The sequence below is a fragment of the Arvicanthis niloticus genome, chromosome 10 (genome assembly GCF_011762505.2).
Source record: "Arvicanthis niloticus isolate mArvNil1 chromosome 10, mArvNil1.pat.X, whole genome shotgun sequence".
Lineage (NCBI taxonomy): Eukaryota > Metazoa > Chordata > Mammalia > Rodentia > Muridae > Arvicanthis > Arvicanthis niloticus.
Window position 1 is genome coordinate 53,207,454 of NC_047667.1, and position 144,179 is coordinate 53,351,632.

The 144,179-nt window shown below is 41.1% G+C and overlaps 1 long non-coding RNA gene across 9 annotated transcripts; it reads right to left on the reverse strand.

The window, feature by feature from the left end:
* Nucleotides 1-11,098: 11,098 nt before the first annotated feature.
* LOC143443720 (uncharacterized) lies at nucleotides 11,099-85,206 on the reverse strand. 9 transcript variants are annotated; one of them, XR_013112938.1, is made up of 10 exons: nucleotides 84,688-85,199; nucleotides 48,846-48,935; nucleotides 48,649-48,737; nucleotides 47,623-47,890; nucleotides 46,466-47,509; nucleotides 26,466-28,946; nucleotides 23,552-23,624; nucleotides 23,056-23,322; nucleotides 15,584-15,691; nucleotides 11,099-11,584 (listed from the first exon to the last, which is right to left on the reverse strand). It is a non-coding gene; the product is annotated as an uncharacterized LOC143443720 (long non-coding RNA). The 9 variants fall into 9 exon arrangements; XR_013112937.1 differs by adding an exon at nucleotides 49,628-50,014 and having other exon boundaries at nucleotides 23,056-28,946; nucleotides 84,688-85,206; XR_013112933.1 differs by having other exon boundaries at nucleotides 23,552-28,946; nucleotides 84,688-85,205.
* Between the last annotated feature and the right edge of the window lie 58,973 nt (nucleotides 85,207-144,179).

The window sequence follows — 144,179 nt, forward strand, 5'->3', positions numbered from 1 at the left end:
ATATGCACCATACAAGATAATAGTTAGCTCCTATATGATTTTTTTTAAAATTATCAGTTGCTATGCAAGCTCCCTTATATCTGGACAAAACATAGCAAACACTAAATGGCAATAGGTTTGGATTTTATTATTGAAGTGGCTCATGGTTTTAAAGAAGAAATATTCATGATGTTGAGGGTTATATTTTCACAGAAGTAAATATACAAGCTAATAACATAGGTGTGCTATTAACATAATACATTAAACTATAAAATTACATAGGAAAAAAAAAGACTGAGATTAAAAACACCAAAATTAGAGTGGTAAGATTCTGTGTGATATTTTCCCATGTGACTAAAATTTTACAATATTATTGTGACATTTTTATTATGAAAAATTTTAATAGGGTATGCTTTCTTGATGTTTATTTTTTATAAGGGAAATTTTAATAAAAATTCTCCCTCAATAGCTAAATTATTTAAAACAGATAAGACAACTTGGTAACTTAAAACTCATGCATCTTAAATGAAGAGAAATTTACCTCACAGCATGTGTTCAATGCTTATTTTGTTTGTCTGTTTGTACATATGGTCTCTCTGTGTAACCCAGCTGGCCTAGAACTATGGACCAAACTGTCCTCACCCTCAGAACCTTTTCCTTCAGCCTCCTGAGTGCTAGGATTGCAGGCACATGCCCACCACCAAGACTCTTATATTTTAAAGATAATCTGAGCAATATCAGGCCTGTTACTGGAGAAGTAGTAGATTCTTGGAGAGTCTTGTTCAGAATTAGGAAAGGTGCTTATACGGAGTTTTGAGGAGCCCTGAGACCTGTGGACAAACCAATTAAAGCTTTTCCCTTAGAAGTTTGAGTGTCAGAAGATGAACTAAATATGACAGTTTTCACTGGTGCTCAAGTTGGAAGTCAAATGATTATGCTAACACAAAACTTCTGCCAAAAGTAGGATAAAAAGATGTAGAAATTATAGAGAAGTGAACAAGAAAGGAAGCCCACACCCTGGGGTCTAGTTAGAGCTGCTTGGCATCTGAGAGTCAAAAGTTCCAGCATAGTTTACAATGTAGGGCAAGTCAACAATTAAAAACTAACCAGCGTGCCCTTGATTGAAGCTACACATTGATGATTCTCCCTGATACCTTTCATTCAGCCTTAAGTCTATAAACTGCTCTTGAACATCAGAGCTGTAGGGATTAACACAGCAATCATGCTGCCAATCAGATGGGCAGGGCTCTGTTGCTTTACCCAGATAGGAATTGTGGGTAATTCTAGCGTTGGTGCTTAGTAGCTGCCAGTTACTTTTCTCACTGCTGTGACAGAGCAGCTTAAGAGAGGGAAGATTTATTTGGGCTTATAGTTTCAGGATGTTTTAGTTCGTCATGGAGGGGCATCTCCTTTCCGTGAGTGTTGGAGATTATAGCTGAAAACAGTTCATACCGCAACTTAACCAGGAAGCAGAGGGCTAGACCATAAGAGGGGACACCTGTTAATGGCTTGTCTCTACTAGCCTAATCTGCCAGACAGACAGACAGACAGACAGACAGACAGACAGAGTCCAAAACAGGGTCTCTTGCCAGGGACCAAGAGCTAAAAACACTTAAAAATGATAAGGCCATTCCAGATTCAAACCATAAAATTCTGCCTCCTCCAGCCTTCATGTTCCAAAGATTCTGTAACTTTATCAAAATAGCACCACTAACATCGGTGAGCAGGGGGTTGGAGGGTGGGGACATGACATTATATCATGGGGACAAAGGCTCAGAACATGAACCTGAGAGGAACATTTTAGATTCGAACTATAACTGTGGCTTTGCATCCCGGGGCTTCTGAGAGCAGTGGATTTCTTGGCAGACTGCATCAAGCAGTGGTAAACAGTGCTCTCAAGTGTTGGCATTCTCATGGGGGTCTCAGGTATTGAAACGTGAGGTTAAATGGTAACCATAGTTACCATTTCAATGGCTGCCACCACTTCTTACCATCGCTGCCACCTCCGCCATTGCCGTTGCCCACACTCTATTGCTACAGTGTTACTGTCTCCGCTGTTACTACTATTGATATCATTGTGGATTTTGTTGCCATAGAGGCTCCTTCAACTCCTGCCTCTGCCACTGTCACCACCCCAGCATAGCTGCTCCATTGTGTTAACAGGTAGATCCGCTGTGCCAAAACAAGGCAAGCCAAGAGCAACCAAGAGGAGCCTTTTATTGCACTTAACTGCTGTCACTCAGGGAGGGTGGTGCAAGAGAGTCAGCGGAGTCCACAGAGCAGACTGTGCAACCATCTAAAAGGGACCAAACCACAGTAGACCTTTATGCAAACGAAGAATTGTCTCACAACCATTGTGGCGTTGCTGCCTTTTGACCCAGCCACAATAGTCGATCTGCAAAGCCACCAGGGAGCAGAAGAGGAATAGTTTTTACCAGGAGCAAAATTATCATAGATCTTGCTCTTTCAGGCCTGTCTTCCCATGCTGTGATGACCACACAGGAGAAAATCACAGTGGGAAGAAGTGCTGAAATCCAGATCTTTTTCCTACTTCTTATTTAACTTTGTACAGAATGAGAAAGTATCCCTAGAAATAAGCTCTGACTCTCTTAAAAAAACACACAAACAAACAAACCAAAACAAAACAAAACAAAAAACCTACATATGTGCCTGCTTCTGCTCAGGGGACCCTAGCTCTTCTGAAACGCATTTTTTATTGGAGTCCTCTGGGAGTGGCTTTGCCTTTCTCACATAAAAGCACCCTACTTCCATGTAATAATATGGTCCCCTGAGAGAAACACACAGTTAAAACCTCTTTATCACTTTTCAAGCTCTTCCTGGGGTCTATGCCAGCTATCTTAACCCTAATGGAGTTTGAGGATTGCCCTGAGTATAGCAGGGCAGCGGACTCTTTCCACAAGTGACGCAAGACCCCAGGCCCTTGGTATTATAGGGAAGCTTGCTGTGTTTCTCTAGCCCAGTTTTCTACCTTGTAACCAAAATGTAGGGAAAAACATGTTATAACTGCATTTCATAAATTCAGGATGGGCAGTTCCGGAGGTAGAGAACCTCAAGGAGATTTCCATCATTTTATATCTTTATATTCACTTAAAACCATTAATCATGTACTTTCAATTCCCATTCAGAATTGCTACCAGCCCTTCCTCAATTGGTTTGACCACTTCCTGAAACCTGGGTTGTATCCTCTGGCTTCCACCACATACCTTATGTAGGAAACCTCCCGATTTTCATTTCTGGGGATTGAATTTGAAGCTAATTCTATATGATGTACATCACCAAGGCTTCATGTCTAACCTGGTACACCCTAGTGCAGCATTGCTTAGCGATGCCTAACTTCCATGATGTCCGAGATGCTCTGGCCCTACACTTCCGGTTTGGTACCACATCGCCCTGACTGTTTTCTGAGCTGGAAACTGAAATGTAAAATCGTTGCTCATCTTATTTTCACCCAGTTTTTCGTTGTCCTTGTCCTATTTCCTTTGATCTTAAACCCTTCTTTGGGATTCAGAAAGTGATACGCCCTCTCTTACTGGTTCTAAGCCACATGGATCCTGAAGACGTGATGGACAGGATCTAGGGTTCAAAGGATGTGTACATGCAGTTTGGAGGGCAATATCCAAAAGGTTCATCTTCACTGAAGGAGTGTCTGGGAATGAAGTTCCAAAATTAAAAGGTCCTGTCAGGAGTTAAAATACAAAAATCTTAGAAAGCCCCAAGTACATCTAATTAAACCATCAGAAAAGAATTTCTAAAGACTATCAAGAAATTTGATAATATTTTTTCATAATAGTGCTAGGGAAAATGGCAGCAATTGCACATGCGTACTGACTGATACTGGCCAGGGTTTGTATCTGAAGAATGTGTGCAGTTGGTGGACAGAAACTGTAGTCAGGTAAGGCTTGTTCTTTGGTGATCTCTGGCTTTCTGAAGTGGACTGTTACTCTGTTGGGACTCCACAGTGATGTCTAAAATTGAACACAGGAGCTGTAGATAGAAGACTTGACCATGGGTCCTGGACGATTGTTCTTTACACTTTATAAACTATGCCGTTGCTATTATCCTTTGATTATTTTCCAACGTGAAAGGTCCGAAAACAAATCAAAAAATACTTAGTTTACTAATTTGGGGGATTTTATATACCATCCCACAGGTGAAAAGACCTCAGAAATAACGTGCTATTAATAAGTCTAAAGCACACACCAAAAGAAACAAGCCCCTGGGTGCAGAATACACACAGAAGTCGGGTTTCCCTCAGTCTGCAGGGCTCAAAGCCCTCTTGGTATTAACATACACAAAAGTGGTAGAATTCAGAAGCCTGATGTGTAGGGACAGAAGCTGGAAGAAACCACCTTGTCCACATCTTGGCTTGTTCCCTGTCAGAAGCACAAGCTTCACAAATGCCTTGTGGTAGTCTTAATTATAAAAATGTTCTAAGAATCCAGTTCTTGTTCTCTGAGATGCTGACTCAAGTTTTGCTTTATAAATGATGGAAAATAAATTGAAAGCTTAGACAATTGTTTCTTGATACACTTAATTTCAGGATAATAAACTATGACATTATAATCACATCTTAATAACTTTGCCTTAAATCTGATTACCATTTAATTAAGTCTCTTGCCAATATCTCTCTAGTTAATTAAAGTTAGGGTGTCTCCTTGATGGTTAATGTGATTATTATAATTAATTAGAACCAGACAAGGTGAAAAGTCTCTGAACTAGAGATATGAAGGATTGTTTTTTTAATATTGAGTCTCTAAAACCAGCAGCCTCAGCTCTCCTTTAGAGATTCTGAAGGGAATGAGGAAAGGGACAAACTGAAAGCTAATACCACAAATAATAAGTTCACACACATACATACACACACAGAAACACACAGAGACATACAGAGACTCATATATATATCACATATAAACACAGACATATACAGAAACACACACTCTCTCACACACACAAACACACACAAACATGCACACACTCAAATATACATATAAATATGCACATATACATTTTGACTATTCAATGTTATTTATAATTGCTGATGGTCACACTATTTGTGTTACACCAATGACATAAAACCCAGCTACTGATGATTTAAATGAAGGTAAATATACAAACTAAAACCATCAACAATGCTGAACTGTATTTGTCAGAAGAACTTGGTATCATCTGTGAGAAGATAGGCGGTGACTCCAGTTTCTAACCATGAAGTGGGGTAATTAAAATCAACATACAAATTCCGATACAGCTTAAAATATAAACCTCCATTTTAAGATATTTTCAAAAATGAAGTGTGACTTAAATTTTTGCTTTTTAACCCAGAAATTTATCCAACTTGATTTCCAAATCTGGCTGAGACTTGGAATTACTTGGGTAGTTAAGTGAGTGCAAACCTGCTTTTATTTATGTTAAATCAGAATCCGTAAGGAAAGCTCTAAGCATTCATGGTTTTTATTAAGCCACAGAGTCACTACAAACCTGTATTAATAAAAGCACCAATATCACTTTATCAGGAACTGTGTTCATACAGATTGTCACATGCACGCTTGGCATCTCATTTAGACATCATGAGAACCCTGGAAGCCAGTATCATCTCCATTTTACCCATAAACCAAGATTAAACTAAGTGTTAAGTTTCCCAACCTTACACAGTTAGTGCTGGCTAAACCTCAATAAAACTTGAGACCCTTTCTTACTTTTGGATTTTTAGCTTTCAGGTTCTTGCAGTGCATTTTAAGATTAGAACATGCACACTTGAACAGTACACTTGAAAAAATGGAAATTTCTGTAAACTTTGTAAGTCATTACTGGAGTTTTACAGTATCCTAAGCAGGGCACTGTCATTTGCTGCCTGTTGAGACTAGAAAGTTGTTTCGTGCTCTACCGGTCATGTGAGCAGCTGTCTTGGGCATTAACTTCCCTGCCGCATTGTGCCTTCCATTTCTTAGAAATGTTAAAATCCTTAGCATCTATCAGCTGTATGTGTCCCCGTCCCCGGGCTGTAGGTACTTGGGCAAAAATAACTTGTGCATGGTGATCAAAAAATTGACACCCCAATAAAGAACTTGCCATGTTGCCATTGGCTGGCTGGGTGCCTTTCTTAGGGAGGAGTGAATATTGTTAAATGCTTCAGGTTGTGGAAGAGGAATATTGACTTCCAATATTGAACTGGTTTTGCTTTTGATGTTAAAGGAGAGGTCTGAATGGCATATTATATATAAATAATAAAAGTGTGAATGAAGGGAAAGAGAAATCCTGGCTTTGCTTGTTTGTTTATTCATTTATTATTTCACACAAGTAAAATCAATAGAATACAATGAAAGTGAATGCATAAGAAGGGGTGCTGCTTCTGTTCATTTTGGAGGCCTAGCCTCCACATGAGATGTATATGCATGTATGTGCACATATATGCAGTAGCCTCCGTATGAGATGCATATATATTACATACTAAATACATGCTACATATATGCAGACATAAACATATGCATAGGCATATATGTTACAATTTGGACATAAGCCTATAAACATATAGATGTGATAGACTGATTACCATAGTCAAAGTAACAATATCCACCAACCCATATTTATCATTCCTGAGATTTTCCTTTCCTGAGAATTGAACAAAGGTCTCATACATAGAAAGGTAAGTGCCATATCACTCCTGCACTCTAGATCCATTTATAAATATGTTACCATTTCAGTGTGTATGAGTGTAGGGGCATGTGTGTATATGTATCTCCAAAATCTTTATCACCTTATAAAGTTATAAGAATATATTAAATTACTATGAATATTTAAATATATTGAAGTTATACATGTACACATCTGTGTGTGTATGTATATAAAAGTATGTGCATGTGAGCGTAGTGCTCTTGGAGGTCAGAGGAGTTGGGTCCCCTGAAGCGAGAGTTGCTGGAGATAGTAAACTGGTTGGCATGGAAGCTGAGAATGAAGCATGAGTCCTCTGCAGGAGGAATGGCTGCACCCAACTGTGATCATTTTTCCCATCCATAGCACCTCATTTTAAGACTTTGATATTTCTATTAATTTCTCATTTGTCAAGAATTAACATAGAACATTCACATATTTCTACTGATCCATAATCTAATAACATGATATAATTGCTTCTTTGAGTAATGAGAAACAAATAATAGAGACTAACCCAAACCCTAACCCTAACCCTAACCCTAACCCTAACCCTAACCCTAACCTTAACCTAACCCTAGCCTAAATGAAATTTGGGCTTCCATTGTCAATACTAAAAGAAATTGCTGTCATATAAGACTGAGGACAGAGCTCCCGCTTGACAGTTCCATGTTCCTCATATTTTTCTGAGGTATGTCCTTGGGGTTATTTTTCTGATTGCAAACTTTGGGTTATCTTGCCATCTAAGGAATGTAGAATGGAGATGGGAATGTTTTGTATGTCCTTGTGTGTGCTGATTGTTTTGAAATAAGTCAGCATGCTGCAATGCTTGGTCACCATTATTCCTTGTTTTTTTTTTTCCTTCCAAAATTCATGTCAGAATTTTATTCGTATTGTGGCAATTCAGAGGGGTAATTGGGACAGGAGGGCTTTGCTATTTCAATGAAGGGATATTTAAGCACTCTACTTTTCACTTTCTAGCTCTTCTTTCATGCTAGAGTGCAGCAAGGCCCTCACCATGAAGCTGGAGAGATGACTTAGCCATTAGAGGCACTCGGCTCCATAACTTGTGACCTGTTTTCTCTTCCCCAGAGCTGATATCCCTTCATGGAAAGGTTGTCCAGTCTTATTCCCTAAGCTTGGCAAAGCTCATGAGAGATAATACCAGAGCACCTAGCCTCCTTGTGCTGAGTGAGGAATTATAGTGAAACTAGTCTGGACTCAGGCTCAGTTTTAGAAACCAAATTAAACTGTTAGTTAATTGGTTATACAACACTAAGTGGGTCAACCCTGAAATCATGTACATACAAGCAACTCTAAAGAGACTGAGCAAGTTGTATTTAAATATTTATGTATACACATATATAACAATAATAATAAAGGCAAAGAAAGCCATGGATTTGAAAGAGTTTAAGATGAGTGGATATTAGGAGGAAAGGAAAGAGGGAAATAATAAAATTATATTTAGATTAAAACAAAATAGGGAATATGCATTTTTGTATATCAAGATATTAAAACACCATAATCAACTCCTCAATTGTATGTGTCTTTAAAATGGGGTAAAAGTAAAATAAAGTCATCATCACCATTAAAAAAAAAACCAAAACACCCAACTACTGGGCTCGATTAAAGCAGTATTTTGGGAGGAGATGCTAAATGTTTGTCAGGATGTGCATATAAGAACAGTAAGTGGGAGACAGTGCACTCAGATGGGACCACCACCAGTAAGCTCATCTTATTGACTCAGCGTCATATTTCTCAACTCCCATACTACTAGCACTTTGGGTCAGGTGGGTTTTGTTGGTAAGAAAGGGTGCTACCCCACCCTATCACAAAAATGCTAGCAACATGCCCACCTCTGGTCCTTGCTTCCACGCCACTTGAGTTATGAGTTTCAGGAACCAGAAGTATCTCCAGATAATGCCTAAATGCTCTCCAGTTTTACTAAAAGTAAAACTTCCTGAGAACCATGGACATCACTGCATTCCTATTAGAACAATTGTTCTTTAGCTAAAAGTTTTTAAATGTCCTTATAAGTTACAAGTCATTGAGACACCTACTTCTGTTAACTTGTGAAATATTTTGGGAGGACTAAGAGAGACAGGGATAGCAAATGGATGCAATGGTGAAAGAAATGATGATCAAGTTAAACTTTCAACTATAAGCAAGAGAACGGTCAGGTGGACACATGCCTCAGCTAACAGTGTAAAGATACTGTCAGCTGGTTAATGCATTAAACATAAACCCAGGCATGGTGATGTCTATGTAGCTGTAGGGAACGGAAACAAAGTAACTTTCTCTTGGATTAGTTTAACCAACAAGGAACCCACGTTTGAATGAACAAAGCAGCTAAAAAGACCTGTCTTCTCATTCATTATAGGGCTTCTTATACTATAGGGACAAACCTGTGTGCATGATCAAAATTACCACACTGAAAAGAACCCAATGGAATCAATCATTCCAGGTTGCACTAAATCCACTTAAGTCTCACTCAAGGTTTTATAAAGAAGACAGATATTTAATGGGGCATCCGGATGTTTCTTTGTGTAGCAAAGGAGGTGGGTGAGACCTTGAGGCTGTGAATGGAGACAGAAAAGTCTGTAGATGAGCAGGACCCGATCTGTAGAAGTCCACCACCCACCTGCCTTTAACTTTGGTCTTCATTGGTTTTGATCTTGGACTGCATCTCACCTACCAAACAGTAGTGTGGCTTTTGCACTGGTCGTAAAGTTAATCTTCAGATTTACCTTTACTTGAAACGTGCCTTTATTTATTTATGTTTTGGTTTTTTGAGACAGAGTTTCTCAGTATAGCCCTGGCTGTCCTGAATCTTGCTCTGTAAACCAGGAAATGTGCATATTTAAAAGATTCTGTAAGGTTCATTTTTAACTTAAGTTCACAAAGAATTGACTGAAGCATAGAGAGGTTTTTCCTACACACCTAGACTCAGTGTCTCTCCACTGCTGTGCACAGCCTGCACTGACAGAGCCTATGGTTTGCATCAGCGTTCACCCTTGGTGTTATACATTCTAAGAAATTTATAATGGCTGCACATCCCACAAATACAGTATTCCAAGAAATGTTTTTACTGCCCTGAGACTGCACTGGAATCTTTTTCTTTTGTTTTCTATCTCTACAGCTTTGTCATTCTGAAAGATAAACTGGAGTCATAGGGTGTGTACCCTCTCCCAGCGGCTTCTCTCACTTAGCAATATGCATTTTACTTTCCTATGTCTCTTCAGCCTAGGGTAATAATCCATCATCTGTGTGGACTGGGCTTTCATTATTCATTACCCACTGAAGGACATCTCCCTTGCTTTCAGGGTTTTTTTTTTTCCCAGTCACAAATAAAGCCTCTATGTATATTCACATGCAGGTTCTTTATGCGTACATAAATTTCCACATCCGCTAGATGCATATGGATGCTGCAGTTTGCTGATGTGTTTTGATTTAAAAGACTACTTCGGGCTGCCGGGGTGGCTCAATGAGTCCAGCATCTGCTGTGGAGCCTTGGTGTTCTGAGTTTGATCCCCACCCCCAGAACCCACATGACACAAGGGAAGTGTCAACTCCTACAGGTTGTTACCTGATCTCCACATGTTCCCATGCTATCCCTTACCCCCAAATGAATATGACAAAGAAATAAAAACAAATTAATATTTAATCTGTGCTCCTCATTTTAAAATAAATCCACAATTCTTTTACTGTATTGTAGTCAGATAAAAGTAGATCCAGGAGATCATAAAAAGTCTAAGTGTCTGTCAAGTGGTTGGCAGTGAATGCAATCTGTGTGATTGTCACAGGTTCCAGATTTCTTCATTTGTGCACAGCGAATGGACACACAGCATCCTAGTCTAAATACTTTTGTAAGATTCCATCATACAGCAAACATTATTTAGTCTCAAGATTTTTAAGTCAACAATCCTTGGAAGAATTAAAACAAATCTTCAATATTAAAGATAGTCTTAGCAATCTGACTTATAGATCTACTTTCATAATAATGAGATATAGACTGAGTTTAATTAAACTTTGTGATCTTCTGTATGTAAATAGTTACTGGGTAGTCCATTAACTGACAGAGCGTGTTTGGTAAGGCCTTTATTTTTCCTTTAAGCATCTTTATCGTATCTTGCTGGAGTTTCCTCCTATGATTCCAGTTAAACCCCATAGTTCCAGCTTCCTGCAGAGTTCCCAGGTAAAGCTGAAGGAGCAGCAGTGATGGCGGTACAGATGGTACAGATATTATCACTGCTATCACTTAGTACATCTTTACCCTGACCCAGGAGCTGCTTCAGGCTTTCTTGTGAGTCTTTATGAAATTAATCATTCCATTCCTTTACATCTCACAATGATATCCCACTTCCCAGTTACCCCTCCACAAACTCCCCTCCCACATCTGCCCTCTCCCCCTCCCCTTTGCCTCTATGACGGTGCTACCCACCCACCCTCTCCCACTCCACCTCTCCAGCATCCCCCTATGCTGGGGCATCAAATCTCCACAGGACCAAGGGCCTCTTCTCCCATTGATGTCAGACAAGGCCATCTTCTGCTACATATGTATCTGGAGCCATGGATCCCTCCATGAACACTCCTTGGTTGGTGGTCTAGTCTCTGGGAGCACTGGTTGGTCTGGCCAGCTGACATTGTTCTTCCTATGGGGTTGCAATCTCCCTCCACTTTTCCAGTCCTTCCACCAGCTCCTCTACCCGGGCCTCTGAGCTCAGTCTGATGGTTGGCTCCAAGCATCTGCATCTGCATTGGTCAGTTGCTGGCAGAACCTCCCAAGGAGCAGCCACACCAGGTTCCAGTCAACAGGTGCCTCTTGGCAACAGCAACAGTGTCAGGGTTTGGTGTCTGCAGACAGGATGGATCTCCATGTAGGGCAGTGCCCAGATGGGCCTTCTTTCAGTCTCTGCTCCATTTTTTTTTGTCCTTGTCTTTCCTTTGGAAGAACATTGCTGGGTTAAAAACTTTGAGATGGGTGGGTGGCCCATTCCTCAACCAGGAGCCATGCCTATCTATTGGAGGTGTTCTCTACAGGTTCTATCTTCCCTTCACTGCACATTTCTGCTAAAGTCATCCCTGTTGGGTCCTGGGAGTCTCTCACTTCTCTCACTTCCCTGGGACTCTCCAGTAGCTATCCCCAGTTCCTCATCCTCTAGACATTTAATTTTACAAAGTAGGCTTTATTAGCCCACAGTTTTCAGATTAAAAAGTCTAGAAGAATAGAAGTTCAGCACCTTGACCAAGGTCACACCCAAAGCAGTAAATGGCTGGCCTGGGATGGCCTCAAGCAGTTTATGTCCTTAGTCATCTCTGTTGATGACTAGTGTCTATAGTATAAAGGTTATTTCTTTTGTTCTGAAACTGGCAAATATCCACCTCTGTTTTTTATATAATTTTTAATTATAGAATATTTAGGTATATGGGTCTCCAGAGAATAAGCCATTGTTTTACACTTTTTGGTCCTATATACACACTGCTGTATCCTACATATAATTATAGTACTTGTTTTATTTGCTTTACAAAATGGTATTCTAAGATATCTCCCCATTGTCAATTGAGTGCTTTCAACGACCATCTGAGAAGCTACTGATGGAATATGTTTATCCTCATCTACTTTGATGATGGAATAAACTATATTGGTAGTATCTCTAGTGTCCAAGGATTCTCTTTTCTTAAGTCTTATGCTGCATGGTAGTGATAGTAATTTTTCTCAAAACTTCTTGATAAATGTTATTATTCTATTTAAATTGGGTTATCTAGTGTTAAGTATATATGACAATCTTTGAAATTATCAAATCCTCCATCTTTTTTATAGTCTGAGATCATTTAAATAATATAAAATATAACCATTTCTGATATTTACAAAAAGACATAGAAAAACTCAAACTGAGCTTTGGTGGTGCTTACAATATCAGGCATGAATTCCCTCCTGTAAAACAGGCTTCAATCTGACAAGAAAGCATCTTGTTAACCTGTAAGACTCATATTACCATTGTACCGATGGGCACATTTTGCCAAGCATGTCAAAATTACAGTATGCAGGCTCCAGCACTGGATAAGACCACTGATGTCTTTTTTTCCCCCAGAAGCCTACATAACACCTCTGGCAGAATGGAAATTAGGCAGCAAGGGGTGAGTTTACTGGTTGGTTTAAGATTCGTGTGATGTCTTCGGCAGTAGAGTTTTATCATGCAGTTATGGCAGATAACCAAGGGTATATATCTTCTACTGCAACTTTTATATAACAACTTGTGCCTTCTGGAAGCAGTATTGTCCTTCCTTCCATGCAGGGTACCTCTAATCAAACTCCTTCTTAATAGATTTATTTTATTTATGTGTATTTGTAATGTGTCTATATATGATTTTATGCAGTGTGTGTGTGTGTGTGTGTGTGTGTGTGTGTGTCCTCAAAGACTAGAAGAGGGCATGAGGTCTCCCAGAGGTATAGCTGCAGGAGACTGTGAGCCATGTGTGTGGGTGCTGGGACTCAAACTTGGGTGGACTGGAGCAGCAAGTGCTCTTAACCACTGAGCGATCTTTTCAGCCCCATATGTCTTTCTAACTAGTGAATTTCCGTGACGTTTTTTCATAAATCCTCAGTTCTGTCAGTCTTCGCAGTATCCCTTATAATATACTCTTTAAAATGTTTTCCATCCCACTTATTTTTTATTTCTTTCAAGTGAACACATTTTACGTTTTTCAAAGCCTGTCAGTAACTTTAAATTTATTCTCAATTAATTTCTGCCTTCCCTTTGTCATTTCCCCTCTTTTTGATTTCTTCATGGTTTATTTTCTTGTTCCTGCGCTGACTTTAAAAATTGAATATCTTGGTGCTGGCAAGATTGTTGGCTGTTGAAAGTATGTGCTACTCCTCTAGATGACTTGAGTTTGGTTCCAGGCATCCGTGTTAAGACTTCACAGCTACCTGTAACTCTAGCTCCATAGGATTCAGTGCCCTCTTCTGGACTCCATGGACACCTACACCTACAATATAAATTCCTATATAGACACACACATACACATAATTTTAAAATGCAGGCAAATGGATGGAACTAGAAAATATCATCCTGAATGAGGTAAGTTAGACACAAAAGGACATGCAAGGAATGTACTTACTAATAAATGAATATTACCCCCCCCAAAAAAAAGTAGAGAATACCTAGGATACAATCACAGGACTCAAGAAAGCTAACAAGCTGAAGGACCCAAGTGAGGATGCCCCAATCCCACTTGGGAGGGAGAAGAAAGCAATCACAGGAGGTGGGGAGGAAGGGAGGGATCTGGTTGGGAAAGGGGACAGGGAGGGGAAGAAGGGAACATGATCAGGTATTGGGGAGTGGAAACAGGACTGAAGCCCTGAGGTCCAACAGAAAAAAAAAAATGGAAACAGACAACCTCGGGAGGTAGGAAGTTGTACCCTCTAGAATGTACCAGAGATCTGGGAGGTGGGAGATGCTCAGGACTCAGAGGGAAGAACCTTAGATGAAATGTCTTACAGTGGGGAAAGGGAACTTGTGTAGTCCATCTCCAGTGGAAGAACAGGGCATCAAGTGGAGAGATGGAGTTGCCATCCCACAGTCAAAAACTCTGACCCAGGACTGTTCCTGTCTGAAGGAACTGCAGGAACAAAAATGGAGAAGAGCCGGAGGAAAAGGAGGTTCGATGAGAGGTCCAAATTGGGATTCAGCTCAGGGGGAGGCCCCAAGGTCTGACATTATTACTGATGCTATGGTGTGCTTACAAACAGGAGCCTATCATGACTGCCCTCTGAGAAGGCCCAACAAGCAGCTGAAATATTCAGATGTAGATATTTGCACCCAACCAATAGACAGAAGCTGCTGCCCACTGTGGTTGAATTAGGGAAAAGCTGGAAGAAGCTGAGGAGGAGGGCGACCCTGTAGGAGGACCAGCAGTCTCAATTAACCTCAAGATCTCTGAGACACTGGGCCACCAAGCAGGCAGCATACAGCAGCTGATATGAGGCCTTCAACACATATATAACAGAGGACTGCCGATTCTGGGTTCAGTCAGAGAAGATGCACCTAACCCTCAAGAGACTGGAGGCCCCAGGGAGTGGGGAGGTCTGGCGGGGTGAAGGGGTGGGGACATCCTCTTGGAGACAGGAGGGGAGAAAGGAGATGTGGGATGTGGAAGAGTTGGAGGGTGGACCGGGAGGGGGATAAAGTCTGGACTGTAAAAAGAGATTAAAGAATAAATTTTTAAAAATCTAAAAAAAAAAAAAATGAATATCTTTTTCCATATTTTTAAAGACACAGTCAATATATTTTCCTACACGGATGCTTGTTAGCCTCAGAACAATAAATACACAAAGCTAATTCTCTACCAAAAGAGAGAATGCAAGCATAGAAGTGCATACTTTCAGGCCCAGCTATGAAGAGAATGAGGCAGGTGGATCACTTGAGCACAGGAATTTGCATCTTACTTTAGCAACCTAATCTCCATCTACTAGAAAAGAGAGAGAAAGCCTAAGAGGCAGAGACAAAGGCGGAGGGATCAGGCCATGGTTTCAGATTTTAAAAATTCAATTATAGCACAAATTGTGTCCTTTAGGGGAAAAAATGCACTCAAAGGGAAAAAAAAAAAAAAAACCTTAAGGATGTCAGAAACAGAGGTATGAGAAGTGATTTTTCCAGGTTGTTTCTGAAGTTGGATGTCACTTAACATGTCCCTATATTTCTGTGAAAATCTGCTAACGAAGTGGGTAGGCTGACCTGTTGGTATTCAGAATTGGCTCCAAGCATGGAATCCCTACTTCTTGGGATTTCTTAGAATCATAGATTCTCAGGCCCACACGGAAGTACACGAAACGTGCATCTTTAACACAGTTCCTCATACTGAAGAGCTCTTGCTTTACTGGGACTGGGCTGAGAGACAAAGTGAAGCTATGACTAGTGGGAATGCAACCCTGACTAACCCAGTGGCTTCTGGTTGATTCTGCTCCCCGTAGACAGCTTAGTCAGTTTTCTGGTGGCTCTGGTGGCTCTGGTGGCTCTGGTGGCCTTGGAACAGGATCATTCAGGCCCTGCTGACAAATTTCAAGGATGCCAATCAAGCATGGAACAGGTCTATTTTGGACAGCCATCCCTGTGGGAGGGAGGTTGCAGGTGCCTAGCTCAGGAGCTCTGACAAGAAAGCAAGAGTAGTATTGAGACAAAAGCAGCAGCCTGAGAGAAGGCACCTATCCCTTTAGAATTACCACTGTACTTCCCTCTTCTTCCTCGTCTCTGGCATCTGGAATAAATCTCTCCCACCTGCCTTAAATCATGGTCTGGGAAGTGTCTCTTTATTTTCTTTTCAACCTGAATTCTCTCTGCCCAGTTGGATACTTCAGGCCCCAGTCTTTATCTCCCTAAGCAGCCAGAGGTGAGTAACAGTTGTTTGCATTCTGTGTTCTCTCTCTCTCTCTCTCTCTCTCTCTCTCTCTCTCTCTCTCTCTCTCTCTCTTTGTGTGTGTGTGTGTGTGTGTGTGTGTGTGTGTGTGTATTCCTGACATTCTGCAACACTCTGCCCCTGCCTCAGAGTGCACTGGCCATCACACTTCCTGGAATATTGATTACTTCCCTTCTCAGGAAGTCTTGCTTTAACCAAATACCCTATGTAAAACTGAAGTCCATGTTTGTTTTTTCTATAGACCCTTAGTCCTACATTTCCCACTGCATTTGTCATTTTATATGCTATATAGTTTACTAGCTTGTCATATCTAGAAAAAGACAATGACCTTTTAATTGTGTCGTTTACAAATGTATCCTATGTAAAATAGTGCTCTGTCATACCTAGAGCCTCCATAAATATTTGTTGAACTGACTTGAGTTGAATTGAATTTTATTGGATAGAAGAACTATCACTGTGAGAGGTTAGTGGTGCACCTGGTCCCCTGAGCACCATTGTCTAGCTCTAGCATTGCTCCTTGGTCTGGAGGAGCCCTGCAGGACCCCAAGAGCATCCTGCTTCCCTGTGGAAACCTTCAGGGCCCCAAAATGAACCATCTTGGAACCCTGCCCAACGTCCCATTCTAGTTGGAGCTGCCTACCACCCCAGCTGGGTCTAACTGAGACACAGCCTGAAGAATAGGATTTGCACATGACACAGCCTGCAAAGTGGAGTTCCATGACCTTCATTGTCTGACCCATGGCTCCCCCCCCCCCACCTTCCCGAGAAGTCCTGCTGCCATCAGGATCATCCAGCCAACACCAGGGAAAACAAGATGCCTTAAGGTCAGTGTAAGAACACAATCAACAAGACCCAGGGGAATATGGCATCACCAGAGTCCAGCTACCCTGCAACAACAAACCCTGGATATCCTAATTAAACTGAAGTATAAGAAAAAGATTTTAAATTCCATTTTATAAAGATGATAGAGGCCTTTAAAGAGGATATGAATAAATCTTTTAAGGAAATACAGGAAAATACATTCAAACAGGTGAAGGATATGAATAAAACTATCCAAGACATGAAAAGGGAAATGGAAGCAATAAAGAAAATACAAACTGAGGCAAACATGGAGATGGAAAACTTAGGAAAGCCAACAGGAGCTACAGACATAAGCATTACCAACAGAATACAGGAGAGGGAAAAAAGAATCTCAGGTGTAGAAGATACAATAGAAGAAATCAATACATCAGTCAAAAAATGGAAAATCTAAAAATTCATGCCACAAAACATTCAGGAAATTTGGGACAGTATAAAAAAACTAAACCCAACAATACTAGGAATAGAAGAAAAAGATGCCCTCCCCCCCTCAAAGGTTCAGAAAACATCTTTAACAATATCTTAGAATAAAATTTCCCTAGCCTGAAGAAAGGAATGCCTATAAAGGTACAAGAAGCTTACAGAACACCAAACAGAATTTATCAGAAAAGAAAATCTTTCTTCCACATAATAATCAAAGCACTTAATATACAGAACAAAGAAAGGATTTTAAAATCAGCAAAGGGAAAAGGCCAAGTAACATATAAAGGCAGACCTATTACACCTAATTTCTCATCTGAGACAAAGCTAGAAGGGCCTGGGCAGAGGTCTTGCAGATCCTAGAAGATCATAGGTATCAGCCCAAACTGTGATACCCAGCAAAACTTTCAATTACCATAGATGGAGAAACCAAGATAATCCATGGCAAAACCAAATTCAAACAATACCTATCCACTAACCCAGACCTATAGAGGATATTAGAAGGAAAATTGCAACCCAATGAGGCTAACTATACTCAAAAGAACCACAAGAATTAAATAATTTCACACCATTAAAACCAATAGAGAAACGAGTATGTGCGTGTACACGCGCGCGCGCACACACACACAGCTGTAACCAACATAAAAATAACGATATATAACAATCATTGGTCATTAATATCTCTCAAAATCAATAGATTCAATGGGATATCCCAGTAAGGACACAGGCTAACATAATGGATGCATAAACAGAATCCATCATCCTGCTGAATACCAGAAACACATTTCAGCAACAAAAATAGTCATTATCTCAGTATAAAGGGCTGGGAAAAGGTTTTCCAAGCAAATGCACCCAAGAAACAAGCTGGAGTAGCCACTCTAATATCTAATAAAATAGATTTTTAACCAAAAGTAATCAAAGGAGACACGGGGACACTTCATATTCATTAAGGAAAAATTTCACCAAGAAGACATCTCAACTCTGAACATCTAAGTGCCAAATGCAGGGACACTCATATTTGTAAAAGAAACATTACTAAAGCTTAAATCACACATTGAACCCCACACATTAATAATAGGAGACCTCAACACCACACTCTTAACCATTGAACAGGTCATCAAGACAGAAACTAAACAGAGAAGTAGCAAAATAACAGAGGTTGTGATTCAAACGGACTTAACAGATGTCTGTAGAACATTTCACCCAAACACAAAAGAATGTGCATGAGGTTCTTCTCAGTACCTCATGGAACCTTCTCTAAAACTGACCATATAATTGGTCACAAAGCAAACCTCAACAGATACAAGAAGATTGAAATAACCCCTAGCATTTTATCGGATCACCATAGATTAAATCTGGACTTCAACAACAACAGAAACAACAAAAAGCCAACATAATTATAGAATCTAAACAACTCTCTACTCAATGATCACTGGGTCAGGGAAGAAATAAAGGAAGAAACTAAAGACATTCTAGAATTCAATGAAAATGAGGGCACAACATACCCAAACTTGTAAGACACTATGAGAGCAGAGCTAAGAAGAAAGCTCACAGCCATAAGTAGTTTCATGAAGAAGTTGGAGAGTTCTCATACTGACGACTTAAAAGTGCATCTGAAGTATCTGGGGAAAAAAGAAGCAAACATAACCAGAGGAGTAGAGATAGAGAAATCAAACTCGGGGCTGTGATTAATAAATTAGAAACAAAGAAAACAATACAAAGAATCAATGAAACCAAGAGCTGGTTCTTTAAGAAAATCAGTAAGATAGACAAAACATTAGTCAAACTAACTAGAAGGCAGAGAAACATTACCCGAGTTAACAAAGTCAGAAACAAAAAAGGAGACATAACAACTGACACTGAGGAAATTCAAAGAATCATTAGGTTGTACTCCACAAAATTGGAAAATCTAAATGAAATGGATGAATTTCTAAACAGATATCAATTACCAAAGCTAAATCAAAATCGAGTAAATTATCTAAACAGTCCTTCCTACAAACTCTAAGAAAATAGAAGCAGTCATTAAAAGTCTCCCAACCAAAAAAGAAAAAAATTTTCAGGGCCAGATGGCAAATGGTTTTAGTGCAGACTTCTACCAAACTTCCAAAGAAGAGCTAATACCAATATTCCTCAAACTGTTCCACAACATAGAAACAGAAGGAACACTGCCAAACTCATTCTACAAAGTCACAGTCCCCCTGATACCTAAACCACATAAAGACTCAACAAAGAAAGAGAATTTCAGTCCAATTTTGCTTATGAACATTGATGCAAAAATACTCAACACTCACAAACAGAATCCAGAAAAACATCAAAATATCATCCATCATGATCAAGTAGGCTTCATCCCAGAGATGCAGGGGTGGTTCAATATAGAAAAAACCATCAATGTAATCAACCATATAAACAAACTAAAAGGAAAATAGCACATGATCATCTCACTAGATGCTGAAAAGGCATTTGACAAAATCCAACACCCCTTCATGATAAAAGTCTTGAAGAGAGCAAGGATATGAGGGGCACACCTAAACACAATAAAGGAAGTACACGGCAAGCCAATAGCCAACATCAGATTAAATGGAGAGAAACGTAATGCATTTCCCTAGAATTGGGAACAAGAGAAAGCTGTCTACTCTCCAACTATCTCTTGAATATAGTACTTGAAGTTCTAGCTAGTGCAGTAAGACAACTAAAGGATATTGTGGAGATACAAATTGAAATGAAAGAAGTCAAAGTATCGATATCCATAGATGATATGAGAGTATACATTAGTGACCCCAAAAATTCTACCAGAGAACTCCTACAACTGATGAACACCTTCAGCAAAGAGGCTGGATACAAAATCAACTCAAAGAAATCAGTAGCCCTCCTCTACACAAGTGACCAATGGAAAGAAGTCAGGGAAACAGTGACCTTCACAATAACCACAAGTAACAAAATACATGTGTGTCACTCTAACCAAGCACGTGAAAGACCTGAATGACAAGAACTTCAAATATCTAAGAAAGAAATTGAGGAAGGTATCAGAAGGTGGAAAGATCTCCCATGCTCATGGATCAGTAGGATGAATAATGTAAAAATGGCCATCTTACCAAAAGCAATCTACAGATTCAATGCAGTTCTCATCAGAATTCCAGCACAGTCCCTCACAGATCTTGAAAAAAAATAATTCTCAACTTCATATGGAAAACAAAAAACAAAAACAAGCAAACAAAAAAACCCAGGATAGCTGAAATAATCCTGAACAATAAAAAACAAAAAAACTTCTGGAGGTATCACCATCCCTGACTTCAAGCTGTACTGCAGAGCAATAGTAATAAAAACTGTATGGTGTTGGTTTAGGAACAGACAGGTGGATCAATGGAATCGAATGAAAGACCCAGAAATAAACCCACACATGTTTGGACACTTGATTTTTGACAAAGAATCCAAACCACACAATGGAAAGGAGAAAGCATCTTCAACAAATGGTGCTGGTCTAACTGGATGTCTGCATATAGAAGATTGCAAACAGATCCATAATTCTCAACCTACACAAAACTCAAGTCCAAATATATCAAAGACCTCAATGTAAAACCAGATGTGTTAAATCTAACAGAACAAAATGGGGAATAGCCTTGAACTTGTCAGCACAGGAGATAACTTCCTAAACAGAACATCAGTATCTCTGGCACTAAGGTCAACAATTGATAAATTAGACCACATGAAACTGAAAAGCTTTATAAGTCAAAGGACACTGAATGTGGAGAAGGAAATACCCCTCCATTGCTGGTGGAAGTGTGAACTTCTACAACCACTGTGGAAATCAACTGGCAGTTTCTCAGAAGACTGGAAATAGTGCTACCTCAAGACCCAGCTATACCGTTCTTGGGCATATACCCAAAAGATGCTTCACCACCTCACAAGGGCACTTGCTCACCTATGTTTATAGCAGCTTTATTGCAACGACCAGAAACTGGAAGGAAACAATCTAGATGTCTCTCAGCTGAGGAATGAATACAAAAAATGTGGTACATCTTCACATTGAAAACATCTTCGGCCATTGAAAACAAAGACATTATGAATTTTGCAGGCAAATGGATGGAACTAGAAAATATCATCCTGAGTGAGGTAACCTAGACCCAAAATGACATGCTTGGTTTGCAGTTACTTATAAGTGGATATTAGTCATAGAGTGCAGGATTATCATGGTGGAGAATCAGGAGTTGACACCCAGAGGTGGCCTTCCCTTCTCAAAAGAAGGAGAAGAGGGAATTCTGGGAGGACTTGCATGAGGGGGTACTGAGAGGAGTGAAAGGGCTGATAGTGGGTTGTAAAGGGAATAAATAAATAAATAAATAAAATAATAAAGAACTATTACTCACTACTTAATTATACTCACATCCAAAGGTCTACTCTCCCCTGGATTATTCCCATCAATAGATAAAAGTACTTATTTTACTCATCAAAAACAAATCTCAGGAGTGGTGAGGTGGCTCAGAGGATAAAGTACCTGCTGGCAAGCCCGATGGCCTGAGCTCAGCCCCCAGGACCCACATAAAGGTGGGAGGAGAGGAACAGCCCCACAAAGTTGTCCTCTAATGTTCATCTGTGTGCCATGGCACATGCCTACCCACGTGTCATTTTACACACACACACACACACACACACACTCACACCTCACACAAATACACATACACACTCGCATCTCACACTGACACACAAACACACACACATTCCCCCCACATACATGCACACACATATACACACTCACACCTCACGCTGACACACAAACACACACACATTCCCCCATACAGATGCACACACACATACAGACACACAGTCACACACACACACTCACACCTCACACACACATGCTCCCCCCACACACATGCACACTCATACCTCACACTGACACACAAACTCACACACACACATTGCACAGTCTGTTGACATCTGTTTCTCACCAACCAGCCATCTAATCTCTTCTCCTTTTTGAGCTGAGATTATTGAAAATGTCAATACCTCTGATTGCTTGCTTTGCCCTTTCCTATGCACACATGCCACCACTCCAGGGGCCGAGTCTTCTCTCTTCTGGGTTCACGCAGTGTTCTCTAAGCTCCGTCTCCTGCATGCATTTGTTCCCCCTGCAATCTGCTTACAACACAGCACTGATACATCGGACCCAAACCAAATGGCTTTTCATCTCGCCGCTTACAATGCTCAGACTTACACAGCAAGCACTTTTACCCACAGAGGCAGCTTGCTGACCCCTTACAGAATATTTTCAGACAGGTATCACTGCACCCATTGTATCTGTGGAACAGATGTGGGAAACTGTATCATCAAGTTACAATAAAGTAATCCTAGATTTGAACTCTGGCCTGACAGTGGGTAAATATCAGGCCTTGTAGCTGATGGCAGTGACTGATCTGCTAGAACATTACATTGTAATAGGGTCTTTATAAAAACTGCTTTTCTCCTCAAAATGTCTTCTATTTCTCAAAACAATAGTTTTTTTTTATTTTTAATCCAGCATCCTCTTATAATCAGGCATACAATTTCTCACTTAGAAAAATTATCTTAAAATCTTTTTAGTTTCTCTTGGAATACATTATTTAATAATGCTGTCAGTTATATTTTTAATCAGATGGATGCTATTTTGGTTTGGTTTCTGTTTCTGTGATGTAACACTGACCAAAAAGGAACCTGGGGGAGGAAAAAGGTTATTCGACTTACAGATGGCCTTCCATGGTCCAAGGCAGGAAGCTGAAGACAAGAACTGAAGCAGGGATCATGGAGGGGTGCTGTTTACTGGCTCCTCCCGTGGTCTGCTGAGCCGCCTTCCTCATACAGCCCGGCACAGCACTGCCAACAGCAAGCTGTCCCTCCTGCACCATTAGCCATCAGGAAAATGTCCCAGAGTAATGCCAATCTGGAGGCAAGCCCTCATTTGAGGGTCCCTCTTTTCAGGTATGTCTGCACCCCTGTGGTTCTGTCTACAGCCTAGGCAATTACAAAATAATATCACATGTTATGTGACCATGCTTTGAGAATGAAAAACTAGAAGATGACTAATTGAATCTTACCGGTAAGCTGTGGTGTTGGAAAAAGCTAATGACCAACCCAAGGTGTCCTGCAAGTGCTGATCTGACAGTGTCACTAAAGGTCTTGCCTGTGCTTGGCATTCATAAATCATCATGCTACCCACCCCCAATCTTTGTGCAGATCTCACCTTTACCACTGGGTTGCTGCTTTTTTGTCTTGGTCACTGAAATACAAGGGAAAAAATCCAACTGAGGCATGGGCTAAGACAGAAAGGGAGAGAAGTAAAAAGAGAGCCCTTAGCAGCAGTCATCGGATCGCAGCCGGGGTCTCTGCATGTTTTAGATGTTTGCATAGATGGCTGACTATAAAAATCATAAATCATTCTACGAAGTATTTATGGTGTAATAGCTACAAATCACCAGGTGACTCAGAAAGCGGTGTTAGAGAAATATGAAAAACTAGGAGTATAAAAACAGACAACAACCTCAGATATACAGCCCATGCATTAGAAGAAATGAAATTGCTTTATTCATCAAAATGATCAACGCAAAGTGAGCAAGGCAGAGTTATTGTGTTTTCTGGCGGGGTGACCAGTCTGGTTTCCCTTAGGATTAATGTTGTGTAAACATGTTTACCGTCAACTAAAGAAATATTCTCTGGTCCACTGAGAGGGTGAAACACTGCTAGTTTGGTCTCAGTGTAAGTGATCCTTCTATCTTTGGGATACTAATTTGTATAACTTTAAGCTGTTTATAGCAGATACAAAATTCTATAATCAAATATCATTTTTAGTAGGACTTCACTATGCAGCCTAGGCTGGCCTGGAACATGCTACATAGCCCAGGCTATCCTCCAGCTTGTGTTCCTTCTGCCCTAGGGAACAGATATTATAGATGTATACAACTAGCTCAAGTAGTAATACTTTTTTCTGTAATCAATGTTTGGATCTTTTGGAAAGACTATTCTGACATTCTATCTCAGGACAGTTTAGTCTTATGATCTGAAAGGGTGTCAAAATTAAAGAAAAAATAGAACTATCTCAGTTTTGTTATTGCTAAAATTCTTGTACAAATATCCAGAAAAGGCTCTGTGAGTTTAGCTAGTACAAAACTGAAAATTAAAAAAAAAGAAAATTATTTTGCCCTCAAAGCATGTTTTAAAGAGTATTAAGCTGTATAAGTCTGGAAACACTTAGAGTTCCATAATTTGTAACAAAAAAATAAAAATAATACTTATGTAATACTACATAAGGCATTATACCATCAGTAAAATGATAAGCATACTGTCTGAGAAAACTAAAAGAATATTTGTAGCATAATATTTTGAAAAGTTTAGCACAGAAAGTTGTATTTACATACTGCAATTACATCCACATAAAAACTACTTATACACGTAAAATGTGAAGGAAATATACAGAGTGTGAATATGTGTCATATTAGCTTATCAGTGAGTATATTCTAGGTTATGTATGGTAGCGAAAGTCCCTAAGTATTTGTGTCTCAGGGCAAAGCTTGTGCTACGTGACAAGGCTGTGCTCACAATCACTCTGGAACTAAGGCTTAAAGATGCCCTCGGTCGTCAGCCTTAGCAGAGGAACATGGTTGCTACTATGTCTTCTAGATGCTGCATGAGAGTGAAAGTCACTCTGCTTGCATTTATGTGTCCGATGCAAACTATCACGAGTGGCACCAAAGGTGATGAGGGAGAGAAATCATGTTATGTGATCAGAAAGAGGTCAGAGAAATACTGATGGCAGCGCTACTGATCTCAATGAGATTGGTGGAGCTAGGTTTTTCTCAAATATCTTACAGTGCTCAAATATGTTTTCTGTGATCATTACTTGCAATCCCATCCGGGAGACAGAAATTGAGAGTTGAGGTTGTGGAACATGAATCTTTCAAAGGGAGACTTTGAACAAGAAATTCTTTTATCCAGACACTTAAAGTGCATCAAGATGATAAACAGGTTCATGTTGGGAAATACAGTTTGATTGAAAAATATTTCTGGTTTCACAACCCTCTAATATGTAATTTATCAATTACATGGAAGGAAAGCACTGCAAGGAGGCACTCTGCTATAAATATTTATAAATGCAGTCAGGAGAATACATATTTCGCCTTTGTCTATTAGAACAGTTTGCCTCAGCAAGTAACCAACAGTAAAGAAAATACCTTTTACAGTAGTGGAGTTATGAATATCCAAGTAAGCAAATGCCTGAGAAATATCAATGGGGGATGGATGGGAGGTAGGAGGATGTTTGGCAAAGGACAGCAGCTTTCATATCAAGTGCTCAAACTTTTGAACCACAATTTATTCATTACACAACCTCAGGCAATCTGGGCTAACTCTTTCCCTACGCGGAATGCAAGTTTTCTCCCATGCAGGCATTATAACTTAAAACATAACCAATGTAAGCCACTTAGGAGTGCACCTGACACCCTGCAGATCAGCTCTCCATTTATTTGTGTGTTAGTTGGATATTGCAGAAGCGCTTGTCAGCTACAGCTATGCAGTGATCCAGCTTTTCAGAGGTGGCTGTCTGTTAAATTCCTCTCTGTGGGGCATAGAGAGATTTAGTAAAGCCACTGCCATTGGGCTCTTCTTCCTAAAGGAAGACACTGTTCAAATGGAATTTTATAGGTGCCCCTCTTTCAAGACGTAGTCAGGACGGGATGATAGATAGCTATCACTGCACCAAGTTGCGCTCAGAGCGAGCACTGGTAAATAATCAAGGGTGATTGTGACAGCCAGTCGGACAGTCTCTCTTGATGATATGCGATGAACAAACTCTGAGAGCAGGCCAAGGGAGGAGAACGGAGCTAGGCCTAGGCAGGAGAAATTGCTGCAGGAAGTAGGAACTGGCTTACACTCAAGCTGCCTTGGCTCTGTTCTGTCACCTACAAAGCTATAAGGGGTTGTTGACAGGTTGCCTCTAACATGGAGGTGGCCATGTTATGGAGCAGAGAAACCAGAGCCAGGTTGGTTTGTGAGACTGAGGGACACCTGAGTCTTCGTGTGACTGAGCCCTCTCTCTTTCTCTCTCCATGTACATATGTGTATGATATGCATATGTGTGTATGTGTTTGAGTGGGTATGCTCACCTGTACGTGGACACACGGAGACTGACTTCCAGTGTCTTTGTAATGCTTTTCATGTTAATTTTTGAGGCAATGTCTCCCACTGACTGAACCTTGAACTTGTTGTTTTTGCTAACTTTGTTGGCCCAGGATCTGTGCTTCTCCTGCCTGGGGCTTGGATCTGAAGATCCTAACTGAGGTCTTCGTTCTTGGGCAGTGAGCATATTACCCATCGTACCATCCACAGAACTCCATCCTTCCCTGATTGGGACGTTCTGTGGGCCCTGCTTCCTTTGTCGGGTACATGCAAGCTGCACTGGCACAGGTGCACAAGCCAATGGAAACCTCCAAAGCCAGGGATGAATTGAATAAGACAGACAGCGAATTGGATTGTTCCTGCCAGAGAGGTGAGATTACTCGTGAAGTTCTGTGACCTGTGTGCTGAGGGTCCTGAGGGTACCCAAATGCACCACAGGGCTCTTTATGACTGTGCAGAGAAAAAAAGATGTCAAAGGTACCACGGCTTCCACATGACAGAGCTTATCTTCAACGGAAAGCCTAAGTTTACCCTGTTTCTGATTACCTTAACTTCCCCAGATGGCCATGGCAGTCTACTGCTGTGTTTCTGTGCTTTCTGGACTACCTGAGTATGTTCCTTCATGTACATGGAGTCTTATGTTTTCAAAATGCTGTGAGCTGTTCACAGAGAAACACAGGCTCCCATGGTCCTTTCCTCCTCTGCACGGGATTCACAAGTGTTTGCATACAGAGGGACTTTGACTCTGAATTATGAGTGTTTACATGGAAACCTTAATATAGAAAGGGTAGATTTGGTTTCTTTTCAATTATATTCTTAGGACCCAAATACAGACTTATATAAAAAAATCTTTTAAGACTGCATTTTAATTCTTTACTGTGCCCTCTCTCTCTCTATCTCTCTGTCTCTCTGTCTGTCTCTCTGTCTCTCTGTCTCTGTCTCTGTCTCTGTCTCTCTCTGTCTCTCTCTCTCTCTCTCTCTCTCTCTCTCTCTCTCTCTCTCTCTGTGTGTGTGTGTGTGTGTATTTTATGGTACATTTGTGGAAATTGGTTCTCTTCTACCATCTGGAGACAAGCAGACCCTGGGTTTTAGAGTACTAGAACAGGAATCTCCAAGGCAGTGAGAGACCCTGTGTCAAAAAATAAGATTAAAAATTACAGAAGAGAGCTCTGGCCTCCATAAGTACACACATGATCAAACAAACCTGTATACACATGAACACACATGCATATAGCACATACAGAAAGAAAATCTTTCCATTGCTTCCCTTGAAGTTTCACTTTACAGTTTGATGAAGCTATTATATTATGGTCTGATTTCTCAACCAGTGTTCAGTAAATGTAACCTGACCATTCCTAATGCTTGGTCACACGTAAACACCATAATTACTGCCTGAATAGCATAATTCAATTTTGGTGTCTCTTCCTTGTACTGTTCATTACTGCAGCTCTTATCAAAGAACATGTAGCCCACACTACTCCCTCTCTCACTTGATACATGAACCTGAAACAGACAACCTGTACTTAGCATTATCAGTAAAATAATGTCAATAGATTCTCCATGATAATCTCCAATCTTGTATCATTAGTGAAGTCCTGGGTTATGGTGGCTAGGTGGCTGTAGTATTTACAATTACGGCAAACGAGACAAAATCATTGCACCCAAAAATAGCAGGAAGATGGTAGGTCATAGATTCTATGATCGAATCTTGAAATTTTGCTATTCTCTTATTTGATATTGATGTATATCATCAAAGTCTTCTTGTTTTGTATTAAAATGAGCGGAAATGGCAAGACCGAAGAGAAAAGCCTTCATCCTGAACATAGTTTGGCATCTAGGACATGAATAGGGATTTGAACTAAAATGGTCTCCAAAGTGGTGTTGAGTCTCCCTAGGCAGGATGGGAAAAAGCACAGAAGCTGCCTAACTGCTTTAGTTAAAAACAGCCATACAATCTCTCAAAGGGTGAGTCCCCAGCCAGACTCCTCTGCAGCATTCCTGCTGAGGCGGGCTCTCTGGAACCTGTCCAGAGCCTCACCACTGCTAGGGAAATCCTGCTGATGGTGCTGGCTGGAAAGCTGCCCTCCCCCTCCCCCATGCTTGAGTACTCATGACTCATGAAAAAGGACAAGCATCCCCCACATGAGGTGACTCTGCATTTTCCCTGCTAATGGTTGGGTCTCTCAGGATCAGGCATTTTATCTACCGAGTCTTCAGCCATGACTGGCATGCCATGGCCTCTTGTGTCTGCTGTCTTCTGAACTGTATCTGGCTCCATGCCTGGCATGCCATAGCCTCTTGTGTCTGCGGTCTTCTGAACCGTATCAGGCTCTAACCAGGGCTCTTACTCTTAAATCCTGTGGAGCTCTCAGATCAGCTTTCCCACAATCCAAAGGTCTATGATCCTTGTGGCTGTTCTTCAGTTCACTGCCTGGGATTCTCAGCCATTCTGTAGTTTCAACCATTACCTTCAAATTCAGAATTAATTTGAATAATTACATGAGTAGTTTAAATGAGCTCTTGTGCGTCAAATCAGTGACCACTGCTCACTACAAAGAAATAAAAATCAAAACACACGCATCTAACAAATTCACTAGAAATAAAATCTCAATATTTTTACTGTCCTTTTCTCCACTTTTTTTTTTTTTTTACATTAAGTGTTAATGCCTTGAAGCTTCAGGTTTTTGTTTTAACTCTAAAATAAATGACACTAAAGTAAAAAAATGTATTCATCACCCCTCCCAATTCTAAAATACTTTGACCTTTTTATCAATGAGCACATTTCAGCTCATTTCATTGGTCAAAGTAACTATCAAAATTTCTTTTAAAAATATAAAATAATTATGTTTTATAATCTTCTGACATTTTTGCTCTTTATATAATATATTTTGGTGCAACATCTTAAATACACAAAAATGTATCAGACATTAGTATCACACTTGATTGTATATGGCACAGAGAGGATGAATGGTAAATACTTTTGGAAAGAAAGAATGGGCGGTGTAGAAATCTCTGTGCCTTTCCCCAATATGGCCAGCAGATGGCACACTTGCACACCCACAAAATTGACCCTTGATTTTTTTATATTACCTCCCCTCAGTGTACGATCAAATTAGTGTACAAGTGTTTAGTGCATTTCCACCTGCGGGTCTGCTTGCATCTTGTTACCTATACTAATCGGACACTGCACATGTTAGCTAATTGTTTTTAGACCTCTGGGTGAGTACATCATTTAGAAAAAACACGCAACCAAATGAAAAAAACAAAAAAACAAAACAAACAAAAAAAAAAAAAACAAGATTTGGAGATTGTGATTCATTCATGGCCACCTTCTTTATCATTCAAAAGCCTAAATATTCTTTGGTTCCTGAGATATTTCCAACCACACCATCCAAGCTAGCAAAATTATTGGGATTTTTCTAAGCTCTTACTTATTTTCCTTGTGGGGTGGTCAACAACCTGCCAGGGGAGGAAATCAATCAGAGATTACATAGATATCAGGGGCAGAGAGAAATCAGCACAGGCTTTCTAAGTCCAAGCTTCTAGGAATCTTTCATCTTCTCTGGCAGCTAGAATGGGCTCCGGAGTAAATGTTTTGTAGTTCATTAAACAGAGACTCCTCTACAAAGACTATTTTAAAGATATTTTGAGTTTATAAAACACAAATCCCAGGGAGAAAGTCATGTGCTTGATATATATATATATATATATATATATATATATCATTATATATAATCATTGTATGATATATATTGTTAATATATTATATATTAATATATATTATAATATATATGATATATATTGTTAATATATATTATATATTAATATATATTATAATATATATAATATATAATATACATAATATATGATATATGATATATAATTATATATCATATATATATGATTATATATCATATATAGGATATATCATATATATAATATATATGATATTAATATATATATACTATAATACTATCCAAAGGCTTTATATAATTGTAATATAATAATATAATATTATATAATAATAATATAATATAGAAATGCTCAATAAACAAGATGCCCATACAATTAGATTTATAACCCAATATCTAACCTTGATATAAGTTGATACCCAGGACAGCTCTCGATACATGTGTGATCATCCATGGCTCCTACCTCCCTGCCCCAGCTCCTCTTCTTCCTCCTTTTCTTCTCCTTACTCCTCCCACATTAGCTCTTCCCAACTTGCAGGGGGGGGGATATCCCACTATATCCTGTTCCACTTTTCCCCTCCCCCTTCCCTCTCCCACCCTCTCCCTCCCTCTGCCTTCAATGATTATTTTGTTCCCCTTTCTATGTGGGATTGAAACATCCTCAGTTGGGCCTCCCTTCTTTTTAAACTTCTTATGGTCTGTGGGTTGGATCCTGGGTATTCTGTACTTTTGTCTAATATCCACCATCAACAGGAGAAAACAGCAACCTACAGATTGGGAAAAATTCTTTACTAACCCTACATCTGATAGTGGGCTAATATCCAAAACTCAGGATATTATGTTCAGGAAATTTTCCCTGTACCAATGTTTTCAAGGCTTTTTCCCACTTTCTCTTCTATTAGATTCAGTGTATCCAGTTTTATGTTGAGGTTCTTGATCCACTTGGGCTTGAGCTTTGTATAAGGTGATCTATTTTCATTCATCTACATACAGAGTGCCAGTTAAACCTGCACCATTTGTTGAAGATGATTTTTTTTTAACCACTGTGTGGTTTTGGTTTCTCTGTCAAAGATCAAGTGTCCACTTTGTGGGTGTGTGGGTTTATTTCTGGGTCTTTGATTCTATTCCATTGATCAACCTGTCTCTGTACTAATACCATGTGCTTCTTATCACTACTGCTCTGTAGTACAGCTTGAGGTCAGGGATTGTGATTCTCCCAGAAGTTCTTTTATTGTTGAGAATTGTTTTCGCTATCCTGGGTTTCTTGTTTTTCCATATGAAGTTGAGAATTGCTCTTTCTGTAAGTTTAGATTTTATGAGCTCTTATGTTGGATACCATTTGTAACTGTTTGTGCTTTTCTGAGTCTGCCCCAGTTCCAGAATAAGGACACAGAGGCCTATTTTTATTTACAGTACTTGAGGCTTGTTCTCTAACTAGCTCTTACGTTACATCAATCCATTTATACTATTCTATGTCTGCCAAGTGGCTGGTGACTCTCTTCAGTTTCTTAGTTCAAACTTCCTCTGAGTCCAGATGGTCAATCTCACTGACTCTTTTTCCCAGACATTCTCTCTCTCTCTCTTCCTCTCTCTCTCTCTCCCTCTCTCTCTCTCTCCCTGATGCCCTGCCTATTGTTGTCTACTTTATTATTGACCATTCAACTCTTTAGTGACAGGTGAATGCGTATACACAGTGCAATTTCCATCAAAATTCCAACTCAATTCTTCATAGAGATAGGAAGAGCAACTTGCAAATTCATTTGGAATTAAAAAAAAAAAAAAAACAGGATAGCAAAAACTATTCTCAACAATAAAAGAACTTCTGGGGGAATCACCATCCCTGACCTCAAGCTGTACTATAGAGCAATAGTGATAAAAACTCCATGGTATTGGTACAAAGACAGGCAGGAAGATCAATGGAATAGAATTGAAGACTCAGAAATGAACCCAAACACCTATGGTCACTTGATCTTTGACAAAGGAGCTAAAACCATCCAGTGGAAAAAGGACAGCATTTTCAACAAATGGTGCTGATTCAACTGGAGGTCAGCATGTAGAAGAATGCAAATCGATCCATTCTTATCTCCTTGTACAAAGCTCAAGTCCAAGTGGATAAAGGACCTTCACATAAAACTGAAACTAATAGAAGAGAAGGTGGGGAAGAGTCTTGAATACTTAGGCACAAGGGAAAAGTTCCTGAACAGAACACCAATGGCTTATGCTCTAAGATCAAGATTTGACAAATGGGACCTCATAAAATTACAAAGCTTCTGCAAAACAAAGGACATTGTCAATAGGACAAAACAGCAACCAACAGATTGGGAAAAGATCTTTATCAATCCTACATCCAATAGAGGGCTAATATCCAATATATACAAAGAATTCAAGAAATTAGACTACAGACAACCAAATGACCCTATTAAAAATGGGGTACAGAGCTAAACAAAGAATTATCAACTGAGGAAACTAGAATGGCTGAGAAGCACCTAAAGAAATGTTCAACATCCTTAGTCATCAGGGAAATACAAATCAAAACAACCCTGAGGTTGCACCTCACACAGTCAGAATGGCTAAGATCAAAAACTCAGGTGATGGTAGATGCTGGTGAGGATGTGGAGATAGAGGAACACTCCTCCATTGCTGGTGGGATTGCAAGCTGGTACAACCACTCTGGAAATCAGTCTGGTGGTTCCTCAGAAAACTGGACATAGCATTACCTGAGGACCCAGCTATACCACTGCTGGGCATATACCCAGAAGATGCTCCAACATATAACAAGGACATATGTTCTACTATGTTCATAGCAGCCTTATTTATAATAGTCAAAAGCTGTAGGGAACCCAGATGTCCTTCAACAGAGGAATGGATACAGAAAATGTGGTACATTTACATAATGGAGTACTACTCAGCTATTAAAAACAATGAATTCATGAAATTCTTAGGCAAATGAATGAAACTAGAAAATATCATCCTGAGTGAGGTAAACCAATCACAAAAGAACACACATGGTATTTACTCACTGATAATTGGATATTAGCCCAAAAGCTTATAATACCCAAGATACAACTCATAAACCACATGAAGCTTATGAAGAAGAAAGACCAAAGTGTGGGTGCTTTGGTCCTTCTTAGAAGGAGTAACAATATACTCATTGAAGCAAATATGGAGACAAAGTGTGGACAGAAACTGAAGAAGGGGCCATCTAGAGACTGTTCCACCTGGGTATCCATCCCATGTGCAGTCACCAAAGGCAGATGTTGATGTAGATGCCAGGAAGTGCAGGCTGACAGGGTATAGCTGATATAGCTGTTTTCTTAGAGGTCTGCCAGAGCCTGACATATACAGAGGCGGATGCTCACAGATAACCATTGAACTGCTCATGGGGTTCCCAATGGAGAAGTTAGAGAGAAGACTGAAAGAGCTGAAGGGGTTTGTAGCCCCATGGGGAGAGCAACAATACCAACCAACCAGAGCTCCCAGGGTATAAACCACCAGCCTGGGAGCACATAGGGAGGGGCCCATGGCTCCAGCTCTATATGTAGGGGAGGATGGCATTGTTGGGCATAGGTGGGAGAGGAAGCCCTTGGTCCCGTGAAGGCTGGATGCTCCAGTGTGGGGGAATTTGAGGGCAGGGAGGTGGGAGTGGGCACATCCTCACAGAAGCAGGAGGAGGGGGAATGGGCTAGGGGGATTCTAGGAGAAAATGGGAAAAGAGGGTAACATCTGAAATGTAAAAAAAAAATAATTTAAAAAAAAAAGAAAAAGGACAAAGCTGTCATTGTGCTCACATTTGGAGGTTCTAAGTCATGATCAGATAGACGCACTGTTTTCTGGCTTTTGGGTAGAGCACCAGATGACAATGAAGCTAGTACATGGCGAATCAGAGCAATCACCTTGTGGCCTGGAAACAAAAGAGAATAAAATGGGCCTAAAGTCCAACAGTTCCCTGAAAGGCCTGCCCTCATGACATAGTGACCTCCCAGAGACTCCACCTTGCAAAAGCTCCTCCATCTCCCTATAGAACAAATCTGTGCACCCATCTCTCAATAACCTTTGGCAGAGACACAACTAAACTCCTTCACACCACAGTGGTAAGTAAAGAGAAAAGTGTTTAAAAGGAAAAAGATATTAAGCATTAGATTTTTAACATGAACTTAAGAAAGCAAATTGCTGAGAAGTTACCGCTCCAGAGACTCATAAAAGAGTCAGAACGACTTCAGTCAGTGATTTGTGAGCTCACCTTACAAATTAGATTCCCAACATCTTAATACTATTGTCGAAATGAAGAGTTGCGCTCATCAGATAATCTGCATGTTTCGAAGCAAAATTAGTTGGCTAAGAAACCTTTGCTAGAAATTTGAAAGACACTATTTGCAAAAAATTAATGCACAGGTATTTGTCTTTTTTATTATGCTTATTAAGCTGAGTGTGCTCTTTCTCCATTACATGAATCCCACCGTGGAAGTGTTCAGGAAAACTGAAGACACCTCCCTCAGCGGAAGCACCTGGCCCCTTCCTTAGACACCATGATAAATCACTCTCTGACTCATTTGATTCCTGTAAAATGAATCGATGAAAATGTAGAGCAAAATACCTTTGTAAAATCTTGGAAGAGTTTTCTCCATGAGAAAATGTGACAGCCTTTAAACTGGTCACCTGCTTTTCTGGTTTTCTGCATAAAACGGGCTTCTTAGAAATTTTTATGCATGTCACTTTGATGTTTAATAGTCTTCTGCAGGTCACTGTGGCCTCCAGAGTAAAGGTGAGAACTCTTTGGCAGGACACTCAAAGCCTTGATTCTGACATTTTGGCCTCCCTTCCCCCCATTATTATCCATAGGTGATTGTCCACGGCACTTTCTGTGAGCTCAAAACTATGGTCAGAACTACAAATTCATTGGCTTTTAGATCTCATGAGGAGCCTTTTAGAAAGGTGATTTGCCCACCCTATGGTGGAAAAGAAAAAACAGAATAGAAAAGGCCAATTAGGCTGCCCATACAGCAGCAACACACACAGCTCATGGCTGTGTTCAGGGTCTCCTGCCCATACGCTGACCACCTCTCACATCTTTGCCCTCCGCCAGGTTGAGCTTTTAGTTTGCAGTACTTTTTTCCCTACAACCTCCATCCATCCTTCAGGAGTCAGTTCAAACCCTTCTGCCAGGCAGACGGCTCCCGTTGGGGTCACTCTATGTGTCTTCTGCCCGTGACAGCATTTCTTTCCTGTTCAGTTGTCTTACTTGTAAGACAATTCCTCGATGGCAGGGCCTGCTTCTTCTTTGCCCCATAAAGACCTTACGTGGAATCAATGATTAGTTTGTGTAGAGCCAATTTGGGGAAGTTTAATTGAACATGGCTGATTAATAACTCACTCCATCCTAATTACAGACAGTTTTATTCATTAATAGAGCAGCTGGGAGCAGCAAATCCAGGGTGAAAGCCTACAGCATAAACACAGACCATGTAAATGAAAAAAAAAAAGTTGTTTCATTTAGACAACCTGAATTCCAATAGTGGATCCTCCTCTTAACCAAACATCCTTGGGTACATTTTTCAATCTTCCTTAACCTCTTCACATCCCTTAGTAAAATGAGTGTGCCACGTTTAGATAATTGTAGCAATTGTCACAGTGTACTCATGCAGTATCTGATGGCATGCCTGTACTTACTGTATGTATTTGACCATTACAATGTCAGTATAAAATGTCTCCTACTGGTTCTTGTTTTGAGTGTTTGAAGAGTGGAAGCTTGCTGGAGCACACAGGTTTCTAGGGGTGTGCCCTTGAAGGTTGTATTGGGTATGAGAGGCCCTTCTCCATTTCTGATTCCTATACGAAGCACTTACACACCATACATTCCCTTCTCCTGGTGCCAAGCAACCATGGACTGAACTTCCTGGACCCATGATGCAAAACGCACCTTTCCTATCTTGTTTCTGTCAAGTATGTCACAGTGACAACAAAGGATATTCTTGTCATGTTCTCTAACTGGCACTCAACCATCTCCATCTTCCTCCTTCATCAGTTAGCACCCTGCTTCCCACAGTGCTTCAGTGGGAATGAAATATTCACTCATCACTTCCTCATAACCAGGGTTTCACTCACTCCTTACTCCCTTATGCTAATACAGCAGGAGACTCTGTGACCTAAAAATATCTACTATCTGTCTGTTTCTCTGCCCCATGGTAACTGTCACTCTATCCTGAATCACTATTAATTATTCCCTTCCTTGGTTTTTGCAATGGAATCTAAACAAGTTTCTGGATTCACTTAAGTCCATCAACCCACTGATTACCCCTCATCTTTTAAAGGTGTCAGTCAAATCACGCAAGTCCGTGTTTAAAACCTTCAAATGGTTTCTCATCATCTCTGTGTTAAAGTATGGCTCCTGGGTGACCTAGCTGTGCTGGTCACCTGACACCACACCACTTTTACCATCCTTTCTCCCAGTCAATTTGACTTTCTTTTTTCTCTAGCATGCTGAACCCATGTCTAATGTCCACTGGCTTTTCTACGCTCCTCAAGCTTGCTATTATGTTTATACATGCTGATACACATGCTTCCTGTGATTCTTTATTATAGTATTCATTTTAACTAGCATGAAATGATGGTCTGCATCATTTTCAAACATGTTCCATTCAGATAAATCATCGTAGTTTGCTCATGATTGCTCTCCACTAGCTCCCCTTCTCCTTGCCCACTCTCCACTGGCCCCCACTTCCTTCCAACTAAGTTTGTCTTCTGCTTTTATGGAGTGTGTGGGTGGGGGGGGTGTATTTGAGAGTGTGTGTGAAAGTCTCTCTCTGTGTGTGAAAGTATATGAGTCTGTGTGTGAGAGTGTGTGAGAGTGTGTGTATGAGTGTGTATAAGAGTCTCTGTGTGTGAATGTATTTGTGTGTGTCTGAGTGTGAGTGTGGGTATTTGGGAATGCGAGTGAATGTGACTCTGTGTGTGTGTGTGTGTGTGTGTGTGTGTGTGTGCGTGCGTGTGTGAATTTAAATCTAACTTCTTCATATGAGAAAAACACATAACGTTTTCCTCTTGTTCTGCTCCTTCACCCTTTCCTGTTCCCCCAAGTTCCCCTATAACACACATATGCACCGTGCCCGTGGAAGCCAGAGTCAGCCTTGGATGCTTTGAATGACTCTTATTTCTTGAGGTGTGGTCTCTCTCTGTACCTTGGGTTCACTGATTCAGATAGACTGGCTGACCGGTTTGTCCTAGGGACCTGTCTGTCTCTGCCTCATGGAATTACAGGTGCATTCCACTCCACTCATCTTTGTGGGTGCTGGGGATCTGAACTTGGGTCTTCATGCTCTCATGACACCACTTTACTAACTGAGCCATCTCCTCAGCCCACATTTTATATATATTTACATTTAAGTGTAGATTCTGCATATGAGAGAACATATAATGCTTGAATTTTTTCCTTGTAGATTTCATCTTTCATCTTAAATGGCTATTAATGCATTGCCTGTTTCTTTGTAATTGTTGTGTGTGTACACACACACAAACACACATTTTTGTTTGTTTTTCAAGACAGGGTTTCTCTGTGTAGCCCTGGCTGTCCTGGAACTCACTCTGTAGACCAGGCTGGCCTCAAACTCAGAAATCCGCCTGCCTCTGCCTCCCAAGTGCTGGGATTAAAGGTGTGTGCCACTACCGCCCGGCCACATACACACATTTTTAAAACCTGCTTTGCAATTAAATTATTGTTGTTGAAAGGATAAGTCATCATTTGGCCTGCTGTAGATAATAAAAATATTCACTAAACATCACTGGACCTGAATAGTAGAAGAATACATTGGAATATCTCAACCATAAAATGATTTTATCCATTTGTCAAACACTTGTAAGCTAGTCTATTCCAGATAGTATGCGAATTTAGAGGAGAATCCAAAGTAAAGCGCATTGTTAGTCACTGAGGAGGTGACATTCTGAGGCTGTCTCTGTTGTGGTAAATAGGGCCCTTTTACCCTAAGTGTCTGTCATGTGTGAGTATGTGTCTATACACTCCCATGCATTCCAGGCCAGACTGAGGGCTGGACTTCTTCTCCATTGCTCTTCTGCCTTAATCTCACTGATGCCCTGTGACGGCTAATCTTGGATGTCAGTGAGACACCTGAGAAGAGGGACTCTCAACTGAGGCGCAGCTTATACCAGATTGGCCTGCAGTTGTGTCTGTAGGGCATTTTATACTGCTAACTGATAAATAAGGCTTCAGCCCACCGTGGGTGGCACCATCACAGCCCCTGACTCCAGGAAAACAGGTGTGGATTATATAATAAAGGCATGTGAAGATAAGCCTGGGAACAAACCAGTAAATATCGTCCCTCCAAGGTCTCTATCAGATCCTTCCTTCAGTTGTTGCCTTTTTTTCCTGGACTATAACCCATAAGCCAAATAAATCTTTTTCCTCCCCAAAGTTACTTTTGATTAGTGTTTTCTTATAACAGAAAAGCCAACTAGAATCAAAATTGATGGCAGTGATTGAAATTATTCTAATGGACCTGACCACATGGCTTTTATGTCTTGGAGTTTTATTGGAGGAAGGTGAAGGTTTTGGGAGGGTTAGAAGAGCCATTGAGTGTTCAGAGCCTATTACACTCTTGTAACTTGGATGATAATACTAAGAGCAATGAAGACAACAGAGGCTTGGTGTGTAAATCTTGGGGGGGGGGGAACCCTATCAGGTCTATTTGTGTGGTAATATATTTGAATTAAGAATCTATGGGGCTGGAGAGTTGGCTCAGCAGTTAAGAGAACTGACTGCTCTTCCAGAGGTTCTGAGTTCAATTCCCAGCAACCACATGGTAGCTCACAACCATCTATAATGGGATCTGATGCCCTCTTCTGATGTGTCTGAAGACAGCTGCAGTATACGCATATAAATAAAATAAATAAATTTTAAAAGAAGAATCTGTTAAAGCAAATCTTTTACTTTATTGAGAGAAAGTGTACTTACTGGCTCAAGCTAAAATATTAATCAATATTAATAAGAGACCAGCATTGAATGAACAAAGGACAAAGTTAGAATTTTAACAGAGTAGGAAACATTCAAAACAGAAATCTTGGAAGAGAATACAGTAAATGAATTAAAAAATAATAGAGGTGTTTAAAAGCAGACTGTAGTATGCAGAAGAAATAATTATTCAAGTTGAACACAAACCATTTTCAATTATCCAAATAGAGTAGAAAAAAAGGAGAAAATAATAAAGATGACTTCGGGTGCTTATGGGGTACCATCCACCGTATGTCATTAGAGTCTTAGAAAGAGAAGAGAAAAATGGCCACAGGCTTTATTCAGAGAACTGATGGCTGGAAAATCCCCAAATATAGAAAAGGAAGTGAACAACTGGATCCAGAAAACCCAAATGATCTCAAACAAGGACATGCTAACTGAGAGTGAGCAGAGTTGGATTTGGTGGCATAAGGCAAAACAGTCTTTAAGGAGGGAGCATCCAAGAGAAACAGAGAACATTACAGAGAAATAAAAGGGTCGACCCATATTAAAGATATAACAATTATATATATACATATATATACATATGTATATATATGCACATATATATGTATATACATATGTGTATATATATATATACACATATATATACATATGTATATATATGTATATACATATATACACATATATATACATATGTACATATATATACATATATATAATTGTATGTATAATTGATATATTTGCATATGTAAATAATATGTATATATAATGCTGCAATATCAGAGAACATGGATAGTCATATGACAACAGCAGGAGATGTCAATTTCCTCTCTTGACCAATAGACAGAGAAACTAGACAGAAAATATGCAAAACAACAAGCTTGAACAAGGCCTGTAGATTGAATGCACATTCTTGAACATTCAACCCAACCACAACAGAATATACATGTTTCTAAAGTGTGTCAAGGGCATTCTCTAAGACAGACCACATGAAAAGTACGGGTCTTAACAAAATTAAATAGATTGAAATTCTACAAAGAGTTTTTACCACAAAGAAATCAAGCTATAATTCAGCATTTGAAAGATATCTAGACACCACAAAGTAGAAGAAATTCAAACACACACAAATGTACTGCACACATTCAAATAATGAATAGGTCAAGGAGGAAACCAAAGGGGAAGTCAGGAGTTCATTGAGACAAATGCAAATGAGAACACAACATGCAAGGCACTGAGGGTATTGCACAATTTGAGCATCCTTAATCTGAAAAACCAAAGCTAAATCGCTCAAAACTCTGAAACTCTCTGGATGGCAGCATAGCAGCACGTGTGAAAAACTCCACAGCTGACTCTATGTGACAGGTCACATTACAACACAGCGACACTAAAAATACTGTCTGAAATATCCACAGCTTTTGTGTACATAAAACAGAAATGAATTCTGTGTTTAGACTTGGGTCCCATTCCCAGAGTATCTCATTATATATTCCAAACTCTGAAGTATTTGAAAATCCTAAACACTTCTGGTTCCAAGCATAAGGTATATTCAATCTGTAACACATAATTTCATAGTGAAGAAAAACCTACATTCAAAAAAGAAGTGTGTCAAATTAAAAAACAAAAACTAACTTTATACCTTAGAGGATTAGAAATTTAAGAAAAACCTAAATTGGAGTTTATTATAATAAGTGCAACATCAGAGATTTGGAGTGGAAATAAACAAAATACAGAATTGAAAAATAATAGGAAAAAGTCAATAAAACAAAATTTAGATAAAGCAATGAAGACAACTATCAAACCCTTAGCTAGACTAGACAAAAAAAAAAAAAAAAAAAAAAAAAAAAAAAAAAAAAAAAAGGAGAGAGAGAAGCAAGGTATCAAATATACAATGGTAAGAGCTGAACATGAACACACTTGTTAATCTAGAAAAACTCGGTCAACTCCTAGAAACACACAACCTACCAAGAATTAATCATGAAGAAATGGAAAGTCAGAACAGACTGATAATGAGTATGGAGATGAAATCAGTAGTCAAAGATTTTCCAACAAAGAAAAGCCTGGGACCAGATGGTTTTGCTGGCAAGTTCTACAAACGCTTAGAGAAGAGTCACTGCCAATCTTCCTTCAACTGCTCCAGAAACACAGGGGAAAAAAGAGAGCACTCTCAAACTCACTTTTATTAAAGCCAGAATTACTCTGATGCAAAAACCAGACAATGACACCCCGAGAAAACTATGTGATGGCTCTCTGATTAATGTGAGAGCAAAAATTCTCAACAAATAGCACGCTAAAGCCCCCAGCACATTAAAAAGATCACACATCATGAACAGATCTATTTAGTTCTGGGATTCAAGTATGGTTAAAGATACTTAAATCAATAAACATTTTACAGTGCATTAAAAATGATGGACTTTTAAATATATTAGTTGATCATTTTAGTGGGTGCAGGAAAAAAAAGGCTTTTGATAAAACTCAGCATCTTTTTTTATATAATATTAAGAAGTTGCAGCAAACAATGTGTGTGAGGGACAATAAAGTACAACTGAGCTCAGACCCCAAGCTCATGCTTGACATCACAGTGCTGAGAAGTTGAGGGTCTTCTCATCAATGGCTGAAGATCAAACAAGAAACTTAGTTCTCTTCACTTTTATTCAGCAAATATACTACAAGTCTTAGCCAAAGCAAGTAGGCTGAAAAATGGATACGAGGTTTGCAAAGCAGATGAAAGGAAGTGAATGTGTCGCTGTTTATTGGCACAGTATCTTATAATAGTCTTTAAAGCTTCGTTAAGATAAAAAAAAAATTAACTTGACAAACTAATTCAGTAAAGTTGTAGGATAGATAAAATACAAACCAGTCAAAAATTTCTATATATTACGCTATAAGCTATGTATGACTTCCATGTGCTAACAGAAACTATGTGATAAAGAAATTAAAAAAAAAAACAATTCCCCTAACAATATTATTAAAAATAAAATGAGGTACATAGAAGCAGATATAACCAATGAGATGAAAGTGTTCTACCATAAAAATTATAGAATATTGGTGAAGGAAACCCGTGGTGATACAGATGACCGGAAAGACGTCCAGCTTCTGAGAACTGGCATAGCTGCCACCATTTCCACGCCTCTCCTAGTCAGAGATTTACATAGTTAATGAAATTCCTATCATGATGCCATCTTTCTGATAAATTTTAAAAATCTGATAAATTAAATTCAGATTGAACAACAGAAGAACTTTCAAATATATACAAAGCATTTTTGATAAAACAAAACAACAACAAAAACAGCAGAAAAGACCATCAGTGGATAAATAATGCTCCGATCCCCTAACAGGCTCACGTGTTAAAGGCTTGGCTGCTTGGAGGAAATTATTGGTTTAAAATATGTTTTAACCTTACCAGGAGATCAGTCTGTGGATAGAATCCTAAATTGGTGGCATTGTTGGATGGGTGGGCCTAATTAGAAGATATGCATCCTAGAAAAGCCTAGAAATGGAACCAGCTGACTAGAAACCTCTGAAGCCCCGATGTAAATCTTTATTTCTTTTGTATACGTTTTCAGAGGCCATAGACTAAGTAAAACAGATAGGTTTTTTAATATGTATATTTATTTCAGCATACTATTTCATTGTGCCCTTTAGACGACCTAGAAAATAAACCTAGACGTTCCTCTGAAATAGGTAAGGCACAGAGCTACAGATACTAGGTGGTGTCCCTTGGATGTGGGATCTAAAAGTATCTATGGCAGCTGAAGGCAGGGGCTAGAGAGGACGTGTCTATCCGAGGTACAAAGCTTTGCATTCTGATCTTCTCAGGCCCGGCACAATTACTCCAGTGAATAATAAACAATGCGATCTTAAATATTCCAGCCACAAAATGGCAAATGTTTAAAATCAGAACAGTAGGAAGCCCAAGGAAAACACTCAGAGAAGGTTAGCTATTGTTTCTTTTATCCTTAGTTATGTTAACAGAGGCCCCAGATTAATGACATAGGGCAACACCCACTCAGCTGTGCTTATGGTTCTGTGAACCTATAAACTAGATGGTGAAGGATGCGAAGCAATGCCTGGGAAAGCCAGAGTTTAGTGTTGTCACTACAGTTCTGTGCTGGGACCATCTAAAGGTTTCTCTACTCCCGGGCCTGGTGATTGGTGCTGGTTGCTGGCTAGAAGCTATTCAGAAGCTGTTGGCCAAATACCTCTACAGCGTCTCTCCATATGGCTGCTTGGCTTTCTCTCTGCATAATGGCTGGCTTCCATTGCATAGGAATTGGAAACAAGTTTCTCCCCCCCCCCCCTTTTTTTCAGAATGCACCCATCACTTGACATTAGTTTTTATTTTATTTTTATAATTTCACATCTGAGTGCTTCTTTCCCTATTTGTATTCCTTTAATTTCTTTCTCTTGCCTTATTGCTTTAGTTAGTACTTTGAGCGCTGTAATGACAAAGAGTGGGTACGGATGATGGACGAAGCTGTCTCATTCCTGATTTTAATGAGATAGCTTCCATTTTTTTTTATCCATTTAGGATGGTGTTGCTGAAGGGTTTGCCATAGATAGCTTTTATTATGTTGAAGCATGTTTCTTCCAGTACTACACTCTTTAGGACTTTTATTTTAAAAGCATTTGAATTTTGCCAAAAGTCTTTGCTGCATCTATTGAGATGACTGTGTTTAAAAATCAGATTCCAATCAAGGATCACAGCACAAAAGTTAAGAAGCTACAGACATATAGATATCAGAACAAACCTCATATTCAGAATCATGGACAAAACAGAAAGAGGATTGACCATGTATTCTCCCAGAAGAGGAAAGCAACTTTACTCCCAGCCTAGGAGAGGGTCATTATTCCCGGCACCTACGACTTGGTATTGAAGTACCTGCCTGGATGCTGGGATGAAGGAGGAGGGATGTAGTAGGTGTTATTTTGAAAAACATGCTATAAAGAAGCACCTTTGCTGCTATAATTCTACTTTGGTGGATTCATATTTTATTCATATATACTTTTATTCATATTTTACATAGCTTTATTACTTCCATTATTAATCTAAAATTAGATTTCAAACTCTCCATATGCCTTTTAATCCATAGGCTACAACCCTATGGAGTTCTAAGATGAGTTATATTATGTAGTCATGTTATATGGTCCCAAAATGTAATCTCCTCTTAGCCTCAGAATGGCATCCGTTTGTCACACAAGACCATAAGTTAAGTTTTAAAATGTTTGCATAGTAGTTACAAATTGACTTTATGACATCATTATTATGATTGCTGAGTGCATGCTCGTCTCATAAGTGGGCAAGTGTGTACACCTGAGGGTATGCATGTAGCGGCCAGAGAAGTATTTGGGTTTCTTCTGTTGCTCTCTGCCTTATTCCCTTAAGACAGGTTCTCTGACTAAACCAGAAACTCATTATCTTGGCTAAGATGGCCGTCCATTAAGCTCCCGGGATCTAACTCTCTCCATTCCCCCAGTGCTGGACTTACAGGCATGCAGAGTCATGCCTAGCATTTTGATTGTTGGTGACGGGGATTCAAACTCAGGTCTTCATAGTTGCATAACAACCATCCGTACCTACCAAGCCATCTCCCTGACCTTTTTTAATACATTCGTTTTAGAGCATTATCCACTGAAAATACTATTACTAGCTTCCAAAGTTTGTTATTTGGTGTGTGTGTTGGGGGGGGTTCATACTGTAGCTATATGCATCTAGATAATTACATATATGATAAAATGATAAATAAATATACTATGGGTTATGATTAAAACACAGCCTTAGAAATCAGACAGAGAAAAGAGAGACAGAGAGACACACACAGAGACACACACACACACACACACACACACACACAGAGAAATTTGCCCTTTGGCAAAGGGCAAAGTATGCATACTAAGGGCTTCTAATAATCAATTTTGTCGTGTGGATTTCATCTCAGTAACTATGTAAAGAACGAAAGAAAATAACCAAGTTTCCACATGCCCTGATCACAGCAAACATTTAGATGGGCTTCACCTGGGTTCTTCAGTTTCTCCAAAAACTGTTTCAATCCCCATCAAATAAACAGGCAGAGTGTAACATCTAGAACCGGGAGCAGGTGACTGAGTTCCTTTGCATCAGGCTTTTGAGAGTTTCAGAAAGAATTCCATTAAAGAACACATCTTATTGAGTATATAATTCTGTCAGTGTGACAGAAAATTCTAAAAATAATTTCAGCGCTAAGTTCTTAAACAGCCAGCTTTTAATGATTTCATAACCTTTGTCACACAGTCAGAAGCCAGCTTTATTAAAACGTATTTAAGTTGTCAGGCATTCACTGAGTTCCTATTATTAGCAAGGTGCTGCACTAGGCCGTGCAGAGGCTACAATTCTTAAGGAAGAAATTGTCTTTCCTCTAGGAAAGGCACAGAATGGAGAGACATTTATGTATGAACAGCTAGAATGACTCAAGACAGAGGCTGTTAAACATTAATGACAAAACTCCAGAAGTCTATAAAAGTAGAGAGGAATCAAGTGTGCGTATTTAAGGCCAAGAAGATCCTCTAAAAGGAGACAATATAATGTAAGTAAGCTGGTCTGAGAAAGTATAAATGTCACCAGACGGAGAGAGGTAGCAAGGTCATCACAAGCCCAACACCTGGCAAAAATCTAAGACAAGAAAATAATACAATGTGTCCTTGGAGCGGCACAGACAGACTTGGTGGCAGTGCATATCTTGAATTTCTAGAAACTTGTCTTGCAGCCAGAATTCCTAGAGATTGAAACGTGATGTAAAAGACTCAGTCTACTCCACAGCGTAGTGCAGAGGCATGGAGGGTTTTCTGAGTTAAAATGGCTACAAGCAAGGAAGAAGCTGGAGCTCAGAGAGACTATGACAGCAACCAAGATAACAGAGAATTGCACGGAAGAAGGTGAGGGATGGGAGTCAAGACCACAAAGAGTCTCCAAAGACCTTCTGCCACGAATCTCAACATACAAAGTTCACAAAAGACATGTATTGATCAAGAACCCGGCAAACAGGAATGTTTTAACTGGGAAGTCCAGGATGTGACCTTGGCAAGCTAGGAAAGCAGAGTTCCTCAGAAGCTCACCCGACTTGGGGAAGGGTGAGATGCATCAGGTAGATTACCCAGTGGTTGTATTTGTCAAGGCCAGGCTTCATGGCAAATAATCATGCTCTAAGAGGTTACATGGTTGGAGATCACACCAGGCAAATCCAGTAAAGTCAAAATGCTATGTACAAATCTTGCCTGATATCAATTGACAGTGTAATTCTGAACACTTCCTTCAACTCGATAAACCTTGTTTAATTATTTGTCATTTATCAATACCTACCATTGAGTATTATGTGGATTAGAAGAGACACAGACATTTCTTCGGGGAAAGTATAGTAATATTGGTGTTCTAACTTTGAAAAACAATCATTTACTGTGATCCCAACATGGGGGGGGGGTCTTTTTCTTATCTCATCTTTCAATGCTAGAGACAGAGCTCACTGTTTGGAGAATTCAAGATCTGCACCTTACTGGTTGAGCCACACCCCAGTGTTGTATTTTCAGCTTTAAAATCCTTTTCTTTCCGATGCTTTGTTCTGGAGCAGCTTAAAATTAGACACACAGCTCTAAGCTTGGACACATGCAGCCTTGTGGGATTTTGATGGTGGTTATAGGACCATGCTCTACCAGTGAGAATCTCTCTGTTATGACTCAGATCCAAATGTCACCCCCAGAGGCTTATATATTAGGTCCTGTTCTCCCAGTGGTGAACTGTTTTTAGAGGTGTTGGGATCTTCAGGAGGCAGGACTTAGCTGGCAGAAGTAGATCGCTAGCAGCAAATTCTGAGGAGTATAATAACCCCGGCCCACTTCTAATGCCGGATCGTCTTTGATTTCTACTCTGTCGTCCTTCTACATAATCATTGTCAGGAAACCCACCACGATGGACCTGCAAACCTGCTGGGCTGTGTATCTGCCTCAATGCTGGGGTACCTGAGTGCCATCAGCATACTGCTCAGGGGAGGCAGAACACTCTAATGAGGATCTTCAGTCCATGTTTTCTTGGGTGGGAAACGGCAGCATCTGGGAAGATTGCTGTGGTTCCTTGTCTCCTGTGTACCCAGACACCACTGGGAGTTGGGAACAGGGGTCCAAGGTCTGTGGTTTCCTTCAGGGAATCTACTCACCTGGCAGGAAGGAAAAGGCAGAGCCCAGGACAAGGCAGAACCTGGTGTGGGTCTGAATGAGTACTAAGCATCCATCCAGAGAAGCTGGGAAAGAGAAGGCCTTCTCCAGAGGATTTAGGCTTGTCTCTTTATGACGGAGCCTCTCCGCCTCCAATCCTTGATGAAGAGTTGGTTCCTGCTTGTCCAAACTGTTTTATCTGATGGTGGATGTAAATGAATACACCTTACTCAGGGTGAACTAGGGATTAAATACCTTTTGGGGGGAAGGAATACCCAGGAAGGGAATTGGCTCAACACTCAATCTAGATACCTCATCAGCATGAAGAAGTCCAGGCTATGTAACTGATTGCCATGGTCCTCTCAGTGGGGTGTTGTGGTTATCTGTACCAGATCAGGTAGTTTGGCAGGAGCTGGCTCCACTCCTGCCATTGTCCATTCTGAGATTCCCTGGGGTCTGAGCCTGCTCAATCTTACCAGTTCTTCTGTCTAGTGGCACAGTCTACTTAACCCCAAGCAAATTCCTGTAATCATGCACCAAAATATAACTTTCTTCCCATAAGATAGTTCCATCAAGCACTCTGTTAAAGAAACACAAGAAAAAACAAACAAACAAATATGCTCACTTCTGTTCAAAGCTGACAAGAGAGTAAAATTGGAGTATTATCTAATGTCCATTCATCTCAACATTTCATTCATCTTTTACTGTAGAGGCTGAATGTAAAATGTCCCAGATACACTTACATGTCTGGAGAGTTATTTCCTGGGTAGTGGTTTGATTGGAAAGATTGTAAACACATAGGAGGAGGAGCCTCACTTCGGTGTAGTCATCGGATGTAGCTTTTTAGCCTGGCCTCACTTCCTGAGGCCTCACTTTCTCTACCTCCTGACTATGGATGCCATGCGAGCAGTCAGCTTCCTATTTTTGTTTGCAAGACTTCCTAGATATGATGTACTATATTCCCTAGAAACTACTTCAAACAAACCCTTTCTCCCTTAAATTGCTTTGTGGGAGTATTTTTATCACAGTGCCAGAAAAGCAGTTGAGACAGGGTGTCTACTGTAAAGTTGGTAATCTTTGCATCAGTGGGCTTTTGCTGTGTATCCAAAGATCTTCAGGGTAGAGAAGCCACAGCAACTTGGTGAACCAGTTCCTTTGAGTAGGGTTGTAACTCAGATCTGATCACCATGATGTATCCCCCATGGAAGTGATTCAAACAGGATAAGGTTCACCTTCACTAGTATGGACAGGAAATGCTTTCTACCTGGAAAATAAGAAGTGGGTTGACCTACTTCTAATAAAGGAAGAGACGGATCAGAAGGAAATGAGCTGACTTACCAAGTCTGAAGCAAGAGGCAGCACAAAGACATGACGAAGCAGCCATCTGAACAGATCTGAATCTTTCCCATTTCTTCCTAAAAATAAACCTAAAAGCCGAGAATGGAGGTGACTAGATGTGCCTCTCTGTGCATGCCTGCTGCTAGAAGTTTGCTAACAGCCAGTCAGCTACTCTGTTGGTGGGAAATGGTTCATACCTGACGGTGGGCTGGAATGGAAGCATCTCTCAAAGGCTACACCTGAGCCTCTTCTGCAGCTGGCTTAACCCAGAAGAAAAGACTTGAGAACTGTGACAAACAAAATGAAAAAAATCATCCAGGGCTCTAGCTTTAGGTAGAGCCTTAAATATGAGTCATAGCAATGCTCTTCCATCTGACCAAGAGGCAGTGGAGCACGGAGGTTAAAAGTGAAGATTCTGTAGCCCACTGACTGGGTCCACGTCCTGTTCTAGCATTAATTTCTTGGCGCCTTGGTTTCCCCAGCTGTAAACAAGGAGTGCTGATAATTCGGTGTTAACAAGGGTTTTGTAATAAACGAGAGCATAGAGCCATAATGGGTTTGGCCAATGGTATCTAAAACTTAAGATGGGATTTTTATAAAAGTATATGCACTAGTAAACCTTTTATTTTAAAAGTACAACTGTGCCCTACCACACAAACCATTAGCAAGAGATTCAAGAAAATATCTGACTTCTTTATCTCTAGAAATAGCTACTGAACAATGACAAAAGAGAAGATAACAGGGTATTTTTCCCGTGGAAACTTCTAAATAGCCTTGTCACCGTTCCTGGGCCTCTATGAATAAAACTTAGTGTTATATATGTTATGGAGCACAAAGAACCGATATGCTCTTTAGCACATAGTCTATGTAGGAGCTAACTATGGGTGTTAACGCATACACAATAGGAAAGGAAGCATAGTTGAGTGAGCCTCAGACCTGTCATGCTCACTGTCTGTAAGCACCAGATTTGAAAGCAAACCTTGTCTTCCTAGACAGGATGGATTGGCTTGGGGTTTGTCTCCCAGGTGAAACATTGAGGAATGTTATAAAGAAACATCCAGAACAGGAAAGCTAAGATATTTGGAAACACTGAGCTGCCAGGGCCTTAGCCCGGGCATGGAAAAGTGAGGTGGCATGCACACCCAGCCCAGTCAGAAATCGTTCATTTTTTTTCCCAAAGGATGTTTTCCAGTGTCTCTGCTGCCCTCCTTGTGATAGGCCCTGGCTGCAGAACTGCATAGCTTCAGGAGGTTTGCTATGCAAAGTGGATAAATTCCATTTTGTGCCAAAATGAAAACAGCATGTGGATATAGACATTCTTCCATCTTCATCAGTCTCAATGAATGATCAGAGCAAATGAAGACACCTATAAAGGAATAAAAACAGCAACAGCCATCCATTATGCCCAGGATTCCAGGAAGAATGATTTCCGTTATCATTTTTAAACTTACCATTCTGTAAATATAAATAAATATTTTAATAACGTTCTCGAAGGCTCTCTATATAGGTAATACTTTCTAGCCACATCTAAGGCAGTTTTATTCACTAAAGTCACATTTTCAAAACATTTTATCTTATTTTCAAACCATATTTGCAGCCAATATAGATGAAGCATCTCTCCACAGACATTGCTGTGTGCTTCCTAAGGACCAAGCGTAGCCTTGTAGAATTCTGTCAATAATTCTGTGGAGCATGATTTGGTCAGGGTCTATATTCAAATGGCAGTAAAGCTTGGAGATGAGTGTGCAGTCAGTCCTACTGTCCATGGGGAGGGGAGGGGAGGGAAGGGAAGGGAAGGGAAGGGAAGGGAAGGGAAGGGAAGGGAAGGGTAAGGGAAGGGAAGGGAAGGGGAAGGAAGGGGAAGGAAGAGAAGGGAAGGGAGGGGAGGGGAAGAAAGGGAAGGGAAGGGAACGGAGGGGAGGGGAAAGGAAGAGAAGAGGAAGGAAGGGAAGCAGGGGGCGGGGGAGAGAAATGAACCCGGGCCAGGAGAATCAGGACAAGTACAAGTTTTCTTTAAAAGTCAGGCGTGGATTTATGGCTATATAGCAGAGAACCAAGAACTGGCAAATAGCGCACTGGAAGTGTATGAACCCAAGTTCAGATCCTCAGATTCCATGGAAAAGCTGAGCATTTGCCAGCCTACAACACCAGCCCTGGAGGACAGAGATAAAAGGACAGAGACAGATAGAGCCCAGGGCTCACTGGCTAGTCACCCTAGCTGAGAGAGACAACTCTAGACCACACAATGAAACATCCTGTTCCCCAAATAAGCTTAAGAGACACTGAAGAAGATATCTGATATATCCCTGGCTTCCACATGAAAATACACACACACACACACACATACACACACACACCCTGCCCTCCCCCCCCACACGCATGCACACATGCACACGTATACGCACACACATGCATGCACACATGAACATGCATGTACATGTGCACACACATACACATTTGTATGTGTAGACTTACATATGTACACCCACAGACACAATTTTAGAAAAAAAGAAGAAAGAAAGAAAGAAAGAAAGAAAGAAAGAAAGAAAGAAAGAAAGAGTGAAAGGAGGGAAGAACAGAGAGAGAAAGAAAGAGAAAAAAAAGAAAGAAAGACAGAGCAAGCAGCTCAAAAATTATGATCCTAAGCTAGTAGTGACCTACTTGGGAGTCCATAGAATCATGAGCCTTCATCTTCAATGAGCTAGATCATAATTCATCCTTGAAATTAAAAAATACAGCTTAGACAATACAGTGCACTGAGTCCATTTAAAGCACACCATTCAAGTTTCAAGAATTATGTTGGGTGTATGCCACATTAGCACCTGAGAGCTTTGGTCAAAGATAGTTCTTTTCCAAGAGAGAAGGTTGCCTGTCTTAGAGAGTCTTTCTTGAAAAGAACAATCAAGAAAAATAAATGCTTCTAACATATACTTAAACAAAGCTATGAACAAGTATTTTAAAGAACAGTCCTTGAGTAGGTTCTACAGCGTGAGGAAAGAAGCAAAACTCGACCTCATTAACATTTTTTCGGATGTTGGAATCCTGCCTTTTCTACAGTTGTATTTCTTTTCCATCATGAGATACATGATTTCCTACTTGTTTGTTTTTCAGATATGATTCCAGAGCAGCAGAGGAGTAACCAGAGTATGGTTCACTCATTTTCATGGGGACCAATGAGTGCTCCTTTGATAATTCAGACCTATGCATAAATACTAGCCTTAGGGCTAAGGATTCAGTCACCCTGACATTAATTAGTAGGTAGTAAATTTTCAGCTCATGTTCTTTTGAGAATTTAATGTATTAGTAGGAAGAACATTGGGTTTTTTTTTTCCCCAGAAGCAATGCTGCAGACTCATTATCGATGGTGTGTGCACCTGGATGGTTCATTTTCATCCCTATTCTCTTTATAATGGGCTTTTTCCTATGGCTGTTGGTCCAGTTTCTGGTCAGAAACACAGCCACATCAAGAATTCATACAGTATCAGTTCCACAATTCTGTCTTCATTAGCATTATTCTTTGTACAGCTGAGCTAAAGAGATGCTTGGGAATGCTATGGGGGGGGCACTGTGTGGATTGAGAGTTCAGGTATACACAAGGAGTTCAGCTTCCATTCACCACTGTGAGGCATCGGGCAAGTTCCTTGTCTCCTGTGTGTCTCATTATCCATTTATCAACACAGAATATTTGCCAAGGCCTTCCTGTACCAGAGCTGAGCTAGACAGCCTCAGATGAAAGACTGGCAAACAGATCAAAGATGCTGTGGGTAGACACAATAAAAATTCATGTAGAAAAAAAAAAGATAGAGTTCCACAGGCTCCATTTCTAAGAAACCAGAAAGGGAGGGGGAAAGGGGTGGGCGGTGTCACCTCACCCCGACACAACAGATGTTTAGCAAACACTTCCTAGAGCCAATGATGTAGTCACCATTGAAGGTGATTAAAAATGTAGAGAGATATACAAAGGTAAATAATGCAGGGCTCTGCTCTCCACTATCAGTTGGGGAAATGGTCGGCAGAATGAAGCAGTCAGTGCTGGACTGTTACTGCTTGTGCATTCTAACAGGAGATTGCAGGTGTAGCAGTTGGGTCAAGCTGTGAAGAAGTCTGAAAGACATACCAAAGAGGACATGAAATATGGACGCCACATCGCCAGCAAAGACCCAGTTCTATTCTGAAGGGTGAAGGCCGCTCTCCTTTTTCTGTGCTACACTTATGGCAGGTACTAGGAATGTATGTGAGAAAGTTGACGACTCTACCCTTCTCCTCCTATATTTTGTCACCTAGTGGTGAATACAAATACATAATAGGCAGACGTGTCCATCTTTCTTCCCCTGTCAGTTGTAAGTTCCTCTCCCTGCATCTTTGAGCCATAGAAGAAGTGAAAAATAAAGGCTCCTTAGGAAGGGATTAAAGTATAGGGACCTTGCTCTATAGAAACGCCAGTACAGATCCACCTTCCTCAGCCCAGTTTACTGTAGTAAGCAAAGGCTAGCAGTGTGAAACGGCTGGCATGTGTGCCCTGGCTTCCTTTTCTTGGAATAGAACATAAATGAGATGTAAGAGAGAATGAAAGAAAGATCCAGAGACTGGATCCTGTGGGATATTAGCAGCCTTAAGAGACAATGGTCTGCTTCTCTGGGCATAATTCTAGAATTTATGGTCCTGTCATTAACAATAAAGTGACTAAAGTGACGAAGACTGTAACATTCACAGTGACAAAACTGGTGTCAGCTTTTTGTCTAAAGCCCAGGAAATGAGTGCCAAGATGCTTTTAAAAATCTTTAGTTAAGGGTTGTTTTTGTTGTTGGTGGTGGTGGTGTCTTTTGTTTTTTGTTTTTTTTTTTTTTTTCTGGGTTAATCAAGATAGGCCAAGTGTTTGCTATGAACTGAATCACTCTACTTTCCAAAGTGATGGTGTTGAGATACAGCCTCTAGGATTCTGGGTTCAGATGGCTGGGTTCAGGTAAGCATGCAGTCAGGCTGGGTTTGGTGCGCTTAGAAGCCTCTTCTAAGAGCCCTCATCATGTGAGGGTGCAGCGAAAAGATGGCCTCCTGTTAGCAACTGAACTGCCCAGCCTCCAGGAGTGAAAGAAAACAAAAATGCTGCTAAGACTTCTGGCTAATGTTACTTTGTTATGACAGTTGTATTGATCAATATAGTCACGCTGCTATAACAGCCCCTCAGATCTTCACGTAACAAAGGGATAGGCACTTCGTTTTGTGCAAAATAGCTGCAGTTTCACTCAATTCTACAGAGCAACTTTCTGCAACAAGAAGTCTCTGGAACCCAAGGGGGCTGCCCTGATGGTTACCATCTCAGCATGTGGCAGGGGTAGGAGGTGGTCAGGGACTGAAAGGTTCAGTCAGCTGTCAAGGTAGCTTCCAAGGAAAGGTTGCTCTGGGATATTGTCCACTATGGGTAAAAGGATAACACATCTCCTGACTTCCTTTGAGAAGTAAGTGTGGTGTGTGTGTGTGTGTGTGTGTGTGTGTGTGTGTGTGTGTGTGTATGTTATTCCATGTGTATGGACAGAATGCATTGTAAAAGTAACTTTTTTCATGAGAAGGAATTGTCACCTCTGTGGCTTACTGCTGAATAAACTCACCCTTCCTAGTTCTTTCTGAACTCTGGTTGGCTGGTTCAACTCGGCTGTTCTGGCTCAAACTCCTCTCCAAGCTGACTGATTCAATCTGGCTCCTCTCAGCTTCTGAATGAATTCCTGTGCTTGGCCTCAAACTAACTTTGACAATTTGCTCTAATCTTCCAGTTCCTTCTGATTCTCTGGTTCGTTCTGTCTTCACTAGTGTCTAGCTTGTTATCTTTACTACCTGTCTCTGTAAAACTTTCTAGGTAAAAAACTGCCTCTAAACAGCACAAATTGAACTGCTACCAACCAAACTGCCTCCTAACACTAAACTCCACTGCACTGCCTCTCCACTGATTCCTGAGTGCTGGGATTAAAGGAGTATACCACCATGCCTTTTCTGTACCTGGAACTTCTGTGTAGCAGGCTGACTTTGAACTCAGAAATTTGTTTGCCTCTGTCTCCTGGGATTAAAGGCCTGTCTGTATTCCATCTAGAGTAGTCAGATTGCTGGGTAAAAATTCCTCTACAATGTATGTGTGTGCATAGATGAATACTCATGTGTTTGAAGGTCAAAGTTTTATATCTTTGGTATCTTCCTAGATTTTTCTCCACTTTATATATTGAGGCAACATCTTTGGATAAACCCAGAGCTCACTATTCTGGCTAGCTGGACTAGCTGATTGCTCTGTATATTTCCTGTCTCTGCCTCCATGCTGGGTTACAGGCAGTTGGCCATGCCCACCAGGTCTTGGAATCCGAATTCTGGTCCTCATACTTGCAGGGCAATTACCTACTGAGCCATTCCCCCGACTCCAGAATCTCATTCTTTCTCTCATCCATCCATCCGCCACTTACTTAGGGTAAAGAAATAACAAAACCACAGTTAGACACATATTTCTCCTTCCTCCTTTAGTGACCAAGTGGCTTTGCGGAGCTTCTTTTTAAGATTTATGTTGTCTATATACTCAATAATCGCTCCACTTCTGCAAATCGGATTACAAAATAATTATAAATGCCAAATGTGATTCAAATTGCCTCTTACAGTTTGAGGCAGACAGGAAGACGGTGTTAATTTGCTGCACAATTGCTCCGTGCATTTCTGGGGCCATTAAAATAAATGTTACTTCACAACAGCACACAGCATCCTGAACATAGGAATTCATGGCCCTGAAAGTTCCAAATGCTGTCATTTTGTGGGAGCTTCTCTAATCGTGGAAAGCAGGAGGAGTTGTGTTAATGGAGTTTGGACTGACAAACAAAGCATGTGACTCAGAGACTGTCGGTTCCTGAGTTCCCATTAGTATGAGGTAATCAAGTCTCTGTTCTTGAAGTGAAATTAAAAATATAAAAAGAATGTTCCCTTTCTTCATTTCCTCTGGGTCTATGATGTTTAGAATCAAATTTCTAGCTTTAATGATGAATGACCCTAATTAGAAGTAGAAAATTCATATTAGAATGTCTATTTTTCTTTCTCTTAACTCCAATACCTCTTTCCCTATGAAATGATGAGACAGAAGTAAGTATGATAGAGCTAAAACTTGGGAAGACTACAGCCTGGTAAGACTACAAACTATGTCAGGCACAGATTTTTTCATTTTTTAAAACAAGGACTGAGGAAGCGCATTTGCACAGATCACGTGACCTACTGCCTAAGTCAATGTGGTTGCCCCTGTTTGTACATGGTTATGGTTAGTCAAAGTTATAGTAAAGAATTCTGTTTCCAATCGTGGTTTCAAAACATATTGAAATGACAAAGTACCTTTCCATTATTGAATTAATGTCATTGAAATTCCCTACATCTCCCAGGCATACAAATAAAACTGAAAGGGCATGACGTGCTGCTATAGAAATTCACTGGTGAGACTGGTGCAGGCTAAGAGGCAGGCACACTGATTCCTTTTTCATTGCTGTTAACAACACATCTGATGAATGCAAGCTGAGGAAAGGTTTGTCTTGACTCATCGTTCACAAGGGTAAAAAACTTTATGGTGGGAAAGGTCCGGTAGAGTTCACAGTAGCAGTGGATAAGATTTCTCACATCTGGGCAGAACAGGAAAGAGAGAAGAAGAGAGAATGATGCTACTCTGCTTCTCCTTTTTATGCAGCCTGTGGCTCTCTCTGCCCTCAGGGATGTTCAGCGGACAAGGTCCACAAGGGTAATAGGGGCAGAAGACTAATGGGGGCTTCAGAAGCCCTGTGAGTACACATGGTGAATAATCACTCCTGGACCAGCTGTGGGGAATCAGATCAACTTTACTTGAATTCAAGGCTTATATAATTTGGGGGTATGGGGGTAGGAATACCCAGGATGGGCAAAAATCACTGGCTGAAGGCTTGAGGTACCAAAATGCCTCATTAGTATGGGGAAGAATTTTCAGGAATCTCAGGTGCTAACTGAACAGGTTCTTCTCAGGAAAATAAAAGTTGATCCTGTAACCTAATTAAGGCTACATGGTGACATCCTCAGGTAGAGGGTTTTGAATTCCCCAGTCAAAGTCAGAGAAGGAGAAGCCCTGCTAATGAAGGGGACCTTCACAGTTCATGATGTAAAATTCCCGAATAATCAATAATACCATTATGTAAAAAAGGAGGAGGGAGGAGGGGAAGGAGGAAGGGGAGGGGGGGGAGGGGGAGGGGGAGGGATGTAAAGTAAATAAGTAAAATAAAATCAAATTTTAAAAAAGAACTAACACCATGTGACTAATAGATTAAATCAACAAACAAAAATATTGGAATCTATTAACTCAGCTTACCACTAAATTCCACCAACCTATAAACTAAGACTGACATCAGATAACATCTTGGATCTACAGAAAGGTACCCCCACCCCCATCTCAGTGTAATTACCTTTCTGTCTACTCACCAATGTTTTTTAAACTTGCCTTGATTCATGACATTCTTTGCTCTGTAAAACTATAAAATTTCATAAAACTGCTCTCATGTTAGAACATGGAATTTGGGGGTAATCTAACTCTGTGTGCCCTAGGCCACAGTCATCCAAAATGACTTTGGAATAAATCATCTCCTGCTCCCTTTAAGTTGAAAAAAAAAAAAGAACCAAAATGAACTTTAAAGAAATGAACTAGAGACACAGCATTGGATTTGTCTGTGATGACAACATAAACAGAAGTGTGGCGATGCCCAGGTCAGCTAAGTGAGCACCACGTGTGACTTTGTATTGATGTAAAGCTCCTGCAGAAAGCCCAGAGGTTCTGCCCTCAAAGACTGGAACCTCAGCTTTTTAGGCATAGATAACTGCTGTCCTGGATACATTATTTTATAAAATGTAGAACCGAGAGTTAGAGAAAAACAAGATTTTTGTGGAAGGAGAATAGTAACCAGCTAATAGCTATGGATGTCACACATGGGCTTCTTGAAGGCAGATTCTTCCTCAGTGCCAGTCATCTCTAGGGGACATTGTTTTTGGGTTCCTCACCTTCCCCCACTTATACCTGAGACTAGAAAAGAACTCAGGCTGTCAATGCACTGCCATCAGCATCTAAAGCATCATGCTTCAGATGTTGATAAAAATAAACTGCTATGTACAAGCCAGAGTTGTTAACACATTTTGGAGGCTGAGGGAAAGCTTTCCCCTATTTGCATATGTCGATGACAGCAACTAGAGTAAGCCCTTTGTGTGGTGCTCCAGGGACCTGAGAAACCCAAGGGGGGCTAAGGAAGGAGAGGAAAATCTGGCTAGATGACAAGCCAAAGGGTGACCTACTGTTCAGCCATCTCTTTCCCTTCATGTGATCCCTCCCCAGCCTACACGTACTTAGACACACATGTACACACACACCCACTTCTTAAGTCTCTTCAGCCTCAGCATCTGATGAGGATTCATAATATAATTTAGCTTCTACATTGCTGCTGTGACATCTGAGATTCCTAAATTCCAACTCCATTCCCTCAATACTGGTGGCTGAACCTCACCTATGCTAGCCAAGTGCTCTAGCAACTGAGTGGTATACCTAGCAATTAATAGATTTTAATAAAATTATGCTGTCTATGCAACCAATGTGTAGATTTAAAAATATATCATATAACCAGCGCCCAGTGCAAATGCGTTGCTCCAGTGTTGCCAGCTTCTTAGTTTTAATGGCACAGATTAATTTTGCTAGATAATGTGCCTCCCATAAGTTAATTTCTATGCCATTTTGTGTCTGACTTCTTTCATTGCCATGCTTATGATCCTCTTTGTTCCATGAAGTTGTTGATTATTTATTTCCATTGCTGGGTTTGTTGTGTGACTTTAAAAGTGCATGTATTCATTCGAATAATGGTGAACATTGGGCCAATTGTAATTTTTTGTCTCTAACACATGGTGCGTCTGTGACTATTCTTAAACATTTTTGAAGAAGCATATACTTTTTCTGGCATATGACTGATGAAGATGGCACTGTTGGGTCTTTGGGGAGGCACAAAGCCTAAGTAAAGGCCATTGGATTTCTGAAATGCCTCTATAGCCCTACACCAGAGAGAACCATGGTTACTCTGCACCCCACCCACTGGCTTCTTCCATCTCAGTCATTCCCATGGCTATGGTCTAGTCAGGAGTTTGTTTTTCTATTAAACTGACCATTGAGTTGACTCTTTTATTCCTTATTAATTTGTAATAATTCATTTATCATTTAAAATTGTATATTTGGGGGGGGTGCACAAGTGTAGCAAGTGCTTTTGTCTATGTGCAGCTGTGTGGGGGACACAGACAGACATCAAGTGTCTATGTGAGGACAGAGGCAGACAAGTGTCTATGTGTGTCTATGTGGGGGCAGAGGCAGATACCAAGTGTCTGTGTGTGGCAATGTGGACGAGAGAGGCAGACATTAAGTGTCTTCCTCTACCAATTCTCCAGCTTATGTCATTTGCTTGGGTGTTTGTTTGTTTGTTTGTTTATCTGTTTTTTGTGGGAGGGGGTCGGAGTCAGTTCTTTCAAGAGTCAGCTCTCTCCTGCCATGTGAATCCTGGAGATCAAACTCAGATCATGAGTCTTGGTGGCAAGAGACAAGTGACTTTACCACTGAGTCACTTCCATGCTCCCCTTCATTTTGTCTTTGAGACAGAGTTTCTGATTGAACTGGGACATTACTGATTTGGTAGACTGGACATCCAGTGAGCTCTAGGGATTTGCATATCTGTTCTTCCTTGTCTTCCCAGCATTGGAGATACAGATGCCTACTGCCACCCCTGGCTTTTGCTTAGAAAATAAAACTCTTAGAATTTGTAAACAAAGTGGCTGGCCTAAAGGATTTGGACCAAAAAAAAAAAAATGATTTATACTACCAGAAGTCATTATTATAATTTTTAATATGTCAGCAATTATAAGATGAATTTAAATATTATTATATGCCACTAAAGAAATTTAAAATTACCCCAAATCAAGTTATAAAGCATAATGTCATATGTAAGAAGGATTCAATTTCCAGAAAGATGGAAAATGATTAAAGATCCTACCACTTGGAATTGATGATAAATGGGACATTTTAGCATCTAATCTTCGAAGACATAGGCTGGGGAGCCACAGTGCTCTTCACTCATGTCTCCTGTGTTAAATGCATGTACCTCTTTGTCTGAACTCTGTATGGATTTTTTTTTTTTATTGCATCATGTTCCTAGAGACCTGATAGTCAGCATACCTGTCACATATGGCCGTGGTGTTTTCTTTCTCATATCTGCCATAGCCATGGTTGTCTGCCATTGCTGCTGCTGGCCAAGTCAGGGGGGTTCAACATGCATGCAGCCCTGGCAATTGTTTTAAAGAGGCTTCGCCTATCCAGAGCTGGATGTGAGCTGAAAAGCGTCAACACACATCATGCACTAGAGGGTGCTAAAGTCCTGAGCAACTGGGTCTAACCAGGAAGAATTTGTCTTCACCTTGAAGCCTCAAGAAAGAGAAGCACCATCAAAAAGTCCCAGCTCTTGGAGATGGTCTGGAACAGGGCCATCATCACTTTTGATATCAGAGGGGTGATTCCAAAACATTAAACAGGTGAAGGTCTTTGCTGGTGTTAGAGGTTAGAGGTGTTAGAGGTTTTTAATGGCAGGATCACTGATTTTATTTTGATGACTGTACTAACAGCTACCTATTTGTATAGTGTTTTGAAATTCTACATGCAACTGTGAACGTTTTATGGACATGAGCATATTAGATCCTCGTAAATGATTGAAATGACTAAGAACCTAGGAGGAGATAAGGAATGTGTTAATGACTGTAAAACTAGTAAGTGGCAGGACAAGCTCAAATCTAAGAGTCCAGTATGCATGAGTCTGCCTCCACCACAGGTCAATCCTATATGGAGGGGTTCATTGCCATGTTTCTTCTCGGAAGCAAACAGTGATCCCCAGGCACGCAACTGTGATGCTTAACATGGCTTACTAAAAAAATTCTCCAATACTCGCTTGAATCTGGCCCCACCCCTCACTGTGACTCCAGATCTTGACTTAAAAATGTATTTGCATGTTGTCTATTTCACCCTAATTTGGTTCATATTATGGAGTTTTGACTAAATATGTCCCCCTCAGCAAATGCCTTCTGCATACCAGGGTTCCAAAACCACAATTGACAAACCTGTCTCTCAGATTCCCAATCACTTAGGGCTTATGTCTCTAAATCCTGTCCCTAAGACATGGGGAAAGAACTAATGGAAACCTGAAGGGTGAGGTTCAGTGACCTGTGTAATTAACCTCACAAAATTCCAGCCCTACTGACAGGGAATATTAGAAAAACAACTGGGTTTTAAAAGAACCAAACAACATAAGACTCCAGGATTGTTTTTGCTGAACAAACAAACAAGCAAAACCCAGCACATACGTTTAAGGTTTCCTCCTGTCTTCCTTTATTGTTGGAATAGTCCCTAAATGTACTCAGTACTGATGAGGCCTGGGTTATTTTTAATTTGCCTCCGTTTCTGGATCCTACAGCAACCTGTTTTCAGACATCATTCCAAAGTTTCTTCATTTTGTGCAGACAGAGAACCTAAGATACCTATGATGGTTAGTATCTTGACTGATTGACAGCTTGACAAGATTGAGAGTCCCCTTGAAGACAAACCTTGGGGCCCATGTATGAGGAAGGTTGTAGATTGGGTTAATTAAGGAGTGAGGACCTACTGTGAATATGGAAGCCATGGTGAGCTCAGCCAAGTGAGCTGAGGTCCTAGACTAGACATAAGGAAGAGAGGTGGGTGAGAGACACCATCTATCTGCTCTGCTTCCTGACAGTGGGCACAATGTGACGAGCCACCAAAGTTCCTTCTGCCATGACCCCTCTCCCTGCTGCCATAACGGACTGCAGGGACAAACTGTGGCCCAAAATAGTCCCTTCCATGTTGAACTTACTCTTGCTGGGTATTTTGTAACAGCAATAAGGAAAGTAACTGATACAATACACTTTCTTTAGAAAGCCACAGGCACATTAGCTTATGAAAAATCAAACCATATTTTTAGGGCACTTGCAAGGAAACGTTCTATTATAAGGAACCTTATGGCTATAAAATGAGGGAGACTTCTTTCTTCTTATCTCTAAGTTCCAATCTATACATACTAGGATATTTTAAAGATGTTTCAGGCCAAGTAGACACCTTGTAGACACATTAGCTCTAGAAAAAAGCCAACTATTTCTGAGACATGAGTATAACACAGTGCCAAAGCATGAGACCTGGTAGATCTGGATAATGTGGTGGGATCAGACGGTTGGCATCAACCCTAGATTCATTGCTTGTCTTCTGAAAAAAAAAAACTGATCAAAAATTTCATTTCCTTGTCTTCTACAGAGCAAATAGCATTTATAATACTTCTTTATGAGTAAAATAACATCTACCCTCTAGAGTGGTTGCTCATTACTGAGTAAATTTACATATGTAAAGCATTTTTAACAATGCAACTCCAAATACCAAAAAATTATATGTGTGTGTGCATGTATATATAACATATATGCATGTTGCTAGTCACATTTAGAGGAACAGCCACAATTTTCATTTCAAAGTTTTCTGGAAAAAAAAGAGAGAGGGTGGACAGTACCTTGAGGTTGCTGCCCTTAGAAGGTACAAACAGAATCTGAAATAAAAAGGGAGCAGCTTTCTCAGAATGCCTGTGGATAACATGACTTCCAGGCATCCCACTGTGGCTCTGAACTCAGGTGAGCGATGGCAAAGCAAAGCTGCAGAATGTAGTTCAGCAACAAGGTCAGGCTTCACTTGTCACCCGAGTCATAAGGCCATCCATCCCAGGAATGCTCAGAAAAGAAGTCTTACTGCTGTGCCTGCTGGTTTGGCAACCAGGTCACCCCTCAAGACTCAATCATTTGACCCACAACCCTCTCCCCCCGCCCCCCACACACACACAACTCCTGTGGTCTAAATTGGTAGCCAGTGATTGTATAAACTGAGGATAGTAACTCAGTTATAACTAGGCTCTCTCCTGCTGCTCAAAGAACTGATAACCAGATCTCAAGACTGTAGGCAGAAAGAAACCATCACAAGCATGGTCTCCAGTAATGGCAGACATCTGGTCTAATTATACCAGAGCCAACCTTATCTTGCAAATGCCAACCAATGAGCACCCGTATTTAGCCAATTTAAAACCTGGAGGTCTGTAGAGAGAGAGAAAGAGAGATTGTGAAAATCATTGACATCCACTTGTAGGCTACCTCCAAGCTGAGAAAGCCCCCAAGGAAATCAATAGCTGAACTGTTGGTACCTATATGTATTGAAATGTTCTCATCTTTAGATTGGAAATTACCCAGAGAGGAGATTTATTTTGACCCTGAGACTTTCTGAAAGAAAGCTGGCACAAAGGTAGGGTGAGGTCAAGGTGGAGGCCCACAGGGCCACCATCGGTGTCAGCAGGCATGAAGATGTTTTAATAAACTTTTGAAGGTTTTGTTCATTTATAGAATGTATTTTAGTCCTTTCACCCTATCCCCTTTCTCCTTCCTCTTCTACTGAAACTCTTCTTCCCAGGAAGTCCTTTCACTTTCCTGTCCAGTATGCTCTACTGTCCCGCATCCCTTCAGACTTCTCACTTCACCACCATGATCCTCTAAGAGCCTTTTTCTAAGTTCCTGGCAATTAGCACTGGAACTAATAATTAAATACAATACTCTAAAGCTTCATCTTAGGGATCTGAATACAAGGAGAACATATGACCTTTCTACATCTAAATTACCTCACTCCGTATAATATTTTCCACATCCATCCATCTTCCTGCAAATTTCACAATTTTATCCCTCTTTACCACTGAATAAGATTCCATTGTGGCTACGTACCATGTTTTCATTGTCCATTGATCTACTGATGAACACTTTGGCTGGTTCTTTGCTTTTGTGAATAGCATATGAATAGCCACATGAACACACAAGTACAGGTCCCTGTTTGGTAGAGCATAGGTTTGTTTGTTTGTTTGTTTGTTTGTTTTTTCTGAGTGTATGCTCAAGAATTGTATAGCAGGATCATATGGCTGCTCTGTTTTTTGCTGCTTGAGGATTCTCCACATGGACTTCCACAATGGCTGCAGCAGTCTGCACTCCCACTAAGAGTGAGTATGAGTGAGCCTTTCCCACACATGACTGCTAGCATTTGGTAGCCACCTTTTTGTTAATAGCTAGTCTTACTTGAGTGAGATGAAATATAAAAGCAATTTTATTTTGCAGTTACCTAATGGTTATATATTTTAAACTCTTTTAAAGCACTTATCGGTCATTTGTTAAGAACTCTCTGTTGGGTTCCATGGTCCAATTTTAGTGAAGTTGTTTGTTTTCTTGACATTTAGTTTTTAAATGTCTTTATATATTCTAAACACTAATCCTTTGCCAGAAGTATAGCAAACAAAGATGGTCTCCCACTTTCCAGGCTGTTCCTTCACTTGCTCAACAGCCTTTTACTTTCATGAGTTCTCCTTTGACTGTTGTCCTTACTTCCCTAGTGACCAGCATCCCATTCGGAAAGTCCTAGGCTATGTCTACATCTTTAAGTGTACTCTCTCCTTTACCCGATAGCAGTTTGGGATGGTCTGTTCCAACACTGAGGTCTTTGATCCATTTGGAATTGGTTATTGTGCAGAGTGAGAAACAAGACTCAGGTTTCATTCTTCTAAGTGCACACATTCAGTCTTCCCAATACCTTTGGCCAGAGAGGCTCTCTTTTTTTTAATGTGTAGTTTGAGCTTTATCAAAAATCAGGTGGCTATGGTTTATATAGTCTTATATCCAAGTTCTCCATTCTGTTCCATTAACCTGTGTCTCTATCTTTGTGCCTGTTACTGTAACTTTTTTTTCTTACAGCTATGTCTCTACAATATAACTTAAAATCAGAGATTGTGATACTTAAGCAGTGTTCTTATTGTTCAGGATTGATTTGGCTATCCAAGGTCTTTTGTGAGTCTACATGAATTTTTAATATTTTTTTCTATTTCTGTGAAGAACTGAGTTCTTATTTTGATTGGGATTGTGTTGGATTTGTAGATTGCTTTTGATAGGGTGGCCATTTTCACAGTATTAATCCTACCAATCCACAAGCATTTAAGGCTTTTCTGACTTCTAAAGTCACATTCAATTTCTTTCTTCAGTGTTTTAAAGTTTTTATTGTAAAAGTATTTTACTTCCTCAGGTTAATTCCAAGGTATCTTTTTTTTTTTTTTAAGTTTATTTTGAATAAAATTATTTCCCTGTTTTCTTTCTTAGAATATTTGCCATTGATCTATAGTAAGCTATTGACTTTGGTATGTCAGTCCTGTAACCTGCTACTTTGCTGAAAGTGTTTATCAACTCCAGGGTTTCCTGCAGTAGTCTTTATGGTTTCTTGTGTATAGAGTCATGCATTTGAAAATGAGGATGCTGGGGCTGGAGAGATGGCTCAGCGGTTAAGAGCACTGACTGCTCTTCCAGAGGTCCTGAGTTCAATTCCCCGCAACCACATAATGGCTCACAACCATCTGTAATGGGATCTGATGACAGCGACAGTGTACTCAAATATATAAAATAAATAAATCTTTAAAAAAAAAAAAAAGAACCACTGTCATAAAGGGAAAAAAGAAAATGAGGATGCTTTAACTTCTTGGCATTCCTTTTATTCCCTTCTCTTGTCTCGTTGCTTTAAGCCTCGGGTACTGTATAAACGGATGGAGAGGAAGCATCCTTATCCTGTTTCTGACCTTGGTGAAAATGCTTTGTGTTTTTCTGCATTTGGCATGATACAGGTTTGTCACATCTACTCTCTATTGAGTTGAGATACATCTCCTCTATTCCTAGTCTTTCTGGGACATTTAGAAAATAAAATCTTTCTACTGTTTCTTTAATTTTTTTATATAATGTATTTTGGTCATATTTATCCTTACTCTGTCTCCTAACTCCTCCCAGATCCAGGCTCCACCTCCCCCTATTTCCAACTTTGTGTCTTCTCTTTTAGTAGCTTACCAAATCCAGCGAGTGTTGCCCATACATGTACAGGGATGTGGTCATCCATTGGAGCATGGTCACACCCTTAGAGAAAACAGAATCCTCAGAGTGATGTTTGATTTTGTCAAAAGTCTTCTTATGTCTATTAAGACTATGATATGATTTCTAACCTTGAGACCATTTATGTCATGGGTTGAATCTAGTGATTTACATATGTTGAATCAAGGTATGCACACAAGTTTTCTTCAGTCTAAGCAGAGGCTTCAGAAGCATCATGATGTAAGGTATCTTGCTGTTACCTCTCCTAAGAGGATTGTGCTACAGAGGAAGCAAGCAGTTCTAGGAGCCAGAAAATCAGTTTTCTAGAAACAATCAAACCAGAGGTAGTATTTTATGTTGGAAAGACAAAGAATGGAAAGTAGCTCCCCCACCCTACTCAAAGTCTGCATCCTTAAATAACTATATTCAGAGGCTGTTATACAGAAGGCTTTAGGGAACAGTCAGTGTGAGTCAGAGGAGAAGTAGCCAAAATGGGGTTCTGACAACATATTGGAGAAACTGACTTATCCTGAGCTGTGAAGAAGCAAGGGTATTAGCTATTAGGTATCTTCAGTGTATCAGACCTGTGTCTCTCGGGGATTAAAATGATTGACACACTATGGGGTTTGCCGGAGATGGCAACAAAGACAAGGAAACGGGGATTCAATGAGTAGAACATGAGATTGGAAATGTTTGACGTTCACATGGAATGAAGTTCAAACTGTGAGGGAGACATGGAACACGTCAGGAAGGACAGTCTGCCTCTAATTAAGCCTTAATAGGTGTCTGGTTCTAATAGATTTTGATTCTTTTTAGAATATACTGAAATTATTTCTCGTGTTGTTGTCTTTGAGTCTGACTTGCCAATTTGGGAACTAAAGGAAAATTATTTTTAGTCTCTTGTTGTGGGCATCTTCTGAGTGATATTATCTATTTGCAGAAGCCCACAGGTAGGTCTCTGTCTATAATTCTGTATTTCTTATGTAGACTCCTACCCATTTGTGGGTTTTTTTTTCATGTCTAGAGTTCATGAGACATTTAGCATAATTCTCAGCTGCTGAACAAAAATAATCATAAAGTATCCTAGATACAGGTCACTTGATAGGGAAACCAATAAGATTTTCATTTTAAATATTTTCTCCTCTTAAGAGCTGTCCTTTCAATTTTATATTTACTCATAACCCTTTGGGAGAAGCTGCATGCCCATAATGAGAAAACAAACTGCCCAGAATCTGGGAAGCCATACGAAACAAGATCTGAAGGTTCCCTGTATGATCTATGTTTCAGGTTCCAGGGCCACAGTAGACCTTCTCCAGGGTACAGATCCAAGTGGGGCTCACTACCCCTTCCCGATGGTATATTCATAATAGGAGAGAAACTCAGGCAGAAACCAAAGTGGGGAGACCAGGAGAGGAAATTAAAATCCTTTAGTTGTAGCGTATTAAGTCGTTGCTGCACTCAAAGGCAGCCATTCAAATCATTCAGAAAGTCCTGAATAAATGTTTCAGTAATGAGACATGCAGAAGGGAGCTTGTCATCCTGTGATAGTCTTCCTGCAAAGAGTTTGATTTAAAGTTGGTATCAAAGCATGAACCATGCTAAAATACAATTACAAAAGAAACAGGAATTTCATTAGTGGGTTGCAAGGAACAGCTTAGGAGGCTGGTGAGAGCTGATAGGTAAAGGCAGGAGGAAAGAGGAAAGAGGCAATATCCATGGAGACAGAGCCCACTGGTCTTTCTGCTGCCACACTGGACAGAATGGTGGAGAAGCTGACTTCAGGGAGAGAGAGGGAAGAGAGGATATCCTTTTTTTTTTTCTGTTGAGAGTCATGAGTATGAAGGAGAGCAGGAGCTTTCACTTCCTGTGACAGCTGCCCCCGAGGATTACTTTGCTCTTTGTCTCCAGGCATCCAGCATGCCCTGCTTCTCTATTCAGGGATACCAATAAGCCATAGAAAATGTAATTCTGGAGAACTGATTAGTGATCTAAGTTTAAAAAGAAAGAAAAGAAAAAGAAGACATTTTTTTAAAAAAATGAAGACGATATCTCAATTAGATGCAAGTATCTGCAGATTAACATTGTGGTAAGCAGTCTTTATTATCAGGTTGTCTAAATAAAGATGTGTCCATGCTGATAGGGTAGCATGCTTCTGGGTGTGTCTGTGATATTTCCAGAGACCATTAGATGACAAAATTCTGAAGTAATCAATGGATTAATCCATTGATTGATTTATAACCTGATAGTATTATTGGCAGGTAGATAAAAAGAAAATAAATCACTGAGAGCTATGTCCTTGGAGATATGCCATGTCCCTGGCTCCATCCTCTAGTCTCTTTCTGCTTTCCATCATACAACACTGAGGAACAGCTTTTGCCACATGGCTCTCACTTGTCATGACTTTCTTCCAAAGTGCATGGGGTCAAACTACCATGAAGGGTATCCTCTGAAACCTGGAGCCTGCTGTAAGTTCTTCCTCCATTAAGCTGTTTCTATGGGATACAGAGTCACAGCAATGAGAGGAGTGTCTACTATAGTGTCTGTCAGGATCCCCCTTTCCTCCTCTATCCTCCAGTCTCTACAGAAGAGAGCAATGAGAGGAATGTCTACTATAATGTCTGTCAGGACCCCCCTTTCCTCCTCTATCCTCCAGTCTCTACAGAAGAAAGTCCATTTTGAAGTCATTCTTCTATTCTGAGAGTGACCCAGAAATTTCTATTCCTTTTGAAAGCAGGAGTGGCTGTTACTCTATTTTAGAAACAGAGGACATATTGTAAGTCTTTCTTCCTGTCCTCTCTTCCCAGGTGGTGTTAATGGGTGGGAGTTAAACAAGGGGGTCAAGGATCCTTTCGCACTAAGATGAGTATCTTTCAATACCTAGTTTTACTGTTCATCTGATATACTCTCACACAGAATAGGATTTCGGTTTCTAACACTGATAAAATGAGGGTTTCTAGTAGTTATAGAGATAAACAACTATTAGAGAATTCTGAAAGTAGACGTTAATGTTCAGATTAAATTGAAAAGTCAAAACAACCAGTACAGAACTTGGGGGAACTCATTAGATATTTGTTCTCTTTTGTCTCTTGGGTTTGACTGGAGGGTCTCCCCCTGTTGTAGAATTAGAAAACATGGATGAACAACAAAATGGGAGGAAAAAACAGTCAATCAAGATGTACAGTGCAAGAGGGAACCAGTGCTTAAAAACAAAACAATGATATTTACATAAAAACAAAAATCTTAATCTGGGGAAGGGGAATAGAAGTTGAGTGTGCGCCTGGCATGCAAAATCCCTGGGTTGACTTCCTAGCACACACACACACACACACACACACACACACACACACACAGAGAGAGAGAGAGAGAGAGAGAGAGAGACAGACAGACAGACAGACAGACAGACAGACAGACAGAGACAGAGAGACAGAGAAGGACAGAGACCGAGAGAGACAGAGAGACAGACAGAGGCAGACAGAGACAGAGAAAGCACAAGTGAATTTGATACAAAATTTCACTTTAGGAAAACAAAACAGAGTAAATTGAATCTGAAGCAAACAGAACGCAATAATAAAGATCATGAAAAAAATCAATGATTTGAAATTGAATGATTTGAAAAACAATAGAGTGAATCGATGAAAATTACTGAATTTTTAAAAAAGAAAATCCACAAAAACACAAATGACTGATATCAAGAGTGCCATTGTCAATATCAAGACATCAGTGTACTTTCCACTACCAGTACAAGTCTATCAAGTGCATGTTAATAATTCTGAAACCTAAGGTGAAATGGATCAATACTTTGATAGATACAAACAACCAAAACTTGTTCAACAGACATAGTCTCAATAATCAGATTCAATTCTCTCCCTAGATAAAGCTCTGCGTTTGTGTGGCTTACTTCATGAGTTCTACCAAGCATTTAGGGAGGAAATTATATCAATTTCCTACAGCTTCTTCATGAAGCACCTCCCAACTTGTTTTATTACGTCATTGCACTGACCATATACAACACTGCAAGGAAAGAAACTGCAGACCCATGTACTTACGAACCTGAGACCAAAATGAAACAACAAAGCAAAACACCAACAAAGCAAAAGTCATTTCCAGGGTTATCTAGACTAGAGATCCAGCATGAGCAAGTGGAACTTAACCCCAAGATTTATAACATTTGAACACTATGATTTCTACTTCTGTTGGGAAACTTGGTGATAATGGTACCCAGCGGGCACAGGAGAGGTACCAGGATCACCATGCTTCTGTTCCCAACAGTGGCCGTTTATATTAATTACATTCCTCATTGCTGTGACCAAACACCCGACAGAAGCAAATTAAGCAAGGAAGGGTATTTTGGGCTCACAGTCTAAGAAGGGATACAGTCTACCACAGAGGGCAGGCAGGGAAGCGGGTGCATGAGGCAGATGGTCACATTGCATCTGAGCCAGGAAGCAGAGAGCTGACAGGAAATGCAGCTCAGATATAAACCTCAAAGTTTATCTCAGCAGCCCACTTCCTCCAGTGAGGCTCTGCCTCCTCAAGGTTCCATAACCTTCTGAAATAGAGTCTCCCGTTTGGGGAACAAACATTCAAACACATGAGCCTTTGGGCACAGTTCACTTGAACCCACAGCCTAGGGTGATCTCACAGAACTGCCCTGGTGGCCTTTTCTGGTTGTTATTGGAACATAATCACTCAAGAAATTCTTATGAGCTATCTCTGGGGAGCTGGACAAGGCTGTGGGTGAATGCTGGCTAGAGAAGAGACACAACAATACCTCCCACAGCCTACTGGGAAAAATCCAGTCTCAGGCCTCAATCCAGATCAATCTAACCAATACAAGCTCAGAAAGGGACAAGTAAAAAATACTTCTGAAGAAATTAGCCAACATAGAAGCTTTCTTTAGCAAATAATGCACTTATACAAACATCTGATGACCCCTTTCTTTCTAAAGTGACGCTGAGACCTGGGGACTGGGTGTTTCTCCCTTGACAAGAAGGTCTGTTGCAACAATCACCTGGAAATGAAGCACAGACTGGTATGGGCCTGCCAAGCATCCTGACTCACCAGCCAAATGGTACTCCAAGGACACCCAAGAATATGGCTGGAGCTGCAGCCACCTGCGAAGCAAACTGAGAACCAGGAGGCTGCCCAGACCCAGGCTGAGTCTGTGGGGTGTTTTGTGGGAAGGTCAGCCAGATCTCAGCTCCACCCTTCCCACCTCTTATGTCTTTAGTTCTCAAAGCTCACAGGAATGCCAAATTCCTTTTACTAAGACTCAAGACTAAGATACAGACTTAAAAGAATGAAGAAAACCTACCTATTTAATAGAAATGTTGGAAAATTAATGAACTGAACAGCAATCAGGATTCCAAAGCTGGTAGTATAGATTTGATAAGGGTTAAGTTCCTCATACTTCTATAGATTAAGAGCTACTTGGATTCCTCTTTTAGGTCAAAGAGGAAAAGTAAGCCTTGAACCTCCAAATTTATTCAACAATCAGATCAGTTCAACCGAAATCTCACAAATTTCATCTTAGACATGTAAAGGCTACATAAGCTGATTGTCAACTCAAGTTAATTCTCTGTAGACTGCCCTCCTGGGAACCCTGACCACCTCAGTCAAGCACTCATCTCAGGACATCATGAGCAGCTTGGATGCTGTGTGCACTTAAGTTCCCAGCCATGTAGGGGTGGCTGGAGGTAGGGAGTAGATTCAACAATTCAAGCTGTGTCATGTCGCATGGTCTCTGGTAAAACATTTCACCAACTAGTTCAGTTAGTGTAGAAAGCAAGACTTGTCAGCAAAGCTCTTAGCAATACTCCACACTTGATGCTGGATTAACTGATCCCGAAATCAATAAAGAAGATACAGTCTCTGAACTGTTGTCTCCATCCCGTCTGCCTTCCCTAATCAAGTTAATTCTTTCTTGTTTTCTTCAAGCTCCTTATCCACTAACCCTTTCCCTGTGGCTGTTTACCCATCCGAAGCCTCACTCAACAGAGCAGGAGCCCTCTTGTGGGCAGGATGCTTTCTTGTTTATCCTTAGATGCCCAGATCCCAGCATGGCACATGTCACTTAGGCTCTATAAATGTTGAACGAATGGGCAACATCCCGCTATGTGAGTGAAAAAATTCTCCTGCAAGTGTGGCATCTAAACGTTTCTCTCTGAGGACATGGGCCTGTTATTTCCCTGTGGTGTTATAAATGGAGAAGGCTGACTGACTTCCATGGCTTCCTTCTGAGCTTTTCCCTTAAACACAGACCACTGTCAAGGCTGTTAATACCATTTCCCTGGGCGCACCATGGAGGATGCCAAGCTTTATTACTCTAAGGTGTTCGCTTCATGTAGCAACTTGCTTTTTAATGAGCTTGTTTATTTCACCATCTTGGATGTTAATACTGTCGAGAGGGAAGCATGCTGATTGACTGATACCAAGCAAAGTGGGAAGCCTCCGGGGAGAGCATCAGATGCATGCTATGTGCTAACAATTATTCAATAACTAAGCTTTCTTTTTAAAAAAAGAAAACAACAAGAAGAAGTAGGAATAAAGCAGAAAACGAGCTGTAGAAGAATAGGAAAAGTTAGAGAGCTGCTTGCATTCCCACCTCTAAACGCCTAGCTGGAGCCTGCTGGACTGTAACCTGACTTCCAGGACATTCACTTTACAGAGAGAAAATAATTCTAGGCATAAATGTAGGTTTAAGGCTGACATCTTTCTCGATGTTTCGTTTCTGATTTGTTCTCATGGTAGCAGTCTGTTTATTGACACCTGGTGCTTTCTTATAGGATGGCTCCACTCATTGCTCTGTATTTTTGAACTGCCCCCTCTCCAGTGCATTCTCTACTCTTCTGGCAATATGTTGTGACCAGAGGCTGGTCGCATTGTCAACCTAGCCTATGTTGCTTTTCTTCTGCCTTTTACTGGACATGGCCTCTCCTATCCTATGCCACTTCAGCACCCAGTCCCCTCGTGGGAGCGTCATACTTCTAGGGCAACTGCTGCTGCTAGAGTTCCTTCCTCTGAGCTGCCCAGTTCTAATACCATCTTTTTCTCCCTACGTCTTTGAGGTGACAACTGCCTCTCTCTATGGCTAAACTCTGTGTACCTCCACATGTCTTGTCTGTTGCTTTAACCTTGGCCATACCTCTGCAGTTTTAAAATTCACATTATTTATTTTGCACTACCTATTTGATACAGGTTATTTATGTAACCTACGTGATAGACATCAAATCAGCAGTGGCATCTAGCTGTCACTTTTCATTTCCTGGTTCTCTACGGGCTTTGATAGCTTACCCCATTCTTCCATCAGTGTGTTCGGTCCCCACTGTAATCAAGTTCTTATCTACAATGTGTAATTAAGAAAAGTGTGACTCTGAAGCTAAGCCATTTATCCAAAGGTATTTAGGCATCTAGTTACTTTTTCTCAAGGAAAAACAAGTTCATGCAAAAATAACACAAACATACTCAGAAACAGGAAAAACTTCAAATTCTTCTTAGGGTGGTGAGAAAAGACAGGAGCAAAGCAAAAATTTTTTTTAAAAAGGTGTGTGTGGGTGGATGGGTGGATTAATCTTGGAGACACATGGCAGGCACCTAATAGAAAGACCATGTTCCTGTATGTGCGGTAGTTTGGAGAAACTGTCTCAGATAGTGATGCACATTTGTCCGTCTGTCTTATCTGAAGCAAGCACAGCAACTGGAGGGAGTAAGAGAGATTGGAGAGAATGGGGAAGGGCATTCAGCCATCTCAAAGATGAAGAAGATGAATTTCCCCATTTAGAAAACAGCTGGATGACATGACATGGCCAGTGTAGAAAAGTCCTTCAAGGCTTGTGGTGGGAAAGCAATTGAAGATGCCCAGAAATCTTATTTGCAAACATGCACCCCTGTCTTTCATCCACGCTCAGCTTCTCAGGCAAATGGGGCATTTGCTTAAGTCTCAGGGCAACTCCACTAGCTATTTACCACAGGGAACTGGGGGAGGGGGAGGTTGAGGTGGGGAAGCCAGGAGTTGTTATGAAGGAGGGGCTAGAGTGTCAGAATGTGGACTCAGGTGAAGAGGAAAGGGGCCAAAGTGAGGTGAGGAAGGGCAGGGAGCTGGTGGGGCTGGCTGGCGGATTGCTGGGCTTAAGGAGGTAGAAGGTAATTTTTAAGTAAGTTAGCTGAGCTGAGAGGATTTGACTTTGTGGCTGGAGTTGAAATTTTGGATGACCTTGTGATCCCCAATATCTTGTTCTTGGGTTTGTCCTCAGTATTTAGTGCGAGCTTGACATGAAGCCAGCAGCACCAGATGATCTGTGAAAAAGGAGGCTTGCCAGGCTCAAGGGAAGCTCAGATTTAGAAGGGGAACTGCAGTCTGTCCATGCTCTCCATCTAGTTTATAAGCACAGAGAAGACCTCCTTTCTCTCCTCTCCCCATATTCTCAGAGTCGCTCTGTCTCTCTGTCTCTGTCTCTCTCTGTGTGTGTCTGCCTTTCTCTGCCTCCCTATCTCTGTTTCTACCTCTCTCTGTCTCTCTCTGTGTCTCTGTCTCCGTCTCTCTCTCTGCTTCCCTGTCTCTGTCTCTCCCTCTGTTGGTCTCTCTCTCTCTCTCTCTCTCTCTCTCTCTCTCTCTCTCTCTCTCTCTTCTTCCCTTCTTCCCCTCAGCATAAGCAACTCCCCATTTCCCAGAATACTCTTTCTCTCCCCTTGTTCTGCCTCCTATGGTAAAACTTTTTTGATAAAACTTAGCCCAAACAGAAGTCATCTTCTCTCACAGCCACGGCGTGCCATCAGTGCCCCCACTGTGACCCCTTCTTCATCTTGTTTTAATGACTGCCTTTCACTGTCTTCGATTGACCATAAGCCCTCCGAAGGGAGTCTTCCAGGCTGATTGAGTTTTGCAGATCCCACACTGACTACCACAGAGCAGAAACTCCATAAACCTTTGTTAAGTAAATACACCATGTGATTAAATGGAGTTCTACAAACCAAGTAAGAAACCCACTCAGTTTAAACTCAGGCTAAAGGAGACAATGGAACTAATGAATAATGAGCATCTCCTGAATACGTGGAACCAAAGTCGGTTCTTATATTTAGCAACAGAGGTGGGAACTGAAATTACTGTCTCAAAAGAAATCAGTCTATTAGGTTAGCATTTCCATAATGGCAGAATCAAAGCAGCCCTACCACAACTGAAATCTGCCACAACTAACCTAGCAATGTTTGCTCCATATATTAAAATTAATAAAGATGGCAGACAATAACAGCAGCTAACGTTTAAACATGTGTTACTTCTTAGGCATTGTGGATGCTGTTGACATACTTTATTCCCACAATGCTGTTTGATTGTATGTAACACACATCTCTATAAACAAAACAAAGTCACTGAGAGTTTGCTATTTATCTAAACTCAGGCAAGCAACAAGCAGCCGAACTAAAACCTCAGCTCTAAAGTATGTGAGTTCAATTATTTACATCCGAAAGACTTGTGATTTTGACATTTACTTAAAGAAACCCTGCAGTCATGTGGCACATAGATATCCATGGAGGCAAAACACCCATACACATGAAATTTAAAAAAAAAATTAAGTATATATTTTTGGCTGTCAGATGATCTTATATTGAAATACTTTCTCTAGTTGCTTCTTAAGCAGATGAGCACAGCACCGTAGCATTGTTGATGCCATGAGAGTGGCCACCATACAGACCGCAGTACCCACAACCTCTTTCATAGTTCCAGAAGGTTCTGTGGCCAAAGACTGGTGGTATCTGCTGGGCAACAGTGACAATTTCATTCAAAGTAAAGTTTCCGTGGTGTTTAATGTTCTGCTTCTTTCTGTCTCTTGGCGGCTCCTTGTTGGTTTTAGCATGAGAGCAGAGGCAGAAGGAACTGCCTCATCTGGGCTATCATCTCTGACTGGTCAGTTTCACTGTGAGCCTCTATCCTTCCCAGTCACAGCTCCCTTTTACAATGCCATCACCTATGTTTTGGGGAAGCCAAGGTGGAAGTGGTGCTGACCTCACCTCTGGTGCATGTCTGGTACACCTAAGGCACACAGGCTGCAAGAGCGTCTGTCCTCCGTCCTCAATTACACATGTGGAAACTGAGGCCCAAGGGAAGGCTGCCATGGCCTGGAGCTCACTCTGGAAGACCACACTGGTGAAGACTTCACCCACAGGCAGGCCACAGAAGGTCTGCACCTACTTCAATCTCACATGGCACACAAATTGGAGAAGGCTAGTTTCATATGAGCCCAGATTCAGAATGACCAAGAAAAGTTGTCCACAGTCTCCTCTAAGCCAAAAGATTTTTTTAAGTGTAAAAATAAAATAATAAAAAAAAAATAAAACGGAACTGCCCACGTGTCTTTTCTATTTCAGTTGGTGACAACCACTATCACTCCAATTCTCAAGTTTAGTTTTATCTTCTCCCGTTTTCTTTGGCTCTATACTTATAATGTGCAGAAACTGAATTCTAGCTCTGTGTCTGCTGCTACCATCTTGGTCTGAGTCATTATCATAGTCCTTCTGCATCGCTCTAAAGAAAAGCTTTAATCAAGGCTTATCACCTCACAGTCCAACATCAATCCCACAGCCTGGCTGCTACTAAATGTCACTCGTAATCTGACATGGGTTGTCTCCCCATCCTCTAAGCAGATCCCATCTCATTCAGAATAACTGCCCACCCTTCCAAGGTCTGGCTGTCCATTACCTTTGGCCACGCCCCCTCCTGTCGCTCCCAGCTGTCCCCTCGGTGTCTGCCTCAGGTACACGAAGTCTTTCTACTGACCTTTCTCTCTGCCTAACACTTACTCCTCACTTCCTTGCTGCTTTTGCTCAGTTGTGACCTCCTCAGGGATACCCAATGCCATGCTGCTAAAAATCGAAGTATCTGTCCATGTTTCCATATATAACTAAAAAAAATATCTACTTATCTTGCCTGTTTGGTTTTCACATATTAACTTCTAGCATGCTATATACTTACATACTTAGGAGTTTTGGTTTTTTACTATCCTCCACCATCAGAATTAGGCTCTTGTAATTTTTTAAAATATTTTATTAGTGTGGTCCAAACAGCTAGAAGTGCCATCTGGAACATAGTAAGTTCTCAGAGAACAACTTTTGAATGAATACATTTAGTACCAGTAATACTATTTATTGTCCCTGAGAAGAAAATAACAGGATAAGAATCTGTGTAGTGCTGTCTTCTTATCAAGTGTCACAGAGCAAATGTTATACAGTGAAATGACTTTTAAATGTGGAGATAGAAATTAACCATTATATAGAAATTGAGGGTATACACATGCTACATTCAAAAGAATGTCCTTTTAATATCTCCCAATAAGTTGCTGGCCAGAAAGCACTGTGAGGCTCCCAAAGCAATACAGACAAGCGGTTGCCAGCCAGATCAAAAGTCCTATCACTGAAGATAATACATATTTTGGACAGAGGTGATACATGTAATCAAGAAATCAACCTAGAACTGAGCTGGAAGCTCCATCTTGTCTGGTATTTGTAATGCCAGAAGGTGTTCTTCAGGTTGTTGGGGGAGAAAAAAACCCTCAATAATCTTACCCAGATGTGGACCCCAAATGCTTCAATACTAGCCTTGCAGATAAAAGATGTCCAATGGTGCAACAGGGGCATGACTGTTTTTGGATAACCAACTACTCTTTGACCAGATCTGAACCCCACTCTACAGGGAAAATAACATGCCTAGTACTGTAAACTTGGTCAAAAGCATATAGCAAGGAAGGGAAGCCACAGGCTGGAGGGGAGTCCCTGGTATTGTTATTTTGCTGAATTGACATGTAGTCAAAGCTTCCTTCTAAACATTTATGTGTGTATCTATAGACTAGTGCTGCTCTCAGCCTTGTACAGGATTCTGCAGTAGGTGACAGTTGAAGCACAGACCTAAGCACAGTAAGTGCTGAGGATAACTGACAATTGAGTGCTCAGCCCTAAATAGGAATCTGCATCGCCCCTTCAAGGCTTAGGAAAGATCACAGAAGAGGCGAGAAGATTGTAGAGCTAGAGGACTCAGGGAAGTGCTATACAATTCTGTCTTCTCGACATGACGTGACCATTGCCATCAGGAGCACATAGAAGCTACGACCACCCACACAAAGCTTTCACACACAGACAGACAGAGCAACAGATAGACAGAGACAAAGAGATGCAGAGACAGAGAGAGGTGGAATAGGAGGGAGAGTAGCTGGGAAGAAGGGTGTCAACAGGCTCAAAAGGGAATCAGAGATGACAGTGGGGTGGTGTGAGAATAACCATAATACATTGAATACATGTGTGAGATGGCCAAAAAAGTTAAGCATTGGAAAGAATTAAATAAAAAGTTTTTCCCTAATGCTCTGTACCCTGTTCACACCTAGGTCAACTCCGTTCCATGAAAACAGCATCATCCATTCAATTAAGTTAGTGCCCATTTGAATTTGAATTTACTTCGGTTTAATTTATAAATTTATTTCTTGTTTTTGTAATTGCACAGGGATTGATGACCACAATGGTTGGTTTTTTTTTTTTTAATGTGATTCCATATTATTAGTCATTTCACTTTAAACAAACACACAGATAACTTCAGTGAGTCCTAGGAAACTACAGGAAACTTTCTCCCATCACAGAAGGCTCGGTGGTCATTTAGAAATAGGGCATATCTTGACTATTTAGGGCTGCGTGTATGAGAATGCCCTTAACCTCTCTCACCTGTGCAGATGTGAAGCAAATTGGACTCATTGGTAATTCTGTCTTCTAGGTCAGCCAAGCTCATTACCAGTCCCATCTCCTGCAGCTCAATGATTCTTGCCATTAGTCCCCAAACATAATTAAGCATTCACCCTATGCCAAGTCGTGACCTAAGTGCTGTGCATGCAAACAGGAATATCTCCGAGTGTCTGCTGTCCACTTAATCCTTAACATGAATGTGTTCTGTGGTCCACAAAGTGCTTCAGTGCACACTTGCCCTCTATGGCAAGAATAACAGGCAAGGATGGGGAGAGACTGACTGACTGACCTGCTCAAGGTCATGTGTCTAGTAATGTCAAGATGCAGACGTAAAGTCCCCATTTTTAGCCCTTCTGCTCTTTTGCTAGCATCTGCCTTTTACAAGCTCAGCATGTTTGGCTCCATTCTGAAACTCACACTGACCTCCCGCCTCCTGCCAGAATTCCTGGTTCCTTCCTGCTTCTGAGTGGGAGGATCACCAAGCAAGAGCCATGCCCTTGTACCATACAATCTCCGTCCTTTCTCACTTAGCTGTGAGCACAGTAGATCAAACATAAAGTTTCCAGTACAGTATGCAGCCAGGGCTGCTGCTAATGTGATCTTGAGTTCAGAGGCGCTGTGTTCACAGATCCAGCAAATACAGACATGCCAATGTGTTCCAGGAAACGTCAGATTATGGATCAGGAAGGATGGGTGTTATGTCTGTTCGGCTTTTAATAGCATCACCTGGCAGATGGGACCAAGCCTGCGTTCTTGCTGCACTCTCAAGTCCACAGTACATGCTACGTTAAAAATGCCATCTGGCCATCTGGTCACATAGTTTCACACAGCACTCTCAGGGCATCCCACCAGATCCGATTCTTCCTAGATTTGGCCAGTGCCAGGCTGTCACTGTGGGAAAGATTTGTAAGGACCGGGAAAACTTATTTCACTTGAACGTAATGCTGCATGTCTACAGCCTTGAGCAGGCAGCTGAGGCCTTCACCTGCTTCCTCGGAGCACACTGTTCAGAATGACCCTGTGGCTTGTTCACCCCTTGTCATGTCCGTGCATCTGTTAAAAAACAGTTAAGAAATAGACACTTGGTGTGCATCAGCTTTGGATGGATATTTCCCCCCTAAATGATACTTTGTATTAGACAGTGCCTCTCTCCAGGGATTTCAAGGGCAAGTTGCCCTCTTCATCTTCACTTGCTAGCTGGGAAAATGGATGAGGAAGGCAATGAAAGCTTTGCTCATGAGCCTCTGAAGTAGGAGCAGAATTTCCCAAGAATTACAGCCTGGGCGAAGCACTTCAAACAGAAGTCTAACCCTGAGGACAGAGGCCACAGGGGATGGGTTAATTAAAGAATATCCAGTGTCTGAGTACCATTGGCCTGTACAGAGGGATGCATGATTTAAAAGAATATCACCACATTCACTATCTGCTGTGGTTAGATATGGCTTCAGTGTGTCCCCCACAGGCTCGGGTGTTGGATGTTGAGGAAGTTGGGGGAACTAGGAAGGCCATCAGATTATTAGGGAAGTTTCCATTTTAAAGGATTAACATAATTCTCATGGGACAGCAATTAATTAGTAAAAGAAGAACTATCATTAAAAGAGAAATGCCAGCCCCTCCCTGGATGCTGGCTCAATATTTCTTCAAATAACGATTCTCTCTAATTGCACTTTGCCACTGTGAGGGCGCCTGTCATGATATCCTCAGCAAGGCTGAGACACTGTAATCTTTACACCCTGGAAACTCCAAATCTGCAAGCTAAAGAGATCTTATTTCTTCATAAATACGTGTCAGGAATTTTGTTACAGCAGCATAAAACAAACTAGCAAACTACTTCATTTTGTTTGGCCTCATAAGTATCTGGGTAGTAAGCAGCGAAGGTGTGGTTGTATCCTGCTATTTATATCTTACTTATAGACAAGATATTTAAAGGCCAGTGATGTGGTCAATTTTATGCCACACAAGCAGGAACAAAATTTCCTAGCTACAATACCAAGGTCTTTGGTGTGTGGAACTGGTTTAGAGTCTGGACTCCATCACTTACAAGCCAGGTCACTGATTCAGGAGCTTCCTCAGCAACAAAGCATGAGGGTGGTGGTGGTGGTGATGATGATGATGATGGTGATGGTGATGGTGATGGTGATGGTGATTTTGGTTTGTGTGAGATAATTTATGTAAAAGAGCTAGCCTAGTTACTGCCTTTAAATAGAGAACTAGTGAACAGTCATTATAATTCATATTTTAGAACACATCACATGCAGACACAGTCTTATTTTTTTTTCAAACAAGGAAGGTGAAGTATATAGAGACTTTTAAATGAATCCCCAAGGAATTCTCCAGTCACATCAATATCCTACCGTAGGGGATGATAGAAGCAAGGTAAAACCAGACAGGGGCATGCAGGCATAGACAGGCCAGGGCCAGTGGGATATCCTCAGGACATTCCTTTTAGACATTTCTTCTAAGATACATTTGTCTACCATGCATGTCTTGCTGTAATATGGGGCCTTTCTTTGTCTACATTGCTTCTGACCTATTATCACACCTTGCCTGGCCCCTCAACAAGTCACCGCTTCTCGATGACTTCTCTTCTACAAGGTCATATTCTAGTGGGTTGATGAAATTGGTGATATCCCCAGCTCTATCTTGCTGAGAATGGGTTCTGGAGTCATTAAAACTTCAGCAAGAGCTGTGCTATTGTGAGGACTATAAGGTGTGAAGAGATGTCACCACTAGCCTTGAAGCACTTGTTTGCAGACGGAAGACCGATGATCGAATCATTATTCAAGGATAACCGCTTATTGTAGATAGATAATTGGAACTGATAACCTTTGTGAAAGAGACTATTTGGTGCCACTTTGCTGCCGTGAATGGCTTCAGATTTCACCCTGTCAAGTTTATAAATGACATTCAACTTGACCCCGGTGACGATGACCCTGGAATTATTGTATCCTAGTTTTATAGTTGAGAACATTTCAGCTTGGGTAGGCTGAGTGGCTAGTCCAAGGTCGGACTAGCCGTTATCCTCATAATTGTCTTCAGCCCTAATCTACTCATCTTTATATAAAAATATTCCCAGAAAGATTTTTTTTTAATGGTGGTGGGAAAAGACAGGTGTTTCCCAGCTCAGGAAAGTGACTAGTTAAATATCTTAATAAGGAGCTCAGGGGCTTCCTTACACATTACCACTCTAATGTTTTGTTCAGGCTCTGGAGTCAGATGCCTGGACACAAGCCTTGGCAATACATTAATCCTCTTTGTGCCTCGGTATGTCCACCTGAGAAATGAGACTAACAGTAGTATCTGCAGATTTTCAATCTTGCCAAGAACTTAGCACAATATTTAATGGGTGCTAAATGCTCAGTAAATGGCATGTGGGTTGTTGAAATCTTTGTTATTACTTCCTGTAGAAGCCTCTACTTCCAAACACATCCTTCATTGCTTCCTGTACTTTCTGCCTTCACGCTGTTGATCAGTGAACTGAGCTGTCCTTTACATGGTCTCACTGTCTTGTTTCATTTACCCCAACTTATCTTATCATGTGTCACAGCATCCTACGAGCAGGAGGAACTCCAGAAATCTTGACAATGCTACTAATGAAAGGATAAGCTAGAGTTTATCCGAGATTCAATTAACTTCGTGAAAATGGAATTTCTTACAGTATTTTTTTCTCACTGACTGCAAGGTACTAAAGTACATTATGAGTCAGGGAAAAGTTATGTCCCCTATAGTAAAAATATGGCATGTCTTACACTGTTATCTCATTAAATATTAGTAGTCAATTTACAAAATATATAGCTTTCATCTGCTGTCTCTTCTTCAGTAGAGAAGGAAGTTAACTAGGAATTTTGAACTTATCATCAGGAATATGACATTCATGTTTGAATTCAAGGTTTTCAGAAGTTTACCTGCCATCAGCTTTCATTCTTTCAGATTTCTCTGCATTTGTCAGCAGTGTGGATCCATCTGTTTCAGGGCATTAACCCAGTCAAGCCCATGGACAGCACCTTGTAACATCATCCACAGCTCAACACTAAAGCACCAGAAAAGCAAAGTAGGGCTTTTGTGATAGAACTGTTGCCTGATAGACAGTAGGTCCAGGGATTTAGCACCAGCATGAGGAGGAGGAGCAGGGGAGAGGGAAGAGGAGGGGCAGGCCGCAGCATCTGGCTGAATTCTGGACTTCATACACGCTTTCAAAAATAGCTAGAGATCCCTTGCCTGAGAGATACTGCACTCCAATAGGAAGAAAACATGTTCCTGGCATTGACCTGTGTCCACTGAGACTCGTCTAGTTTGATTGAATATAATTCAGTCATAAAAGGAAGATGAAGTCCTGTCATTTGTGGCAACATGGATGAGTGTGAAGACCATGAAGAGTGAAACAAGCCAGACACAGAAAAACTAATACCGCATAATCTCACTCAGATGTGGAATCTAGAAACACTAATCTCATCTATGGAGCTCGCGGGTACAGAGGTCGTTAGAGAGCTTGGAACGAGCTGACAAGAGGAGCGAGTTCTATAGTGTTTTGCTACATACAAAAAGGTTAAATATAAAGTTGTAAATATAAGGTTGTAAATTTCAAAACGACTAAGCAAACATTATTTTTCAATGTTCTCATCACAGAGAAATGCTAAATATTTAAGACTATGGATTTGATGGTTACCCTGATTTGATCCCTGCATGATGCACACATTGATGTAAACAACACTTAGAAAGGAATAAGTATGAGCAATTTTAGTGACAATGAAATTTCAAGCCAATCAACTAAATATTTTCACTACTGTGAAAATGGGGTGTCAGGCGCCACACTACCATTGGCCAAGTCAACTTCCATTCCAATATAGTGATGCCATCTGAAACCAACCAAGTCCCCGAGGTCTCAGATCTCTGAGAACCCATGAGAGTTCATGCTGCTGGCCACTAGCAAAGGCTGACTTGCTTCGTTAGTGCAGTCTCAAACACTTTACCCCACCATGCGAAGAAATGAATAAGAAAGCAAGAAATACCCCTCATGTTAGCAAGCAGAGAGAACTACATGTCTGACATTTTAGACTAACATTTTCTCCTTGTAAGAAAAAGACTCTTTTCTTGTATTCTGGTCATTTAATGCTGCAGATAACAAACAGTGGGTATTGATCAATCCAGCCATAAATAACAACAAAGTTACAATATAAAATTAATTGTGTTCATGACAACTCTTAACAACTACTTTGGGCGGATAGAACATGTATGCTCAATTTTAAGGGGAGGGATAGCTAATAGTGAGAACCCACTAGGTGGCCAGCGTTTGTCAGGGAACCTTACATTTATAGACCCATTTAACTTTTATAATAATAGCAAATATTCATCATTGCTCTTATTTCAAACACATGAAAACTGAAGTACCAGGAATCTAATATTCCCAAGATCACACAGTTTTAAAGTTGGCATAGGTGAGATTTGAACTTGAGCAGTGTGGCTCTGGGGTCCCTGGCAGTTTCCTCCTCACACCCCACCTTTACATGGTCAATTGACATGTAAAGTTGATTCTTTAAAATGGCATTGAAGAATAAAATATTAACTAACTGCCTGGGTCTGTCTGTTGTTGCCTAAGGAAGCCTCTATCTAGACCCCTTCTCTAACCACACAGAACATTTGATTCTAAGACATCGAGTTGTTCCCACCACCTCCTTGACCCCATCCTAGAAGCATGGGGAAGGAAAGACAACAAAAGCCAAATAAGTTGCAGGACCTCAAAGATGAATAATTACACATCCTGACAGAATGCCTCCACCTAGCCAAGCAAAGAATGACCACCATGGGAGAAGCTGGGCCGGCTGTACAACTCAGAAGCAGGATCCAGGACATGCTGCCCAAGGCTCTAAAGGAACCACGAAGGTTGTTCCCTCGGAGATAGGGACAACATATGTTTCAGAGAGATCATTCACCTCAAAGAGCTACAAGGTCCTTCTTCCACCTCAGTTATGAAAGGGAACCTTAGAAATACAGGCTAAAAATGATAATGAATCTTGAATCTATAGGAACTGTGGCACACGCATTTCTCCAAAATGTGCGTTTCTCCCCTGAGATTGCCACAGATCAAGGGATCAAACACCGCTCTAAGCTCTGAGCTATGGTGGAAGGAAGAAAAGGGAACGCTGTTTGAGAGATGCTTAGAGTCACATGGAGAAGTCTGACACAGGCACGAGCATTGCTCGGAGGAAATGAACTGAAACAGAAATGGGGCAGGTATGTTCTGGGGAGATACCAACGTGCAGGAGTGGAGAGAATGGCTGTAAAAAAGATATCTGGTTTTCTCACCTTAAGTCAGTAAGTCAACCGTGTCCTGTCCAGTTTAAGAGCAGGTTCCGGGCCCAGGAAGACGCTGGGAGTCACAGAGGAGCCATTGGCAAGACGCTGGGAGCCATTGGCAAGCCTCCAATCTTTCCTGAGCAGAGAGGAGCTCCATAGCCACTGCCACCATAGTAACTAAACCTACTGACAATTCGATTTGCTTTTGTTTCAAGGACAGTTGTCTCCCTGGTTGCTGGAAGTGGGAGTGGAAGCTACTGTGGTACGTTCCTTATCTTCATTTCCGCCCTTAGGAATGCTGATGGAGTTCCTTGGGCCAGCACACAGTAGGCTTGCAGGAAGCACTGGTCCACATTCCAACTTGTAGGGCCTGTTTCCTAAAGCTTCTACTTTGCTATCTGCAAATGATATTTATCTACTTCCTTCCTATACCAGACGTCTCCCCCATGGGACGTCTCTCAGGAGTCATGACAGCTAGAAACTGAGCCCAAGAGAGAAAGAAAGACAAGGAGGGTCATGTACTGCCACCACCAGAAGAGAAAAGTGAAGCCACACAACACCAAACAGGTCTGCCTTCTCAGGTACAAGGAATTGTCTGCAGCTTCCTGCTTAACAAAGGCGTCCCCAGAGATTCTCTAGCTATAGATAGAACCTGCAGAGCTGAAAGGCATTCGGAACGAATGTTCACTGTGTTCCAGGCACCTTGACTTCTGCTTTGTGCAAGTCTATTACAAAAGCACCTAAGTAAATCACCGTGTTAAACATGGTGTGTGATTACAAGTGACACCCAGCTAATAGAGTGATGTGCACCAGCTCCACAGGGCATAAAGCTTGCTGCTACTTAGCTGTGTGGTTACTGCTCCAGGGTAGATTTTCTGGGTAAAGGGAATATATTTCCACTAACAAGTCCAGGAGACTGTTAAGAGGTTGCCCACAACTGTTACAGAGTGTTATGACAGCATGCCCAGGTGATGGCCGTCCCTTCACAAACACTTGACTATTCATTTACTCCATTTGAGGGGATCTGCATGTTTATTCCACTTGAGGGAATCCCAAGGTTGGATCTGGAAGGAGAACTGACTGGTTTGTTTGGAGTTTGGGCTGCTTCTGATTTGTGAGCCTGTGCACCAGGGACTATTCTACACATGGATGACACAAAAGTAAATAAGTCTCTTCTTGTAAAAAACAAAAACACAAAAACAAAACCCCCAAAACCTTCACGTTTTACCAGGCTCTCTGTGTTATTTTCTGTTGATGTTTATATCAAGTCTGTGAGGTTGGTAAGTGGGGGAGGACGCCTGTGTCTGGACCCAGTAGCCCAGCCCCTGAGAACACACCCAAACTAAATCATGAGAGCTGGGAGGAGCCTCCAAAGGGAGGAGTGAGAAACAGGCCAGCCTGGAGCTCAAGAATTGGAGTTAGCCATCGGTAGGCTGGGCAGGAACGACCTGGGGGCTTCCTAGAAGAATCTCACAACTTGTGAGACTCTGGTCCCTGTGAAATCCAGCTTGTGTCATTTCATCTCAAACATCGGAAGTCTGGGCTGTCTGGTGTGAAGGAGTCCAAGTATATCTTGTGAACATCAGAGTTCTCATCTGGTGCAGCTTCTGTTGCCAAATTATAGCCCCGGTCCATTGTGATAGACTGTAATTTCCCTTTCAGTTCTCCAAGACTCCCTCTCTAGCCCAGCTGCCAATGGAATCAGTTCCTATTATTTCTGATCTATAAGGACAGAAGCTCAGAAGCAGAACTGACCAACACCTGTAGCATTCAGAGCTGCTGCAGATGGCCCATCAACCCCTGGACTACTGACCTCAAGTGGGATAATAAGTACACTAGTTCTCCTGACCCAGGCCATTGGCCCACTGTAACCTCTCTTTCGCTCCACATCACTTTACCTTTCCATCTACCTCCCCCACTATATGAGTGACGACTAGGGATTATGAACGTGTAGCCTAGTAGGTAGCAGTGTGGTCTTTGAGAGTGGCCTGCCCAGCCTCACACCCTGACTCTTGCCTACTTGTGTCAGATTTGTCAACATGTCTTGTTCCTGGTACCTCCTGAACTTTAGAATGGGAATAGTGTTAGTACCTCTCCTGTGAGATCATTGGAAGAATAAATTAAATACCTAATGGTTCAGGGGAATTTCTACTGTAATACAAAGTGCCTGATAATGAACTTAGCAAGACCATTCTCTCCTGTCTCTGTAGGACTCAATATAGTATTCTGCAAGCTGATAGCTGTGGTGTAGGGGAGCCTTCTAAAATTTTAATTTGCATACAAATCATCTGGAGATCTTGTTAAAATGCAGATTCTAATCTGGCAGACCTGAGTTGCCAGCAGTTCTAGGAGCTTCTGGGTGATGCCTGCTGGGACTGCACTTCAGTGATTCTTCCAGGGTGTGGTTTTCAGACCAGCACTTTAATGTTACTAGAGAACTTGTTAAAATACACGCAGATTCTTGCACGTATCCCTTTACCTTCTCTTCCAACCCAGTGCTCTGGAGCAGACCTGGTGGTCTGTGCTTCCGTCAGCTCTCAGGTAAGGATGCTGATGGGCTGTTGACATGGGCTGGAGAGACCTAAATAGAACCTGGCCCGTGGCATGGCACTCTGGATTTGCTGTGTGATGGTTGTGTGGTCTTGAAACAATCACTTAACCTAGCATGGAAGGCCCCTAAGTAACAATTTTTTTCTAACTCACATTGTGGTCACCCAAGACCTCAACTGAAATCAGGCCGTATCTCACATCCATGGATCCCAGCAAGACTCTTTCTCTGTTCCTTCTTTAATGTGGAACTCTTTATCAGTATCTTCTCTCTCTCTCTCTCTTAAATTGGGTATTATATTTACATTTCAGATTTTATTCCCTTACCCCACTTCCCCCCACCACCCAGAAACCTCCTATCCCATCCCCTCTCCTCATGCTTCTATGAGGCAGTGCCCCACCTACCCCTTACCCCCTGCCCCCTCCCCACCCTCACATCCCCGCCTCTGTGTTCATCCTTCATGGGACCAAGAATCTCCTCTGCCACCTATGCCCAAAAAGGCCATCCTCCCCTACATATACAGCTGGAGTCATGGGTCCCTCCCTATGTGCTCCCAGGCTGGTGGTTTAGACCCTGGGGAGCTCTGGTTGGTTGGTATTGTTGCTCTCCTTATGGGGTGACAAACCCTTTCTGCTCCTTCAGTCTTCTCTCTAACATCTCCATTGGGAAACCCTTGATAATATCAGTGGTTAGCTGTGAGCATCGTCCTCTGAATGTGTCAGAAGACTCTTGTGTGGCTATGATGAGATAATTCAAAAGAATTTGGGAATTTTAGGAGATAATACATAACTGTGAAGTAATCAAACCATATTTGACCAGTGTTCAAAATGGTCGCGTGTTCCATGGGTAACTCACACAGCTTTGGACAGCCCAACTCTTACTAAACAAAATATCAATTATTAGGAGAACAACGTTTGAGAACAACGTTTGAGCTTCCTTACTGGCTTGGCATTTTCCAATGGGGTAGATCTTGATCACCGCTTTCTTAGCAGGGGCTAGAGTATTTGTGGCACTATCTGTCTGTGAGGAAGACAAATGGTGAAATGGTGACTCATTTCAGGACCCAAGCTTCTTTGTGTGATCACTTCCCTCCACAGCTTAAAAAGCATGCAGACAAACAGCAGCAACAACAAGAAGAAAAACGAAAAACTCGGCCACAAGTTGGCAAATTGTTAAGCTCCCTGGTTGGCTGCAGCAGTCCTTCTTTCTTCCAGTCATGGCGTCCAGTTATAGAGGAAGCTCTCTATCTGGCTCAGTCAGCGCAGTCCCTGGCTACCATTAGGTAACTCCGCCTACAAAGTAGACTGGGTCACCTCCACCTCCAGCAAGAAATACTAACCGAGAAGGATGATGAGAGTTTTAATTTTGTTGTGTGTTCAGTAATTTTTTTAAAGTTTCAAGTAACTATTGGCGGATGTCTACTAGGTTCAAGACGCACTAATAGAAGCCTAGGTGTTTGTTGGTACTTACTCACTACCATAAAACCACCTATATGAATTTAAACATATGCATCCCAGGTATACCTGAGTAAACTTTCATCTCAAGTAACCTTAGCTAGCCAGCCCATGTCTGATAGTCTCAGCGGATACAGAATATTGCAGTATAAGGGGCAATGGCAGAATCAACAGGAAACCGGGCTTCTTTTTTCAGTCTTCTCCCCGTCATCTGGCCTCTAAGCCAGTTCTCTTATCTGCACAGTGTGACGCAGAGATGGTCTTATCACATCTCCACTCCTAAGCCCTTCCTTGGTGCTCACGCACACAGCCCCAGGCGAATGCAGTTTCCTGTGGCTTCTCGGTTACACCTCTGAGTACTGCTTACCTTTCCTCTCTTTCAGGAGTCAGGCCAGCTCCTGAAACTTCCACCGCATGCCACTGCCTCAGGAGTGCTTGGTTTCATTGGCTGCAGCTGTGCACCTGTCCAGCTGTCCTTCTGCTCCTAGCACAATCAGGAAATGAAAATGTTTTCTTGCTAAACACATTCTTTCTTGCCTAGGGGCTTATCCCTCTAGTCTAACAGGCCTATGTCATAGCCCATCATGAGATGAGGGCTCTGGAGATGATGGTCCTTCTAGCATTTTCAGAAGAAATTCACAGTTCCACAGACATGCCTGTCTTATGTGGGAGAGAAGGGGGAAGGCTGTGCTGTGTGCCCTGTCATGTAGCTGTTCACTGGAGAACACATTGCCTGTTGGTAAGGTCATATCATAACTAGCACCCGTTGTCAGACCACGGCACATCCAAATTTTCACTGAGCCTCTTTGCCCTTGAAAGCAAACTAAAGCCTTGGGAATAGAAGGGATCTCTCCATGATCATCTACCTGTACCCGCTCCCATCATTCCCAGGACACTAGGGGTGTGGATTCAAGTACAGAGAGTAGTGTAAAGTATCAGACACTGCAGATAAGGATGGGTGTTTAGATAGCCTTATCTTAGCTATCTCTGGGAGGAAGCCATGTTAGCTATCATGTTAGATACAAGGAGGCCAGTGTAGAAAATAATCATGTGACACCAGAATGATCTGTGATGGAGACAAGTGATATGGAAGACAGTCAGGGAAAGCTGCCCAAATGCGATGTAAATACGTTATACGCAGTAGAGGAATCTGACTTGGTCACATCTACAGCAGAGGAATAGCGTGGTCTTATAGGTCCAGAGTCAGAACGTGAGTCAGCAATCTGGCAGCACTGTTTAATGAAGCAAGAACGGAATTCAGAAGCAGGAAGAGGCATAGAACACGATGCTCAGGGCATTCGAGCTCTCTCGCTCGATCTTATTATTCTCTAATTGCATCTTCTGTCTGTCTCGTCTCCCCAGTGAGATGAAAAGCTCCCAAAGGACAGAGGCCAGGTTTGAGTCTTCCCTTGAATCTTCCTACCAGTGGCGAGAAAGTATGAGAAAGAAAGAGAGGGAGAGAAAATATGAATATATTTGGAGTCTTAGAACATTGGTGGAATTGTGCATGGCTAGTTCTGTGATTCCAGAAGGCATTCACTTAGATGAGAAATAATAGAGCAGTTCAAAGCAGGCTTGACTGAAGCACACAGAGATGATGACTAAAGGGACAAAGGCTGTTTTATCAATAACTCATCATGGGCCGGTTAATCTGCAGGTAATGATCACCTATAATCTCCCTGTTAATCTGCAGGTAATGATCACCTATAATCTCCGGTCCTTATATCGACCCTACAGAGTAGGTTTCAGTAGCCCCGCTCTACAGCTAAGAAAGCTAAGACCTGGAGAAGGTGAGTGCTACAACAATCCTGAGCATGAAACTACCAAGTGAGCGAGTTAGAGTTGTTAGAACCCCGAGATGCCTGGAACTGATGATCAAGCTCCGTGCATTTCCCCATATACTGGAAGGTAGACTATGCATCATATACATTGTAGGCTAAGGAGACAGACTGAGCCTGAGGGGATGCTGCCCTTCTGGTAAGCTGGATTGTCACAGCAAACAACTCTAGCCCCTCCCAGCAGCTGTGTCAGCTGAGCTGCAGGCACCACAGGTCAATGCAGAAGGGATCCTGTGGGATTCAGGGCACCCTGTGGTCTCAGTCAGAGGCAAGCAGCAGACACTCTGAGGAGGGCCCAAGACCTTGTCTATGTGTGTCTCTTTCCTGCTGCTGTAGCTGACTCGTCCCCGTTGAACTGTGTCTGTCTTGTCATGGTGAAGTGTAACATCTTCAAAAAGCCTCCCTAAGAAAAAGCTGCAAAGAGAAGTAAGCGAGAACAGCCCCAAAAGAATAAGAAAGTGGAAAAAGACAAAATGAAATGTAAAGGGTTAGAGTTTATTATTTTCAGTTCCCCATAAACTTCTCCGAATTTCCCAGATATTTCAAAAATAAAAATAAAAATCCTCTCTCTTCTTTAAAAGGGTACTCTTTTTTCCCACTTTTATTGAAAATAGATTACTAATTACAGTTTCCCCTCCCTTTACTCCTCCCAGTTCATCCCAAGCTCCGTGGTCCTCCAGATCCAGTCCTTTTCTGTCTCTCAATAGAAAAGAACAGGTTTCCATTTTATTCTATTGACGGTGTCCTTTGCCTTACAGAAGGTTTTCAGCTTCATATCTTATTGTGTTGATCTTAGTGCCTACTCTATTAGTGTTCTGTTCAGGAAATTGTCTTCTATACCTGAGTTCAAGACTATCCCTCCCTGTCTCTTGTTATGTATGCTGTATTTCATTTGATATCCCTAGGAGGCTTGCTCTTTTCTGAAGGGAAGTGGAGGAGGAGGGAATCTGAAGCAGAGGGGAGGTGGGGAGGACACAACTGGGAGAGATGGAGGGAGGGCAAACTATGGTTGGGACAGAATGTATGAGAAAAAATTTAAAAATGTTTGAAAGATAATAAAGAAGTGTTTAAGAGATAACACTCAAACATGACAAAATAAGATATCATAACTAAATTTACTATAAGTATTAATAATATTTAAAATTAACATTTAATATTATGACTATTAAAATAAAAACCATCACACTGAAGTTGGACAAGAAAAGGGCCCCAAGAGCAGGTACAAGAATCAGAGACCCACTTGCTCAAATACTCAGGAGTCCCAAAAAATACTAAGCTGAAAGCCATGATACAAGCACAGAGGATCTGGTGCAGACCCAGGTTGGCCCCATGCTTACTGCTCCAGTCTCTGTGAGCTCATATAAGCTTTGCTCAGCTGATACTTTTTCTCCTCATGTTCTCCATCCTCTCTGGCTCTTGTGCTCTTCTTAGTATTAATTTTTATTTATTTTTATGAGCATGTGTCTGCCATATCTACACAGGTGCCCAGTGAGGCCAGAAGCAGGTGTTGGATCCCAGTGAGCTGAAGTTACACGTGGTTGTGAGTTGCCCAGTGTGAGTGTTAGGAACAGAAGTCTGGTTCTCCACAAGAGCAGTAAGTTCTCTCAACTGCCTAGTGCCTCCCTCCACACCCCCTCCACACAAAGATTCTTCTTTCTCAACTAAGAAAACTTATAGACGTATTTAAAATAATATAAAAGTTTAGGAATAAAGAGATACCTAATACTACAAAAGGTTTAGGAAAATATAATTAATTGTATTAATTTACAAAATTTCTGTTGCTCTTCCATTGGGAAATAATCTGTTTTTATAATCTGAAACATCTCCCATACTATAATCAAAGCATGAATATCAGGCATACAAGCTATTTTTTTTTTAAACAAAACTCTCAAGTTGACTAACACCGCAACAGCCTTTAGAATTCACAGACGAAAAGCACCAAACATGGTCACAGAGATGCAATGTCAGGTAAAGGTGATGTCCTCCAAAGGAATTTGAGTCAGGCTAGCTAGAAACTGTCACACAGGAGCCTGGAATTCCATTCTTCTGAGGTCATAGGAACTTCCAGAGCAGACTATCCCAGCTCTGTTAGCTCATATAAGTTAAGAACAAGTCTCCTGGCAAGGAGCGATGTATTGACCATCCAGCAGGACACTTCAAACTTTATCCTTCTCTGTGGCTATTCATATTTAATTCTAAAAGAATCTTCCAAATAGTCCCAACCTTGCATCCTATGGACCAAAACAATCCTGAAACATGGCTTAGAGAAATTTAATAGGTGCGCCAGATAATCTGAGGGAGGAGAACAAGGCAAGCCCATGCTTGGGTCTTTGAGATGGAAAGATTCCAGATCACAAAATCATAGGGAATTGCCACTGAGCCGGATTTTAGAGTGGAGTTAATCATCTTGGAGTCTGAGGCAGATCCTGAAACTCTTGGTCTGAGGCGAGATCCGAAACTCTAGATTGCATCGAGTCAGGTGGTGGTCTATAAGCTGCCAGACCAGCACCACATTTTGAACATTCTCAGCTTTATTCATCACAGGAAAACTGAGACTAACGCTATACCTGGTTGTCATTTTTCACCAAGGTCTCATCATATACATTGTAGCAGTATAAAAGAGAGTGACAACTGTTAACCAGAGCCCTCCCTCTTTTTGGTGGGAATGTCAGATGTTACAGTTACTTTGTAAAATATTTGGCAGTTCCCTAAAATAAAACATAAATTACTGCCATGTCCTCGTTCCTAGAATAATCAAGTCAGACATTTTATTGCAGTACATATAGTATAACCAGAGAGTTGGGAGGAGACCATCTAGAGATGTCTGTAATGTGATGGAAAACACCCTTATCTTCTAGTCAAAGGTCCTAGTACAGACTCTTAGCTAGTCTTAGCGTTTCTGGATCTTGTTTCTTTTGGTATAAATTGAGAATAAGAAAACCTACCTGACTCCGTTGGATAAATTCAGTTTAATTAGAAATTATGTAAGCTCCATGAACCTTCACAAATGTTATTTTATATCCCATGATTTGAGTACTTTGTACATAAGAATGGCTGGTAGCTCTGGATGCAAAGAGGTAAATACAGAGTGTGTGTGTACAATCCAATTCATAATGCCTACTCAGAGGGCTGGAGCAAGCTCGGGCCAATGGCCTGGAGGATGTTACAATTTTAAAAAATGCCATAAAGTAAGTATTTAATTGCTAAAGAAAGTCAAAGAGATAACTAGCTAGCATTAGATGCAAATAGCTCCTGCAGACTGGCAGGAAGTTGGAATTGAGCTGAGGCCATGAAAGAAATGAGAGACAGAGATTGACAGGGGAGTGAACAAATCACTTAAGCAAGCTACGGAGCTGGGTTTTTTTCATCCATAAAAATGGAGATTAGACTAAAACCTCATAGGACTTTTCCTGGGATTAAGTGAGATGATGTGTTTACAAGGTTAGTACGTTTCTTACACACATTATGTGCTCACTAAAGGTTTTTAACCCTTTCTGCTTTATTTGAGAGAGTAAAATAAACCATGATAAAAATAACAACACTGGCATTTGAGAAGCATTCATTGATGAGTTTTGCCTTTATCTTTCATCTCCATTAATCAACTCCCCCTTTCCTCACAGGTCCTCTCTCTTCTGCAATTCTGTGGTGTTTCTTTACACAGATAGCGGCAACCATAAACATATTCAAAACTTCCCTTTGCCATACAAGTGGATTACACAGCATTTCAGTCTTGCCACCTATTTTTGTTTGCTTGCTTATTTGATTTTTGTTTCTGAGATTTTTGCTTTTTGTGTCACCCAGGCTGACTTTGACCAAACTAAGTAGCTGACACTCTGACCTTGATCCTCCTGCCTCACTGTTCCTAGTGTGGGATTAGAGGCATGCATCACCATGGCTGGTAGGAGAGTGTGTGTGTGTGTGTGTTCCTGTGTGTGTCTCTCTCTGTGTGTCTGTGTGTATACCTGTTTATATGATTGCATGTATGTGTATGTATGTGTGCTTGTGTATACATACACACGTGAAGGCTAGAGGACCTTAGGGCATTCCACAGGAAGCTTTGTCCACTTTGTTTCCTCCATTCATCGAAGGGTCTCTTACTGACCTAGAACTCTTCCAAAGTGGCTAGGCTGGCTGGCGAGCCAACCTCAGGGATCTTGCTGCCTCTGCTTCTCCATGCTTGGCTAATACACATGTGCCACATGCCTGGCCTTTTCACATGGGTTCTGGAGATTGGACTCAGGTCCTTATGCTTTTGCTGCAAGCCTTTGCCCGCTGAGCTCCGTACGGCTGCCTCACTGCCTGGCTGCCCCTTCCTGTGTGTTGTTGAAACTAGTTAGCATTCCAGTGTACAGTTAGTCCACAATTTGTCCAGGCTCCTATTGCTGGACTTCTTACGATATATTGGCTAAAATAAATACCTTTTGCACACCTAACATTTTTACATACGTACACTTTAATCTACAGACAGGACTCCAGAAGAAGGATGGGAGCATATGTAGTTTTACTCACTATTAACAGCTGTCTCCTTACAGAATTCCAGGCTGTGTTCAGAACCTGGCCAACGGTGTGCTGTCTAACGTGGATTTTAGTAGCACCTTCACTACTAAATCTACAAAATTATTTTCTTAGCTGGATCTTTTTCTAGCCTTTCTAGTCTGTTTTATGGTCCGTTTGTCCACTTGGATACCGACTGTTTTAATTTCTGAAGTTGCAGAACACCATTGCTCTTCAGAAGAGGCTAATTCGTCTTCACTGATGTTTGTTCTCGGAAATGACTTGGATATTCCAGTTTGTCTTAAGTCTCTGTGTGAACTTCAAAACCAGCTTTCTTGGTTTGCAGAAGAGAGAGGCAAGTATCTTTTCTACCAGTAATGAGAACTGGATTACATTTACAAACTAAAGACAGTTGGAGTCTTTGTGACTTTTATTCTTCCTAAGTAAAGCACAGCATACCTTTGCATCTGCTGGGTTCCAGTCTTGTGTGGCGTGCGTCATTTCTGATCTCACACCAATTGCTGTACAAAGGCCAGGAGATGAAGGATAACGAGTTAGAATGACAAACAGGAAACAGATTTGTCTGTCCAAAAGTCAAGGGGCTTCTGCATTCTGGCCAGGCAGGAAGAGTTAAGATTACATCCTGAAGGAAAAGGGGGAAGAAAAAAAACATTGTCTGGGTTGATGCTTCCTGTTGGTTATTTCAGTTAATTCTAGCTTTACAGATCATAACTATGCCATGAGAAAATCTGCCCTTGGGATTAATTTATCCAGAACTGGAAACCACAGGTTACCATATGCCTCACACAGGCATTCAGCAAAGGCTTGAGGTTATAGTGTTAATGAATATGAAAGTGAAGAAAACATCATATATATGAAGTCAATTGTCAAGTATCTTGGAATTCACAATTCAGCCCTCTGTCAGCTGGTATCTAAAGCCGGAACTGTACACTGTATGATTCTCTCCTGGGGAAGTTCACTTAGGTCAGTTCAGTTTGACAGTGTTTATCAACCGTTTGCTCTAAAAACCTTGAATATTAGCCTCCATTTCTGAAGTTACACTAGGGAAGGCTTAATAATTTATAAATAATAAAAAGACGGTCATGTTCCGCGAGCATGAGAGCTGTGAAGAACATGTCAGCTGATGTGACAGATTCCAGAAAGGCATAGAGGCTTCAGGGGCCTTACTCAATGGTGTAACAGCTGCTGGACTCAATCCCCTCCCCTCCCCTCCCCTCCCCTCCCCTCCCCTCCCCTCCCCTCCCCTCTTCTCCTCTCCTCTCCTCTCCTCTCCTCTCCATGTCTCTATGCTTGAAGTTCTCAGGCTGACTGTTCTGGGATCCCAGGCTCACATGGTAGCTCCAGGATTACATTCCCACCTCACCCGGGTTCTCTCCAAGAAACTTCTGATGAGCTACTTCAGCCTTTCTCAGCATGGTAGACAAAGGATGGAGAAGGTGGATACTAAATAGGAGCCCTCACCCAGCCTGGTTGCTGTCGCCTAATCACACGGCTGAAGTAGAGGAAGAGCAAAGGTTCATTTGAGAGTTGAGGGTTTATCCACTGAATAGTGCTGGGGGCAAAGAAGCAGACGTGGCAATGGTAAAAGTAAATTGGAACCCAACCCCTCTCTGCTGACACTTAAAAGTGCCTTTCAATATTAATATGATATAATAACATGGGGAGGGGTGATGGGGTGGTTGTTCTTCTAGAGGACTCAGGATTGATTCTCAGCACCCACCTGATCATTTATAACTATCTGCAACTCCAATTCCAGGGGATCCACTCTCCTCTGCTAACCTCTGTGGGCACCGGGCACTCACATAGTATACAGACACATGTGAAAGAAAAGCACCCAAACACATAAAATAAAATAAAAATTATAAACAAATAACATGGTGGAATGTTATTTCGTGGTAACAGGTTAAGAAATATACAGCAGCCGATTGTATAAATACAGCTGTATAAAAGCTAGGTGTAAAATCTGGACAGTGAACACTCTAAACATTAAAACCTGCACTAAATGTGAATGCTATTCTTAGGATGATGTGGTAATTACTGATTTTTCTCCTGTCTTCTTCCTTCGCATCATTATTGCTTTTGTTTTGGCATTTGTGTATAATTTGTCCCTCTGCTGTCTCTTCTGGAAGTCTTTCTTTTAAGTGTTTATTTTGCAGGCTGGAGAGATGATTCAGTGGTTAAGAGTACATACTGCAGAAGAACAGAATTTCCTTTACAGCACCCAAGTGGGACAGCCCACAATTGCCTGTAATTCTAGATCTGGCGCCCTCTTCTGGCCTCTGTGAGCACTACACTCACGTGCACATGCATATGCACTCACGCACACGTATTTCTTGCTTTTAATTATAGGAGTTCATTACTTTTCCAGGGGTTTTGTTTTGTTTTATTTTGTTTTGTTTTGATCATGGCATACTGTAGAAATATAGTGTGGTTCTAACTGTTAGCTTTTTCTGTTCTCTGAAGAACTATCAATTTTCTCTAGAATTGTTTCTTTGTTGTTTCCCAGTACTGACTTTTTAAAAAACATTTCCTCAAAGAAAATCCAGTACTTCATCTTATGTTCTCTTCAATTTTATGAAAGAAATGATCGTCAACTGTTGAGCTTCAAAATACTTGTGGGTGGGGCAGACTCTTTACTGAAAACCCCCTGAATGTCAGTATGTATTCAGTGAAGAAGTCTTTGTTGTCCATTCTGAAAGAAACAGAACAAGAAAGACAATTTAGAGGGACATGCAAATTCAGAGGAGGGAGACATGATGATGAAGGCTCCATCCATAATTTAGACTTATTTGTCCCCTCCCTTTAGTCTTCTCTATATCCTTCTACTTCCAACTTTGAAAATGTTACTTCCTAAAGGGAGAAACAGGTCAGGAGATGTGTAGTCACTTGGTTGTGTAGAGTGAGTAGGGAGATCTGGACGATCTTGTGTCTCTGTGAAGCATCTTGTAGCCAGTCCCTTCTCTGTCACTCCAAGAGAGCTGCATTTACTGAATTGAGGCACCATGAGGTATCTTCCCTGAAGACATACTGACACTTAGGGACTGTCCAGTGAATCTGTTTATTTTAATCAGAATCCCTCTCTATAGGCACTCGGCTTGGTCAGTGAGCTTACTCTCTCTCTCTCTCTCTCTCTCTCTCTCTCTCTCTCTTGCTTTCAATGTATGAAAATTAGTTAATTTCATTTTGTGCTTCCAAATTAATACCTTTAAAAATCTCAGTCAGTGTCTGGTGAGGAGGCTCAGTGGGTAAACCATGCCAGAGGTTGATCCTGCCTGAGACCCTTGATAGGAAGAAAAAGGCAATTCCTTTAACCTCTACATATGTATGGCATGCACACACATACTTGCATACACAATTAATTAACTAATTAACTAATTAATCAATATCTCAATCATTTCATTTTCAAGGGCTGGAGAGAATACAAATAAGATTCAGTTGACTCAGCATTCCCAATGTAAAACCTCACTTCAAACCTTTGTTTTAAGCTTTGCAAAATAAATAATGTACTATGTTTACAATTGGGGAATACAAATTTTAAATGATTAATTAAATATTTATAAGGAAAAAACCCTCAAATGAGATTGCAAATGAAGAGAAAAATTAATAAGCTATTCATATATATAAATTTACAAGTGTCCTTTAATTATGAAAATGTTGAAATTAATACATAGTAAGACTGCACTTAAGAGTATGCCTGAGCAACATTTTTTACATTTTTATTATCATATATATTTTACTAATCTATAATTGAAGAAAAGAAGGAAGGGGTGAGAGAGGAAGAAGAAAGCTTTGGAGTTTAGTATTGTACAAAATTTAAAATCCAACTGTAAAAATCTCACTTGTAGATATTAGATTTATGAATATTTGAGGGAAAATATTAAATGACAAGAAACCATCATGGAAGTAACCAGCAACTTTCTGTTTGTATTTAAGTCACGCTTCGTAGGATGAAACCATTATCCGGCACCATTTATGTTAAGAACATGTAGCTAGAGAGGCCATAGGACCTTGTGGAGAACCTAATACTATTAGTTTGCTAGATAGACATGTATCAAATCTACCCCAACAACATACAGTTATACCCATGAAGTAATACATCTCTCAGTCCTCATCAACACATAGTAATTAACACAGAGACTCACACTGGCCAAGGCACAGGAAATGAAAGAACACAAGGCACACAACATATATACTGTTGCATTTACTATAATAGATACACCTCCTCCTAAGGCTCAGAGATCATTGCATATGAGGTGCCAAAAAGAGTGTAAAAGCTGTGGAAGCCATATCTTCTAGGCACAACAGTGCAGCTGCACATAGGAACCTAAAAAAGTTGCAATAACGTGTGCATGGCTTGTGCAAGCTTAAGACTGAATCCAAGCTTGGGACGGGAAGTCGGACAGTTAGCCATGTTAGCCATGGAGGTACTGACAATGGTTAGCGCAGGGAGAGGGAGAATCAGTTTCCCAGAAAGTATAATCCTTGGTAAGTTGACCATACTCCTAGAGAGGGTCACACATTCAAGAGTAGTCAAGTTAGCACAAACTGGTCTTGATGGGTTTAAAAGACAAGAAAAGGACACAGAGTGAGAAGGAGGAGGCGTGGATATGGAGAGTTGGGGAGGGGTGACTATAATCAAGCATGAATGAAACTCTCAGAGAACTATAAATTTTTTAAAAAGGAAAAAAAAAAACACATTAAAAGAAAAGTAAGAATATGCAAGTTCCAAAGCTTTGGAGATAAGAGATTCCTGGATACTTCTTTGATTTGGACCTGGGAGTTATTTAAAATAAAATATAACACAAACAGTGTTTAGTTAGACCATAGAAAATTGCTAGTTCATATGAAGTCAGTCTCAGGGTGAATAAAATAGCAAACCCTGGCAGCAACTGTGATGGCAGATACAACTCTGAATAATACAAGAGGCACCATTGTTGTTGACCACAGTGAAACTCTTAGGAAACTAAATGGAATATTAGGACTGATTATTAAAATCTAGATATGTTAAAGGCATCGTGTCATCCGATCTGACTAAACTTCGACCTGTTTCTAATTTGGGGAAAGGTTTTGAGGGAATAATAACCTAGCTTGTCTTGAAAAAATTAAATAAGTGAAGACTATGTGGAGAGCCAGAAAGATTGTCAGTGCAGTGGTGTTGAAAGATATCATTGCCGCCAATACCGTTCGTGGCACATTACTATAGTACATGTTCTGATTAGGGACAGTGCCACAATACAATTTCTCTATCCCATCAAAATAGTAACCTTTTCTTTTATAATTATCAAACCCACCTAATAGTGTTGATAGTTAAGAGTGTGTTGGCTCTGGAGACAGTTGAGTGGTTAAGAGCACTGGCTGCTCTTGCAGAGGACCTGGAGTCAGTTCCTAACGCCCGTAGAATGGTTCATAACGACCTGTAACTCCAGTTCCAGGGGGACTGATGGTCTCTTATGCGCCCCATGGTCACCAAGCACATGGATGGCACACATACATACATGCAAATAAAGCACTAACATACATTAAACAAACAAAGAAACAAACAAACAAACAACCGGCCTGAGGATGAGAATCCCATGAATGCACACCCCTCCCTGGTTGCCCATAAGCCCGGATACTGACCTCCTGGTTTCTTCATCTATAGCAATAGTAAACTGTCAGAGGAATGGGTATGGCTGGGAAATGAAATAAAACAGTGAAGTACAGAGACAAGTTCACACACAGTGAGACGTCAGTAATGTAAACTGTGATTTCTTCTAAAATAAAATGTTAATAATGGTCATTACATATTCCTGACTATGAAGTGACAGGCATCTTGTAAACACTTAGCTTTTTATCTTCATAACAGTTTACTAAGTTAAATGTAATGCCCACTTTCAAACAAGAAAAAAATGAAGATCGAAGAATTGAAGTCATTCATCATAGCTTATAAAGTAAGTAGAGAAATGAGCTTCAGCCTGGCACTGTCATGCCAAGTTACAAGCATACATTTTTACAGATGAAATTACCTATGCAACGGACCACAGCTGATTTTGCAGAAACTTAGTATGTGATTGTAATCCAGTAATGTGTGATATTTTGTGGAGGTTGTTTTATAACGAAAGCACCAGAAGATGCAACGATAACGGCCGTGAACCCGTGACCTTGATTCTGAAGCATCCAAGAGGGTTACAGAAACATAAGCAGATTTTCTTTGGATGAAACAACATAAAAAAAAATAAAATAAAAAATAAAAAATAAATGGGCTAAACAGAAGAATAAGGTGGGCTGTGTGAACTCGGAGAAGGAAGCAATTAATTCTGGCAGAGTGATAGGGAAAGACTTTCGGATGGGCTGAGCCTTGAAGGTTGCAAAGGTTTTGATTCCGGCATGGTATTCCGGGGCAAGCACAGGTGGGAGGCGGGAACCTCTTCATGCCTGGGGATCGAGCAGGTGATCACTGATAAAGACTGCATGCAGCATGCACTAATGGCTGCAATGGAACCGAGACCATTAAAAAGAGGTAAGGGGTACATGCAGATCATGAGGTCCCTGAACATTTGTTTAAAAGACTGAACTGTGTTAAGAAGTCAGCAGGGAGCCATTGGAAATTTTATGGAGACAACTCTAGCAGCTGCCTCAGAGACCACTGGGGAAGGTAGATTGACAGAGACAGAAGGTGGGAGGGAGAATGGCAGAGAAGTTCAAGAAGAGAGTCCGCTTTGTCCTTCCAGGAAGCTCTGTCTTAAACAATTCCCCAAACACAAGCATGTGTGTACATTTACAGAACATGTGGGCTCATGGGATCCCAAGAACCCCATGGACCCTCCAAGAGCAAGATGAAGCAATGGGGATTAAGGAGGGTATCTACACCTGAATCTTCCCTTCATTCTACAGGACAGTTATCTCCATGGAGTTTGCAGGGTGTTGGCATTGTGGGGTGATTAGGGACAGGGAAGGAAGGAGGAAACTGAACTGGGGCCTTTTATTCCTGCAACCAGAGCAGATCCCAGACTAGAACCCAAGGGTGGTGTTTTAGCTGCCGTTCAACAATACTTCCTCAGTCCAGCATAGTTATGGCTCTGCATTTGTGGGACAAATGGATAAAAGGATAGAATTACTTCTCAGAGTTTATTTGGAAAGAAAAGACTCCACACAAAAGGAAAAAGGAAGGAGAAAAGGAGGATGTTTTAAATAATGTCTCTGAGTAGCAATGGTTGGTAACTTCCTAGGGAGCCCATGATAGTACCTAACAAACAGAAGAGTCCTTTTTTTTATCTATGAGGCCTAAATAATTTAGCCAGTTGTGCAATCAACTTTTCTCTCTCTTGCATTTACCAAAGATGACACAAACTTGCTGCAGTAACTATTTACTATTGAATCCAAATAATCAAGCAGGTCTGTAGTTCGTTTCTGCTTTTGCCCTCATGGACACAATTTGTCATAGCACACAATGCCTGCCATGAGTGAAACAATGTCTCCATGCAATGATGCTGAGAGGTTGGTGGGTTCAGAATGGAACAAACTCAGTGAAGGGATAGGGGCAAGATAGCCCGAGGCTCAGAGCACAGCCGGGAGAGCTGGGATTTGTGAGCTGGCTGCCTTAGTTCGCTAAACCTCCCTTCCCTCCACAATTAAATGAGTGAATATTAAATCAACACTCCATATGAGTGTCTTGGAAATGGAGCCAAGGTATGTCAAAGAGTTCATATGGTACATAACACACTAATTGTTACTTTAATGGACAATGACACAGTGCACCACTGTGATTATAACTTTTCCTATCAAAGTTAATATAAGATACTGGAAGAAGTGATTTAAAACTGAGCCAATTACTTTCTGAGAAAGAAGAGAGAGAGACTCGAAATTTAAAAGAAATACAGATTGTATTAGAGTGCTTACAAAAAAAATAAAAAACCCAAATTTAAAAAGTCTATGTAAATAAGGCAAGAGAAAGGGAGAAACACAAGTGGCTGGTGAGCACTTTAAAAAGCGTTTGGCACCCTCAGCCATCAGGAAGATGCAGAGTGAAACTACTTCTAGAAAAGATTCCATCTCACTTCAGCCAGAATGGCCGCCATCCAGGATACAAGGAACAAATGCCGGTGCACACGTGGGGAATGCGCTGTTGACGGGAGCGCAGACTAGTGCAGCCACTTTGGAGATGAGTCTAGATGGTTCTCACAAAGCTAGAAACCATATGATTCTGCCATATCACTCCCGGGCATGCACCCAAAGGACTCTATATCCTACTGCCGAGATATATGCACGGCTATGTTCACTGATGCTCCCGTTCACACTAGCTAAGAAATGGGAGTAGTCTAAATGTCTATCAACTGATGGACGGATGATGAAAATATGTTATATACAGACAATGGGATTTTATTCAGCTATAGAGAAAGTAAAATCACAAAATATACAGGTAAATATATAGAACTGAAAAAATGATGCTGATGCGCCGACCCAGACCTAGAAAGGCAAACACCATGTGTTCTCTCTCATATGCAGATCTTAGCTTCATTTTTAGTTCTGCATGTTTAATTGGAGTATCTGTGGAAGCCAATACATTAGAAAGAAACCATGATAGGTGTAGTGGTTTTAATAAGCAGGGCCCCATAGACTCAGGTGTTTGAATGCTTGGCCACAGGGAGTGGCACTATTAGGATGTGTAGGATGTATTTTTAAAAAAGGTATGGTCTTGTTTCAGTGTGTGTGTCACTGTGGAGGTGGGGCTTTGGGGTCTCAGAAGCTCCAGCTACACCCAGTGTGACACAGTCATCTCTGCTGCCTGCAGATCAAGATGTCCAAGTCTCAGCTCCTCCAGCATCATGTCTGCTTAGATGCTGTCATGCTTTCCACCATGATGATAACGGACTAAACCTCTGAAACTGTAAGCCATCCCCAGTTAAATGTTTTCTTTATAAGAGTTGCTTTGGTCATGGTGTCTCTTCGCAGCAATGGAAACCCTAACTAAGACAATGGGGTAGAAGCTGCCATAAGAACAGGGTGGAGGTAGGACATTAGCAAAATAAAAATAGAGAAGGGAATACTAAAAACATTAAAGTACAAGAAGGGGTGGGATGGGAAGATGGGAGAAACGAAGGGTCAGAGAAGTTAATCAAAACAAGTGCTATATGAAAAGCCACATGGCTACATATTACCTTGCAACATAACTTTAAAGTTTGAAGGGAGATAGTCTGCCTAGCTGGATAACACTGCTTCTAAACACTGTGGGTTACTAAACCAAACTCCCAGAGTGGGGTGTGGGATACTGCCACAGGAGTCGGTGAGCACAGCCTCTTGTCATTCATCTCATTCCCCACCAGACCTGGATGAAGTGAGCCTACTGATGAATGAAAACATATTGCACACACACACATCATGATTGCAGATAAAAACAGTACAAAGTGAAGCTGAGCAGGGAATGTCCCCCCTGCTGGTTAGCGTTCATGTGCTTAAAAACTCTTTGGCCAGTTTCAGGGGGTGTGTGAGGGGGAGAGAAGTGGATTGTTGTCTGTATGCAGGTGAGGTCAGGAAAAACCTTAATTAGTCAGATAAGGCTAAAGCCCATGGTGATTGGGCAGTGGAAAAAGAAGGTGGAGCTGAAAGTTTTAGAGAGGAGACAGAGAGATAGAAAGACAGAGAGACAGAGACGGACAGAGAGAAGATGGAGGAAGATGATAAACCAGACCCACGTGACCTAAAAGAGCCATCAGTTGCTATGAATATCACAGAAGGACAATAGAATGAGGTACATTTGTCCCATCTAGCTGGGCAGCTTGTATTTATATTAATTGGGTTTTTGAGTTCTTTGTGTGGGCATTTTGAGGGTTAAGGATTTACTGTTATACATCTGGCTGGTAAATTATATGCCTCTGGAGTTTTCATTTTACAGGGCTAGCAGGGGGCAGATGGCTTGGAATGATACGAGCAGTTTGGCAACAGCTAACTTCAGGGACCTGGGAAGACTGAGGCTGTCAGCTCCCAATGGAGGAGGGGAGACCGAGTTGCCAGTGCATAGCCGGCCATAGCGTAGATTGTTTTTCTTGTTTTTTGTTTTTTGTTTTTGTTTTTTTAAATAATTACATGCTACAGGGAGAAAAGACATCCATGGTATACCCAGCCTGTGCATCTTGTTCACTATAATACTAAACTTCCATGCTAGATATATGTATTAGTGCAATAGTGGCATGACTGTTCTGTGGGTAACCAACTACTTTATGCTTGGCTTTGAGGCCCATTCCACAATACCACAATTAGTATTATAAATATGGTCAAAAGTGTATAGCAAGAGAGACCACAGGCCCTGGGTGGTGAGTGGGGAGGGAGACTTTCTGTTGATCATCAAACTTGGCATAGTATCGAACTGACTTATAAATATCCATGTTTAAATCCCCTAACAAATGCTGCACTCTAATCAGAGAGATCTCACTTTACAGTGAACGACTATGAATACAGAGACAGCTGTCTAAGGTGCTTAGAACAAATGACAGTTGAGTATTCAACCCTAAACAAGACATTGATAATTGTCTCCTCTGAGGCTCAGTGAACATTGAGGAAAAGGAGCTGGAAGACAGGGAGAATGTCTGTGAAATGCCATCTTTGAGGCACAACACAGACATTAAAATCATGCACTCTCACTAGCTACAGTTGCCTGCTTTAGCCATGCGCAAAACCAACCTTGTCCATAGTCAGCCATGAACATAAGGATATAGATGGATACAAATATGGCCTCTGTCTCTCCCTGCTAAACTATTGGCTACATATTCTGGAATACAGAATCCTTGCCTTCTATTGTGTATGTACTGGTGAGCCTACAGGCTGCAATGGATAATTCTAAAACCACGATCCATGGTCAAACTCAGTGTCTCACACAAAAAACATATGAAGGAGGAAGAAATCTATAGGAAGCATGGCAGGGTAGATGATAGCAGGAGATAAGAAATAATGAGAGTGAGAGTATTAGAATGTCATGTATACGTATACGTATGTGTATGCGTATGTATATGACATTGCCAAAGAATGATTTTAATTGATAAAAAGATTCATTATTTGATAGTACTCAAGGATACTTCTAAATTGGGGGTTCAAAATAGAGGGTTTCTAACTTTTAGCCTATAAGGCTGTATTACACAACAGCCTCAATACCACAGATTAAATCTATGGCTCCAATTCTTTGTCCTTCCCTGTAAGTGCTGTCATATCTTGGTATTGCTCTCCACTCCCATCCTCAACCAGACATGAGATGAGCAGAAACATGAGAAGATTTTCTCTCCGCTGTACCAGAAAAAGAGCCTCCCAGCTTGGTCCGATATCAACCTGTTGGTTCCAGGAAGATAAAAATTGATAAAATAAATTTGTCTCTATCAATCCCCCAAACACACGAGTGAAGTCAATCCCCAAATCATCTAAGTATAGCTTAGTTCAGCCAACATGCAGGTCTATGAGTTCATTAGTCTTGGTCTAGGCTAAACCTGATGCCAACTATTTACACGCCGTGCCTGTGGTCATGACTAAAATCTGTATCTCTGCAACCATAATTATTTTACTAGGAAATTTCACAACCCAGAAAATAAGCCTGAAAATCATTCAAATTATGGTTTAAAACATTGTCTACTAAAGGTGAAAAAAATGAATCCGTGTAGCACATCACATCTCCATTCGCGAGAAGTTTGGACAAATGACAGGAAAAGACATGTGTCTTTTCAAAGCTGGTCATCCCCATAATCCAAATGTGTGCATCTCATTTCCATACAAATATCTAGCTTATTCATATTTGGATTCCAGGGAAGACCCCTGAGCATATATGCAGAGGTGTCTTGTATCTCCATCTGACAAAGCCCAGACAAAGTGAGGGCTTTCATGCTTAAGATTGGCAGTAAGCCCAAGCAAGAAGCAATTAGTATCCTTGCAGGAAAGTAACCAAACTTCAAGTGTCATGGGCCTGAATGGGAAGGGGTCCAGATCTGTATATTCAGCACTATTCCAAATGACACCCATCCTTTTCTTCTCTAAACCTCTTTAGAGTCAGTCATCCTGGGCTCCTTTCTTACACTAATTTCCACTTAGAATCCAGCCATGTTACCTGTCATTTCTCTATCCTCAGACATCTCCATCACACTTTGCATCTCAATCTGTTAGACATAAGTCTGAGAAGACACTGTAGCAGCTTCCCAATGTCCCAGCCACTAGGTTTGCCTTCTCTTCCCTAGTGTGCTTTCTTCTCTTTCTCCTGCTTAAAACTCTTCAATGGTGATACCTTTCTCATAGGATAAAGCTTCAACTTTATAATTAAAGAAAAGACTGATGTGACGTCAATCAAAGACTCACTTCATCTGATATCCTTTGACTACCCTCATCAAGTTTTCCACTTTGCTCTATATAGTCTAATGGTATTAATTGCTATAGAATTCAAGCTCAGAATAGACACCTGCATATACATGCCTCATCTTCTAGTGTCCCCCTATTTCAGCTGGATATGCTTGGCATGCAAATTTCCTTGTAAACTCTAACTTTGTGTATCCACATTAGAAGTCTGGGACAACTGATTAATAACTATCTTAGAACACCCAAGTTTTTCTTTCAGGCTTTTACTTCCTTGTGCTTTTACATATGTATATAAGGACTGATTATTCCAATGTGTTCCCAATTCCCTAATAACTGTGGTGCTCTGCTTCCTAATTGAACCCCTCAGTGGTGGAAGTTACCTATATACATCCTTCAGGAAGTTACCTCTGAGGAAAGCCTCTTGGGTCTTAGAGCTGCAGTGTTGAAAGATGAATTCAGAGTCCCTCATGGATGCTTGCTGTAGCTCTGAGCCGGTGTTCATCCTGATGCACACTTGCAGATCCACCCATGTGAGGAAAGCCTGGCTCTCCTTCTTGAGGTGCTGTTCCCAGTGATAAATGCTTGCATGGTTACACAGACTCTCTACACTATCCTCTGACTGCTCTGTAGGAGCAGGTCATCCATTGGGAGTTTCTATACTTTACATCTACAAGCTAAAGAGAGAACTCCAGGGTGGCTCACACACACATTTCCCGCTGCACCACTACAGTCTTTGATGGGAACTTTGGAGACTGTGAGCTTCTCAAGGTCCTGTCTAAAGCCTTCTTGTTTCTTCTCCAAGGAGCCAAGAAAGTAGGGGAGAGCACCAAAGAATAAGAGCAAACAGCCTGTATGGTACCTAGCTGTCAACTGAGATGTTTAAATAGGAATATAATAGATGAAGCAACAGGGAATCCTTAAGCCATCAAGTGGCATCTGGAGAGCAGTGTGTCACTTCCTGCAATAAAGCAGATGGCCTAAATATCTGGATGCCCAGAGGGTGTTTTTTTTTTTTTTTTTTTTTTTTTTTTTTTTTTTTTTTTAGAACAAATAACTTTTAGAAGGAATGGATGTATAAGCAGAAGAGAGAAAAGAGAAGAGGAAGTTGTGAGGCAAAATAATTCAGGTTAATGAAAAATGTGGCTATTATTTATACTTCATTTCCATCCCACACCAGGTCGTTACTCATCTCTTTCCACAAAATCCTACCAGATGTGTTGACTTGTCAGAGAAAGGACACCAGTGCTGAGATTTCAGGATGCTCAGAGTCAACATGGCGTGTTTTGAGAGCTCCTAGAGCCCTACTTAGCCTCAGTGAACCTGAGCTCCTTAGGCCACATCAGGGTCTCTCTTACTTTAGCATCTGTCCCAGTACGGATCTGCCACTTATTGAACTGCAGCTATTCCTGACTCTCAAATCTCTTAGTGTCAAAGTTGACCAGCTATCCCAGAGAGTCCTTTGACCCAGTGGTCCTTGAAGTAACTTTATAATCCTTTTTCTGAAGGAAGTCTTACTCACAAAATTATCTTTTTCCACAGGAGTCTTCCATCTCCTGAAGGTTCCCCTTGCTTAGCTTGTTGACTGGATTACCCTGCCTGCTCTTTTTACATTTCTTAGATCATCATTTGATTGGAGAAAGAACACTGTTTTTAAATAAACAGTTTACTGGAGATTTTGGTACCAAGCAAGATCTCAAGCAGGTAAGATAGATATGAATCCTCTATGGCCTCGTCTCTCCCATATATAAAATGGGTTATTATCTACTGTTATTCAATGCAAGGAGACTGTAGCAAGGAGACTGTAAATACCACTAAACAAATTCAGAAATTTTCCTTACACTGATGGAGGTATAGAGGTATAGAGGTATATATATATAGATATAGATATAGATATAGATATAGATATATATATATATATATGTACACATATATGTATAACTTTTATGGTCCCATGGTTGTCCTCAGGTCCCATGGTAGTTCTCACTCCTCACCATATTACTTTTATGGTCCCATGGTCATTCCTCCCCACCACACCACTGGTAACAAGCCCATTATAGGTCAAGAATTTCAAAATAAAAGGCAACTTGATATAAACTCTCAGTTTTTAATTCAAAATGACCTGAGCTCAACTCTTAGCTCTACCACTTGGAGGTTATGACTCAATCAATCTTTTAGGCATTCTCACCTGTAAGATGAGTCATATAATCAGGAGACAGATATGATGTACAGCTCACATGCAAGTGTTTCTTGACCTACAACATATCTTACTATAATATCTAGTGTTATTTACTAACAAATATCTTAAAGGCTATTATCAATATTTTGGTTATACTCCAGAATTTGATGATAAGACCCTATTGATGAAGAAAGCACACACTTGAGTTATATGACATTGAGTTATATGATGAGCTGGTACTCATCTGAAAGTTTCATTCCTATGGTCTAGAGTTCATAGGGCTGGAAGTTGTACTATGCCTGCTGCTAGTGGAAAGTAGTCACCAGTCTCACCTGGTTGTGAATTCTGTGAGCTACAACAATCACTGATCTGCCAAGACATGCCTGCTTGTGCGACTGTGGCATGAATGTTGATGGAGTAAACAAACACTTTCCAATTGAATTTAAAAGACATAGAAAGTCTGTTGTGAAATTTTATCTTCTAAAAATGAAAAATTCACCCAAGATATCTCAACAACATGGCTGCTTAAACAATGATGGTATCAATAGACATGCTAACACACACAGGGAAAATCCCATTGGATCCCACTCTAGACAAAGAACTACAAGCAACTAATGACTACAAAGACAGACAGACAGACAGACAGACAGAGAATATGAGTTTCTCCCAGGGATGAGGTCTCTAATTAGTTATTCAATCAAATGTAGTCAGCTCTGAAATCATATACACACAAGCCATACTAAATGTACTCAACAAGATAGATTTATATATTTGTGCATATATGTGTAAAAATGATAATAAAATGAAGCCATGGGTTTAAAAAGGAGTGAGAGAGAGATATGGAAGAGAAAAGGAGATGTGGGAATTGTTGGAAGGAGAGAACATGGGAGAGGTTGGAGGGAGGACAGAGAAAGAATGAGTGATGCAATTAGGTTTTCATTTTTAAAACTATTTAATAAAACTGATAAAGGAGGAGACAACTGGGAGACAGATCTGGGAGAAGGAGTAGGAGTATGAAAGGATTATGCTCAAAATATACTTTGTATAGATTTTTCAAAGAACTAATAAAATGAGGAAAAATACTAAAATATTCAAAAGCAAAGTGATATCAACGGCTATTATTATAGCATGTTTTAACTAATCAGTAAAAAAAAAAAATTGGTTCAAATTTAGCTGTCTAAAAGAGAATGGTCTGAGCCGGGCAGAAGTGGTGCACACCTTTAATCCTAGCACTTGGGAGGCAGAGACAGGTGCCCTCTCTGGGTTCGAGGCCAGCTTGGTCTACAGAGTGAGTTCCAGGACAGTCAGAGCTGCACAGAAAAACCCTGTCTTGAAAAACATAAAAGATAGAGAGAGAACAAGAGTGATAGAGACAGACATACATACACACACACACAGAGAGAGAGAGAGAGAGAGAGAGAGATACAGAGAGAGAGAGAGAGAGAAAGAGAGAGAGAGAGGTTAATTATAACAGTGAATCACTTTGGCTTAGGATAGTCTACAAAAATAATCCAATAAAAGTAGTTCATGTATATGTACAGAATAACCTTTCCTGAAGAATTAGGTTCAATAGAAAAGTCTCATGATAACCTAGAGCTATGTCTGAAAATTGGCAATTAACATGAGAGACTATTCATTGTATTTGTAAACTGAGGGAAAAAACGTAAAGAAATGAAAAATTAAAAACAGATTAAAGAGCACTGTGCACAGTAAGAGTCACCTTTGGGAGATAAAAAGACAAATGTAATGCCTTTACGGTGCATAAATGCTTTATTTAAAAAGGTAGAGAGATGGGAGGGTGGCAAGTCTTAGCTTCATATCATTTTACAGACCTTGAAGCTAGTAAGATGTATGTTCAATTTTGTATTCATGTACTAAAATATATAATGAAATATATTTATATTGCATTAAAAATGAAAACAATACAGTATTTGAAAAGAGTTATATGGATAAGTGAAAACCATATTTTATGAGGATGAGCGCCCAGGAAAGATATTACTGTATGTGAGAGCCAAAAAGCTTTCACCAGAGAGAATGGCTTAGAGCTGATGACAGCTCCACAGACATAACCATAGACCAAGGCCTGGCTTCATGGACTCAGTAATGCAATTCAGAAATGTGTCTTGAGCGCCTGCCACATGCTGGGACCTGGGCTAAGTACCCTCTGTTTAATCATTTTGGCGAGTGTGAACTACAGGCATATCCATTACAGATGAAAGAGCTGAAAGTCAGGGGTGGCTAATCTGCATTGACCTCAGGAATAAAACCCAGGCCATTTCAAGTATTGAGCCCGAGCTCTAACCCACAGACTCTGGTGTTTCTATTATGCCTATCCGTTCATGTAGACTCGTGAGGAGCATCTCTAACTGAGCAGATTAGTAGGGTATGAATATTCTAAGCTGTTTATGATAACCATCCCCACCATCAAAACACCTTCCTTCGCTGTATGGAGGTTCTGGAAATCACAGTACCATGGTATCAGTGACCAGCAGTTGGAAAATGTGCTCATTCTTCAGCTAAGGAGAAATGGAAAGCAGAACCAAGATGCTAGGGAGTAGAGTAGCCAATACCATTGCCCTAGAGACAGTCGGGTCTTTCTTTATAATCCTGCATCTCCAACTGACTGGCTTAGAAAACTCCGTAGTCAACAATTTCCTCATCAAAAAGTACAGATAATGATGCTCTTATGTCATATTATTCTTACAAAGTTTTTAATGATATGGCCCCTGCACTCTTAAATTCTGTGATTATCTATACAAGGTCTGTACAGAACTGGGCCTATCAATATTCTATCTCATGGAGTCGGGGAAGGGCTCAAGATACCCTAAGAATTTATATACAGGTAATGGTTGATAAAGAGAAATGTCTTCTTCAGTGTTTTAGTCACTGGTGAAGTATTCATGCTTCTGTAAAAACCCCTCGCTATATAAGCAACTCCGATGAGACTCTCTGGATCATGAAAAAAAAATGAAAATTAAATGGAGACTAATTGGAAAAAAGTAAAGGGATCAGCTGAATTGGGAAGACAAGATAGCGTAAAAGGAGATTTTGTGTGTGTGTGTGTGTGTGTGTGTGTGTGTGTATCAAATTGTTATGATGAAATCTACTGCTATGTATAGTTAAAAATATTTAGTAAATGTAGTTGCAGACACATACTTTATGTTTTAACATAATTCTTTTCATGCTGACACTGTTCCTGATGCAGGTCTTTAGGTGACACAGCATCTCAGTCTGTCTGACAGGCTTCCCATCTCGCTAAGTAAGTGAATAAACCCCTTCTGCCTGACTCTCATTATCATGTGCCACACAATCCACACCCTTCACTCGGGCAGGTCACTACACTGTTGATTTGATTGTAGGTCTCCGTGGAAACCCGCTGGCCATGAAAATCCTTGGTCACTTCAATTGGATACCTGCCAAGTCTTCATCAGGAACACACTCCCGGATTACTGGTAAGTTCATTTCTGACAAAGCAGGCTTTCTTCTCTATTGATTTGAATCGGGTTGTGCTTTCTAAGTGTGCCCTGTGCCAGTATAGTTCCCCTTAAGGGAAAAGAAACAGATCACACTACAGCAATGGACCACATTTTAAAAACTCAAGGAGATTATTTTTCTTTGATCATTTCTCTTTTTTCTTTCTTTCTTTCTTTCCACCACCCGCCCCCCCCAAGGAGGATGCAGACAGGACATCAGCTGCCTGGTCTTCCTCCCCTGGTGTGACTTTTGCTCTCCTGGATGTCTGGGAGAGTGCTGTGCTCAGCATATTCACAGACACAATGATGCTTCTGAAGCCTCATCTGTTGTCGATTTTCACCCTAGAAGCTGCAGCTCTGTATCACCCTGGCTCTGTCCTTTCTGTAGTCTTCCAGCCACACAGCTAGATGTATAGCCCTTTAGTCTGGTCCTACATGGAAATACGTGTGAGTACCAGAAAAGAAGCTGTAAATTCAGCACAAAGACGGTGTGTTATTTTGCAAAGCACCTCCATTACTCAGCAATCTGCCAGCGGTGGTGATGAGTGACCTACAAAGGGAGCATTTGCCACTTAGCCTGCTAGTACCAAAGGAGTCGCCAAACAAGAGACCGACGGACTTAAGAGGGACTAAGAGAGAGCTGGGTACAGGCTGGACACTGGAGATCAGAGCCAGGAGGGCAGAGCAACTGGAATGGGGCTCTCAATGCTAGAGAGAAGCCTGCAAGCATGTAAACCAACAACATATTTTCCCATGGCTCTCAGTAGCATTGGGTGAGGTCTCTGAAACCTTTACTTATGACCTGATTTTTGAGCTGATCAAATGCCCATCCCATCTTGGAAACACTAATCCACTCTAAGTCACTTGTATTATAAGAAGCTGAAGCTGGGCAAGAGATGGATGTAACTTAGAGTGGCCCACAGCAGAAGTAGCTGGGTTTTGTTGTTGTTTTGTTGAACCTGAATAATGCCCCATAGCCAAGGCATTAGCACAAACATTGTCTCACATCACTAGAAAAGAATGCTCATATCAAGAACAAATAGGGAAAAGATGACTCAGAAAGAAGGCCACTCTGCCCCCAGTGCCTGCTGCATTGTAAGGCTCACGGCATAGTACCAGAGGCAGAGGAGAGAGAACAATCCTGTCAATTTGCAAAGGAAGATGTTACTCCTGCCATTTTCTTCAAATGCCCCCTCCTGCCAAACCGCAGACTATTGCTGTTTGCTCTCCAAACACCTCTCCCTCCTCCATGTATACTTGGTACAAATGACAGAAAGCCTCCTTTTGTTGCCATGGTACCCCTAACAATAAGCTGTTTTGAAGTGTTAGATATTCTGAAATGCAGGCTCTGTTTCAAGAAATGAGAGTGCCCCAGGGGTCAGTGGAAATTGCTGATCTTCTCCGCATCATGGTAATCATGAATCAGCCGAACCACTCTTCCAGGACTACGTCCCAAGACCACAGATCCTGGGTTACAACAACCTACGGCAAATCTGCGTCCTGCGTACCTGTGAAGACAGATCATTTCTACTGCGTACTTAATTAAAAGGCCTCAGCCACCCAATGAGCAGCCCGCAATCCACAGGGGCAGTGTATACCTACCGTTGGGTAGAAGGCTGAAGAACACGGATCTGAATTGTGGAAGGAGTGTTGGTATCTGATAGATACCGTGTTCTCTTTCTCTTTATTTTTGCTTAGCTGCATTTTCCTCTTCACAAAAAAAAAAAAAAAGAAAGAGAGAAAGAAAGAAAGAAAGAAAGAAAGAAAGAAAGAAAGAAAGAAAAATGGACTGCAAGCTTATATCTCCGAAGAGTGCTCAAATGAACACCTATGTTTTAAGCACAGCCTGGAAGCAGCTGTGGTTTATTCAAGGCCTTGTCCTTTGTTTGTAGGCTATATATGTGTCTTCCTCTCAGCATTGTCGATGGCCCTAGAAAGTCACAGTTTACTTATCTCTTTAACTACAATAGAGTTGGCACTACAATAGCCTGGCACATACTTAAGCACTTGTTTGTTTGTTTGTTTGTTTGTTTGTTTTTTCGAGACAGGGTCATACTTAAGCACTTAATAATGTCTGTCAAGTATTCAAAACTAAAAAAAAAAAAAAAATTATACGCCAGAATTAATCAAACCCCAACTCTAGACAGCTCAGTGAACTTCTATAAAGTTAGAATAGGCATTCAAAATAAAATCCACCTTGGGGCTTCATATTAAATTTTACACTTTTAGTACTGAATATATTTTATGCATTTATCCATTTTACAGAGTTTAAGTTTATTAAAAACTTAAAGTTGCGGAGTAGTGGCGGCTCACACGTTTAATCCCAGCACTTGGGAGGCAGAGGCAGGCGGATTTCTGAGTTCGAGGCCAGCCTGGTCTACAGAGTGAGTTCCAGGACAGCCAGGGCTACACAGAGAAACCCTGTCTCGAAAAACAACAAACAAACAAACAAAAACTTAAAGTTTTCAAAACTTTTAAAAGCAAGAAAATTACATGTATGTACGCAAGCTACATGTGTGTTTGAGTGACACGGATATGGACCTGGCTTAGCGAGAAAATGGTAAGAATATCAAGGAAGAGAAAGATGAAAGCTATCTTGTAGATATCCCTGTTAGCAGTAGTACGGCAGTATGTGGCCCAGGAGTTCACTTCATTTCCGGTCCCTAAGACCTGCAATGTGGGATTCAGCTAGCCGAAGAAGAAGGCCGGAATCTTTTGAATGCAGGTCCCCAGGGTGTCCTACATGCACTAAGAACTTGCTGGCAGATTAAGACAGAGGGATGAAAGATGCGTAAGCCTCAAGAGCATTGCATTTACGTGATATAGAGCGTTTCATCGCGGTTGTAATTCCGCACATACTAAACAATTTGGCATGAGCCCAAACACACAGGAAGATACAAAACGACCCGCCACCGTGCCAAAAATCTGCGCCGCAAACGCCAAGTGCACCAGAAAGACTCCAGAGAGAAGACTTAAAACAAAAAAATAGTCTTTTAAGGAAAAGTAGATGGTTTTTGATGGAGATGGGGGAGACATTTCAGAGCAACTTAGGTCCTAAACTCCATCGTGTACTGAAATCCTAGCATTTGATGAATAGTCTGACATGCTGGTGAGAAACCGGCCCAAGATGACCAGCTGCCATTCCTGTCTCCACTTGTGGAGAAGACTCTGCTATAGGGTCTGAGTGTATGCCCTTGAATCCCAATTTTATGAATACTCACCATGCCTGGTCTGCTCCCAGGCTGCCAGACTCAATATCAACCAACATTTTACATGGATATTGGTAGAACTATAAATATAGATAAAGTCATACAGGTGATAACAGATAAGGAATAGATAACAGAAGGGAATAAGAAACATCAAATAGCAGGTGAAGCAACCTCTCTGCTCGGCTTCCTCTCTATACTCTAAGGCATTCTTCACTCTAGGACGGGGAAAAGGAATCCTTTTAAAGTTAGCGTCAGATAAAGGAAAACACAAACGTGAAAAGAATCAGGAAAGGCTTTATAAATCAATTCCTGACACCAAGGGGTTAAGCAACCGCCTGTACTTTGAAAAAAAAAAAAATCAAAGGAAGCAAGTTAAGAATCTGCTGTGTCAGTAAAAGCTTAGAGAAAGAGGGAGAAAGAGAAGGGGGAGGGGTGAGCCATGGGGAGATTGGGAGGATAATAAGGACCTTTTTTAATACACCTGCCCCAGCATAAAAGAACAGAGTGGTGCAGATGTAAGCCCACTGACAAATGGAAGGCACATTAACTAACTGATTAGCAGAAAATGATCTACACACAGAGCTCTACTCACAGAGAAAAAGGACAAGAAGCCAGAGACAATTAGGAGCTACCTTAACAGGATTTGAAAGCCATAGGGGAGCAAGTTCCCGAAGCAGGGGAGGGCCCTGGCAGCTGGAATGAAGCAAATTAGCAGGACCCCTGCTTCCTAGAGCCTAGGGAATTAGTAATAAACCTGGACTTGCCAAGGCTGTCTTGTCAGATGGAGCGGCAGTGTGGGATTTCAGGGGGCAGTACGGCTCCAAGTTTCTCAAGAGGCTCAGGAAATTGTCGAAGGTGCCAAGAAGTGAAACTATTCAAGTGCATCTGTGCAAATGCACAGTGCACAGAAATATATGTGAACACACACTACCGACGAAGGCAAGGCTAGCCCATTTCGTAGGACAAAGTACACTGCCTGTAAAATCCATGTCTCCGTATGTTGAAACTACTTCGATGGCAAATCAGTCTTGCTCCAGAACTCACACAGAACAAGTTCTGTTGTCTGTCGCTACTGCCGTCGTTGAAAACATTTACCTTTAATAATCAAGTGCCACACGTCAAGTGCCACACTGGGGTTAGGCTTGCCATATGCACTCATTTCGTTCACCTCTCAGAACAACCTTATGCTTATTCTCATTTTAAGGTTCAAAGACTGAATGATCTTTAAACTGCTACCACTTAACGAAGGAACAGCAGAGGAAGAAGGTCTGCCTTAGAGTAAACTTAGCATTTATTCACAGTAGGAACCGGAAGCTGTCCCTTTACCTCCCATAGCACAACTCACATTCATGATGTGGGGTTAAGCGGAAATGCCACTGTGAGTCACCCAATGCCAAGTGGGTTGCACCTCTGTTAGAAAGAACAGAAGGTTAGAATTTTCAGGCTGAGTTTAAATCCCTCTGTGGCCACGATGCTTTAACCATCCATCTGGACCTTGAGCTTCCTCAAGTACAAATAAGGAAATCATACATGGCACACACGATTATTGAAAACCTCAACAAGCCAGCTCCGCAGATAGCTAGCAGCATTGTAAGTCTAGGATTCTGTCTCGTTGTAAACTGACCTTACTATAATCACATGAAAACCAATCTATGCAATGGAAAGATGGCCCAGTGGCTAAAATACGTGCTGTGCACACATAAGAATCTGAGTTCGGATTCCTAGCACCCACTGGTGTGAAGCTGGGTGTGGTAATGTACATTTGTAACCTCAGCACTGGGAAGCTGAGACTGGGGATCCTGGGGTCTTGTTGATGTGAGTGGGAGGAAGGGGTGGATCTGACAAGATTAAGAGAGGGAATTGTGGGTGAGCACGCTCAAAATACATTGCATGAAATTCTCAAAGAATTAGTTAATTTTTCATAAGGTGAAATTTAAAGTGGAGAGCAGCTCAACCTTAACCTCTGGCCTCTGCATGTATACTGGTGAGTACATCATCCCTAAGACCAAGAGGAAGCTGTTCTCAGTGAAGGATTACATGCTCACTGATCACTTCCAATAAAGAGGTTGCATTCCTGTACTAGAAATACTTGGGAAAATCTGTACCTCTTTGTTTTAAGACAATGCATATTTATATTTGCAGACTCGGAAATTCTTTATTCACTTCATCACTCACTTCAAGGGTGCAGACTAAATTAAATTTAGGTGTTTCGTGCTATCTCCCCCCACCCGCAGTTGGGTTAAAAGCATTCCTCCTTGAATCTGTTATTATGGAGTTCATTCACATAGGTGAGAAACACGAGAAGTGCTGGATGACTGACCTTGGAACAAAGGCTGAGAACAAAATCATGTAAAAATCAAGGAAACAGAATAATGAAGAAACTGTCATATCCTGCTCCGAAGAAAGGGAATCCTGTAGGACTGTGAAAGGCAGCCTGGTTTCTGGTTGAGCACCAGCTAGAAACCGCTGGAGACCCAGCAGGGTCCCTGCAAGGGATGGCAGGCATTTTGCCATGCTCCCAGGCTCCAGGCTCCTGACATGAGGCCTAAGTCCTCCATAGATTTGTTTCCTTCAGTCTTGTAAGGATAACACCCCCTAACCCCTCCACAGTTAGATGGCATGACTACAGGCCACAAAGCCTCAAGACAAATGTCCATATTAATGAGGTCTCTAAAGGCCAGAGGGGCGTAGCCAATTAAGCATTCCTTCCCAGACCCTCCTCTCTACAAAAGGTATTTAACCTCAAGCCTGTCCTGAGAAAACTGGGGTACAGTTTTCATCTACTTTCTGCCGTGACAACAAACATCTTAAAACCATGGACTGTTTCTCTTCTTCTGGCTCCGCAGTGGGGAAGAGTGGAGCACGCCTTCATCGACAAAGCCGCCTAATCTCCCCCCAGAAGACCTCTCTGGTTTCCCAGCCACGGAGACCACCAATCCAAACAAGCCAAGCGAGCAGCTGAGCCAAGCGAGCCTCTCATCCCTGTGGGACACAGCCAGAGCTTCTCCCCCTCTCCCCTTCGGCTGCAAGCCAATCCAGCCCTGACATTCCATTTTGTTCTTGGCTCTTCCGTGGCTTCTAGCAGCGCCTAGAGGCCCAGGAGCCTAAGAACCAGCCAGTCCCCGGCTGCATTTTGGCCTGGGGACCCCCAGCCAACTCTGGCAGTGCCCAGGGACCTCAGACTGCATCCTCCCCAACCCCCAGAGCAGGGTCCTGTGGCTTCCCATAGCCCTGTGCCCACTCAGTGCCAGTGTGGGGAGAGCACAAACTTCCCAAGCCTCTGTCTTCTATGAGTGGCCCTAGCCCCATGGTGAGACAGACGTGGGACCCACACGTCAACCCAACAGAATCCCAGCCAGCCTTTACGAAACACTGCTAAACAGTTTTTCGAAGTCTTAAAGTTCAGAGAGTTTAGTGATTTATCATACTCAAAACTACCCTATGAATGAAGTGGTAGGTTAACCTCATTGTACAGCTAAGGAGATTGGAGCTTCCCTAGGCAGGAAACTTCCCAGTCCTCACAGTCAATGGGTAAAAGTGTCATCTTCATCCAGCCTTGTTCTGAGCCTGAGCTTAGTTTTTTCCTGTTCTCTCTGGGCCTTGGATGCCACAGGTGTTCACTGTAAAGGCACCCCTCTAAGATTTTGATTACCCTCTTCCAATGAGGTCTTTTCATCAGCCATAGTAATGTTCACATTTGTGTGGCCTAGTGCTGCCTACGAGTCATGTGACGTGCATCTATTCCTGACCTTTAGAGCACAGGCAGGCACAGGCACTGTTCGGATCCACTGCAGAGTCTGAGAGGCATGGTGCCTTGTTGCTCAGCTCTGCTCATCTTTGTCACCTCCAAAGAGGATTCAAATCCAGTACTTAGGCTTCTAGCCCTGGAATCTGCTGGGAGTTTTACTGACCCCAGGAGCTTGCACTTCACAGAACTCTCTGGACAGCAAGACTGATAATCGTTGTGCATTTCTTCTGCCAAGTGCTATGTAAAACATTTTATTGATCTTGTTCAAGCCATTCATACCCCCGGAATGTGAGTTCAGTTACACGCATTTTAGATCGGAAGATTTTGGAGGTTGGATAAATTAAGCAGCTCACCCCAGGCCCTATGGCTGCAAACTGACCTGAGAACCATCTACCCCAAGCTGGGTCTGATATGTGAACATCCACTTATTGAGTTACAAAATCGATGTACTGAGGGCATATTGCTTACTGTTGAAGAACATTGATTTCTGTGAGATATATGTAACCATGAAGCACTCTGTAAACGAAACTTCATAAATTAAAGATCTCGCAAGAACAACGGCAGCTGAGAAGAGATACTTATGGCTTTAGAACCGATGCAAAGCTAGAGTTCCCAAAACATGAGTACATCTTACAGGGCAGAACCAGAGTCCGGAAGGAGTCTTCCTTGGTACTTTTTGATACAAAGCCTTGATAAATCAGGAAGGGATAACTGAATGAGGAATCATACAAGCAAGCTGTTTGCAAGAGGCAATCTGTCAGAATGGCAGGAGGAAGGGAGACTCTATATTGGGAATACACTGCTGCTCCAATCTGGTTTGGCTGAGGAGAATGGAAGGCTGGAGGAACAAGCTCTACAGACAGCATCCTGTCATAAGAAGGATCCCCGAATGCTTGAACAAATCCACTCACCCACCACCACTCATACACAGATCTCTGGCATGTCGCTCACCCAGAAAGGACAGACTATTCCATAGTGAGTATCGACTTTAAGGAGTAAGTGGATAGAAACCCAAAAGAAGCAGAAAGTGCAAGTACTTGAGAGAACACGCAGAAGAAAATGGTTGAAAGTTTTAAACAACTATTACAATTTAAAAAAAAAAAATCATCACATTAACAAATCCTTAGAGAAGGGATTTAAAGGCTCAGAGGAGACAGAGAGATACAGCAAGATGATGGAAATTCAAATGTGAGTTAGAAAAAAAATCCTGCAATCACAAGTTAAAAAAAAAAAAAAAAAACAAACAAACTTAAAAGCACCATAAGAGCAAAGAAATCTTATTGAGAACGTAGCAAAGAACGTGAACATCAGGACAGAGAAAAGGTAAATGAAATGAAAAGAAAAATTAAAAAAAACATGAAATCAGAGTGAATAAATAGCTTCCAGGTCCAATACAGCAGAAGAAAGGACGTGGAACATTTCCACTTCACTCCCCAACAGAGGCCCAAAGGAAGGGAAAATAACAGCACTTTGACTCTTGTGATGGTTTGTATATGCTGGGCCAAGGGACTATTAGAGAGTGTGGCCTTGTTGGAATAAGTGTGGCCTTCTTGGAGTAGGTGTGTCACTGTGGGTGTGGGCTTTAAGATCCTCACCCTAGGTGCCTGGAAGTCAGTATTCTGCTAGTAGCCTTCAGATGAAGATGTAGAACTCTCAGCTCCTCCTGCACCATGCCTGCCTGGATGCTGGCATGTTCCCAACTTGATGATACTGGACTGAACCTCTGAACCTGTAAGCCAACCCTTATTGTTGTTCTTTGATTTTTTTTTTAATCTTTTTGTTTGGTTGGTTGGTTTTTTTTTTTTTTTTTTTTTTTTTTTTTTTTTTTTTTTTTCCAAGATAGGGTTTCTCTGTGTAGCCCTGGCTGTTCTGGAACTCACTCTGTAGACCAGGCTGGCCTCGAACTCAGAAATCTGCCTACCTCTGCCTCCCAAGTGCTGAGATTAAAGGCATGTGCCACCACTGCCCGGCCCTTATTGTTGTTCTTACATGAGTTGTCTTGGTCATGGTGTCTGCTCACAACACTAAAACCCTAACTAGGACAACTCTCCAGCTTGGGGCTGCATTGGAGAGAAGGGAAATGGCAGTGATGTAAAAGGCCAAAGAGTTGCATGGTGAGTTTATATATACCTATACCTATACCTATACCTATACCTATACCTATACCTATACCTATACCTACACACACACACACACACACACACACACACACACACACACACACACAACATATGTGCTAACATCTCCCACTAAAAGAGACTCAGCAGGCCAGCAGAAGAGTAAGCAGAAGCCCCTGGAAGTCTCACGTAAGCCATGGACCACTTATTGCTGGAGCACCCTGTAGCCCTTGCAGATCCTGAGCCCACTTAGGGAAACTACTGTGTTTCCACACTGCTGCCACTCACATACAGAGAAAAGTCAAGCCAATGTTCACCATTCTCCAACAGCTACTCCTCCAAATCCTGCCCACCAATATAAGGCTCAGCCTAACCTCCCATAGTGCCACACAATACTGAAGCAGCCCACATCTTATGGTTGCTTCATCTTACAGAGGCCCCAAGAAAATATTTGGATAGTTTCCCAATCTTTCCACCATCCTGGAAGCATCCACACAACTGTACTGATGCCCAGTCAGCAGCCAAGTGACCCTATACAAATGTTGTCAGCCTTGGGAAGCAGCCAGGCAATCAGCCTTGACAGCCAAAGAGGCCCCAAAAGGCTCTCAGACACAGAGAAGAGTCCATGCTCATCCACATACAATCTGGGAAAATATCCTTGCCTTTTCAGAATGGCTTGATTTACTCAGACACTTAAGAAGTCTATTCTCTAAGGCCCCGGTAAGGAATGGGACTGGGAAGACCTTGCTATAGTCACATGACTCCATCAGAATGACCTTCACTGGACATATAGAAATTGATGGGCTATTCATACCCACAACCAGGAATACTGTGCTCAGAACTGCCAACAAGCACAGCCCACCTTAGGGTACTGCGTACAAGTAACTAATATAATCCCATAATTCCTAGACCCTAGGCCACCCAGACACTCACTGATGTTGCCAACATTGACTACAGCTAAAGAAACTGCATGGACATCAAGGCCCACTTGAACCAAATCCAAAGACCATATCAAACAATACCCTGGGGCACAAGCAAACAGAAAGACTTTTGCTATTAAGGTCAAATTGATATAGGCAAACTGACATACCAGACGTACATACAAATACGGACAGAGGGACACAAGTAAAAATATTAAGGTAGCATGATATTTGCAACGGAATGTACAAGAAGCTGATTTTTAAAAAGGAAATTAACAAAATACATAATTCAGAAGAAAAGTTTCAAGGAAAAAGATTCTTAAAACAGTGTCAGTTCAACAAAACTAGTTGGAAAATGCATAGGGTGAGTGAGAAATTCAACAAAATGAGATTTACAAGAGAGAATCAAGATAAAATCCTGGAGCTAAAGAACTCAGCAAGTTAGATAAAAAAGTATGGATAAGAGCTGCAGCAGCTATAATAAACAATAAAATGTAATAACTAATAAAGAGTGAGAAACCATAAAAACAGACAAGGTCACTATAGTATGATAAATGACATAATAATAAAGGACTCAACAGGAAGAAATAACACTTGTAAATACTACAGATCAGATGCTGTGGTGTCCAAATGTATAAAATACACACTAGACCTAAAGGGGAAGCAAATAGAAAAATAATTGAGGACCCCAAGGCCTGCTTCTATCAATGGATGGATCATTGAGATAGAAATGTCAGTGCTGTACGGGTCTTCCCATCTTAATTAATGGAATAAAAGCAAATCTCCCACAGAAAGTGCACACTAGACTCACCTAGTCCAGACAATCCCTCACCAAGACTCCATCCCCATGATTGTAGATGTGTCGAGTTGACAATTGCAACTAAACAGCATATAAGCTTTCCTATTATAATCAGCTACATAATAGAAGATTATAATATTGGGAATATATTATGTTGGCAATGATGTAACTAGCTAGATACATTCTCCTCACATAGATGATGGTTATATAAATTGATAAAACCTTTGGTCAAATAAATTTGGCATTATCTATCAAAACTCTGTCTGTCTCTGTATCTCTGTGTCTCTCTCTCTCTCTCTGTGTCTGTGTGCTTGTGTATGTGTGTGTGTGTGTGCATGTGTATATGTGTGGGACTGTGGTGTGTCTGTGGGTATGAGTACATCTTCTTAGTAAATATAATTTTAGGACTTTACATATATGAGCAGTACACATGTGGACAGCATGCCAATTGTAACTCACTGAAGCTTTGTTTATAGACACACTCTGTTGGAAACGTATCAGTAGAGAACTTAACAAACTGATATGTTATTATAATTGAATAGTGTGTAGCCATTAAAGCATAATGGGTCAGCTGAATATGAGTTGACATGGTCGAACCATCAAGGACACTATATTGTTGAGTGAAAAAGATCAGACTACAATGCTAACATTCATATTCTAAAGGAATAAGAAACATACACGGGATTACAAGATCATGCTGACAAAGGACATTCTCTCTTTGATCCATCTATTCTAGAATGAAGACCATTCTCAGCAATCAAACTGTCGACATTCCAGAAAATGTCGACATCACTCTGAAGGGGGCACAGTCATTGTGAAGGGCCCCAGGGGAACTCTGTGGAGGGACTTCAATCACGTCAATGTAGAGATGAGTCTTCTTGGTAAAAAAAAGAAAAGGCTCTGGGTTGACAAATGGTGGGGTAACAGAAAGGAACTGGCCACTGTCAGAACCATCTATCTGCAGTCATGTTCAGAACCAAGAGTGTTACACTGGGCTTCCATTACAAGATGAGGTCTGTGTATGCTCATTTCCCCATCAATGTCGTCATTATTCAGGAGAATGGGTTTTTGGTTGAAATCCAAAATTTCTTGGGTGAAAAATTCATCCACAGAGTTCGGATGAGGAGGACAGGTGTTGCTTGTTCTCTCAAGCCCAGAAGGGTGAATTAATCCTTGAAGAAAATGCTATTGAACTTGTTTCAAATCCAGCAGCTCTAATTCAGCAAGCCACAACAGTTAAAAATCAAGGATATCAGGAAGTTTTTCGACGGCATCTATGTGTCTGAGATGGAAACCATGCAGCAGGCTGGTGAGACCTCAGATTCCTAGCTCCAGAAACAAGATCCTGATCACAAGTACAATTTGGGCTCTTTGGAGGCAATAAAAGACTTTTATTGAAGAAAAGAAACCAAAGGAAAAGAAAAGAAATAAAACATATGCATGTTTTGTGTAGGTATTGAACATGACTTGCAGGATATGTAAGAATCTACTAGTGGCAACTGCTTTGCAGAAAGAAATCTATATGGTGAAACAATCCTACCATTCACCGTCGGCTTTCCTGAACACTTTTATTTCAGACCATGCTCATATATCATTTACTCAAAAGTAAAATAGTATTTGCATACAAGAGAAAAACCGTATTAGCACTTAATGTAAGTTTGGGTTATAAATTGACTCAGAATTATTTGGTCCCTGCACCCTTTGTTACCAGTACAAAGTTCCACCACTTTGATTCTTGGAGACTCAATTCAGTTCTGAGTGGCTTTTGAGTTATGCCAACTGCTCGTGGTTATAACCGTTTAACTTAAACCCCTGCAGTTCTAAGTAGGCTAAAGTCTCACTGACTGTGGAAATAAAGGATTTAGAGGAACAAAAAGGTACAATCGAAGTGCTCAGGCAGGTACTCTGAGTGTCTACTACAAATGGGTCACAAACTCTTATTTTTGCTTATCTGTTTGTTTGTTTGTTTGTTTTTGTTGTTTGTTTGTTTGTTTGTTTGAGAGACTCTCAACCTGATTCCCTCCACTTACAAAAGAAACCTTGTTATGTATGTTATGAGATGTGTCATAACAGTTCTTTGGGGAATTTTTGGGAACTTTAGGTGAGGCTAGCAGAGGAAAGTAAGATCATTGGTGCATATCTGAGGGGTGTACCTTATCCCCAGCCCCTACTTGTCTCTCTTAGTTTGCTTCTTGTCTAGTAATGGTGTGAACAGCTTTCTTCTGCCAGTCACTCCTATTGCTATGATCAAGAAACCACAGGCTGAACCCTGTGAACCTTGGAGCCAAACAAACAAACAAATAAAACAACAACAACAAACCCTTCTCACTCAGCGCCCACAGAAAGGAACCAGAAGACTCTCTAGATGTCGTGGTGCATAGCTGTAACCCTACCAAGGCAAGAGGACTACCAGTTTGAGGTCAGTGTGGGCTAAACATCAAGATACAGTCTTATGAAAACAAATAGAAAATGAAAATAAATGTCTCCGTCAGGTATTGATCACAGTAATAAGAAACTAGAGCCAAGTATTGGTATCTCGAGTGAGTTTCTCTCATTTGGTTCTTAGACCTTCACAACTAGTTTGGAAGTAGTTTGTTGGAAGAGTTTGGAGATGAAGGCCAGAGAATTAGTAGACTGTCATAAGCAGAGCATAATTAATGATGCAGGTGGGAGTTTGGAAGTCTAGGCTGCTAGCAGGAATGTGGACCATAAAGATGCACCCATAAAGTTTCAGAAGAACTCTGATGGGACCTGAACTGGAGGCCATTTATGTTATACTCTGGCCAATCATTTCTCTCCGTCTTGTCCTTACGGGAGGTGGAGTTTCAAGGTGCTCCTGTCACATAGTTTTGGCTGGTTTCCTTTAGCCAGATTTACAGGAATAATTTGAAATAAAAAGCAAGAAGAAGGATTTGGAAAGCATGCCATATAGCCATAAAGGGAGTAAGCTACAAGTTGTAGACAAGAAATGTATGGCTGTTAACGAGATTGATATCATTAAAAGCATGCCTATACTAGGCACTAGGGAATAGAAAGATGTTCTCAAGGCATCTTAGGATTAGCCAGACTCTGCCTACTACAGGTACTGAAATCTATGCGTTTTTTAAAACTCATTGAGAAGAGAAAGTTACTGAGGCACCCTGTTTCCTGTTTCTTTGTTTAACAAGGGTAACTACATAAGTGACTTCTTGGATTCTGTTGCCGAAGCACATAAAGGTCCAGAACCCATAGTCCAAGGAACCATAGTTACTGCTTGAGGTGTCAGGGGACCTTTGTGTTATCTGTACACTGTGATTCTGTGAACACACAGAGCAAGAGAGTTGTGGGATCGTGAAGTTCCCACCAAAACTCTTAAGAAAAGCCACTCAGTGGAGGGCATACATTATGTAGAAGAGTCATGTTTCCTACCAGGAGCCCCTTGAGAGGGCAGTTGTCCAGGCTGTAAGGGTAAAGCTTCAGTTGTGATGCATTATGAGATGGCCCTGAGCCTTTGGTGTCAGGAGACTGAACATTACATTTGAATATGACATGTCTTTCACAGGGTCATGGGCTTTATTTAGTCGCTAGCTGGTAGCTCAAATTTGAAAAGTGTCGGCGCCTATTAAGAGGTGAGGTATCACTGAGGGAAGATCACAGGACATATGTTTTCAAGTGAACCTTGTCCCTGGCCCCGCCCATCCTCACTTCCTTTTCACAGTGTGTGAATGGCTGTCCTTCACCATATCTTCTCCCCAGTGTGATGCTCTGCTTAAGTACATGTGGCTGACCAACCATGGACTGAACCTTCTGAACCCATGAGCCAAAACAAATATTTATTCTCTTAAGTACTTTCTTAAACATTTGCTCACAGTGACCAGGAAATAATCCAGTGCTTCATGCCGTCTCTTACCTCTGTTCCTTAAGCCACACGTAAGTAGACTAGAAGGAAAGAAGAAACCACACACACAATGACTATGCCAGTGTCCTTTTTCTAGGACAGTAAACATCATCTATTTGGATTTTGTTGGTGCCAAGATCCCCTGACTCCAGAAATTTGATTTACTGTGTGCTTTCAGCTTATTTGGGGCTCCATGGAACAGAAATTACTGTATGGTAGCAGAGCATCCAAGAGAAGGAGCCTAGTCAATCTTCATGACCTAGCATTAAGAAGAAGGCAGAAGTTAAAAGTGATGAAAAGAAGCAGCAGCCTGCTGAGAAGTGGCTGGAAAGATTTTTTATACTGTCCTCTGCTTCCTTTCTGTCTTTATTAGCACCTACAGCATTTTTAATATTTAAAATTTAATCTTCAGGAGTGCTAACCATGTTGGGTCTTTTGTTTTTCTTTAGGGGTTCCCGTCAACTCTGACAACACAGGGAGCAACACTGCTACAGAACTTGCATGGAGGAGAGGCTTGGTGTGGGGAGGGTCCAGAGAAACCTGAAGGACCACACTCCTCCGCCATCACCTTCTTCTAGAGCAATGAGGTAAGCTTCATTAGAGCAGGCGGTGTCATATCCACTGGTTTTCTCTCATCAGAGACAAGAGAAAATCACACAGTGCACTGGTCTATCGAAGAGGAAACTGACCCATGGTACCAAATAAAAGTCTGGACTGGACTCACAAAGAATGTGTAGTCTGGTTGGTAAGACGTGATAACACAGGTGGAAAGAAATAGATGATGAGTTTGAAACCATCCTCATCCTAAGCTGACCATGCTGATTCACATTAGTATCTGACAGACATTGCTACAATCCTGGTCTTGCTGAAAGGGTCTCTAAAAAGAGGCTGCTAAAGGCAGGACTTTCAATGGGGCCTCTGGGGCATTCTTGAAACCCAGGGAGAAAAGAGGAAAGTTGATCTCTGAAAGCCCCTGCACTGTTTCTGAGCATGCTCTGTATGTTAGCTGATAGACAGCCATAGACAGGGCTCAGGTGGAAAGCTGACTCAAGACCAGTGTGGGGAAGATGGTGAAGAGTTTAGACCTCTCTTTGCTATTTAGATCACTCAAATCTGAGAACTGAAGGTGAGGAGAATAGAGTTTAATTTTTCCCCCTCTCAGCTACTTCCAGAAATATAGCAGAGATGTGGAGAAGAGAAAAGCCTGAGTGAAGTGAGGCCCTCAAGAGACTGACTGCAAATAACGGGACCTGAGCTGGACCCAGGAACCAGAGAGATGAGGGGAAGGGCATGTCAAGCAAGCAAACCATATAACCCAACCCTTGGAGTTGGGTAGGGCCTGTGACACACATTTGTGGTGTGGAGAGCTTTGAGAGCTCTCTCACTGAAGGGCCAGCATATAGAAGGATAGCAGGCCCCCACGCTTAAAGATAGCAATTAAAAACAAACAGAATTGCTAAACATACAGGCCTTTCTCTCCACCTGAACAACCAGGTATACCTGTCTCCCATACAGAAGGCTGGGAGTGGATGTTGTTGTATAGCCTGGTGAGCCCAGCATCACCCATTCTTATGAAAACGGTCCCAGGTACTTTGCAAAAGAGCTTTTTTTGTTGTGCTTATTGCAAACCTTTCCTCCTTTAGGCCCTTACTCTGAGCCTTGTCTCTTGTCAATAGATCCCATTCTTATAAAAGATGTAGCAGGTGCTTTGCAAAAGAGAGGTACTTTGTAAAGGATGTAGTCACACCTTAGCCTTTATTGTGATAATTGTCATAAGAAAACCCTGTCCCAGAGTTGTAATGTCTTCAAATATGTCGATAAATAAACAAACAATGGGTTTGCTGTCCGACTCCAGAAGTTTGAACCAGCCCAGCTAAGTTCTGCTGAGCCAGATTTCCTTCTTGTCTCTCTGTTTGTCTCCCAGCAGGTCTTACTTAACATTTGTGGGACTCCCACACCAGCATCAGAGCCAACTATCTAGAAGTAACCCTTCCATACCTGGAACGTTCACTGGCATTCTGAATTCAAAATGTTCCAGTAATTTGAAGTTCAATATCTAAGACCCAGACCTTTCTAGTCAGCTTGAAAAGAGACATTGCAGCAACATTCCTCCATCTAAGTGGTTGATGAGCACCCAGCATAGCAATTGCAAAAAAATGTTAAATGTGTTCCCTCAAAAGAAAAAAAGATATAAGACCACCCATGTAGTATCTGACACTGAATCCATGAGAGAAGAAAACTGATGCCAACTGATGCTTGAAGCTTGGAGCTTTTGGGGCTCCCGAGTAACAAGGATTCAAAGATGAGACTGCTGAAGAGGCCACTGACTCCCTTTACAGGGTAGACTGTGGTATTTTCTCATTTTAAGATTGTAATAAAGGACATAAATAATTCCCATTTAAATTGGTAAAAATATAGGAGGAAATCCTATTTCAGATTTTGCACCTTGAGATTTTTGCTTTAAAAAAAATAGATTAATCAGAAGTGTCCTTTCCATGTTCAAAATGAGTCCCACTGCCAACAGAAAGTTGCAATTTCCACAACCTAAGAGCCAGCACATGGAGTCATGGAGTCAGGACTTAACAGTTTCCATAGGTTCACTATGCTCTTCAGCAAAGCAGAGTCCCCAGCTCAGATGCTGAGGCCTGAGGAGAGAGGGCTTTGGGGTTTTCTGTGTCTCTAAGTTTTCATATCCTGTAGTTTAAGTTGCTTGCAGCTAAATGTGGTGGGGAAATATTACATGGAAAATTGCAGAATCAATTTGTAAATGTAGTCATTACTTTTATTATTACTGTGGTCTAATACCTGACAAAAGCAAATTACAGAAAGATTAGCTTTAGTTTTCAGTTTAAGTGGCAACAGTCCATCACAGCTAGGAACGCAGGCGGCAGGAGCTGAAGACAGCTGGTTACATTGTATCCACACTCAGCAAACAAAAGGTGAACAGCTCATGAGGCCAGGCTGTAAAACCACAGTCTACCTCCAGTGACTCCTTTCCTCTGGTGAGGTCCTACCTCCTAAACGGTCCCCAAATTTCCCAAACAAGATGACGATCTGGGAACCAAGGGTTTAAAATACCTGAGCTTATGGGAGATGTTTCAAACTACAAGTTTTATTATATGCCATTCTGAAAAGTATGGTAAAGTTTCTGAATCCACCATCTAGCCTTCCTAGGAAATGACGTATTCCCCTGGCTAGGAATCCATAATGTAGATGCTGCCTTCCCAATCAACAACAATTTCAGTTACCAAGTCCCCTGTTAGTGTGCTGTTTGCTTTCCAGTATCACTTATTTTACTTAATTATGGCCCCAAACACATTAGTAATGATGCCAGTGACGTGGCTGCATCAGACAGTGCTTCCTTGAAGTAGAAAGATAATAAGATACTTCATGAGAGTGCGTATTCCCATAACTACTTTCACAGTATATTGCTATAATTTTCTATGTTATTAACTATTATTTTAAATGTTCTTTCTCTTTCTATTCTATTGGGTAGTTTGAAAAAAGTGGGCATTTTTTTTTTTTTTAAATTTGATTCCAATAGAGTCCAGCAGCAACTCAGAAGGAATTCTCTCAGTATTCTTTGTTTCTTCTGTAGCCTTGACACTAGCCATGGCATGACATGGAGTGAGTCTGTCCTGGTCATGCTTACTTGGCAATGTAAATACTCCCTGTACTTGGACGCCTATTTATTTCCCTAGATGTGGCAAATTTTCTGCTATAATTTCACTGATTGAAAGGGTTTTGATTCCTTAGTTATGCTCCAAAGGCCTGGATTTTCTTTATTGTTACTTGAATATAAATTTCTCCGTCCCACCTTCAGTTCCTGATATTCTCTCTTCTGTCTGGTCTAGTCTCCTGGAGATGCCTTACACTGATTTTTTTTTTTAATGTAATTTACTAAACTTTTCATTCCCAGTATTTCCCAACCCTAGCCCCAACATCTTTGTGTTTTTGCAGGTCTCTAATAATTGGAAATCTTCCAAGTTTTAAATTGATTTATTTAACCCATTCATCTATTTTGGAGTCTGCTTTGAGGTCACAGATTATTTTTAAGATAGATTTTTAAGTTTCGTGTTTACTATCTCAACCATTTCAACATTGTTGGATTTGGTTAGTAAAGAGTTTAATTAATTTATTAAAAAATAAAATAGTCTTACTGTAACTATACCTACATTATAAAGTAAATATCATATATATGATAATAAATATCTATTATTTATCATATATAACAATGTAACATGTGTATCATTAAGATTAAACAAACATCTATAAGTGTGTGTGTGTGTGTGTGTATACATATGGAAAGAGACAGAGGTAGAAATAGGAAAAATCCAGAATATGCAGTAAAGAATTTGGTACTTTCCAAGCTTTCAGACCCCTTCCCTTGGGGAGAAAACTAAACCCACAGACACAGCTGGTTTGATCCAGCACTTCTGCTTTCATTAACTCCCATCTCCATAACCATATGTAAATTTGTGTTTTATGCATATGTATAAAAATAGTTAATAGCGTGTATTTTTAAACGCTATCATGGACTTAATTTTTTTATTATGATTGGAGGAAATGAAAGCAGTTCGGTGGTCCCTTAGTGTATTATGGGACTGAGACACTGCATCTATTATAGTTACTTGGCCCAGATAAGGGTCAGAATTAGATTAAAAAGTGATGATAGGGTGAAAGAAATTGAAAATGTGAAAAACCCTGAGCGTCACTGAGGGGACAGAATGGTGGGTTTGAGGGAACTGTAGATGCACCTTTACCACGGTCCCCAAACACAACTGGGTACCTGAAAAGTTGCATTCCTGAAGTTTAGAGACTGCTCTTTCTATTCGGGCTGATTACAGCCTAATGCAAAGCACCATGGGTAATCACCCTCCAGGAGCCAATGTTTTGTGATTACTTTGCAATTATATATCGATGGCTGCTAATTCCCTATGTGGTCACTGCATCAATTCGAGCTTCCAATTGAATTATCGAGTAATGACTTCATTTGATTACTTGTAATCGGCCATGTAATGTACACAGTTTCTCTAGCTCTTCTTTCCAGTAACCTCTATACGGTTACCAGAGGACAGTCCTTGCCAGCTGGCTTGTCCAGGCTCCACAAACAGCATGGAGAATTACAGACAACCTCGTATTGATTTATTAGAGCACTCCCTCTTCACCTGTGGCTACACCTGCTTCTCTCACACAGCCAGTCTGGCACTCCCGCCTGCCAGGCAGTTCCTAGGGCTTCCTTAGAACCGCAGAGTCTAGAATGTGAGTCCTCGTCCACCCAGACAGGCTCAAGTAAGAGAGTATCTACCAGTTGTGATGTTCTTTGCTTTAGTGTCATAAAGGTAACGTATTTTTAGGCAATCTGGGTGTTAATATGAGACAGGCTTCCTTCCCCCTCCTAAAAACCAAAATGGACAAGGTATCTGCTTCTGGGAAGGAAAAAAGGAAGGAAGGAAGGAGAGAGGGAGGAAAAGATATTTCTTCCATAGATTAGTGACTGATACAGAAACTGGCGCTCTTGCCCTGTGTGTTTCGCTCTGGCGGCACGCCTGCACTGGACTGCCTTCTCTTCTGTGCATGCGCACTGACTGGACTGCTTTTCCTTCTGTGAGGGGCATTTGCTCATTGATTCTCTCTCTTTAAACCAGTTCCCACTTACTGCCTATTACATCAGGAGGATTTTATCTACGAGGGATAACTAATGTCAGTGGAGCACTTACTGGTCCTCGGGGTCTTTCTCATCATTATCTTATTTAATCCTCACACCACTTAGAAGTGGAGGTAATAATCCTCAGGTGATAAGGAAATAAGGCTCAGTGAAGAAAGAAGTTGAAAGGATTCCATCACAGAAATGGGAAAAATAAAAGGTATAGGAGACAGACCCATATCCCGAAAGCTAAGGAAATGTTATTCCGGAAAGGAAACTGTTTTCGATGAACATCCCCCAACCCCCACCAAAAAAGGGAAAGACAGACAGACAGCTGGAGTTTTACATAATACACACGTTAGCATGAGAGCTATCTATCCATGAGTCTTATTAAGAGTCACACGGAATGATGGTGGTGACATTATCTTGGGATATGCAACCATACAAAGACAGTGTAGTCCTCTGTATTTAGGAGATCCTGGGTCACAAAGTAGTACAGAAGACTTCTCAATAGTTACAACTTCCAGGGATCACGTGCCTGAGCAAAAATTCAAAATTGTTAGTTTTGTTCAAGACAAATCTCATTAATCCCTGGATAGCTCAGAAGAGCTGACAACCCTCCTAATGCGGAGAGGAAGCCCATAACACACTCTCCTATATGCTCTTATGAGGTTTATGTGAAACTGGCGGAAACATCTGTGGAGAGTGATTGTTAGCAAAGGTCAGTTGGTCTGGAGTTCAGACATCTTCAAAACAGATGGATAAAGCAAGTGCTGGTGTGAAGAATTATACTTGAGAAAGCTGGGAGCTGACAGCACTCTGACTTTCTTTTAAAGCTCTGGAGCTTGGGTGTTGGCGTTGGGGGGAATGTTATCCACTGTCTTGGTTACCTGAAGTAAGCATGATCTCATTTTACAAGGCTTCCTCAGGGCTTAAACATAACCCTTCATGGCTTAGATCAAGCTGTCTGGCTTCAGATTACACAGCTGCTTCAGATTCCAGGACAAAGGACCAGCCAGGAGATAACCTCGAGTCTGGATAAGGATCCAGACAGCCAACTTTTAACTCAAGGGAGAATCAAATATAAACAAAAAAATTAGAGGAAAAAGGTAATGTTGAGGATGGTAGCCAGATACTGAGAGGTTGAAATTTTGGTGTATACTGACAACCTGGTCAAAGTCCAGCTTTAATCGGGCATTGGGGGGTGGAGGGGATCATTAAAGTCGCTATCAGACAAGACACTATTCTTATGTTTCATTCACCTATATAATTTTAAAAATGGATAATTTGATGAAAAGTTGCCCACAAAGAAACTGTGTCTACAAGGACTGGGAATAAAGCTCAGTGGGCAAAATACTCACCGCAAAAGCATGAGGACCTGAGTTTAGGTTCCCAGTACCAAATTCCCAGTACCAATGATGAAATGCCAGGTGAGGCAGTGTGTGCCTGTAATACTGCCTCTAAGAGGGACAGACAGGATGCTGGGGGCTTGATGCTCACCCAGTCTAGAAATTGGTAAGTAACAGGTTCACTGGAGACCGTGTCTGAAAAGATAAGTAGAGATTAACAGAGAAGGATATTTAATATTTACCGCTGATATGCACTTGTGTACACTCTGCTAACCCACATAACACACACACACACACACACACACACAGGAAGAGTGTAACTATGACTAGAATTTTTGGTGTGAATGACTGTAAATCCTCCAAAAAATTTAAACAAAATGCCTATAAAATATAATGATTAACTCTATTTCCAAAGAATAATAGATGTTATATTTAATTTTTAAAAAGAGGGTAAACAATTTTTAAGTCTTCAAGTTTATGTCTCCAAGTTTAATTTAGTATAAACCAGATATATAATATATCTGATATTATATATAATATATGATACAGATGATATAATGAATCAGATGTATAATATATCACAAAGATACCAAACATGTTACCAAATACCAAAAACATATCAGAAATACTAAGTAAAAGGTTTCAATAATCCAGGGATAGGTCAACATGTTATATACTCAATGTGTTAAATAAAATTTCATAGGCTGAAAAAAACTACTTGAAAAAAATCTCAAGCCTAGAAAATGCTAGATTTAAATCAAAGAAACCAATCTCAAGACTAGAGCTATTAAGGGCACGTGCTGCTCTTGCAGTGAAACAGAATTTGGTTTCCAGCACCCACATCAGATAGTTAACAACTATCAGTAACTTCAGTTCCAGGGGATACAGCACCCTATTCTGGCCTAAGCAAAAACTCACACACATGTATACACACACATAAGGGGGAACAGGAGCAGGAGAACATGTGCATATAAATAAATTTAAAAAGAAAGAAAAAATATTGCAGCAAATATATTTCTTTAGAATCATATAGAAATTTATTTCTTTTTTATTATCAAATCATAATTTTTACTTTTTAACACAAGGGTTATAAACACAAAAAGGCAGGGTGTGGGGAAAGGGATGACACAGGAGCATAGATGTATAGGGGGAGTATAGATATCTTTCAGAACAGGGTATCAGCTGGGTGAAGGTTCAGGGGACAGGTCACTATGACTCTGCCTATGATTCACTTGTCCTTATCTAAGTTGGTACTATCCACCAAGGCTGCCTATTTACAAGGTCTATAACTACTCAAGCTGGTAAATTTTCACAGAAGCTGCCTGTTTACAATAGCTTATAGCCATCTATTTCAGTGTTTTTCCACAGAGACCCAAGACTTTGTGTTAGCAGGCATGTACATCAGGCCTATTGCTGATTTTAGGCTTACGGCTGATTTTAAGCCTCCAGTATATAAGCAGGGCTACCCCTAACATCTCCTCCCTTCTTCAAGTATAGAAGGGCCGTGGTGATTCTAATCTTGCCAAGACTGGGATAGAGGCCTGACCTCCAGTAATTGAAGGGGACCTTGTAATAGCTTCGGTCCTCCTGTCGTGAGGCATGAGGGCCATACCCATCCCAATGTCTTTTTTCTGGAGAGGGGATACTTTTGACATCAACCCCTATGCAGTCAGGCTTGTCCCTCAGGGAACCCAAAAAGATATTTTTAACTTTTATTTATATTCTTTTGCAGTGCTTAGCCTCGCAGCCTGAGCAAGAATTCAGATCGCCAGTCAGAGGGGTTCTGGGTGGCCCCTCTCTGCTTGGTCTAGGGAAAGAAGTCCCCACTTTTAGGTTGGGTGGAGATGGGATTTGGGAACACCCTGGATAGAGTAACAACCTCATCTTGAGTCTCGTGGTCCTCCATAGCTCACCTATGATAATGTATCTGAATAGATTTTGCTATCAAATTATCTATCTGTTGTTTCACAAAGTTAGCCTATTTAAGGCCCAGGGACCAAAAGAAATAAGCAAAAATAACCCAATCAATGGTCCCAAGATGGAAGGAAGTAGGGTTGACAACCATGGAGAAGTTGAAAACCAATTCTTGTACCAGCTCTCCTCTTTCTCTCTCTGTCTTTTCTCAAGACCTTCTCTGACCTTTTTCATGCTCTCTTTAATCATCCCTGTTTTGTCTATGTAAAAGCAGCATTCTTCTTTAAGGGCTGTGCACAGTCTAGAGCTGCACACAGTCTTTTCAATTGTAAAAGAGTAAATCAAGTCCAATAAAGTCCTTTGCAATTTTGGGAGATCACTTCAGACAGCGAAACAAGGGATTTCTTCAGATTAGTGATGTCAGTCTCCAGCTGTTTGATGTCCTTGTCAAAGGCCCATCGAAGGTCTGAGTAGTATAAGTCTGGAGGCCAGCATCAGGATTAGAACTTTTAACAGCAGACATCATGGGTGATTCATTTTTACCTAAGATACTGCTCGGATTAGAGCTCCTGAGAGCCCCTCTTCCTTTGGGTTCTGTGAGATTGGGTGCAGAGCTATCTCCCAGGATCTGCTGAGCATTCGGGCCCAAACCGGAAGGTCCAAATATAATTTTAAAAATCTGGAATTGTTACGTACCGTACACTATTGCTGTTTTAACCTACTTTTAGTCTAAAGTTTAGATCCTAAACTGTCCCCCAGAAGCTTATGTTAAAGATTTAGTCTCTAGCCTGTCCCCCAATAGGGAGATGCAAAACCCTTAAAGGGAGGGATATAATGGGGAAAGTTAGGTCTTTGAAAGGTATGACCTTAAAAGGAATGTAGTCCCAGTCCCTTTCTTGTCTCTCCTTGTGTCTCCTGCCACCACAGAGTGTGTGAGCCTCCTAGCCCAGTGTTCTCGCCATATTATGCCGTGCAGTTACAGGCCTTAAAGTATCAGCACCAAGTAACTGTGGACTGAAAGCTGACACTGTGAGCCAGTTTAACCTTTCTTCCTTACAAGCTGTTAATCACAGGTGTTATTTCCGTAGTAGCAGAAAGTAGACTGACATGTTTAAAATCAAGCGAAACACTACCAAGACTTGAATAAAGAAAAGTGGTACAGAGAGCAAGGGCTTGAAAAATCCCTGGGAATCCCAATCAGTGTCTGATTGTCAGGCATTTGTGTCGTTAATGTCAGCCATGCAAACCTGGTGTGGTGGTTTGAGCAGGAATCTCCCCTGAAGATGCAGATGTCTGAGTTGCGCTAATTTGTTTTGAGAATTGTATATTGCAGAATGATCAGCCTTGGTGTATCTACACAACAAGCAAGCTGGGAAGACTGCTCAAACCTCTGAGGTCCGTGAATTCCATCTGGAGGCAGCGAAGACACAGCATCAGAGGATTGTCAACTTGCTCTCCCCCCCACTCCTCTTCTAATATCTCAACGCCCATAATCAGCTTGAAGAAGCTAATGATGAGTCAGCGCCCCTATTCCCTGGGCATGGGGACTAAGGTGGTAAATGTTGGGCTGTCTCCCTAGGGAAAAGTAGTGGTTTTGTCGGAATAGAGAGGATTAGCTAGGGTTTATTGCATAGCCATAACCTATTAGTAGAAATCTGTATAATTAATATCAAGATGAAGATATAAATTCTTAAATGGCACCAATTTACTTTGTTTACAAATTTTAAGGTTTTCATTGGCATGAGCTTCTTAGTGATATAAGAGTGAGATGAATATTGTTACTCTCATAGGCATTGTACCAATATAACACACTTAGGAATACAAAGCTTAGACCCAGTCCTTCTTTAACTTTTTTAACTGATTTGAGATGGTCAGCCTGTGAGTTAAGGGACTATAGCAAATTCATGACTTGGAGTTTATTATAAGGGTGTTCTCTATGTTTTATTTAGAAATAGCTGAGTGGAGTTAACAGGCAACAGTCCAGATTACCTTACATGGATAGCTGGTTTTCAAAACATCAGAAATCCTTAGAATTGACATGACAAACATTTCAGTATTAATGTTCATTTTCATTAGAGACCTGTCTGCTCCGGACAGCTTCCTATGTTAAATTCTAAGAAGAAATTGAGCATCCTTGGAGTTACTCCAGTTGTGGTGAGACAGCCACTAGGCAAGAATTGCCACTTTCCTTCTACAGACAAATTACTGTCCAGAAAAGGACACACTTGCAGAATAGTCGACTGATTATATCTGCCTAGACAGAGTAATCAGCCCTTAATAATTCTGCAGCACTAAGGTCTGTCAGATGATCCTGGGCCAGAAGGCAGAAGAACAGATGCTCCAACGTTTTGAAGTAGAGCGAGTGTCCAGGTGTTCAGAGGTCTCTATAAATTGGCTAAGTTTTAGAAGCTATGCTTTGTGCTTCCCACAATTATAGTCAACTCAGTCATTCTGGATTTCTGACGGGGTTGAAAACGTATAGCTATTTACTTTGAGAGAAAAGATCTGAGTGTATGGTCATCAGCTGACATTCATCCTAAAGCCAAGGAAAAAGCCAGGTTCAGAACTAAGTGTTTTAGTTAGGATAGATGACAGAGGTGCTGGTTAGTCAACAAAAGGATGGACTGGGTATTAGGACTATCTTGTACCTCACTGGTACAAATAGGCATAATTATGCTCTAATTGTATTTTGAGAGAAAAGTTTCCTTTTAACAGGAAGGGTGATGTGTAGGAGGAGCTAAGGTGGGAGGAGTACTGAGAGGAAGAAAAGGAGTAAGAAGAGGAGAAGAAGAAGGAGAGGAGAAGCTAGGTGATGAAAGAGAGATAGAGGGGGGAGACAGGGAAGCAGATGTTCACGTACCTCCACCAGTCAAAGATAGTTGATATATCTAGGTTGGGTAGTGGGTTACACCTCTGATTGAACAATACCAAACTTACAAAGCCTATGATTAACATTTCTTAAAAAAATGTATAAATGCAAAAAGGAAAAGGGGGCAGGGTTTTCTAGGGGGGGGGATGGGGAAAGGGGATGGTATCTGAAGTGTAAATGAAAGATCTAATAAATAACAATTAAAAAAAAGAAGGTGTGGCCTTGTTGGAGGAAGTGTGTCACCATGCAGCAGGCTTTGAGGTCTTACATGCTCAAGCAACACCCCGAGTCTGAAGCACACTCTGCTTCTGCTGCCTGTGGATCAAGATGTTAGAACTCTCATCTCCTTTTCCAGCATCATGTTTGCCTGAAAGGTGCCATGTTTCTCTCCATGATGATAATAGACTAAATCTCTGAAACTGTAAGCCAGCCCCAGGTAAATGTTTTCCTTTATAAGAGTTACTGTGCTCGTGGCATATGTTTATAACATTAAAACCCTAACCCACCTGGTTTAAGAAGGCTAAGCCTCCATCTGCTTGCATGCAGTTCTGCAATGCATCAAACCTAACCCCTATAATGACCTTATCTTTCTCTAACAACTCTCTTTCATAGAGAGAAAGAACAAATCTGTTGTGCTTTTCCAGGGCCTCCTAAATACAATTTCAGCTGTAAAAGATATCGTTCATGATTTGATTTGAGAAAGGTAAAAATCAAAGGTTGTTAGGAGATTTGAACACCTAAGAGGAAAAATTGGATTTTGGAGTGGCTGAGGGACAGAATCTTACTATAAAAAAAATAAGCATAGAAGACAACATTACATAGACTTTTTTTACCCCTTTCCTAAGTGAGAAAACACTTTTGCTTAAATCATCAGAAATATCATAAAACTGACAACTCATTGGTTATTCTGTCAGATGCAAAGTCTTTGCTATCTAAGAAGATTATATGAGGGTAAAGAAAATTATTTTATACCTTTGTATCAAAAAGAGACTGATAATTCAAGAAATTTTTTTGTTGTTTTAGTAACAAGTGGGAACTAAGGTTTTATTTGCATCTGATTAATATTTGATATTGAAGCACTTTCTGAAATCCTAGTAAGTCCATCAAATCCTGGTTTTGTCAATGGTAAATAATACAATATTTATTTATAATATTCCCCAAATCTTCACACATGTTTCTATTCATTCAGTCTTGATCCTGCTCTGCTCTCTCATTCTGCAGCATCCAGTCATTTCAGTTCAGGGGAAAACTGCTCTCTGTTTTCATTAAAGAAAACCTGCTCTTCCTACTTTGCATAAAACATTGTCCCTCTGCCAATATTGCTCCTACTGGAAGCTCATTCACATATATTGATCGTAACTTTTAACCACAGTAATCTCTCTATTCCTTCGAGAAATTGGGGAATCAGATAACTGAGAATTGTCTATCACACATCAGCGTTTTCCAGATCAGCCAAGCCCCCAGCTTCCTACAACCACGTGTCTCTAATAACACAGTTCTTCAAAATGGGAAAAAAGGAACATGCTCTTTACCTCATTCAAAATATACAGCCACTTGGCAGAATGGGTCAATAATAGGCAAACTTTAAATTATTATTAACAATAAATATTTCCACACTCTATCTTCCATAGAAATACTGCAAATATATAACAGTATCTCAGAATTAGTTTAACTCAGCAGCAGTGTCAGGTTTTGAGTTATTCAAAGGTCTTCAAAATTACCTTCAAGTTCTCATAGTATAAAACCTAGTGAGAAAATATTGTTTTTTTCAGATTAATGATTCAATTTGGTTAAATACAAACCTATATTTTTTTAAAGATCTTAAACATTAGTTAGAAATAATATCAGTTTATCTGGACAATAAGCCTATAGAAGCTTAAAGACCAGATTGCAAGTAAAGTAAAAAAGGTAAATTTCTACTGTAATATTAATAACTTAAATTTATATTAATACAGAACTATTTTTATTAATCATTCCATTAATTTACATCTCAAATGATATTCCCTTCCAAGTTACCCTTTCACAACCCCCCCATTCCTCTCCCCCCCCTTTGCCTCTATGAGGGTGCTCCCCACCCACCTACTCCACCACTCCAGCATCCTCCTACACTGTTGCATCAAACCTCCTGGGACCAAGGACCTTCCCTCCCATTGATGTCAGACAAGGCCATCCTCTGCTACATATGTATCTGGAACCATGGATCCCTTCCTGTACACTCCTTGATTGGTGATCTAGTCCCTGGGAACACTGGGTAGTCTGGCCAGCTGACACTGTTCTTCCTATGGGGTTGCAATCCCGCTCTGCTTCTCCTGTCCTTCTGCCAGCTCCCCCACTGTGGTCCCCAAGTTCAGACGGGCTAATCCAAAATTATTTAAACTAGTCTTATTTGCCAAAGACCTCCTTGAACTCTTGATACATCTCTGAGTTGGCTAACACAGCAGTATTTTTCTCCACATTGAGGGTATTTAAAGTTTAAATCCTTGATTCCTAGAAATTTTAATTTATGTAGGCTAAGTTATTCAGACCAGATATCTAACAAGAAAATTTAAACTCTAATATGGCAATAGCAACATGAAGTAGGAAAATATTGCACACTTAATAAGAGGTAAAGGTCTCTTCAAAATATAGACAGTAAACACACACACACTGATTTAAAACTGTTATACAATACAAGATATAAAACTCTAAACTTTACATGAAAGATCTGTTTTTTTCATAGTGGGCACAAATTCTTTTTTTAATTGGATATTTTATTTACTTACATTTCAAATGTTATCCCCTTTCCCAATTTCCCCTCCAGAACCCCCCTATTCCATCCTCCCTCCCCCTGCTTCTATAAGGGTGCTTCCCCACCCACCCACCCACCCACTCCTACCTCACCACCCTGGCATTCGCCTACACTGGGGCATTGAGCCTTCACAGGACCAAGGGTCTCTCCTCCCATTGATGCCCAACAAGGCCATCCTCTGCTACATATGAGGCTGGAGCCATGGCTCCCTCCATGTGAACTCTTTGGTTAGTGATTTAGTCCCTGGGAGCTCTGGGGGAGGTGGGGTCTGGTTGGTTGATATTGTTGTTCTTCCTATGGGGTTGCAAACCCCTTCAGCTCCTTCAGTCCTTTCTCTAACTCCTCCATTGGAGACCCTGTGCTCAGTACAATGGTTGGCTGCGAGCATCTGCCTTTTTATTTGTCAGGCTCTGGCAGAGCCTCTCAGGAGACAGCTATAACAGGCTCCTGTCAGCAAGCACTTCTTGGCATCCACACTAGTGTTTGGGTTTGGTGTCTGTATATGAGATGGATCCCCAGGTGGGGCAGTCTCTGAGTGGCCTTTCCTTCAGTCTCTGCTCCACACTTTGTCCCCCTATTTCCTTTAGACAGAGCCCTTCTGGGTTTAAAATTTTGGAGATGAGTGTGTGGCCCCATTCCCCAACTGGGGGCCTTACCTAACCTCTGGATATGGTCTCTACAGGTTCTCCATCCCTTTTGTTGGACATTTCAGCTAATCTCATCCCCGTTGAGTCCTGAGAGCCTCTTGCTTTCCTGGCATCTAGGACCTGCTGGTGGCTACCCCTAGTTCCCCATCCTCCATTGCTACACACCTCTGTTCAAATTCCTGAGCCTCTGTATATTCTTTTTATAGTAGGCACAAATTATTAACTTTTTTGACTTCAAACTAGACACACACATGACCTGCAAAGACCGCTAGACCGGCTTATTTGTCACCTTTCATCCAACAAGGAAAATATCTGGTTATATCACATCTATTACATTTACATTAATCTACTCGCTGTGGAAATTGATTTGTCAGGCCACAAAACCAAGGGAAGCCAGTACCAGATGTCAAGTGCATACTGAAAAAGGAGTAAAGTCAAATGTTCACTATGCCACCACCAACAGACAGGAGCCCAGGCAGAGTGAGGGAACAGGAACTGGGTCCATGAAATACAAGTGAGAGAGGGACCACACATCACTCTGAGAACTCATGCTACCTACATGGAGGGCACAGAGACTCAAAGGTGAGTGCCTCTAATTGGTTATACAATGCCAAGAGCTCAGTCCTGAAATCATACACACACAAATAACACTTAGCAGGCTAAGCAGGTAATATTTATATGTTTAGGCATAATATCTATGCATAGATATGTAACAATAATAACTAAAGGAAAAAAGGCCATGATTTTGAGATAAAATAAGAGAAAGCACATGGAGGGAATTGGAAAAAGAAAAGGGGAGAAAGTTAATGTAGTTATATTTTACTTTTAATATTATTTCATTTATATATTTATATTTGTGCAAGTTAAAATTATGAATTACATTAATAATTAATAATTATTAATGCAATTATTATTTTAATTTTTTTTAAAGTGATGGGTAATCCTGCTTGAGTCAGCACGAAATATGCCAACGACAGAAAACACAAGGGAACAAAGGAGATGGATCTTCTCAGAATGTTCCAACAGAGAAAGTGTTCATTTTTGTCAAGACAGGGGAAGAGGACAGAAGGTTCTCTACAGCTGCAGGTAAATAAATGGGCATCTCCACAAATCTCATGGGCATCATGAAAAAGAATGGAGACAGGTTTTCTTCTAGAACACAGAAGAATAGAATGGTGCTTTCTGATTGGTCACCACAAAACACAGGAGAGCAGAAAGATTCCTGTGTGGTGTCATCAACAGCTTTGTTCCTTTTAAAGGTCAGTTCATTTCCCTCATTCCTCCAGCTTCCCTGGTCCCGGTCCCAGCTC